A 135609-nucleotide genomic window follows, 5' to 3' on the forward strand; every position below is an offset into this window, starting at 1 on the left:
ATAAAGGTTTCCATCATGTCCCTCCTCTCCCTTCTCTCCTCCTGTAACGTATATAAAGGTTTCCATCATGTCCTCCCTCTCCCTTCTCTCCTCCTGTAACATATATAAAGGTTTCCATCATGTCCCTCCCTCTCCCTTCTCTCCTCCTGTAACGTATATAAAGGTTTCCATCATGTCCTCCCTCTCCCTTCTCTCCTCCTGTAACGTATATAAAGGTTTCCATCATGTCCCCTTCTCCCTTCTCTCCCCCCGTAACAGATATAAAGGTTTCCATCATGTCCTCCTCTCCCTTCTCTCCTCCTGTAATGTATATAAAGGTTTCCATCATGTCCTCCCTCTCCCTTCTCTCCTCCTGTAACGTATATAAAGGTTTCCATCATGTCCTCCCTCTCCCTTCTCTCCTCCTGTAACGTTTATAAAGGTTTTCATCATGTCCCTCCTCTCCCTTCTCTCGTCTTGTAATGAATATAAAGGTCTCCATCATATCCTCCTCTCCCTTCTCTCCTCCTGTAACATATATAAAGGTTTCCATCATGCCCTTCCTCTCCCTTCTCTCCTCCTGTAACATATATAAAGGTTTTCATCATGTCCCCCCTCTCCCTTCTCTCCTCCTGTAACAGATATAAAGGTTTCCATCATGCCCTTCCTCTCCCTTCTCTCCTCCTGTAACATATATAAAGGTTTTCATCATGTCCTCCCTCTCCCTTCTCTCCTCCTGTAACATATATAAAGGTTTTCATCATGCCCTTCCTCTCCCTTCTCTCCTCCTGTAACATATATAAAAGTTTCCATCATGCCCTTCCTCTCCCTTCTCTCCTCCTGTAACAGATATAAAGGTTTCCATCATGCCCTTCTTCTCCCTTCTCTCCTCCTGTAACAGATATAAAGGTTTCCATCATGCCCTTCCTCTCCCTTCTCTCCTCCTGTAACATATATAAAGGTTTTCATCATGTCCTCACTCTCCCTTCTCTCCTCCTGTAACATATATAAAGGTTTTCATCATGTCCTCCCTCTCCCTTCTCTCCTCCTGTAACAGATATAAAGGTTTCCATCATGCCCTTCCTCTCCCTTCTCTCCTCCTGTAACATATATAAAGGTTTCCATCATGTCCCTTCTCTCCCTTCTCTCCTCCTGTAACGTTTATAAAGGGTTCCATCATGTCCCTCCTCTCCCTTCTCTCCTCCTGTAACGTTTATAAAGGTTTCCATCATGTCCCTCCTCTCCCTTCTCTCCTCCTGTAACGTATATAAAGGTTTCCATCATGTCCTCCCTCTCCCTTCTCTCCTCCTGTAACATATATAAAGGTTTCCATCATGTCCCTCCCTCTCCCTTCTCTCCTCCTGTAACGTATATAAAGGTTTCCATCATGTCCTCCCTCTCCCTTCTCTCCTCCTGTAACGTATATAAAGGTTTCCATCATGTCCCCTTCTCCCTTCTCTCCCCTAGTAACATCTATAAAGGTTTCCATCATGTCCTCCTCTCCCTTCTCTCCTCCTGTAATGTATATAAAGGTTTCCATCATGTCCTCCCTCTCCCTTCTCTCCTCCTGTAACATATATAAAGGTTTCCATCATGTCCCCCCTCTCCCTTCTCTCCTCCTGTAACATATATATATATATATATATATATATATATATAAAGGTTTCCATCATGTCCCTCCTCTCCCTTCTCTCCTCCTGTAACGTATATAAAGGTTTCCATCATGTCCTCCCTCTCCCTTCTGTCCTCCTGTAACATATATAAAGGTTTCCATCATGTCCCTCCCTCTCCCTTCTCTCCTCCTGTAACGTATATAAAGGTTTCCATCATGTCCCTTCTCTCCCTTCTCTCCTCCTGTAACGTATATAAAGGTTTCCATCATGTCCTCCCTCTCCCTTCTGTCCTCCTGTAACATATATAAAGGTTTCCATCATGTCCCTCCCTCTCCCTTCTCTCCTCCTGTAACGTATATAAAGGTTTCCATCATGTCCTCCCTCTCCCTTCTCTCCTCCTGTAACGTATATAAAGGTTTCCATCATGTCCCCTTCTCCCTTCTCTCCCCCCGTAACATCTATAAAGGTTTCCATCATGTCCTCCTCTCCCTTCTCTCCTCCTGTAATGTATATAAAGGTTTCCATCATGTCCTTCCTCTCCCTTCTCTCCTCCTGTAACGTATATAAAGGTTTCCATCATGTCCTCCCTCTCCCTTCTCTCCTCCTGTAACGTATATAAAGGTTTCCATCATGTCCCCCTCTCCCTTCTCTCCTCCTGTAACATATATAAAGGTTTCCATCATGCCCCCCCTCCTTTCTCTCCTCCTGTAACGTTTATAAAGGTTTTCATCATGTCCCTCCTCTCCCTTCTCTCGTCTTGTAATGAATATAAAGGTCTCCATCATATCCTCCCTCTCCCTTCTGTCCTCCTGTAACATATATAAAGGTTTCCATCATGTCCCTCCCTCTCCCTTCTCTCCTCCTGTAACGTATATAAAGGTTTCCATCATGTCCTCCCTCTCCCTTCTCTCCTCCTGTAACGTATGTAAAGGTTTCCATCATGTCCCCTTCTCCCTTCTCTTCCCCCGTAACATCTATAAAGGTTTCCATCATGTCCTCCTCTCCCTTCTCTCCTCCTGTAATGTATATAAAGGTTTCCATCATGTCCTTCCTCTCCCTTCTCTCCTCCTGTAACATATATAAAGGTTTCCATCATGTCCTCCCTCTCCCTTCTCTCCTCCTGTAACGTATATAAAGGTTTCCATCATGTCCCCCTCTCCCTTCTCTCCTCCTGTAACATATATAAAGGTTTCCATCATGCCCCCCCTCCTTTCTCTCCTCCTGTAACGTTTATAAAGGTTTTCATCATGTCCCTCCTCTCCCTTCTCTCGTCTTGTAATGAATATAAAGGTCTCCATCATATCCTCCTCTCCCTTCTCTCCTCCTGTAACATATATAAAGGTTTCCATCATGCCCTTCCTCTCCCTTCTCTCCTCCTGTAACATATATAAAGGTTTTCATCATGTCCTCCCTCTCCCTTCTCTCCTCCTGTAACATATATAAAGGTTTTCATCATGCCCTTCCTCTCCCTTCTCTCCTCCTGTAACATATATAAAAGTTTCCATCATGCCCTTCCTCTCCCTTCTCTCCTCCTGTAACAGATATAAAGGTTTCCATCATGCCCTTCTTCTCCCTTCTCTCCTCCTGTAACAGATATAAAGGTTTCCATCATGCCCTTCCTCTCCCTTCTCTCCTCCTGTAACATATATAAAGGTTTTCATCATGTCCCCCCTCTCCCTTCTCTCCTCCTGTAACAGATATAAAGGTTTCCATCATGCCCTTCCTCTCCCTTCTCTCCTCCTGTAACATATATAAAGGTTTTCATCATGTCCTCACTCTCCCTTCTCTCCTCCTGTAACATATATAAAGGTTTTCATCATGCCCTTCCTCTCCCTTCTCTCCTCCTGTAACATATATAAAAGTTTCCATCATGCCCTTCCTCTCCCTTCTCTCCTCCTGTAACAGATATAAAGGTTTCCATCATGCCCTTCTTCTCCCTTCTCTCCTCCTGTAACAGATATAAAGGTTTCCATCATGCCCTTCCTCTCCCTTCTCTCCTCCTGTAACATATATAAAGGTTTTCATCATGTCCCCCCTCTCCCTTCTCTCCTCCTGTAACAGATATAAAGGTTTCCATCATGCCCTTCCTCTCCCTTCTCTCCTCCTGTAACATATATTAGGGTTTTCATCATGTCCTCCCTCTCCCTTCTCTCCTCCTGTAACATATATAAAGGTTTCCATCATGTCCCCCTTACTTCTCTCCTCCTGTAACATACATAAAGGTTTCTATCATGTCCCTTCTCTCCCTTCTCTCCTCCTGTAACATATATAAAGGTTTCCATCATGTCCCTCCTCTCCCTTCTCTCCTCCTGTAACGTTTATAAAGGTTTCCATCATGTCCCCCGTCTCCGGTCTCTCCTCCTGGCTGAACAAATTTAGATCTTTAAGTTTTTTTTCTGATAAGTTTGGTTTTTGAGACCTTCCATCATTTTTGCAGCTCGTCTTTGGAGTCGTTCTATTGCTTTGTTTTTCTTTTTTCTTGTTTAAATATACTGTGAACTTATTGCCTTTTTTTCAACCTGACATTTAACCTCTGTCACTCTGATGCTCAGACATATTGCCATTTTATACATCTGGAGTCCTTGATTATCTCGCTGCCCTCAGGATCTGCTGCCTTGTTCTCTCTTCTGCACAGCTTTTTCTTCAAACTAGATCTAGCTGGAGATAAATAACCTCCAGAGATGACCGAGATAACTGTAGCAGCTGCACACTATGATTGTGACACTATGTTTTTTTTTTTTTGTTTTTTTTTAGTGTCGTTGTTGGGAGATTTGTTTTTAGAAACTGTTGTATGAAAATTTCGTCATAGATATATTGTATCAGAGTTGACCATGAGCTGTGGGCACCACAATTCCCAGCAGACAGATGTTATTGTTCGCTTTTGTCATTTTAGTTGGGCAGAAAAATCTAGTTTCTTACGCTCTACCATGCTCCTTAAATAATGAAGATGAATGGAAACCATGTCACACAGGTACTAACATGGTCTCTATTTGACCCATTAAAGTCTATGGCTCGGTCTGAATAATGTTTTTGAGAACTCAGACGGAACCAAGAAATTGAAAAAACACTATCCATATATTAAGGTGACCAGACGTCCCAATTTAGGTGGGATAATCCCGCCTTCCCCTGGGACAGACATTTGTTCCACTTTCGGGGTGTCTGATCACCATGAAGGGGATTACCAGCTGGGGTACCACAGCTCCCCAGCCGGTAATCACTCTGTGGTGCCACTGCTCGATGCACTCACTGACAGCAATGTGTGCATCTGGGATCTACCTACCCTGACCTCTCCTCCTTGGTTTCGCAGGAACAGAGGAGAAGGGAGGAGGCACAACTGCGGACACACACATCTCTGCCCACAGCAACGCTCAGAAGAGGAGCAGCGGTAGTCTTTAGACCAGGAGGAGGGTCAGAATATGTCTCAGGGGGTCACTATTATTACGGGGGCCACTGTGGCAGTAACTATTACTTTGTGGAGCCAATATAGGTGACACTATTACTACCGAGGTCACTCTACACGTGACTGCATACCTCAATCTGACTTGGGGTATGTTTACTTGTGGCAGAAATGCTGAGGAATGTTCGCAGCACAAATTTCCACGGCAAATTCTACAGCATTTCTGCATCCAAAAAACAGTTAAAATCTGTACCATTGCTGCTGATTTTGACTGGCAATCAGCCACATACCCCCAGCTGATTTCATACTATGCAGCGCTCCCTGTCTTCTGGTTCCCAGCGGCCTAGTCAGGTGCAGCGTCACTGTTCACATGATGCTGGTCAGGTGCGGCCAGTACAGGCAATCTGAGGCTGTGGAGTGCTGACAGTGGGAGGCCTTCAGAGGAGGTGAGGGGGAGAGCCACATAAAGTGAAATCGGCTGCAAATCCGCGGCTGATTTCCAGTCATAATCCACACCAATAGTACGGATTTTGGATGCAGAAATGCTGTGGAGTTTGCTCCCTGTCGTTTTGGAATTGGCCCTGTACTTTTTATAATGGACAGCAGTGAAATCATATGTTGTGATTAGAGATGAGCGAACGCGTTCGTCCGAGCTTGATATTCGTGCGAATATTAGGGTGTTCGGGATGTTCGTTATTCGTGACGAACACCATGCGGTGTTCTGGTTACTTTCACTTCCTTCCCTGAGACGTTAGCGCGCTTTTCTGGCCAATTGAAAGACAGGGAAGGCATTACAACTTCCCCCTGCAACGTTTAAGCCCTATACCACCCCCCTGCTGTGAGTGGCTGGCGAGATCAGGTGTTCGCCTAATATAAAAGTCGGCCCCTCCCGCGGCTCGCCTCAGATGCGGTGTGAGTTAGATGAGGGACAGTGCTGTTTATACCGGAGCTGCTGTAGGGAAAGAATTGGTAGTTAGTGTAGGCTTCAAGACCCCCCAAAGGTCCTTATTAGGGCCACTGATAGCTGTGTGTTGGCTGCTGTTAGCAGTGGGATTTTTTTTTTTTTCTCAAAATCGCCTCTGCAGACCGTTGCACCTGGCATTAGGGACAGAAGTGCTGCATAGGCAGGGAGAGTGTTAGGAGTGAGTGTAGCCTTCAAGAACCTCAACGGTCCTTTCTAGGGCCATATTTATCCGTGTGCAGTACTGTCCAGGCTGCTGTTGGCTGTGCTGCATTTTTTTTGGGCTTCTCAAAATCGCCTCTGCAGAGCATTGCACCCTCCATTGATACTGCAGGGAAAGAATTGTATAGGCAGGGCCACAACACAGTTATTATTCATAGAATATACGCAGTGCTGCCTGTTGGTGGGAAAAAACTGAAAACAAATCTATTTGTCCAGCCTGTGTCCGTCCTTACGCCTGTGTAGACGTGTGAGCTGCGTGAAAAACATTGCTAAATCATACGCAGCCAGCTACGCTTTACTGCTGGGTTCGCCATTTGCTTTCCTTAATTGGGAAAAAAAAATACCTGCTCTCCAAGAGTTATAATAACTCTGCTACCCTCACGTTCTGTGACACATAAGCAGGGACACAGCGCAGTTATTAAACTTCGCAGGTTCATTGAATATACGCAGTGCTGCCTGTTGGTGGGAAAAAACTGAAAACAAATCTATTTGTCCAGCCTGTGTCCGTCCTTACGCCTGTGTAGACGTGTGAGCTGCGTGAAAAACATTGCTAAATCATACGCAGCCAGCTACGCTTTACTGCTGGGTTCGCCATTTGCTTTCCTTAATTGGGAAAAAAAAATACCTGCTCTCCAAGAGTTATAATAACTCTGCTACCCTCACGTTCTGTGACACATAAGCAGGGACACAGCGCAGTTATTAAACTTCGCAGGTTCATTGAATATACGCAGTGCTGCCTGTTGGTGGGAAAAAACTGAAAACAAATCTATTTGTCCAGCCTGTGTCCGTCCTTACGCCTGTGTAGACGTGTGAGCTGCGTGAAAAACATTGCTAAATCATACGCACCCAGCTACGCTTTACTGCTGGGTTCGCCATTTGCTTTCCTTAATTGGGAAAAAAAAATACCTGCTCTCCAAGAGTTATAATAACTCTGCTACCCTCACGTTCTGTGACACATAAGCAGGGACACAGCGCAGTTATTAAACTTCGCAGGTTCATTGAATATACGCAGTGCTGCCTGTTGGTGGGAAAAAACTGAAAACAAATCTATTTGTCCAGCCTGTGTCCGTCCTTACGCCTGTGTAGACGTGTGAGCTGCGTGAAAAACATTGCTAAATCATACGCACCCAGCTACGCTTTACTGCTGGGTTCGCCATTTGCTTTCCTTAATTGGGAAAAAAAATACCTGCTCTCCAAGAGTTATAATAACTCTGCTACCCTCACGTTCTGTGACACATAAGCAGGGACACAGCACAGTTATTAAACTTAGATAATTCATTCACTAGAGGCAGTGGGGCCTTTCGTTTTCCAAAAAGGGCAAAAATTATATTTGGCCTGCAGTCTTGCGCCAATTTATTTCCTGCCTGGGAAATCTAATCACTGGTAATACAGCATGCTGAGGGGTAGGGGTAAGCCTAGAGGACGTGGACGTGGACGTGGCCGAGGACGCGGAGGGCCAAGTGAGGGTGTGGGCACAGGCCAAGCTCCTGATCCAGGTGTGTCGCAGCTGTCTGCTGCGCGATTAGGAGAGAGGCACGTTTCTGGCGTCCCCACATTCATCGCCCAATTAATGGGTCCACGCGGGAGACGGTTATTAGAAAATGAGCAGTGTGAGCAGGTCCTGTCCTGGATGGCAGAAAGTGCTTCGAGCAACCTATCGTCTACCCGCAGTTCTGCGCCGTCCACTGCTGCCAATCCGAATCCTCTGTCTGCTGCTCCTCCTTCCTCCCAGCCTCCTCAGTCCACTACAATGACACCTGCTCAGGAGCGGGAACACTCCCAGGAACTGTTCTCGGGCCCCTGCTTAGATTGGGCAGCAGCGGTTCCTCTCCCACCAGAGGAGTTTATCGTCACTGATGCCCAACCATTCGAAAGTTCCCGGGGTCCGGGGGAAGAGGCTGGGGACTTCCGCCAACTGTCTCAACAACTTTCTGTGGGTGAGGAGGACGATGACGATCAGACACAGTTGTCTTGCAGTGAGGTAGTAGTAAGGGCAGTAAGTCCCAGGGAGCAGCGCACAGAGGATTCGGAGGAAGAGCAGCAGGACGATGAGGTGACTGACCCCACCTGGTGTGCAACGCTTACTCAGGAGGACAGGTCTTCAGAGGGGGAGTCAAGGGCATCAGCAGGGCAGGTTGCAAGAGGCAGTGCGGTGGCCAGGGGTAGAGGCAGGGCCAGACCGAATAATCCACCAAGTGTTTCCCAAAGCGCCCCCTCGCGCCATGCCACCCTGCGTAGGCCGAGGTGCTCTAAGGTCTGGCAGTTTTTCACAGAGACGCCTGACGACCGACGAACAGTGGTGTGCAACCTTTGTCGCGCAAAGCTCAGCCGGGGAGCCAACACCAACAGCCTCACCACCACCACCATGCGCAGACATATGATGGCCAAGCACCCCGCAAGGTGGGACAAAGGCCGTTCACCGTCTCCGGTTTGCACCCCTGCCTCTCCCCCTGTGCCCCAACCTGCCACTGAGATGCAACCCCCCTCTCAGGACACAGGCACTACCGCCTCATGGCCTGCACCCACACCCTCATCTCCGCTGTCCTCGGCCCCATCCAGCAGTGTAGTTCAGCGCACCGTTCAGCCGTCGCTTGCGCAAGTGTTCGAGCGCAAGCGCAAGTACGCCGCCACGCACCCGCACGCTCAAACGTTAACCGTCCGCATCGCAAAATTCATCAGCCTTGAGATGCTGCCGTATAGGGTTGTGGAAACGGAGTCCTTCAAAAGTATCATGGAGGCGGCGGCCCCGCGCTACTCAGTTCCCAGTCGCCACTACTTTTCCCGATGTGCCGTCCCAGCCCTGCACGACCACGTCTCCCGCAACATTGTGCGCGCCCTCACCAACGCGGTTACTGCCACGGTCCACTTAACTACGGACACGTGGACAAGCACAGGCGGGCAGGGCCACTACATCTCCCTGACGGCACATTGGGTGAATTTAGTGGAGGCTGGGACAGAGTCAGAGCCTGGGACCGCTCACGTCCTACCCACCCCCAGAATTGCGGGCCCCAGCTCGGTGCTGGTATCTGCGGAGGTGTATGCTTCCTCCACTAAAGCACCCTCCTCCTCCTCCTCCTCCTCTGTCTCACAATCAAGATGTGTTAGCAGCAGCATGTCGCCAGCAGTCGGTGTCGCGCGGTGTGGCAGCACAGCGGTGGGCAAGCGTCAGCAGGCCGTGCTGAAACTACTCAGCTTAGGCGATAAGAGGCACACGGCCCACGAACTGCTGCAGGGTCTGACACAGCAGACCGACCGCTGGCTTGCGCCGCTGAGCCTCCAACCGGGCATGGTCGTGTGTGACAACGGCCGTAACCTGGTGGCGGCTCTGCAGCTTGGCAGCCTCACGCACGTGCCATGCCTGGCCCACGTCTTTAATTTGGTGGTTCAGCGGTTTCTGAAAAGCTACCCACGCTTGTCAGACCTGCTCGTAAAGGCGCGCCGGCTCTGCGCACATTTCCGCAAGTCCCACACGGACGCTGCCACCCTGCGCACCCTGCAACATCACTTTAAGCTGCCAGTGCACCGACTGCTGTGCGACGTGCCCACACGGTGGAACTCTACGCTCCACATGTTGGCCAGGCTCTATGAACAACGGAGAGCTATAGTCGAATACCAACTCCAACATGGGCGGCGCAGTGGGAGTCAGCCTCCTCAATTCCTTTCAGAAGAGTGGGCCTGGTTGGCAGACATCTGCCATGTCCTTGGTAATTTTGAGGAGTCTACCCAGGTGGTGAGCGGCGATGCTACAATCATTAGCGTCACCATTCCTCTGCTATGCATCTTGAGAAATTCCCTGCAAACCATAAAGGCAGCTGCTTTGCGCTCGGAAACGGGGGCGGGGGAAGACAGTATGCCGCTGGATAGTCAGGGCACCCTCCTGTCTATTTCTCAGCGCGTACAGGAGGAGGAGGAGGAGCATGAGGAGGATGAGGAGGAGGGGGAAGAGACAGCTTGGCCCGCTGCTGACGGTACACCGGCTGATTGCCTGTCATCCTTTCAGCGTGTATGGCCTGAGGAGGAGGAGGAGGAGGAGGAGGATCCTGAAAGTGATCTTCCTAGTGAAGACAGCCATGTGTTGCGTACAGGTACCCTGGCACACATGGCTGACTTCATGTTAGGATGCCTTTCTCGTGACCCTCGCGTTGCACGCATTCTGGCCACGACGGATTACTGGGTGTACACACTGCTCGATCCACGGTATAAGGAGAACCTGCCCACTCTGATTCCCGAAGAGGAAAGGGGTTCGAGAGTGTTGCTATACCACAGGACCCTTGCGGACAAGCTGATGGTAAAATTCCCAGCCGACAGCGCTAGTGGCAGAAGGCGCAGTTCCGAGGGCCATGTTGCAGGGGATGTGCGTAGATCGAGCAGCATGTACATCCCAGGCAGTGCAACAGTCTTTAAGGGCCTGGCCAGCTTTATGGCTCCCCACCAAGACTGTGTCACCGCTCCCCAGTCACGGCTGAGTCGGCGGGAGCACTGCAAAAGGATGGTGAGGGAGTACGTAGCGGATCGCACGACCATCCTTGGTGACGCCTCTGCCCCCTACAACTACTGGGTGTCGAAGCTGGACACGTGGCCTGAACTAGCCCTGTATGCCCTTGAGGTGCTTGCTTGTCCTGCGGCTAGCGTGTTGTCGGAGAGGGTGTTTAGTGCGGCTGGGGGAATCATCACAGATAAGCGTAGCCGCTTGTCAACCGACAGTGCCGACAGGCTAACACTCATCAAGATGAACAAAGGCTGGATTTCCCCAGACTTCTGTTCTCCACCAGCGGACAGCAGCGATACGTAAGCAATACGTAGGCTGCACCCGCGGATGGAAGCTACGTTCTCTCTCACCATCCAAAACGGGGACATTTCTGCTTCATCAATCTGTGTCTAATATTCCTCCTCCTCCTCCTCCTGCTCCACCTCCTGAAACCTCACGTAATCACGCTGAACGGGCAATTTTTCTTAGGGCCACAAGGCTCACTCAAATAATTTTTCAGAACAATTTTTATAAGTTTCAATGCGCTTAAAAGCATTGGAACTTTAACTTGAACCAATTTTTCGTTACACTGGGCTGCCTCCAGGCCTAGTTACCACTTAAGCCACATTAACCAAAGCGATTAATGGGTTTCACCTGCCCTCTTGGCTGGCCATGGCCAATTTTTGGGATGTACATTAGTACTGTTGATACAGCAATTTGTGTGGGCCCTCGCCTACAGTGTAATCAAATTAATTTTTAGCCCACCTGCATTACAGCTGACGTTACCTCAGCTGTGTTGGGCAATGCAATGGGATATTTTTGTGTACCGCCGGTGGGTTCCAGGGAGCCACCCATGCTGTAGGTGCACACTGAGTTTTTAATACATCTGTACACTTCTAAAGAACCCGTCTGACCGGGGCATGCAGTGTGGGCCGAAGCCCACCTGTATTACGCACGACATTACTACCTCAGCTGTGTTGGGCAATGCAATGGGATATTTCTATGTACCGCCGGTGGCTTCCTGGCACCCACCCAGGCAGTGGGTCCACAGGGAGTTAAACCTACATGTGTCCACTTGTAAAGAATCCCAGTCTGACTGGGGCATGCAGTGTGGGCCGAAGCACACCTGTATTACGCACGACATTACTACCTCAGCTGTGTTGGGCAATGCAATGGGATATTTCTATGTACCGCCGGTGGCTTCCTGGCACCCACCCAGGCAGTGGGTCCACAGGGAGTTAAACCTACATGTGTCCACTTGTAAAGAATCCCAGTCTGACTGGGGCATGCAGTGTGGGCCGAAGCCCACCTGTATTACGCACGACATTACTACCTCAGCTGTGTTGGGCAATGCAATGGGATATTTTTGTGTACCGCCGGTGGGTTCCAGGGAGCCACCCATGCTGTGGGTCGACAGGGACTTCACAATAGGGAGTTGTACCTGCCTGTGTCTATGAATTAAAAAGCCCGGTCTGACTGGGGCATGCAGACACCTTGACAGAATGAATAGTGTGTGGCACATAGGTTCCCCATTGCTATGCCCACGTGTGCAGCTCCAGATGGCGGTGGCACAGGATTCTATTTCTCATTGCTTCTGTACAGCATTGTGGGCTATCGCTCCGCCACTTTTAAAGAGGGTCGCTGCCTAGCCGTGCCAACCTCTGCAGTGTATGCCTGCGGTCCCTCGTCATGGCAGACGCAATTCTAAATAGACATGAGCGTGGTGTGGCATGAGGGCAGCTGAAGGCTGCGCAGGGACACTTTGGTGTGCGCTGTGGGGGGGAGGGGGTGCGGTTGGGCAGCATGTAACTCAGGAGAAGTGGCAGTGGAGTGTCATGCAGGCAGTGATTGTGCTTTGTTGGAGGTAGTGTGGTGCTTAGCAAAGGTATGCCATGCTAATGAGCGCTTTTCAGAAGTAAAAGTTGTTGGGAGGGGGGGGGGGCCCACTCTTGCCGCTATTGTGGCTTAATAGTGGGACCTGTGAACTTAGGATGCAGCCCAACATGTAGCCCCTCGCCTGCCCTATCCGTCACTGTGTCATTCCCATCACTTTCCTGAATTGCCCAGATTTTCACACATGAAAACCTTAGCGAGCATCGGCAAAATACAAAAATGTTCTGGTCGCCCATTGACTTCAATGGGGTTCGTTGTTCGAAACGAACCCTCGAGCATCACGGGAAGTTCGTTACGAATAACGAACACCCGAACATTTTGGTGTTCGCTCATCTCTAGTTGTGATAAATCCCCTGGCCACACCATTTTGTCCCACTTTGGCCCTGGGAAAATCTGCTCACTATATGTACATATGTGTGCGATCATAACTGAAGGTGTTCAGAGGTCTCTAGTGACAAAACCTTTGGGGCAGAACCCAAAAACATTGGTGTGCATACCCGGTGATGGATGGGGTTTAGATTTCTCGAACAAGAAATTGAACCAAATGTTGTCACTAGGGAAAAATTTGGTGCCGTAAGCGAATACTATGTTGTATATAATGTCAGTGAGTAATAGGAAGTCCCTGCCTAACATAAGTGGAGCAAATCGCTCTGACAAGGACGGCCCTGAGCAGGAACCTGGGTGCTGAATAACCCTGTCAAAGCCCTACAACAGAAACAGGCCGTACCAAGCAGGAACTGGAACAGCGGATGTGAGCAGGTAGAGATTGGAGAAAGGTTACCCTAAAGGAAACTGCAGGAGCAGCAGCCACGAGCTGTCATAGGAAAACTACAACCCAGAAGCACTGGATACCAGAACAGGGGAAGCTAAATAGTAGAGTGATTGGCAAATCGACTCCAGCTGGTTGGAGGAGTCAGGGAGTGTTACCTCTGGAGATGCTGGAGCAAAATAAATGCAATCTCCGATAACAGACAGGGCAGATCAGCAGACATGTCTGCTATACCTAATAAGCACATTGTACCATAGCTATAGGGACATGTACAAGGAGGGCACATTGTACCATAGCTATAGGAACACGTACAAGGAGGGCACATTGTACCATAGCTATAGGAACACGTACAAGGAGGGCACACTGTACCATGTCTATAGGAACATGTACAAGGAGCGCACATTGTACCATATCTATAGGAACGTGTACAAGGAGAGCACATTGTACCCTATCTATAGGAACGTGTACAAGGAGAGCACATTGTACCATATCTATAGGAACATGTACAAGGAGGGCACATTGTACCATAGCTATAGGAACACGTACAAGGAGGGCACATTGTACCATATCTATAGGAACATGTACAAGGAGGGCACATTGTACCATATCTATAGGAACACGTACAAGGAGAGCACATTGTACCATAGCTATAGGAACACGTACAAGGAGAGCACATTGTACCATATCTATAGGAACACGTACAAGGAGGGCACATTGTACCATAGCTATAGGAACACGTACAAGGAGGGCACATTGTACCATAGCTATAGGAACACGTACAAGGAGGGCACATTGTACCATAGCTATAGGAACACGTACAAGGAGGGCACATTGTACCATAGCTATAGGAACATGTACAAAGAGAGCACATTGTACCATATCTATAGGAACATGTACAAGGAGAGCACATTGTACCATATCTATAAGAACACGTACAAGGAGAACACATTGTACCATATCTAGAGGAACATGTACAAAGAGAGCACATTGTACCATATCTATAGGAACATGTACAAGGAGAGCACATTGTACCATATCTATAGGAACATGTACAAGGAGAGCACATTGTACCATATCTATAGGAACATGTACAAGGAGCGCACATTGTACCATATCTATAGGAACATGTACAAGGAGGGCACATTGTACCATAGCTATAGGAACATGTACAAGGAGAACACATTGTACCATATCTATAGGAACATGTACAAGGAGGGCACATTGTACCATATCTATAGGAACATGTACAAGGAGGGCACATTGTACCATATCTATAGGAACATGTACAAGGAGGGCACATTGTACCATATCTATAGGAACATGTACAAGGAGAACACATTGTAGCATATCTATAGGAACACGTACAAGGAGAACACATTGTACCATATCTATAGGAACACGTACAAGGAGAACACATTGTACCATATCTATAGGAACACGTACAAGGAGGGCACATTGTACCATATCTATAGGAACATGTACAAGGAGGGCACATTGTATCATATCTATAGGAACATGTACAAGGAGGGCACATTATACCATATCTATAGGAACATGAACAAGGAGAGCACATTGTACCATATCTATAGGAACATGTACAAGGAGAGCAAATTGTACCATATCTATAGGAACATGTACAAGGAGGACACATTGTACCATATCTATAGGAACACGTACAAGGAGGGCACATTGTACCATATCTATAGGAACATGTACAAGGAGAACACATTGTACCATATCTATAGGAGCATGTACAAGGAGAACACATTGTACCATATCTATAGGAACATGTACAAGGAGAGCACATTGTACCATATCTATAGGAACATGTACAAGGAGAACACATTGTACCATATCTATAGGAACATGGACAAGGAGAACACATTGTACCATATCTATAGGAACATGTACAAGGAGAACACATTGTACCATATCTATAGGAACATGTACAAGGAGGGCACATTGTACCATATCTATAGGAACATGTACAAGGAGGGCACATTGTACCATATCTATAGGAACATGTACAAGGAGGGCACATTGTACCATATCTATAGGAACATGTACAAGGAGGGCACATTGTACCATATCTATAGGAACATGTACAAGGAGGGCACATTGTACCATATCTATAGGAACATGTACAAGGAGGGCACATTGTACCATAGCTATAGGAACACGTACAAGGAGGGCACATTGTACCATATCTATAGTAACATGTACAAGGAGAACACATTGTACCATATCTATAGGAACACGTACAAGGAGAACACATTGTACCATATCTATAGGAACACGTACAAGGAGAACACATTGTACCATATCTATAGGAACACGTACAAGGAGAACACATTGTACCATATCTATAGGAACACGTACAAGGAGGGCACATTGTACCATATCTATAGGAACACGTACAAGGAGGGCACATTGTATCATTTTTATAGGTTTTTCCAACATGAAATTACTAAACCTATTTTATAGTAAACCACAATGGATGGTTCTTCTTAGCCATTAATTCCTTACTCCTATATCTTGCACTTCAACAATATTCCTGTGGTGCTAACATTTGGTACTATCTTTTTGGGGTTTTTTCTTTGAAAAATATAAATCCCAAAACCCATTGAGTATACACACCATTTTTTATTGGGTTTTGCCCCCATAGTTTTTACTAGAGTCCTCTGAACTGAAAAAAAAAAAAGATTTGCGTCCTCAAGGGGTTAAGGATGGCCTATGAGACAAGTGCTTTGCTGTGACCAACACAGAGAAGATGAGGAGATGTAAGCACCTAAGGATTAGGCTGGTCAATACTGCTTCCCCTGCCTAGGAGGAAAGGAGCATTTTCACAAAACTTTCATCATATACTGTGCTGCACAGGTACGTGTCGTTGCCGGCCGCGGTCAGGGCTGGATTCCATCGCAGGCTCCCGCATGCGGAATTCGACCTGGTTGTGTGCAGCTGGCCTTAGGCAGGTGTGGAAAAAATGCTGCAAAGTAAGAATTTTTTTACTGATTGGCTCCAAACTTATTCTACAGCAGAAAAACAACCCCAAACATCCAGCCAATGTCATTAACGACAGAGTAGAGAAGAACAAGGAGCCCTGGAAGTGGTGATACGGTTCCCTCAGAGCCCTGATCTCAACATCATCCAGTCTATCTGGGATCACAGGAAGAGACAGAAGAATGTGAGCAAGCCTACATCCACAGAAGATCTGTGATTAGTTCTCCAAGATGTTTGCAACAACCTCCCTGCCGAGTTCTTACAAAAACTGTGTGCAAGTATACCTAGAAGAACCGCTGCAGTTTTGAAAACAATGGCTGGTCATACCAAATATTGATTTGATTTAGATTTCTTTTTTGTCCATTCACTTTGCATTTTGTTAGCTGACAAAAATAAACTATTAACCCTTTCCAATCCACTGTCTGACCTCTGAAGACATTATGATTTAAGGCTGTACAGCTCCGATGTTGGAAGACATCCGTCGGGGTTCTCTTACTGTATATTGCCAGCCCCTTTGCTGTCGGAGCCTATCCAACGTGTCACCTCATGCAGTACTGGCTTTAGCCAGCAGATAGCGCCGTTGTATAACAGCAGAAGAAGAGTAAGCCCCCTAGGAAAACCAGGATACAAATTGGATTGGAAAGGGTTAACATTTCTATTTTTGAAAGCATTCCCACTTTGCAGCATTTCTTCCACCCCTGCCTAAAACCTTTGCACAATATTCAGACTCCTTTTTCATATGTACAATATCCTAAAATGAATAGGCGCTTTGAAATAAAAACAACTGTTTCAGGTTGCGCATCTCTATTTTTCCTGTGCGGAATCAAATGATCTAATCTTCTTCTTTTGTTCCCATTTATTCTTAGATCCCTATTGAATTAATTTCGATTTCCCCTAAATAATTATCATTTCTAATGACTTGGCGCATGAATCTCTATCACTAAAAGTAAGTAGCCCATAACAAAGATGTCTTCCTTCGAGCTTCATTGGAAGGTTGTCATGTGATCTCCCCCCCCCAGCCTTTGCTAGGATGCTCAGTGTCACAGTGTGGGAATGATAGACTAAGCACTCTTAGCTCGGTGCTGCTACTATGCTTCAGTACGGAAGAAGCTGATCCTCCCTCCCGTATCCCAGCTTAATGCATCCTCTAGAAGCCTCTGGACCAGCTCATGCCTAACGCTGCAAGCTTCTAAATTCCCAGAGGAAAAAAATATATATATCATGTTCCCCTTATTATTACTCACATGGGCTACTGCAGTCCAGGGAGAACATCTAACCCAGGAAGGTAAGTGAAGGCTATAGCAATGACTTTCTAATACTTCGATCTATGACCGTACATTGCCTATTCTAGGGAGCGAGCTTGCATGATGTCTTCGTAAAGTTGTGATCTGCAATGCAGTGCTAGGTGCACATGCAGGCACACCAACTCTGCCCTGCATTGCAGTACTCCTTATCCCATGCACCAGCCTTCTTTTAGTCATGCCTTGATAAAACGGGCATCCTTGTCAAAGAGCTTGCAGGCTGCCAGACTCGCTCTATACAGTCTGCCATTCCCAATCTGTCCGTATATTGACCCTTTCATGTCTATATACTTATACACTGAAGCAAAAAAAAATATTTTAGCATGAAGTCCCCTTAGACATCATGACTTCCAAAGGGTTTTCGGGGTATCCTGCTGCAGTGTTTCCAGCTAGATCCCCGGTTGCTGCTTCTATCTGTGGGTGTTTTTTTTTTTCTTTCCTTTTTATTTTGGGTCCCGTCCAAGAATCGGAGAAATCACATAACAGTTCTTAATATGTATTTAAAGAAGTCTGTGGGAAAAAAAAATACATTGCTAACCAACCAGAACAGTTCTCATCGCGGTTATCGGTACAAGTAACTCATTTTAACTATGCTGAATGTTACGTTTAGGCGTCTGATTTCCATTTTATTTTTGCATTTCGTGGGAATTAACCCTTTTGACTTTTAGCCATTCTATACATAGTTGTTTCAAAGGCAGTGCAGGATGGTATATTGCATGAGCCAGAAAAAAGGGGGTTAATGGACCGTAATGCAGAACTTTATCCCATATGACCTCACTGCAGTACCGTCGCCACCCTGCCCTGCACATCGTCGGCCCTGGATGATTAGTCAGGATTTCACCTGCATTCATTACCTTGGGATGTAACCTTGTGTTAGAAGGAGGGTCGGGTTGTCATTCACTGGTGAAGGACACGGTTTGGGGGTGATGGTAAAATTGGGGCTGTTTTGTAGAAGAGACTTGCAGAAATGTTGTAAAATGAGGATAGAAGGTGAAGTAGTGATTGTTCTAGAGAATGGTAATAGAATTCCCCTATGGACGGCACTAATCATTGCAGGGGGATAAATGGGATTGCTTAGGTTTTCCTGAATGTTCTGTGGCAGAGTAACTCGTGTCGTAGTCCTTTATGAGCAATGTACTTAGAATGATGTGACGGCTTTCAGGTGACTTATCCATGAGTTCACATAACTAGTACTTCTTCCTCCATCTAGAATTTGCTAGGTAAGCAGGCAATCTCCAAAGAATTTAGGACAGAAGACTGTAATTTTGACTGTTCCCCATCAGCCACACCTCTTACAGGCAAAAGAACAATACTTGGGTTTGGAGGAGAATGGAGCATAAGCTCCTTAAAGGGTGGAGTTGACTAGTTCGGCTTAAGGCAAGACTTAGGATAAGTTTTTAAAGTTGTTTTATGGTTTTTTTCCATTAGAAATATCTTTTCAACCATGGAAAATATTTTAATCTTGATGACCAATTCCTTGGGAATTGAAAATGTGAATTTATAGACAAAATATATTTGGTTTATGGGTAGCAGTCTGCTTATTCATTGACTTAAAGGGGCTTTCCCATTAGCATTAAATGCCCGGCAATGCTCAAACTGTACCGTTCCCTGAGGGGTAATTGGCTGAACTGGATGGACAGATGTCTTGTTTTTTGGCCTTGCATACTATGTTACTAATGTATCCATTTACAAACACTGTATCATTATTCAGCTATGCAGTTACTTCACTCCCATGTATCCAAATGCATGAAGTAGGATCAGTTGCTACAGTCTTCAGAGGTCAAGGATGCGCACTTGAACCCGCTTTCAATGTCAGCAGTTCGCTCCTCCAGCTTGGCGCATGCGTCAATTTTAATTTTGTGTGTTGGAGGGCCGAATGTTTCCACTTGCAGCGCATGCTTGGGTTTCTCCATATACATCTGTGGGCTGCATTGAAATTAGTGGAGCCGATAGACGCCAGGACAGCCGTCGGGTCTGAATGCCACTTATTTTATACTTGTTCCGATGTTTAAACAGAAATAACAAAGCACCATAAAACACGAGCAGCGCATCCTCTTACTGCGCATGCGTGGCAACTTCTGTATGAAACCCTAATAAGCCGAGCATGCGCAGTATCACGAGCTGCCACAATGTGCGTTTTACTGCACATTTCGGCCTATTGCTATCTACAATAAGCTGCATTAAAAACATCTGAGCCCATATAAGTCAACGGACACGGCTGAGCATGCGCAGTAAGCACCCATTTTGGTAGAAAGTGTTGTGGCGCAAGCTCAGCTTATTTCATACAATGCGCTGAGCATGCGCAGTAAGAGGATGCACTGCCCGTGTTTTCTGAGGCTTTTTACTTCTGTGTACAGATTGGACCGAGTATAAAATAATAGGTCTTCAGACTCAACTTTTGTTTCAGGCTCACCTTGTTACAAAGCTCTATGGCCCACTGCACACATCCGGAATCCAGCTCTGCCAGCAGCGGTGCCCGTGCGTACCTGGTATGTCGCGGGGTAATCTGTAATGCAGATAGACCCGGCGACTTGCTGTTGGGCATGCGCAGTACAGATTTTTTTATTTCTTCCTCGCGCTGTCGCTAGGTCACGACTCGGAATTCGCGACCTGTCTGCAAAGTTCATTGTGGATGGCCTGCGGATTGGACAACTTCCATTGACTTCAATGGAAGCCGTCCACACGGAATCCGTGGAAAAATGGACCATGTTGCGATTTTTTTTAAATTTTTTTTAATTTTATTATTTTTTTTTTTTTTTTATTTATTTTTCCCTCCGCTTACGGAAACTGCAATTGGTTTCCGCAATTGTGGAAGAAGAATCGATTTCCCATAGCATGCTATGGACACTATTTGCGGTGAGCCTGCGGTGCGGACACCCATCGCTGATTCCGCAGCAAATATCTGCACATGGGCAGGAGCCCTATGGGTTTTTTTTATCTTAAAATCCTGCAGTTCTCCAACTGACCACTATGCATATTTAAAAATAAAAAAAACTTTTCAATAGTCATCTCATTATCATCACAGGCAAGATTACATTGAAAAGTGACAGTGACACCTATATAATGGTCACAACTCACCTCCCCCCCCCCCCCCTCCCTGCACAATGACCTCTACATAGGTCACAGAGCATGCTCACAACACTCTCCCTTGTGTCTATGATCCATAAGTTTGCTTTAAAGGGGTTGTCCCGCGGCAGCAAGTGGGTCTATACACTTCTGTATGGCCATATTAATGCACTTTGTAATGTACATTGTGCATTAATTATGAGCCATACAGAAGTTATAAAAAGTTTTTTACTTACCTGCTCCGTTGCTGGCGTCCTCGTTCCCATGGAGCCGACTAATTTTCGCCCTCCGATGGCCAAATTAGCCGCGCTTGCGCAGTCCGGGTCTTCTGCTCTCTTCAATGGAGCCGCTCGTGCAGAATGCCGGCTCCGTGTAGCTTCGCCCCGTCACGTGCCGATTCCAGCCAATCAGGAGGCTGGAATCGGCAATGGACCGCACAGAAGAGCTGCGGTCGACGGAGGGAGCAGACCCCGGCGGCCATCTTCAGCAGGTAAGTATGAAGACGCCGGACCGCCGGGATTCAGGTAAGCGCTGAGCGGTTTGTTTTTTTAACCCCTGCATCGGGGTTGTCTCGCGCCGAACGGGGGGGGGGGGGGTTACAAAAAAAAAAAACCCGTTTCGGCGCGGGACAACCCCTTTAAAGCATATCTCTAAAAGCTGTTAACTGCAGCTGAGGCAAGATGGCCTCAATACTTAGAATAAGCTTCTAAAATTTTGGTCTAATAGTATAAATATTGTTTAAAACCATAAAAGATATATAGTTCAATCTTTCTAGATTAATTTCTTATCAATTGAAAAATATGAATGTACAGACAAAATACATTTGTTTATTAGGAGCAGATAGTCCAGTATGCTGCTAAGACTGCCTTCACATCAGTGATGGAACATCTGTTTGGGGGCTCCGTCGCAAATCCAACACAAAATACGGAAAGAAATAGCGCTGCCAAGGGTCCATTCGGTGCTGTTAGGTTCCGTCATAAGAGGGATCAGTTTGGCAAGGGGATTCCCCTTTTCTGCTTCGAGCAGGAAACCGGAACCCCCGACACAGAAGTGAAAGCAGCCTTACTCAATGACTTTACAAAAACTTTTAACCAAATATTAATCTGCTTTAAAGGAAGTCTGTCACCAGAGAACAACCCATAACTCGCTGCCAGCAGTACACTGGTGCTCTGGTTATTTGCATGATCGTACCTCCTGTTTTCTGGAAGTGCAGCCATCTGGTTCACCGACCACACATAACACATGTTTTGCCAACAGTTTCATCAGACTAAGCTATTGGCAAAATGCATGTGTGGTTGGTGAACCAATGCCTTATTTTCTTGTTCCAAAAGCAGCAAATATAGGTGCTGTGCTGGAAATACTGACACCTTTACTCCAATTGCAGGATGTTTTTATTAGAAAAAGAGAAATAAAAGCAGAAAACTACATGTTTCTACCCTAGAATGGGGTCTTCCTCAGGTCAGGTATAAAGTTCATACCTGATAAAGACCCCATTCCTTGGTTTAAACATGTAGTTTAATCTTATTACTTCTCTTTTGTTAAAAAAGTCACGTAATTGGCGTAAGTCTAGCAAACAGCTGTCAGACTGGTTCTTCTTTTGGAATTTTACAACCTGTTTTGAGCCTTGGGAAAGACCTCCAAGTGGACCTGGAAGGCTTGTAGTCAGTGGCGTAACTATAGGGGATACAAGGGATGCGGTTGCACCCGGGCCCAGGAGCCTTAGGGGACCCATAAGGCCTCTCTTCTCCATATAGGGAGCCCAGTACTATGAATAAAGCATTATAGTTGGGGCCCTGTTACTGGTTTTGCATTGGGGCCCAGAAACTTCAAGTTACGCCTCGGCTTCCAGTCCCATCATATATGACCAGGTTGGTGTGCTGAAGCATATTCAGAGGTGCTTCTATATAGTTATGTGCATATCCGCACCATTTTATCAGGTAGAGCAATAACTGTGTGTTTCTCCTCATATTTGTTGGTTGACTTGACGATACTTCACCAGAGAGCGCCCCCTTTGTCCTCCCTTCCCCTTTGCTTTTCACAAGTTTCCTCTTATTTTTTTCTAGCAGCCACTCTGTATAAAGATGCTATGTTTTGCATAATTGTGGTCTGCCACAAGTCTATTATGGGTTTTGTGTTTCACCATTTTTTTTTTTAGACAAAAAGGTCAAAAACTGCAGGAAAAAAATGTCCTACCCAATGTGAAAAACTGGTCTTACCATGATGGTGAACTCACTAAAAGAGTACAAGAGGGGCCGGGATGCCTTTCTTGGATGTAATAATATTACATGTTCTAGTCACAGATCACTTCAGAAGATCGTTGATCCAGAGATTCATTCTGATTGCTAGATTGGAGTTGGGAAGGAATTTTTTCCAACTGAGCGCACTTGCCTTCTACCTCTTGGGGGTTTTTTTTCTGTTTTTTTTTTTTTTTGCCTTCCTCTGGATCAACGTTGCAGGATAATAGGCTGAACTGAATGTTTTTTTTTTTCAGCTTTACATACTATCTTACTATATATTGTTGAAATTCCTTTTTTTTAACTTCTTTGTCCTTCCATTTTGCTTTGCTGTTCATTCATCCATTCACGTTGCATATCCCCTATGACCAGCAGTAGATGCTTCCTTTATTGTTCTTCTCGACTTAAACCCATCTTGTTTAGATTCTGACATTCTGCCAGCAGTAATTTTTCCTACAAGCCATTTTATCATTTTATCTTACATTATTGATCAGTTACCAAGAACATTCCCAGTAATATACTGTTTAATTTTCTGCTGATTTGTGATGACTCGGCATATGTGTACTTCCGTGATGGCCGCACTACGGGCACTTTTTGATGTCTGATCAACCAATAGACACTATTAATTGTTAATGCTTCTCCATTGCCAAGTCTCTAAGGACATCACCCCTACTCCATTTGTGGTCTAAGCTAGGGGGTTTATGGTGGGTGAGTGCTTTAAGTATTACATCATTAGGAAAATGACCGAGGTCGCTGCTGAATCCCTGACAACCAGCTGTTATTTGCTATGTAAGCTGCAGATACAATTCGAGTCAATGGTCAGCCATATTGTACATGGTCATGTTGAGTAGAGAAACTCCTTACTCTTGCTAAAGAGGTTGTACCATGTGGTGTACATAGAGCGATCAGTTGTTCTGATGGGACAGTTCCTTTACAACCTACCTGTCATGTCTCAAAAAAAGTAAAATTGGCACCATAACCTCCATTCAACATGTCTTCATTCCCCGACAAACGGCCCCATTCCTTTGGGTGACTAATGTGCAAATTAATGAATAATTGGACAACTGGGTGGTGTCCAACGGGGCATAAATCAGAGCTACAACAGGAGTCAGAGCTTTGCTATGGTCGCATAGTTTATAGATCAAGTCGCTCGTATGAAGAGTTTGTCAGGTTGTGTAGGCACACGCCCTACTGACAAATAGAATGACCAAGCCCAGTTGTTAGATTAGTCACACAATTGCAGGATGAATAAGAGAGGAATAGCCCAAGGCCGAGTTTTTAAGAAATTATGTTGCTTCATTGTTATCTCATAGGGAATACAAGGTATATTACTTAAAGGGAACCTGTCACCTCCCTATAGCACCATAAACTAAATTGTGGCGCTGTTAGGAGAGGCGATAGGGATCGGGGTGATATATTTTTAATACTCGCCTGCTCCCTGGTTCTCACACTACCCTCCGATTGGCACACAAAAATCAGAATCACCTCAAGTAACCGTACCATAATTTAGTTTATTATGCTGTAGGGAGGTGGCAGATTCCCTCTAAAGAGGGACAGGGGATAAATGTGTAATTGCTGGAGGTTCAACTGCAGGTGATCACAAGAACTGTACACCTAAATGCCTTTGTGAATGAAGCATCGGTGTGCATGCATGACCATGTTTCATGCACTTCTATGGGACGGATGGAGATCGGCAAGCGCATCGATCTCTACCTGTCCAATAGAAGTCAATAGAGAGGCGCGGTCTAGCATGTGCACCACCGCTCCATTCACAGGGGCATTCAGGAACACTGCTTTCAGTATCACTGGGGATCCCAGCGGTAGGATCCTCAGTGATCACACGTTTATTCCCTGTGGCTATGGGATAAATGTCTTTGGTGGTAAAACTCCTTTAAGTATATTATGCACTCTTTCAGATCTATCGTGACTTCATTAACCTTGTATATTAGTCTTGGGCAGTTTTAGTCTATTTCATAATCAATCTGCCACCTTGGGGATATTCAATCCCTTTCCAGACGTCTTGGGAGACCTCATTTAGCACGTTTCTCTACAAATTGTCAGCAGGCTGGAAGAGGTAATTTTTTTGTCAATGCCAATCAGAGATCTACAAGCTCCACCCCATGGACTCTTTCAGGAACAGGCAAGTCTTTTGCATTTAAAGGGGACCTGTCATTAACGTTAAGCACCACAAACTAAGTTATGGTGCTTATAGTTTACGTGACGTGGAGTCGGAGAGCTTCTTTTCATACCCACCTGGTCCCCTTGTTCCTACGGTGTCCTCCGATGACGTCAGCATGCGTACATTGGCTTGACTATTTTCTGAAGGCAGTGCGCAGGAAGAGCCTTCTAAGAGCAGTCAAGCTGGCAGGGGACACCGCAGGAATGGGGACCGGGCGAATATGAAGAGAGGCTCCCCGGACTCCACATCACCTAAGCTATAACTTGGTCTATGGTTCTTACAGTTGATGACGTGTCCCCTTTTATTAAAATTTTCTGAATAATGATGGAACGGGAAGCTAAAAATAAAAGCCGTCAGTTCGTTCCCAAAGGAATGTAATTAAGCAGTAACAGATGCTTGTGAAGAACCAATAAGCCTAAAGTGCTACCCTCGTAGATGTACTGATTGAAATAGGATTGTAATGGGGGACCGCACAATTAGTGACTTGTTATACCCATACAACCTGATAAGAGGATAGCAGTGCACTGCAGAGGCGTAACTTGAAGCTCCTGGGCCCCAATGCAAAACCTGTAACAGGGCCCCAACTATAATGCTTTATTCATAGTACTGGGCTCCCTATATGGAGAAGAGAGGCCTTATGGGCCCCCTAAGGCTCCTGGGCCCGGGTGCAACCACATCCCCTGCATCCTCTATAGTTACGCCCCTGGTGCACTGTTATATTGATAGTGGGATATATCGTAATTGTTAATTTAGCAGTTTTTATGTATAGGAACATGCATTGCAAAAGTATGTAAAGATTTTTCTCCTCGAGGTGGTTTGGAGTGCAATCGTATCTACATGTGTGAATGTATAGCTTTATTTATCTTAATCTGGGTTAGTCAAATGGAATACATTTATATCCGTGATCAGAATGATCATTCATCCTTATTAATCAGAATGTGCATGCCATATGGACTGGCATTGGCACAGATACTTCATTAAGAATTAAGGATTATATGCCCATCATCAAAAGGGAAAAAATGATGGCTAATAGGATCTGTTTATGGTATTTATATAGGTTGGGTGTGTCTGAACCTATGAATGTACTTTTTAAAGGGGTTGTTGTAGTTTTACTATATCGGTTGATATACTCTGACATGCCAAAAGTCATGGAATAGTAATATGTAAATTGATTATGAAGCTCTGAGAAGGGAGGTTGAACACTGGGCCTGCATTCTCATGGGACATGGATTATTGAGGCATGATGGCGAATGCCAGATGGATGGGACATTACTAGAGATGAGCGAGCCTACACGGCCACGCCCCTTTTTCAACCGAGTACCGCGATTTTCGAGTACTTCCGTACTCGGGCGAAAAGATTCGGGGGGCGCCGTGGGTGAGTGGGGGGTTGCAGCGGGGAGTGGAGAGGGAGAGAGAGAGGGCTCCCCCCTGTTCCCCGCTGCTACCCCCCGCGCCGCCACACCTCCCCCCGCCCCCCGAATCTTTTCACCCGAGTACGGAAGTACTCGAAAATCGCGGTGCTCGATCAAGTAATTACTCGAAACAAGTAGGTTCGCTCATCTCTAGACATTACATTTCCAAAGTTGTGCGGGGACTTAACATATGACATTGTATATCAAGGAATGTTATCAGGAACATGCCATTTATGGCATTACTACCCACAGTGGACAGCACAGTGGTCGGCCACAGATGCTTAATGATTGCAACCAGTGGTTAGAATTGCCCATGTGAACAGACAAGTCACATCCACACCCAATGTAGGAGGCCCCACACACATTTCCCGCAGGTCAGTGCAGTGTTCTTTAGCTTCCATAGGGTATGGTAGCAGAAGACCCGCCGAAGTGCCTCAGTTAACACTACAACACTGGACACAGCACCTCACTTGGGCTCGTGAGGTTGCTAACTAGACTCTAAAAGACTGGCAACACATGGCATGGTTCGGTGAGTCCTGGTACCAATTGATTCAGGGCTGATGGTGGAGTTTGTGTGTGGCGTAGACCTCATGAAGCCATGGACCCCGGTTGTCAACAAGCAGTGTGCAGGCAGGTGGTGGTGGTTTCATATTTGGTGTGGAGTGTTTTCATTGTAGGATTGGTCCACTTGTCACAGGGTTTAGAGTGTCCCTCTTAAAACATAACTTTTATTAATAAAAATGTATATAAAAACAGACACAGATACACACAACAAAAATTAGTATAACGTGACCGGCGTTATCTCCCGAAAAAATGTAAGCCAAAGTCAGGTATCTGGGGAGAAGTTTTTAAGTAAGAAAAAAAGGAAAAAAAAACTCCCTTAGCGGCTAAGTGAATCCTGTTACCCAGTACCTAAAAGGTAGTTATTGGCTGGGAATGCTTCAGGGGTCAATTTTTGGAAAATCAAGTTCCTGACTTGTAGATAATTCAATCAGTTAGCGTACCGTTCAAGAAGACGGTTTGTGCTTAAATGAACAGTGCACGGTTATATCTTATAGAGGTCGCTGTCTGATAAAACACCTATCTTGGACACACATCAACGCATAGAGAACATGAATGTCCCAAATCAGGATGTATGTACCAAGAGAAAAAGGATGATGGATATAACGTGGTCGATGCCACGTAAGACCCTATGTTTCTAGGCAACAAGAAGGCAAATTGAAAAAGACCCAACCAAATTTGATCAGGTACTAAATTTCCAAAGTACAGAGGTTCTACGCGTTTCCACTACATATCACGTAGTTTCATCAGGAACCCAAACAGGTACCAATAATCAAATTGAAAAATTGGTGTGGTAGACTCCCAAAATGTAGAGAGTACCACCTAGATGAGGAGGTAGTCGATCCTATAACCGGGTCTAGCAAGCTCAAATAGCCCAGTAATCCCCCCAAGACAATGCAGGAACGAAAATAAAAAACAGCAGCACCAGCCTCTGTGGTAGGCTGGTGGCTATGTAGGATTGGTCCACTGGTCCATCTTAACATGTCATTGACCACTGCCTGCTACAATTCACTGCTTGGTGACCATTTGCAGCCCTTCATGGACTTTATATACCTCCATAAGGATGAGAGTAAAAGAAATGAAAAAGGAGGGTGGAGCAAGACCCAGTGAGGGTAGTGGAATATTTATGGAGTACACAGAGTTTTCAATGATTGAGTATTTTGAATGGTGGAGGTGCTGCCAACCAGATGACGCTCCACCAGTGTGGGCGTAAGTGTAGCAAAAAGGATGTGAAAAGAACTGGTATGGAGGCGCAACACTCTAAGCTACTAGAAGATGTAGATCAAAGTCCAATGTGTGATGGTGAAAGCACTTCTTTTTTATTATTTTTTCAGAAATTAAAGACCAGCAATGGAATACGCGTTTCGGGGAAGAACCCCTTCGTCAGTTCGGCTGGATAGGACAACAGGATGCCTAGGGGTGACACGATTCCAAAGATATATAGGATGTGTCGGAGGTCCTGTGTGCAGGAGGACAGGGGAGAAAAAAGTGCACTTTTTTCTCCCCTGTCCTCCTGCACACAGGACCTCCGACACATCCTATATATCTTTGGAATCGTGTCACCCCTAGGCATCCTGTTGTCCTATCCAGCCGAACTGACGAAGGGGTTCTTCCCCGAAACGTGTATTCCATTGCTGGTCTTTAATTTCTGAAAAAATAATAAAAAAGAAGTGCTTTCACCATCACACATTGGACTTTGATCTACATCTTCTAGTAGCTTAGAGTGTTGCGCCTCCATACCAGTTCTTTTCACATCCTTTTTGCTCCATAAGGATGAGATATTCCAGAAGGATAATGGATTGTACAATTTGGCCCAAGTTCTTCAGAATTTGTTCCTGGGGCATTCTTGAGAGTTTCTAAGAATGTTGTGATCTGCACAGTCACCTGACATGAGTCCAACTGAGCATTTATGGGATGTGATGGAAAGGTCCATTCACACCTAAGATCTTGCACCTACAAATACCACGGAGCTGTGGGTGGCTATCCAAATGGCATCCCTCAACATCCCCCCCAGATATCTTCCACCCACTTGGGGAATCAATGTCACATTGAGTTGCTGCACTTTTGTGGGCTAGAGGGGGTCCTACACAATGTTAGTTCCTGTCCCATGACTTTTGGCATATCAATATATTAATACAAATAGCAGGAATGTAATTTCTTCACAAACCCACTAATAGTTAGCGATCTGGCTTTGACCCAATACAGTATTACTGGATGTGCTTCATACAATCTATGTGGATAGGAGCAAGCAGTGCACTGGCTGGCCGTGGCTGTATCGTATTGCTCTCCTCATAGCAGTAGACGCATCATGGTCGGCGAGTCTTGGGTCATATTATATATTTGTTTCATTCTTTTAACACTAATGCACAACATATAAGTATCCTGTTTTATTGGTAAGTATACAAATCGGACCATTCAAAAATTTCCAGGCTTGCTAATTGGATGTACTGTAGCCCATGAACTTTGTATTGTGTGATACATGAATGGTGCGGAGAAATGATATAGTCAGAATTTGTAGTTTTCATTGGACAGCTATATAATGTATTGTCATGTTTTCTGACATGAAAGAGTATTACTCAATAGATTGTAAAGGGGAAAGCCGCACTTTATGGATATAATAACCCTTCACTAGGGAAAACCCTTGCCGTTACTTCCTGGAAAGGCAGTGCCGGAAAGCGTTATGTCAGCGAGGTTTCTGCATCGTCTCCACACTGAATAAGCAGAATCGAAGCAATGCTGACTCGGCATGAGCGCTCACCGCAACGTAGAAAGACAACTGCTGCATTTCTTAGCCATTTTTGACCTCCTGCTACCTGCTCTGTATAATATTTATGACTTGCAGATAATGACATCCATCTCCTCCGCTAGTCTTATACACAAAAGAGAGGTCACTATTTCAGATAAATATCTATATAAAGTTGCTACACTGTAATATGTGTCCCCATAATCTATTCCCCATGTCATAATATACTATACACTATATGCAGTTGTGTGGACCAGAATCAAGAGGTGGTACTTCACTATTGTAGCAATCATAGGCACAACTAGTGCACCGCAATAACTCAATATACAGTATTGTAGTGCTTTCTAGTTATGTTATCATAACACCTTAAATGTCAAGTTAACATTTGCTACATCTGTAGGTTGAGCACAGGATTTCATAAATTTATGTCTGTGTGATAAATGGATTTATAAACCATTGTCAGTGGACAAATAAATGAAAATGAGGAATAGAACAATCCAGTTGTCATGGTTTGCTGGCCGTGTTGAATCGGGACCAGGATGACGTCACAGCGTCATCCCTAGTCCTCATAATTCACATGCTCAATGTCATTTTGGTGCTGAACACCAATGTGATCACTTATCCGCTGGATGGTTTGGATCTACAGGATCTCCTGAGTACTTGCTGTCTATAAACATTAGACTCTAGATATATTATACATTATTGCTGTCATAACCCTGCTTCCAACTAGAGACAGTCAGGGTCAGCCTAGGTTCTTGACGTGGGGTTGCCCTCATCAGGGTGAGTGCTCCGCTTATAGGTAGGAACTTCTTGTATTAGTAAGTTAGTTACATATCCCATTCTCCTCACTTTTTGGTTTTGTTATATACATGTTGTGTTATCAACGTTCATATACTGTATGTATATCTGTCCTTTAGGCCTCCCTCACACGGGCGACACGATATCACAGCGAGAAAATCACAGCAATATTGCAATGTTTGTCCTTGCGATATCGCTGCATTTTCTTGTGGCAATACCATGATTTTGTAGCGCCAGCAGGGAGGATTTTCAGGAGAGGGGTGGGGTCTTGAAATATAAGCCCTACGCCGAAAAAAAAGCCCTAGCCACTGAGAAAAAAACTAAGAAAAACAATACATTACCTCAGAGGCGCTGTCCTCTCCGGCATGGGTCTGCTCTTCACCTCTGCACCTGTCTTCAGTCTTCTGCCCGCCCTTCCTAGATTGGAGGATCAAAATCCCTGCCTCCAGGAAGGCTGGCTGTGATTGGTTGACAAGCTCTGTGGCTCAGCCAATCAGAGCCACTGCTTGTTAAACCAATCACAGCCATTCAATGAATGAATGAATGAATGACTGTGATTGGGTCATCGACTGCCGGCAATGATTGGCTGAGCCAGGGCACTCGTGAACCAATCATTGCCGACACTCAATGAACCAATCACAGCCATTCTTTCATTGAATGGCTGTGATAACTTAAACAAGCAGTGGCTCTGATTGGCTGAGCCACGGAGCTCATCATAGCCAGCTCCTCCTGGAGGCGGGGATTTTGATCCTCTAATCAAGGAAGATTTGGCAGAAGACTTCAAGCCAGTGTCGGGGAGCTTCAGGGGAGACCCGTGTCGGAGATGACAGCGCTTCTTAGGTGATTTATGTGGTTTTTTGGGTTTTTTTTTTCTGCAGTTAGGGCTTAGTTTAGGGCTTTGACAGTAGGACTTCCTACTGTCAAAGTTGCATTGCAACGCATGAAAATTGTTTTCTTTATGCGATGGAACACAGAGGAAGGCTCCATAGAGAAACATGGGGTACAAAACCTTGCAAGTTGCGTACATATTGCAAAACCAACAAGGTTTTTGACTCTTAAAGGGGTTGTCCCATGAAAGCAAGTGGGGTTATATACTTCTGTATGGCCATATTAATGCACTTTGTAATATACATCATGCATTAAATATGTGCCATACAGAAGTTATATACTCACCTTCCCTGCGCTGGCGTCCCCGTCGCCATGGTCCCGTCTAATTTCTGCGTCTAATCTCCCGATTAGACGCGCTTGCACAGAAGGGTCTTCTCCCATCTGCTCTGTCCCGGCACGAGCGGCGTTCTGGCTCCGCCCCGTGTACGCGTCTTCACGTAGCTCCGCCCCCTCACATGTGCCGATTCCAGCCTCCTGATTGGCTGGAATCGGCACACGTGAGGGGGCGGAGCTATGCGATGAGGCGTACAAGGGGGTGGAGCCAGAACGCCGCTCGTGCCAGGACAGAGCAGATGGGGGAAGACCCTTCTGCACAAGCCCGTCTAATCGGGAGATTAGACGCAGAAATTAGACGGGACCATGGTGACGGGGACGCCAGCGCAGGGAAGGTGAGTATATAACTTCTGTATGGCACATATTTAATGCATGATGTATATTACAAAGTGCATTAATATGGCCATACAGAAGTATATAACCCCACTTGCTTTCACGGGACAACCCCTTTAATGTCACATGCTAATAAAACCTGGCAAATGTGAAGGAACCCATAGGAAAGTATGGGCTTCACATACATGCGATTTGTAGCATTGTTGCAACGCATGAAAATCGTTCGTCTTTGTCGCCCATGTGAAGGAGGCCTTAGGGCAATATGTTATGTCTGATCTGCATGAGATGTTTTGCATCCAGCTCTTACGTAACTCCGGTCTTCCAAGATGCCTGATTACTGAGGTCTTCTCTAAGGTGTTATTTTATAGTCTGTGACCATTCTAACCTTGATCCTTATCAAGCACCTACCATTAAATTGCTTAGAGGGCTACAACATGCAGGACTGGTACACTTTGTTTTATCTAGTGCAGATCCTCAAGGGTGGAGCATAAGTACCTGTCATGCTCCACCCCCTCAGACCCTGTACTAGACATAACACAATGTTCAGTTTTAGTTGCTATGTTCCTTTATGCTATTCCCAGAACTTGATTCTGCAGATACTCATTAACTAGTTCCTGACTACTCATAAATTATAAACATCCAGGTGGCCAATAAGGAAGAAGGGTAAAGTCTCTGTTTAGAAAGTGATTAAGTAGATACTGGTATTGATTTCAGTCACTGCCGTAACGGTCATCCAGAAGTCTACATGAAATGCTGACATTCCCATGGGTAAGACACTGGTTTTATTCAGGGGTGGAGCTAGGGGTAAGCAGAGGTGGTGATCGCCTTCTCTTTTAAATATATTCATATATAGGGAAGTAGCTATATAGAGGAAAGTTGTAAACATTCAGTTTCTCTTTAGTTTGGTAGTGCACATTTTAGTGAATGCATAATTGGAAGAAGACTTATTATATAAATCCAGTTTTTATGTTAAACATGTATAAGAATTTTTGCTCGTATCAAATTTCACGTTTGTACGACACCGGAAAGTTAGAGAATTAGTGGCGAGTCAGTGAGGGCATTCGCCTTTATAGATAGATAGATGATGTCCTCCATGACATATCCATCAACGGTGACACCCTAGTTTCTGGTATGATTTTGGTGTTTTTAATACTTTGATGTTGTGATCTATATTTTAAAGAAAAATCCTAAAATCCTGCATCTTTCATATTGACCACTAAGGCTAACAATAGTCTGTCACTTCCTGTACTTTGCAGCAGTCACATTATCATCACAGGCAAGATTACAATGAAACGTCAACAACACCTATATAGATAGACTAGCTGATATACCCGTTTTTGCCTGAATTAATTTGGTCCAGGTGTTTTTACCTGTTGTTCGCACGGAAACTTTTATGAAGTCATGGTTACTTCAGAGGAACCAAGGAATAAAATCGGTATACACATAGAAGAGCATTAGATTCTCCTCAGACTGCATGTACCAATGTCCCTCTGCAGAATGTGCCACTCCTCCCACTCTCCTCACTTTTTACCCTTAAAGGTAACACCCTTTTTTATTCAAATTTACCATTAGACTGGGGGTTGCAACCCCTTCTTAGTCTTAAAGGCATGCTTCATCCCTGCAGTCAATGGCCTTTCAGTATATGCACACATAGGTTAGTTAGATTCTACTCAGTATATACACATAGAGGTCAGTTAGATTCTCCTCAGTATATACACATAGAGGTAAGGTAGATTCTCCTCAGTATATACACATAGAAGTGAGGTAGATTCTTCTTAGTATACAAATCATTTCCCCAGGCTTTATGGTTTCTGAGAAAAGAACTCTCTCGTGTATGGCAGTTTTTAATGCTTGGAATTGAATATAGAAGTTGCAACCCTTTTACTTTTCCTATTAGGACGTAAAAAAATAGCTATGGCAAATGTCAGGTTTGTGCGGTTCAGATGTGTTTTATTAGTTACATTGCATAGGGGTCACTTACATTTGTTCTTAGAATTGAATAATCAAGTTGTAATCTTTTACTTTTCCTATTTATGACCTAAAGAATGGTCGTGCCAAATTTCACACTTGTATGACATCGGGAAGTTACATAACATAGGGGTTCATTTACTTTTGCACTTAGCATTGAATAATCAAGTGGTGACCCCTTTACTTTTCTTATTTAGGACCTAAAGAATGGTTGTGCCAAATTTTACTTTTATACACCACCGGGAAGATAGAGAAATAGATTAGGTATGTTGCATAGGGGTGCACTTACTTTTGCACTTAGCATTGAGTAATCAAGCTGTGACCCCTTTACTTTTCCTATTTAGGATCTAAAGAATGGTTGTGCCAAATTTCAGGTTTGTACGACACCGAGAAGTTATAGAATTAGTAGTCAGTCAGTTAGGGCATTCGCCTTTTTATATCGATAGATGATGTCTTCCATGACGTGTCCATCGACGGCAACACCCTATTTTCTGGCATGCATTCAAATGTGTGATGCAAAACCGAACTTGGTCTTAAAGGTCTGGTCACAGGTGACACAGTATAGTGGTGTACTAGAATCGTAGGTGTAATTATAGGAGGGCTTTGAGCAAGTCTTTTTTGAATTTAGCGTTTGATATCAAGTTCTTCAAGGTGGGATTGTTCAAAGACATTAGTGGCTGTTTTGACAGCATTTCGCCATTCTGGTCTTCACTGATCAAGCTCACCCAAATGGTCATGTGAAAAGCCGCAGGACTTAAGGTGCCACTTCAAGACATCCTTATATCTTAGGTAATGGCCTCCCTTTCTGCATTTTCCACAGGGTCCACCATTCATTGCAAGTGATGGTCACAGCTCACCTGCTACCCCTCTCTGTGCAATGACCTCTGCACAGGTCACAGAGCACGCCCACAGCAGCACTCTCAATGGGTCCACTCTTGTTCATTGTCTATGGCCCATGAGGCTGCTGTAAAGCATCCCTAAATCCTGTTAACGGCAGCTCAGGCAGGATGGTCGCTTCCGTAGTCATGTGCATATGATGGGATAAAAAATCTACAGTCAAAAAGTAAAATCGGGTTAGAAAAGGAAAATTGTTTCAATACCTGGGCTCAATTAGTAAAACAAATATGCATTCCCTTTAAGTGAGTGAACATGAGAAGATGTTACTTATGTCTGTGCTTTATAACTTTATCAGGTCTTTTTCTTTGTTTTCTCCGTGCTGCGAGGCACAAATCGCAGACCTCAGTTGTATCAGAACCGTGCTATGCCAAAGAGGAAACTTTAAATCTTGTGCCTAGTCAGCCGAAACCTATTCTAGATACCAAACTTCACAGGAAGACAAAATCTAGATATGAAGTGCCATTTTCGGTTTGGCAATACTCTGCGTTACATAGTCAGATCTTCAGTAATGCTTAGTCTGCACATACATGCAGCTTCTACTAAGCCGGCCCACGCAACAAAGTATCGATCTGTTTTCTGCATTGCCAAAACCAAAAAACCAATAGTGAATATAAAGCAGAGACGTATAAGCCGCACACATAGCAGAACCTCTTGGCACAGCATGGCGGGGTTATTAACCCTCAGAAGTAATGTGGGTGGGGAGAATGTCTATGGGGTTCAGTGAAGCGAGCCATGCCTGTATGAGGTGTAGAGATGAGCGCACGTGCTCGTTTAAAGCAATTATTCGATTGAGCATCGCTTTTTTCGAGTAACTGCCTAATCGAGCGAAAAGATTCGGGCGGCGCCGGGGGGTTGCGAGGGAGTGGGGGGGGGGGGGGGGGGGGAGAAAGCTCCATCCCAGCGCCCCCCAAATCTTTTCGCTCGAGTAGGCAGTTACTCGAAAAAAGCAATGCCTAATCGAGTAATTGTCCTAAACGAGCACGTTCGCTCATCTCTAATGAGGTGCAATAAGGCTCCATATACTTCTATAAGGAATATTACATATTATGTCTTCATACAACTTTAATCCAATCACAGTTAGGGCTTTAAAAAGAAAATGCATTAACTCCTTCAGGTTGCGGCCAATTATTTTTTCGGCTGTTTTTTTTTTTTTTTTTTTTCCATTGCCATAGCCATCTGATGGCTTGTGGTTTGTGGGATGAGTTGTATATCTCACTGGTACCATTTAATGCACCATATAATGTACTCAACTTTATAGTTACTTTTTTTTTTTTTGGCTTCATGGGGTACTTGAATTGGTGATCATCTGATCACTTATTCAGTACAAGGGCCTATTTACACGTCCGTAAGCGTTTTATGTGTGCCCGCCGGCGCCGTAAAAACGCCTGAACGGCAAAGGGCCTGGCACATATACGCCAAGGCTGTAATGCCGTGGAGCCTTGGGAGACATTCCCGCGCCCTCGCCAGCTCACCTCCTCTCTCCTCCCCTCCGGCCGTTTGCAATGGGAGGGGGCGGGGTGGGGGTGTAGCTAAGCTTCAGCCCCCTCCCCGCCCCTTGTCTGCAGCCAGCAATGGGAGAGGGTGGAGCTTAGCTCTGCCCCCTCCCATTGGAAATAGTGGCAAGGGGCGGAGAGGAAAAAAGGGGGAGGGAGTTTAGCAGTCACGCTGCTAAACTCCCTCCCACCTCCCTTCATCGGCAGCTAGCATAGGCTCCCATAGGAATCTATGCAGCTGCCGGCGGCGGCGTGTAAGCGCCCGTTCGGGCACTTTCACGACGCGGAAACACACCCTTGTGCACTGACTGACACATTGTAAGCCAATGCATCAGAGGGGCAGTGTATATCGGCTGCGCGTGAAAACCCGTCTGACTTATGCCCGTGTGAATAAGCCCTAGGGCAATACTTCTGTTTTGCAGCATATTGTATTTGTGTTGGCACTATCTTAAGGCAGAAATACAGAGAAGCCCTGAGGGTCTTCACAATCTTATTGCAGGGGTTTGTTGCACGGACAGAACACGCCACGTTCAATTTCCATTCAGCATTTCACCGGACGCGGTACTCCAGCACGCAGCGCTATTTCATCCTGTATTTTAGCGAAAATCACTGATGGAGGTTCCAAACAGAAACTTGAACGCTGATGTAAACTGCCCCTTACCGGCAGTGATACATTGTAACAGGCCCACACCTGGTGTGAAGTTTGATTAGGTTTGGATTGCCCTCTAGCAAGATGAGGTCTTCAACGTGATGCCAAATTGAGGTGCAAATTATATTTGAACGTTTTAATTATTGTTGTACTTTGGTAAGTTGTGTTTGCACAATCCGCTATCGAGCAGATGATCAGTGATGATGGTCTCTACAGTATTACTAGCTGGCACAGAGACGCTGCGTGAGGGTCCCATGATCAGACTCCCTAATGCAGGGGCGTAATTAAAGGCTCAGGGGTCCTGATGCAAAAGGTGAGCTGGGCCCCCCACTCTCTCTGCCCCCCCCCCCCCTTACCCATACCTAAACCATGCTGCACAGAGACGTAACTTGAAGCTCCTGGGCCCCAATGCAAAGCCTGTAACGGGCCCCCCAATTATAATGCTTTATTCATAGTACTGGGCTCCCTATTTGGAGAAGAGAGGCCTTATGGGCCCCCTAAGGCTCCTGGGCCCGGGTGCAACCGCATCCCCTGCACCCTCTATAGTTACGTCCCTGCCCTAAGGGCTCCTTCACACAGTCGTATTTGTGTGCTCAAAATTTGCGCATGCGATACGCAGAGAATAGAACCCTTTGATTTCAATGGATTTGTTCACATTTCTATATTTTGTGTGTGCATTTTGGTCAAACAAGTTAAAAAAAGCAGCGTGCTCTACTTCTCTACACATTCGAACCCTCCTTCGGGAAGAACTTTGTTGAATGTTTGGTTTAGAGCAAACTTGAATCATAGGAAGTTCATCCCAGCTAAACCCACCAAAATGAGAAAAAGAGGAAGGACCCCAAGACCTCAGGGTAGCCCATAATGCTTTGCAAACAGTTATTCCTCCTTCTTATTCGTCTTAAACTTTGCCTTAAAAGCAGCTTTAACGTACTTAGATACCGTCCTAGATGACCTACGAATGTTATATAGAGCTTCTAAGGCTCTTAGACACTGTTATACACCAGTTTTAGGAATATTGGTGAAGTTATGGTTCAGCTCAAACTAATTTGGACCGAACCATCCTTTTTGCCAAACTGAACATTTCCGAAGTTTACTAGTTGCTACTAATTTGCATTTTTTCTCCCATAGAGCATTGCCTATAAGACATATCCTCATTTCTAACTGAGTACATATCTCAGTAAGTCCCTTTCCATCAGCTGTGCCTTACCTGACTTCATGACTTACCTGTTAATTCTGTCTGCTGTCACTGGTGGTGGGTGGGGAGCTGTGGAAATGTTAAAATTCTGCAGCCGTGGGATAAATGGAACATGCTTCTTAATATAAATATATTAGGATATCGTTGAAAATAATTCAATTCTTTGTTGTGCAGGATGGTTGATAGGCAGGATGCTGCTATGTGTGAAGGGGGAAATCCCATTTCCTGCCCTCCCACCACTAACCTCTTCCATAAATTTGTAAAACCCAAAAATATATATGAAAAAAACTTTAAAACAAACTTTTTTTTTCTCCTCAGCACACCATTGCCTGATGCTTGGGCTCGTTCACCTCAGCACACCATTGATGCTTGGGCTCGTTCACCTCTGCACTGTTGCTTTCCACTTAGCTGTCTGTCCAGGGGGCGGCCAAAAGGAGAACAGTTTCATTCGATTTCCCATTGATTTCAGTTCATCTAAGTTTGTCTCTGTTCTGTTTTGATTTCCAATTGTTATACGGAAATAATAGTGCTGCAGACTGCTGCGCTATTGTATCTGCCAACAAGGGGAATTAAACAGAAAGGACGCTTTCAGCCTTGGATGACATAATTGAATGGGAAGATTTCCATTTGGTTCCATTTTTGATGTCCGTTTACAGGATCCATTTTTTTTTCAATGGGCTTCTGCGGAAGATTAGAAAGGTCAAAGAATACAACATGGATCTATAACAAATATAAACGGAAGGAAACAAACTGATTAGAAGCAGTTTGTTTTTTTTTAACGAAGCCATCTATGGAATGTGTTATAAAAATAGAAACTAGAAACTATCTTGGTTTCTGTTTGTTTCCATTTTAATTCTCTTTTGCTATCAGTTTCATTAAGAAAAACAAACAAACGCATCCATTCAGAATGGGAATCAAAACGCTGACAAACGGATAAGGCTGTCGCTGACCATCGGAATGGCTACTTTTGTTCAGTATTTTCAGAAGGTGGTTTTCAGTGTGATAATATGTTTGGATCTGGTATTAATTCTAGTTGCGATGGCTCAGATCTAGTGTTTTTGGAGGCTGATGTTGTAGGTGAATTTCCACATACAAAGACGTATGAGGTGATAGGTTCAGATGGCGCCCACCCCAGAGTTCTTAAACAGCTCCAACCTGTGATTGCTGCTCCTACTAACTGATTTGTTTAACCAGTCCCTGCTAACTGGTGATGTTTTAGATGACTGGAGAATGGCCAGTGTTGTACTAATTCATAATAAGGGTAGTAGAGAAGAAGCCGGGAACTACAGGCCAGTTAGTTTGAACTCTCACTATGTCATAAAAGTGGTGGATGAAGTTGATGACGTGGGTATCATCTATCAGGATAACAGTAAAGCGTTTAATACAGTTCCACATAAAGATCTTATAGATAATTTATTGAACATAATCCTTTGATAGTCCAGTGGATTCAGAATTGGTTAAAAGATATCCGAGTGGTGTTAACGGAGTGTATTCTGAAGAGGGACGAGTTACAAGTGGTGACCACAAGGGTCTGTTCTGGGTCCTACTCTTTTTATTATGTTCGTAAGTGACGACACGAGAAGGTTTGATAGGTCTGTCTGTTTAGCCGATGACAAATGTGCAATAGGGTTGATACTCCTAGTGGTGACCTGATAGAGAAAGATTTAGCCTTACTGAACAAATGGTCAAAAAACAGGAAATGCAGGTTATTGTTTCCAAATGTAAAATGTACTAGTGGAAGGGGGAAAATCCTTGGAATGAGTATCATGTTGGGTTTTCTGTATTATCCAGGACTTCAAAGGAGAAGGATTTAGGGGTTCTGATTTCTGACACCCTCAAAATGAGTCAACAGTGCAGCAAAAAAAGCAAGTAGGATACTCGACTGCAAAGCTAGAGATAAAACCAGCAGAAAGAGGGAGATTGCGTAGAACTCTGGTGAGACCACATCTTGTATACTGTGTTTACTTCTGGAGACCTCATGTGCAGAAAGACATTGATTTAGTAGAACGAGTCCAAAAATCAGCTTCAGAAATGGTGGAAGTTATCAAGAACAAAACTTATTAGGAAAGGAGAAGAGAAGGGAGAAGAGGGACATGATGAAAACCTTTATATATATTATAGGAGGAGAGAAGGGAGAGGAGGGACATGATGGAAACCTTTATATATGTTACAGGAGGAGAGAAGGGAGAGGGGGACATGATGGAAACCTTTATATATGTTACAGAAGGAGAGAAGGGAGAGGAGGGACATGATGGAAACCTTTATAAATGTTACAGGAGGAGAGAAGGGAGAGGAGGGGCATGATGGAAACCTTTATATATGTTAGAGGAGGAGAGAAGGGAGTGCGAGACATGATGAAAACCTATATATATGTTACAGGAGGAGAGAAGGGAGAGGGGGACATGATGGAGACCTTTATATATGTTACAGGAGGAAAGAAGGGAGGGCGGACATGATGGAAACCTTTACATATGTTACAGGAGGAGAGAAGGGAGATGAGGGACATGATGGAAACCTTTATATATGTTACAGGAGGAGAGAAGGGAGATGAGGGACATGATGGAAACCTTTCATATATGCTATAGGAGGAGAGAAGGGAGAGGGGCGACATGATGAAAACCATTATATATGTTACAGGAGGAGAGAAGGGAGTGCGGGACATGATGAAAACCTATATATATGTTACAGGAGGAGAGAAGGGAGAGGGGTACATGATGGAAACCTTTATATATGTTACAGAAGAAGAAAGGGAGGGAAAGGACATGATGGAAACCTTTATATATGTTACAGAAGAAGAAAGGGAGGGAAAGGACATAATGGAAACCTATATATATATGTTACAGGAGGAGAGAAGGGAGTGCGGGACATGATGGAAACCTTTATATATGTTACAGAGGAGAGAAGGGAGAGGAGGGACATGATGGAAGCCTTTATATATGTTACAGGAGAAGAGAAGGGAGAGGGGGACATGATGAAAACCTATATATATGTTACAGGAGGAGAGAAGGGAGAGGAGAGACATGATGGAAACCTTTATATATGTTACAGGAGGAGAGAAGGAAGAGAGAGGACATGATGGAAACCATTATATATGTTACAGGAGGAGAGAAGTGAGAGAGGGACATGATGGAAACCTTTATATATGTTACAGGAGGAGAGAAGGAAGAGAGAGGACATGATGGAAACCATTATATATGTTACAGGAGGAGAGAAGTGAGAGAGGGACATGATGGAAACCTTTATATATGTTACAGGAGGAGAGAAGGGAGAGGAGGACATGATGGAAACCTTTATATATGTTACAGGAGGAGAGAAGGGAGAGGAGGGACATGATGAAAACCTTCATGTATGTTACAGGAGGAGAGAAGGGAGAGGGGAACATGATGGAAACCTTTATATATGTTACAGATGGAGAGAAGGGAGAGGGGGACATGATGAAAACCTACATATATGTTACAGGAGGAGCGAAGGGAGAGGAGAGATATGATGGAAACCTTTATATATGTTACAGGAGGAGAGAAGGGAAAGAAGAGACATGATGGAAACCTTTATATATGTTACAGGAGGAGAGAAGGGAGAGGGGGACATGATGGAAACCTTTTATATATGTTACAGGAGGAGAGAAGGGAGAGGGGGACATGATGGAAACCTTTATATATGTTACAGGAGGAGAGAAGGGAGAGGGGGACATGATGGAAACCTTTATATATGTTACAGGAGGAGAGAACGGAGAGGAGGACATGATGGAAACCGTTATATATCTTACAGGAGGAGAGAAGGGAGAGGAGGACATGATGGAAACCCTTATATATGTTACAGGAGGAGAGAAGGGAGAGTGAGGACATGATGGAAACCTTTATATATGTTACAGGAGGAGAGAAGGGAGAGGGGGACATAATGGAAACCGTTATATATCTTACAGGAGGAGAGAAGGGAGAGGAGGACAGGATGGAAACCTTTATATATGTTACAGGAGGAGAGAAGAGAGAGGAGAACATGATGGAAACCTTTATATATGTTACAGGAGGAGAGAAGGGAGAGGGGAGACATGATGGAAACCTTTATATATGTTACAGGAGGAGAGAACGGAGAGGGGAGACATGATGGAAACACACACACATATATATATATATATCTCAAAATATATTTTTTATGGGATGAGGGCAGTGAAACGTTCAAAGGGGCTTTCCAAGCGCAAAATGGAAATTCTGAAAGTGCTGAACTCTAGAAGGTATAGCTAAGTTGCGGTAAATTTTATCTGCCAATCAGGATCGTCTTTATCCTGTGCAACTGTTGACCTGCCAGTGTAGTTATATGTATCACTTATGCAGTAAACTCAGCAACACTGTTACCCACAACTCCCAGAATTTATAGAGCTTGTCGGCCAATCAGCGCTGTAGCTCTGCCCACAGGTCCAATTTACTAGCCCCAACCCCCCTCTCACTCAGAGCCGAAGACAAAAAACCAACTGAAGCAGACAGACAAAACCTTGCGGCACTTTGAATTGCACATGATCGATACAGCACAATGCTTCCGCTCCTGTCCTCCCATCATGCACTGCTCACAGGATGGTAAGGGGCTATAGACGGGGAGGAAGTAGCAAAATCTGGACAAGATGGTGTAGGAGGAAGTGAAGATATTTTTTTAGGTGAGTCACATGACCTAGATAAAAAGCAAAAAAAGAAGCTAGACCGGATGCAGTAAACTTATTACAAAACAATTTATTTTGATGATGTACATTTGATTTAAATATCTTAGTCTGTGCCCAGAATACCCCTTTAAATATGTTTAAGGTATAAATAACGTTCAGGAGGGACGTGTATTTATTAGGAAGTTAAACACTAGAACAAGGGGACGCACTCTGAGATTAGTTGGGGAAAAATCAGAAGCAAATCTTTTTCTACTGAAAGAGTAGTAGATGCTTCGAACCAACTTCCAGCAGATATAATTGGAAAATCAACCAATCATGAATGAATCGAGTTGCCTGGGATAAGCATAGGTCTGTCCTAATAGAGAAATAACAAGGAAATAATGTAAGGGCGGACTAGATGGACCAGGGGGACGTAATCTGTGTGCCTATGATGAGACGAGCCTTCAGTTTGGCGCTTTGGCTTCTCTGCTCGGCGCTTCACCTTTCAGCAACGTATGATCATTGGTAACTAGAAGAGAAGCAGCAGCGTTGCGCCGCTCCGGTATGACGTGTCGCCGGAGTCCTATGTGGGCTGCCGTCTCGCAATGTGCGGATGTGGTATAAACCTGGAAAGCAGGCGAGAGGAATAATTCATATCCATCTGTCACTTAGTGAGGACTGGGGACAGAGGAGGAAGCGGACAGATGTCAGTGGGGGAGCTCTTGGATACGGATTAACTGGGATAATGCATAACTCCAATTATTAGAGCCATTCCGCCAGCTCCACAACATCTGTTATTGCTGGTGGCGCCATCTGAGCGGCTTTCACTATTGATACATTTTGCACACAATGAATGTACACCCTCCCACATCCTGGTGGCTTTTTTTGGTCCAGATTAGAGGTGAAGACATTGTCTGCCCAGCCTCGGCTTTATGACAAGCAAGCCAAGGAAATGTGATAGACGGTCACACGATTCAATGGTCAGGCAGGCTTCACACGGGTGTATTTGCATGCGCAATATTTGCACGCAGAATATGCAGGAAATAGAACGAATTGATTTCAATGGATTTGTTCAGATTTACGTATTTTTATTGAGCATTTTGGTCACTAATAAAAAAAACCTAGAACATGCTCTATATTTTGCATATTTTCGCAGCAAAGGTCCCCATAGAAGTCAATATGCAAGGAGATGCAGGAAAAAGAACATATCTGGAACTCGTTAGCCATATCATATTAGGGCAGCTTCAGTTGAGCGTATGCACAAATACGCACGCCTCAGCGCAACATATGTGTGCAGTGATTGAGGTTGATTTGCCCACATATAGGAGCTTCGTACTGTTCTTTTTTGTGCACACAGGGCATGTTCATATGCGTGCGATGCCCACCCATCCCACTCTGATTTAATAGACTATTTAGCCTAGTGCGGTCCAGATGTGTTCTCTACCCTGTGGTTTTGCGCCGTGTTTCACGTATCCCTTTCTATGGGGTCCTTTGGTGCGCAAAAATAGAGCAGGCACGATTTCTTGTTTTTTTGGTGCACGCACAAAATACATTTCTTATTGAGAACGGACTCATTGACATCAATTCGTTCTATTCTCTGCATACATCGTATGATAGTTCTGCACAAGCAATGCATGGCGGAAATACGTCCGTGGGAAGCCGCTCTTCGTTTGCCACGAAGTGATGGAATCCTATGCAGGGGCATCAGACCAGTTTCACAGGGGTGACAAAATTGCGTGATTTTCTTGCAATAGGACAGCTCTACAAATCGCATGTATGTGAAGCCCATGCCTTCCAATGGATTCCTTTAACATTAGCAATGCTTTGTAGCCTGCGACATTGGGAGAGAAAAAAAATAGTGGGTTGCTAAATATTGCCGCGATTTGCGATGTTTTGTAGCCCAAGTTTCCTTATGGAGCCTTCGTTTCTGTGGCATTACACGAAAACTGCATGTTTGTCCGATGTAATGCAACTTTTACAGTAGGAAATGCTACTGTAAAAGCCCTAGCTGCACAGAAAAACAAAAAAGCCCAAATACATCACTCCTCCACGTCTTCTCTGCAGGTCCCGACACTTGCTTGTAGTTTTCTCACAGCACTTCCTTGGTCAGGGGGTTCACATCCCCGCCCCCAGGAAGCACTGGCTGTGATTACCTGACCCGAGGCACTCGAGAACCAATCAGAGCCAGCGCTCAATGAACCAATCACAGCCATCAATTGAATCTATAGGAATATGTACAAGGAGGGCACATTGTACCATAGCTATAGGAACATGTACAAGGAGCGCACATTGTACCATAGCTATAGGAACATGTACAAGGAGAACACATTGTACCATATCTATAGGAACATGTACAAGGAGAGCACATTGTACCATATCTATAGGAACATGTACAAGGAGCACACATTGTACCATATCTATAGGAACATGTACAAGGAGCACACATTGTACCATATCTATAGGAACATGTACAAGGAGGGCACATTGTACCATATCTATAGGAACATGTACAAGGAGAGCACATTGTACCATATCTATAGGAACATGTACAAGGAGCGCACATTGTACCATATCTATAGGAACACGTACAAGGAGGACACATTGTACCATATCTATAGGAACACGTACAAGGAGGGCACATTGTACCATATCTATAGGAACATGTACAAGGAGAGCAGACATTGTACCATATCTATAGGAACATGTACAAGGAGGGCACATTATACCATATCTATAGGAACATGAGCAAGGAGAGCACATTGTACCATATCTATAGGAACACGTACAAGGAGGGCACATTGTACCATATCTATAGGAACATGTACAAGGAGGGCACATTATACCATATCTATAGGAACATGAACAAGGAGAGCACATTGTACCATATCTATAGGAACATGTACAAGGAGAGCAAATTGTACCATATCTATAGGAACATGTACAAGGAGGACACATTGTACCATATCTATAGGAACACGTACAAGGAGAACACATTGTACCATATCTATAGGAACATGTACAAGGAGAACACATTGTACTATAGCTATAGGAACACGTACAAGGAGGGCACATTGTACCATATCTATAGGAACACGTACAAGGAGGGCACATTGTACCATATCTATAGGAACATGTACAAGGAGGACACATTGTACCATAGCTATAGGAACACGTACAAGGAGAGCACATTGTACCATAGCTATAGGAACACGTACAAGGAGAGCACATTGTACCATACCTATAGGAACATGTCCAAGGAGGACACATTGTACCATATCTATAGGAACACGTACAAGGAGGGCACATTGTACTATAGCTATAGGAACATGTACAAGGAGGACACATTGTACCATAGCTATAGGAACATGTACAAGGAGGACACATTGTACCATATCTATAGGAACATGTACAAGGAGGGCACATTGTACCATATCTATAGGAACATGTACAAGGAGGGCACATTGTACCATATCTATAGGAACACGTACAAGGAGGACACATTGTACCATAGCTATAGGAACACGTACAAGGAGGGCACATTGTACCATATCTATAGGAACACTTACAAGGAGGGCACATTGTACCATAGCTATAGGAACACGTACAAGGAGGGCACATTGTACCATATCTATAGGAACACTTACAAGGAGGGCACATTGTACCATATCTATAGGAACACGTACAAGGAGGACACATTGTACCATAGCTGTAGGAACACGTACAAGGAGGACACATTGTACCATATCTATAGGAACACGTACAAGGAGGGCACATTGTACCATAGCTATAGGAACACGTACAAGGAGGGCACATTGTACCATATCTATAGGAACACATACAAGGAGGGCACATTGTACCATATCTATAGGAACACATACAAGGAGGGCACATTGTACCATATCTATAGGAACATGTACAAGGAGAACACATTATACCATAGCTATAGGAACACGTACAAGGAGGGCACATTGTACCATAGCTATAGGAACATGTACAGGCACATTGCACCTTTAATCTGTAGATTTTTCCAACATGACAAATCAATCTTCCAAACCATAATGGATGCTTCTTGGCCATTAATTGTGATGTAATTGTTCTCAGCACACAAAATCAAGTAATCGTGTATACATAGTAGTTTTTATTGAATAACAAAAAATGCCTTTTTGGATCTATTCCATTAAGCCTGAGAAAGAACTTTAAGTAGGTTCAAAAGCTCACTATAACCTCATGTTTTTTTCTTAGCCGTTAAAAGGTATCATATCTACAAGATTACTTGGTTTCTCTCACTGAGAACAATCACATTTTGCTCTACTGGCTAACACGGCACCAAACTTTTTTCTTTTTGTTCTCCTATATCTTACACTTCAACAGTGCTCAATGTTTCTCATGTGTGATTGTTCTCAGTAAGAGAAACCAAGTCATCTTATAGATATGATACCTTTTTAATGGTTAACAAAAATACATGATGTTACAGCAAGCTTTCGGCGATATCTCACCCCCTTCGTCAGGCTGATAAATTAAACATGTAATGTTTCTCATTACATATGAAGCATATTTCATAAATGATTGGCTAATCTACTAAATACCGGTAGCAGAACTCCCATAGCAAAATTTAAAATGCTACTAAATATTTTGTGTGTAACATTTATGAGCCTATACTAAGCATGGTGGTACATCTTCACCAATGATGGCCATGTTGAAATAGAAGTACAAATGGGAGCAGCTGTGCTATGGTTTATAAATTTATATAGTTGTTCCTCCTATGACTGCATTTCCTGGGAGCCTGTGCCTGAGGCGGCCCTTACTTTCTGGGTATCCTTGTAAACACTATTTTTTTTTATTTCAGAATGGTGCTACAATGATCTGGTCTCCCCCTTGTACTTTACATCATTTGAGGCTTCTTCCAGATACTCTATTTTTTATGCAGCTAACTTTGCACGGCTTTACGGTAAGTAACGATATCCTGGGCTGCCTAAGGATAAAAGGAAATGTTGCATGAAACTTTGACGCAGGATGAAGATGCAAAGACCAGATATAGGCTGTCCGTAATATCATTATACTGTACACTGAATGGCCACTTTATTACAGACCCCGGTCCTTTTTATGATTGCAGCTTCCCTGTATGGAAATGAGATCCCTGACCCCGGAGTGCGGCATAAAGTCACGTAACAAGTTTTCCGTGGATCACTTTCATCATTGCTACAGTTGCCTGGGACAGGATTTCTAAAACTGCCGACCTTGTTGGTTTTTTTCTAGAGAAATCGTGTCAGAAGTATACGGAGAGTGGTGGGATCAAGGAAAATCATCTAGCAGAAGGGCATCCTGTGGACATAAGCATGAAAAGGGTCAAAGGAGGCACTTTTGGTTCTGGCACAGGGATGTAAGGATGCCAAAGAGGGGGCTCGTGTTCACCATACCTCTAAGTACCGACACCGTACCTGGCAGATACCCAAACCACAGCATCAGAAAGCAGATCGCCATGGTGGATCCATCCTGCACTAGCAGCTGCTCATGGATCGGGAAGCCAGTAGATTCTTTTGGCTTCTGGCAGCGCTATACAGCTGGCACAATCTTGAGAACATTGCATGCACCCTGTTTGGCACGGCAGCTAGTCTTCACCCTCGCTGGACCATCACCCTATGTGAAAGTGACAGAGGAGAGCCAGGAGGAGTGAACAAATAGTAAACCAGCACTGCCAGACCAGGGAATCTCTATTGCCACACAAGGTAACCTGTCTGTGTGGGTACCGGTATATCTCTGCTCCCTGTTTCCAGTGATCAGATGGTCTGCAGTAGATAGAGCGGGTCCCGGCTCTTCCCCCCCCTTCTTCAAGTACATATCCACAATTATAGAGAAGCCTCTGTAACAACAACCCCTATTTTCAGAACTTTCATCTGCATAACAGGGGAGTTCCTTAGAGGGGCATCAACAGATTCGTGGGGCCAACCAATGAATTGTCATATGAGTAGCAGTAACTTCAGATGCTGATGCTTAATGGAACGCTCTGTCTATGCAGTGTGCAGAAAATTGAACTAAATTTTCACTATAACACAGCTGACTGCTACCCTGTTTCACTGTAAATAAGACATACCCTGAAAATAAGACCTAGCATGATTTTCCAGCATTTTTGAGGATGCAAAATGATTTTTCAGGCTTTTTGAGGATGCTTGAAATAGAAGCCCTACTCCAAAATTAAGCCCTGCTAACAGTTAATTTAAAAAGTCAATTTAAATAGTATCTAGGCAGCTATACATGTAAAAAAGTTAAACCTTTTTGAACAAAAATTAATATAAGACACTGTCTTATTTTTGGGGAAACACGGTAACTATCTATCTCAGGATATTTTTTTCACCGCTTTGTCTTCAGATATGACTTCCCAAGATTCCTGTACCGTGGATGACCTAGATCTCAAGGTGGATGTCTAGAGATAGAGGTTGCAAAGCAAATTGCTCTGGACATCCAGAAGACGTTTAACTACAATTCAGTCAACCTTGTTGCATTTACAACAGGATCTACAATCACATTCTACCAAAATGACAGACCTTGAAAACAGAGTTTCCTAACTCTCAAGACAGAAAATGTTGCATTTAGCACTACAGGCAGAGGGTCATGGGAGGATGTCAAGAATTGATCTGACAAACAGGTGGTGCACAGTCAAACAAATTTCAGCCAAATACAATACTGGCGCTCCAACTAGCGTGTGCGATCACAGATGCAGATAGGCTATAACAGCAAATGGCTAATTCCAGTGACATTGCTATGTAAGAGAAACAGGAAGGTGAAACACCAGCTGGTAAGAGTGCAAAAATTGGATCAATGAGCAGTAAAAAAAAAACATCTCTTGTTCGGATGAAGCCAGATTTCTATTGCACTGTACTGATGGGAGGGTCAGAATTTGGCACAAGCAGCATGAATCGATGAACCCTTCCTGTCAGCTGTTCAATCCATGTCAGTACTTCCATTTACTTTGCAACAGCTGCAAAAAGCTTTGTGTCCACATGGGCCAATATTCTGAAGGATGATTTCACCACCTAATGGAATCTATGCCACAATGAATTGCTGCATTTCTGAAGGCCAATGGAAATTCAACCCACTACTAGGCGTGGGTCTCTAATAAAGTGGCCATGGTCTATATATTACATAATCCAAACCCTGGAGATATGGACCTGAATTGAGATCATCATGATGCTTTAACAATTTATTTAATACCTTTGGCTGATACATTGGTAACCCTGTTTTCCTGTGCTGTGGATTTGCAGGCAGCAGTGGCTGGTCTCCTGCCCCTGGGGATAAAAATCCATGGCTTCAAATAGACCTGAAGAGGAAATATAAAGTAATGGGAATTGCCACTCAGGGAACACACAACACGTATTATGACTGGGTTACCAGGTATATCCTGTTGTATGGTGACCGTCCTGATACTTGGAAACCATTCTTCCAGCAAGGCACTAACTGGGTAAGTGTCACACAGAGGTTTGTCCTACGGAGATTTGCATGCTGGGAAATATACTATGTACAATATGAGTCACTATGTTGAATTAGTATAAACCAAACCGGAAGTCCATCAAAACCCCTAAAACTGGTGTATACCACCGTCCAAGAGCTGCTCTGAGAGTGTTTTATACAGGGCTTTTATGGCTCAAAGGCAGTGTTATACATCAGTGTTCGTGACTAGTGTTGAGTGATCTGAACCAGTAGAACCCTGTTTTAGGTAAAACTTTGCTCGGTTCAGATTCATAGCAAATCAGACTTTTAGCAAAGCTCAATACAAAACCGGGTTCTATTGGTTCGCATCACTCCAAAATAGGTACAGACAAGACGGTGGGGGTGCAACACAATCAAATGTACACTTCACTGTATTGTCATAGTGGGCTGTGGCCAGGATTGGGCAAAAGAGGGAGGAGATGGGAAAGGGTGCAGGTCTTTGGGGGTTTTAAAGATGATCCGGGTCAATGGAATGTATATTTCTATGAATAGTAAGTTTTAGCAAAAGGGCCAAAGGTAATAGAGTGTGTTGGAGGAATCGGAGGCAGAGTTGGGTGAAGAACAGATCAAGAAAGTGTAGCCAGTGAGAGTTGGGGATGGCAGCTTAGATTCATGGTGGCTAAATATTCTAACTCCCACCCGCATTGCTACAAGGCAAAAATGAACTAGCAGATGATGATGGTTGAGGCGTTAAGGGGAAGGACAAACAAGCAAAAACAGGAAACTTAGGAAAACAGAAACTAGAAACTTACTGAACATTTTGGTAACGGGTTGCAGTCAATCTTATGCGTATCTCTACACAAGCCCAGGGACCTTCTCTTCTATATATACCAGTGGCCTACTCAGACCACTTTGGTGGTCCCAGCTTTTCTCCTGTACTATCACTGGCCGGTATTCCCTCACAATAGCAGTTGTACCCTATCCAAGCCTTGGAGTCCACTTTAGGTCCAGTTCAGACATGCTTCACTCCTGCTGGTCTCCACACTCAAAGGCTGCCTATAATCCTGCAGTTATCAGGTGACGGACGCTGCATCAGCGGAGTAGTAATGGATAAATCACATTTCCCTCTGCTCTGCTCCTGTTCCACACTCTCTCTCCTCTGATCTGTGATCTGACCTGAGAACTCATCTCATCTGATCTGAGTCAAACAGGAAGTGCAGGGTCTTATATTACTTCCCCGTCCAGAAGCTTCTAGCACCTTCCAAATCAACCTCCCCTCAGCCAATCAGGGCTCAGATAACACAGAGGGTCTGACCCATGGCTGGGGATTCCCCATTTGCTAAGGGCAGGCAGAGATACTGGAGATACAGAAAAATCTAATACAGTAAGATAAAAATGTATATGGTGGCACAGTCTCCCTGACATGTCAATATTATCCAGTAGTGCCAGTAAGCTGTCACTACAACTCTCCCCTCTTTTAACACAAGCCGTCCTCTGTGTTTGGCTTCCCCACAGATAGCAGCAAAGGTTCCTTGGGACAGGTGCCAATTTGGATGTCCACAAACAAAAGTGTGGCAATAGGCATTCCACTTTTATCTAGTCATGATTCCCAGCTGTGGAGTGTAGACTGATTGCTGCAGCTTGCATGTTGCTTTGTAGGGGGATGAGTCGGGGCAGACCTCTGGGTTTCAATTAAGGCTATGAAGCCCATTCAATACTCTCTCCATAAACAAATATCTAAATACTCACTCATGAGCCAATTTTACACAAATTGAAAATCAGCAGACCTAAGGATGGGAGATCTGAGATTTTGACTGGATGGCGCCCTGGCTGAAAATAAAATAGAAAGTTAGAACAGTGCAACTTTTATCAATTATGGCACAACTGTAAACATTTCAATAATTAAAAATAGTGCAATTACACTGGCACCAGGGCACAGAAATACAATATTTGTTAGAATGGCCCAAAAACACAATATTTTGTGACAGCAAAAATAATATACTTTTTGGAAGCCCTTAGCACAAACATATGAGGCATGTATTAAAAATTAAAGTTTTTCTCATTAGTTATACAGCCTTTTTTATTATTTCTTCTTGGTCCCTGGGTGTAGTTTGGGGCCCACAGTCCATAACAAATGTTCTGCACCAGGCTGTTTTGTAAGTTATTAATACAGTCAATGTTTAAAGTCGTCTCTGAGAATTAAAGTTAAGGCCCATTTACATGCAACAATCGTTGCTCAAAATTTGTTCAAACGAGCCAAAGCTAATCATTACGGGTAAATTGCGAAGCCACCATGCACTATTTGTTTACTTGTCGTTTATCACTGAGTTTCAGCCTGCATAAAAATAGTCATTAGTTTGTTCGCTTGTCTTTGCGTTTAAATAGCAGTTGTTCAGTGTTTCAAATGAGATTGGGGGAGCTGTGCAGGTGTCATGGCAGCCGGGGGCCTTTAGAAAGGCCCCAGGGCTGTCTTAGCAGACTACCTATCAAGCCATCCCCGAGGGGTGGCTTGATAGACTGCCTGTCAAATGGCAGTATGATGTAATGCTATAGCATTACGTCATACTGCAGGAGCGATCAAAGCATCGCTGGTTGTAGTCCCCCAGGGGGACTTTAAAGTAAAGTAAAATAAAAAATCAATAAAGTTTTTTTAAATGTAAAAAAAAAAAGTTTAAATTACCCTCCTTTTGCCATATCTATAATTAAAAAACCTAAATAATAAAATAAGAATACATATTTGGTATCGCTGCATCCATAATAGTCCGATCTATCAAAGTAGTGCATTACTTTTCCTGCACGGTGAACGTGGTCCGAAAAAAAAAAAAAAAGAACGCCAGAAATGCACTTTCAGTCACCGTCTCCCAGAAAAAACACAATAAAAAGCGATTAAAAAGTCGTACATATTCCCAATTGGTACTATCGGAAACTACAGGACATCCCGCAAAAAATGAGCCCTTGCTAAACCACGTTGACAGAAAAATAAAAAGGTTATTGCACGCACAAAATGACCGCAGAAAATAATTGAAAAAAATTAAATGTCTTTGAAAAAAAAAAATAGTACAGTAAAAAAAAAACTATACAAGTTTGGTATCGTAGCAATCGTACTGACCCGTAGAATAACGTTATCATGTCGCTTTTGTTTTAGTTTGTGCGCCGTAAAAACAAGACGCACTGAAAGATGGCGGAAAGTCGTTTTTTTTTTTTCTTTTACTCCACTTTTTAAAAAGTTTTTCAGTATATTATGTGGTACTTTAAATAGCACCATTAAAAACTACAACTCATCCTGTGAAAAACAAGCCCTCATACAGCGACGTCGATGAATAAATAAAGGAGTTATGATTTTTTTAAAGGGGGGAGGAAAAAACGAAAATGGAAAAAAAAGGGCCGTATCATGAAGGGGTTAAAGAGTTGAGACTCGAATCAGAACCTCTAACCGTCAAAATCTTCTCTGGACAGCCATAAGGTAAAAAGAAATTATTTCAGAGCACTGCAACAATAGTTTTGGCAGTCAGATCTTTCACGGGCATGGCTATTACAAATTTAGTATAGTCATCAATGATGGTCAAGACTAGGTATAGCCAGATCTGATGGCTTTCGCTTTGAGATGGTCAAGGGCTACAATTTCCAGCAGGCATTGACTCCCAACGGGATGAAGTATAGGCTTCTGGTCAGTTCCTTTTGCCTAGTTTTACAGGTGGAATATTTTTTACACCACTTTTCTATGTCCCCTCTCATACCGATCCAATGAATAACTGCGGTGAATAGTAGCTTCCAACTTCTGGACACTGAAATGTCTTGACTAGTTGTCAACTCAACTCTAGATCTGCTTTGTCTCCCAGGAACTGTTCCACTGGTTAAGAACATTTGGAGTTCCCCAATAATTCTGCTTTTAGTTTGAAGCTGGATCAACTGTCCTTCCTCCAAAGTGGTCCTGTACTTACTACTTGTGGCTATGAGGTGGAAGCCTTCCCTGCGTTGGTATTATTTTTGCATTTTCTTGATGAAAATGAACATAGAACATCTTCCAAGACCTCTTTTTATGGTGGGGGATCTATTGCTGTTGTCAAGGCACCTGCATTCTCATTGGTCTTTCCAGCATGTTATTTGACCACAAAGTCGAAGTTGGCAAGCCTTGAGGCCCACCTCTGTTCTAGAGCTCCTAGGCAAGCTGTATTCAGATGATTAAGAAGGATCATTATCATTGTAGACTAGAAATAAGGTGGAAGCCAGACAGTCCTTGAATTTACTTCATACAAGAGCGAGGGACTGAAGTTTAAAGGAACTGTAGTTTTGATCATTGTGTTCTGATCTCTTGAGAAATCTGCTTGCAAAGGTGATTACCTATTTTTTCTCATCTTCCACTTGGCTTAAAACTGCTCCTAGTCCCTTCAGGCTTGTGTCTGTGTAGAGACGGACATGCTTGCTGTTATCAGGGAAGCCCTATAAGGGTGACACAGTCAGTTTATCCTTAAGTTGTTGAAAGACAAGTTCATGTTCCTCTTCCCAATTTTAGTGACCTCGTATGAGTTCCTATAATGGCTCAGCAATCTGGACCAAATTGGGTATAAAGCACCTGTAATATCGTGCAAATCCCAAGAAACTTCTGAACTCTATGTATAAGCCAATTCTTGACTACAGTAGTCTTTCTGGTCAGGCATCACTCCTTCAGCACCTTCAATGTGTCTTTAAGTAGCACACTTGAGTTTGCAGTAGGTTTTATTTAGAAGGCTTGAGTTTGAGGCCATGTTGAATACAAATCTGGAAAACTTCAGCCAGGGGTTGTAGGTGATTTTCATAGGACTTGGAGTAGAGGATTACATAATCCTGCTATAACAAGACAGTATCCAAGTTCCTGTGGCCTAAGAAGCACTACATGAGCCTTTGAAAGGTTCCTGTGGCATTGCAAAGTCCAAAAGGCATACATTCAAACTCAAATAAGTCCATTGGGGTGGTAAATACCGTCTTCTCTCTGTCTGCTTTGGACATGGGCACCTGCAAGTACCCACTGCTTAAATCCAAACTGAAGAAGTAAGCAGCTGAACCTAAGGCTGTCATAATTCATCATTGCATAGCAATTGATGGGCATCTTTATGAGTGATGTTGTTGATCTTTCTACAGTCCACACAAAATCGGATGCTGCCATCTTTCTTTTTTACTAGGACCAGAAGTTCAACCCAAAGGCTATGGCTTTGCTTGATCACTTCAGCTTCTTTCATCTTTTGGAGCATCTTTTTGAATGGCTGATACATAGTTGGTTGAGTTTGTCAGTACCTCTCATTGATTAGGGAATGAGAGCTAGTTGGGATGGTATACTATACGTCACAGAGTCTGTCAAAGTCCATTGGATGCTTGCTTGAAGTCTTGGGTAACTTTAAGAACTCCTTTGATTTGCTTGGAAGGTTTAGTCACATCACCTAACTGCATATCAAACTACAATGGGTTAACTGAAGGTATACTGCTGTTTTTCTGTAGCTGTGCTCTTTTGGCCATGACCAGAGAATGTTCTTGCAGGTGCATAGGCTCTACCAGTGCTTGCTAATCTTGGCCTTGGATTCCTGGTCAGGCTCAGCACCACAGCATGGTTTCAGTACCAGGTTGTAAGATGACTGGTCTCATGTCACAGATAAAGGCACAGCAAATCTGTCTTCTGGTGTTAGTGAATCGCTGCTGCTTTAACAACACCTTGATAGTCCTTTGTAAAACTCTCTGCTGATCTTGGAGGTTGAAGACAGGGATTTATGGAGGGAATTCCAACATCTCGTCATAACTGTTACGGAGGACATTCATCCCTAGAACCACAGAAGCCGCATCGCACTCTTGTGCATCCATGACAAGTACTCCTTGATGGGGGGAGCTTAGTTCTTCCTGCAAGAATAGCAGGCTCCCAGTACTCTACCAGGGAGCTGGTAATGGCTATTACATTCAGCCACTGATCTGGAGGCTGTATTCGGAGGTGGAGGTCCCAATGTCTCTCAAAGGCAGCCTTCCTTATTGTAGGGACCTGTGACCCTGTGTCCAGTAGAGCAGTGAAGGGGACTCCGTTAATATGGATGGTGACTTCTGGACAAGACCCTAGGATATAAAAACTTGACAAAGACCTAATTGTGGGTCGACACGTTGTGTTTCTTTTGGCTATGGGAGAATAAAACTTTGAATATTTGCATCGTTTTGATGCTGCCATCTTTTTCATCGTCTTCTGGACAAGGCCCGACATTCTTGGACAGCTTGGAGTTTTCAGGACCTACAATTCTTTCACCTGAGGGAAGGTCCTCTGCCTCAGGGGGCACTCTTTTAGTTGCCAGCATTGGTTTTCTACATGTACACTTTGGTGACAGTATCTGTAGATAGGCTTACTTTGTCTGTCGAACTGGTCTGTGGATCGTCTCCCTTGAAAAGGGTGATATATAGAGCTATTAGCGGGTTGGTTCTCTGCCATGAATGCAGCTATTGGCTACTGTGGATGATTTTTCAGGCACTCTATCTTCTGGCACACCTTGGCTAGTTTGCAATCTAATTCAGCCATTTCCTTTTGCAGTTCAGTGATGGCATATGAAGGCAAAGTAGGAGTCTGGCCAGCTTGAACAGTGGAGACGTTCTTTGTCATAGAGAGAGGAGGCAGAAGTTGGACTTCTCCGGTGCCACTGGGTGATGACTTTTCAGGCTACTCAGCTACTGGCCAAAACTTTCTCCAGGACCTAGATAGCCAATTCTTTGACGTCCAGAAAGAAGACTTCAGGATGATGGCTATATAACCTCTTCAGCTGCCTATGTAAAGTTTCTGTAGCAGCTCCCTCAATGGATCATTCTCAGAGGGCTTGATCTGCCCCCTCCACTTCTCAGGGATGCAATTGGATTACTGCCCGGAGAGATAAGGCGTAGTCTCACAAAGACTGCAGCCACTCCAGGATCTGTTCAACCGCCTTTTTCTGGGCTTGGGGCCAGGACTTAGCTTTCCCTAAAACAGCATCCTCTAGTTGGCCGATCAGGATTTCTACCTTTTATTCAGTTGCTAAAGGATACAGGTAAAATATGGCCATAATTTAATCTCTAAAGTCTCTTAAAGTGTGGGATTCTCCACTGTAGTGTGGTAATGGGGAGTAGTGAAAGGTATGACTGAAGCAGTGGCTGTAACAGGGGATCCACTGTGACAGGGCTGCTCTGTATCACTAGTATCAGACACGGCAGTAGTTAATTTTTACTTGTCTACACACTCCGCACACAATGTTTACTTATATATAAATGGTCTCTGCACTCACCAATATTCACAGATTTTCCACATAAACTATAGACTGCTGCCTTCTACAGTGGTATTAACTGTAAGAGGCTGGAAAAATGTTAAGCTTAGTCTCCAAACTGCAATAGCGCTGGCAACAATACTAAGTTCTACCTTTCCCAAGATGGCTGCACCCAGTGGTTACTTCCTATGGGTACTGTTAAAATTTTCCTCCTCGCTTGTTTCTTAAGCTTAAGTTCCCCTGATGGACAGTGCAGAGCAATGACAAAGCAGTAAGCAATAGTATCGAGTAATGAACAGTCTCTATGGTAAAGTCTCTGAGTGCAGGATTCTTCATAATAGCACAATATCTCCTAAGAAAGCAAACTTAAGGCACAGAGGGTTTGATCTTGTTCGTGACACCAAAAATTGTAGCCAGCGGGAGTTGAGGATGGCAGCTTAGGTTCACGGTGGCTAAATATTCTGACTCACATCTGCTATGGTAAAGACTTATTAGTGGATGATGGTGGTTGAGATGTTCAGTGCATGGCAAAGCAGGAGCAGGGAACGTGGTAAAAAAGAAATTAGAAATTTACTGAACATTTGGTAACAGGTTACAATCAATCTTTACCACAGCAATCAAAGTACTTGTACAGTATCTCCAGTTTGTGTAGCCCAGGGACCTTCTCTTGTATATATCTGCCAGTAGCCTACTTAGAGTAACTTATTTTAAGTGGTCCCAGCTTTTCTCCTGTACCATCACTGGCCTGTATCCTCTCACAATAGTACTTGTACCTAATCCAAGCCTTTGGGTCCACTTCTGGTCCAGTCCAGGCATGCTTCACTCCTGCTGGTCTCCACACTCAAAGGCTGCCTATAGTCCTGCAGTTATCAGGTGCTGTATGCTGCATTAGTGGAGTAGGGATAGATAAATCACCTCCCCCTCTGCTCTGCTCCACACATCTCTCCTCTCATCTGTGATCTGACCTGAGAACTCAATTCAACTCATCTGAGATCTGACCCAAACAGGAAGTGCAAGGCCTTAAATTACCTCCCATTTCCAGAAGCTTCTAGCAACTTCCAGATCAACCCTTCCTCAGCCAATCAGGGCTTGGGTAACAGAGAGGGGCTGACCCATAGTAGGGGATTTACCAGCTGCTAAGCCCAGGCAGAGATACTGCAGATACAGACAAATGAACAAATACAGTCTCCCTGAGATGTTAATATTATCCAGTAGTGCCAGTACTGGGTCAATACACAAGTTACCATCTTCATGTGTTGGGGAGGTAGTGAGCTGGAAACATCCAAGAGAAGTAGTAAGAAACAGATGCTTAGAAGCTGAAGGGGGTATTGATCCATCATCTATAATGACTGTACGAAGTGTGTGAGCCAGGAAGCAAAGTGATCAATAAGAAGGCCTGGAGGACAGTAAATGATTGCTGCATGCATAGATAACAGGTGATGGAGTCTGATAGTCTGAGCCACAAAGGATGAGAACATGAAACTGGGACTGGAAGTATAGCTGTAAAAGAAATTGGTACAACTACATCTGCACTGTGCCTATTGTCTGGTCTGAAACTATGGTTGAACTGCAGCCACGGCCAGCCAATTCATAAATCCCGCCTCCATAACGCGATGGCTGTTGAATGGCTGAGCATCGGTCGAAGAACCATTCAGATGGCTGTGATTGGTCCATCAAGCACTACATTGATTGGTTCTTCGACTGCTGCTCAACCAGTCAATGCAGCCCTTGATGAACCAATCACAGCCATGGCATTGGTTCATCGACCGCTGCATTGATTGGCTGAGCAGCGGTCAGAGAACCACTCATAGCCATCGCTTCATTGAAGAGGGATTTATTACCCCCGTAACCAGGAAGGGATTATGTATGAGCGGTTGAGGACTGCAGGATTCCGCAGCACCTAGAGAGCAGTGCGAGGGACCCGGACTGCGCCTGCTAGGTAATGTTTTGCTTTTTTTTTCAATGTTATCTAACCAGGACTTATTTTAGGGGTAAGGCTTATATTTCAAGCCTCGAAAATTGAGAAAAATCAGTGCAGGGCTTATTTTCGGGGCAGGTTTTATTTTCGAGGAAGCACTAATTTTTCTTTTTGCAGTTTTTAGTAGGGTGTTCAAACTGAATGCCACATTTTTACTGTAGTTATACCATAGAACTGGCTAAAACCAATTATTTATATTTAGACCATATAAAAGTTGACCGCATGTACATTGAGGTGTCATGTGAGCTAATCTACCGTAGTAAAGATGAGCCTGTACGTTACTTGTTACTGAGTGTTATAGGACGAGTCGGTATCTACATTCTGTAACACTAATTTCGCTCTCTTGTATTTGTAAACAGACATTCTTTGGCAATAACAATGCATCCGGAGTGAAGGAGCATCGCCTCCACTATCCCATCAAGGCACGCTACTTTCGCTTTATTCCTGTAGCCTGGAACCCGAGAGGAAAGATCGGTCTGCGGGTCACACTTTATGGCTGTGAAAGCAGTAAGTTGACAACTTTAGCTTAACCCTTTCCAATCCACTGTCTGACATCTTTCTACTTTCTGATTAAAGCTTGTACAGCTCCAAAATCAGAAGACGCCCAACAGGGTATTCTTACCATCTATTGCCACCCAATCTGCTGTCGGAGCCTCTCTGACGTGCACACACACTGGCTTTAGCCAGCAGATGGCACTGTTGTTTAACAGCAAAAAGAGAAAGCCTTTTAGGAAACCCTGAATCCAAAATTAGATTGGAAGGGGTTAAAGGCTTGACCCGGGTATAGCAGAGTCATGTGTCACTCTTCATACTATGGTCACCTCTTCCGATCCCTCACCCTTCTAACCCAGGCAATAAAACGCCAACACTGTAGATTTTGAATAATTTTGACTACAGTAGCTATTTTATTTAATGAAAATAAGACAATAATTAAACAGTAAGATAAACTCTATTAACCCTTTCCAATCCACTGTCTGACCTCTGAAGGCATTATATGATTTAAGGCTGTACAGCTCCAATGTTGGAAGACGTCCATTGTGGTTCTCTTACTGTATATTGCCAGCCTCTCTGCTGTCAGAGCCTATCCAATGTGTCCCCTCATGCAGTACTGGCTTTAGCCAGCATATAGCGTCGTTGTATAACATCGGAAAAAGAGTAAGCCCCCTAGGAAAACCAGGATACAAATTGGATTGGAATGGGTTAAATCCGAGGGGAGGTCCTTGGAGTTACAAAATCTGGTGCTTAAATTAATTAAACAGCAAAAGCCTTTTTTTTCCCCAGGCGCTCCCACCGGCTCCGCGGTACCACTAGCCACAGTAAATGGCTAATTTTTGAAAGACTACCGACTCTGCGGGTCTCCAACCCTGTCAGGGCCACCAAAACACCAGACCCAACCATGATCATATAGAATCAAAGGGGAAAGTAGTATTTGCGTACCGAAGGGCCCCAGAGAAGTCTATGGGAGGTGCGAAAATACTCGCACAATATGTAAGGCGATGCGTGAAACACTGCGCATGTGAACAGGCCCTGCATGTGCAAAAACATAAAGAACTATGTGCAGACACGCGTGCAAATCAACTTGTTTACTGTGCAATATGTTGCGCTGAAACATGCGTTCTTGCGAATACGGTCGTCTGAAGTAGCGCGTTGTCCAGAGGTAAATGCGTTTTTCATGAATGCAATTTAATGTAAACTGTACTTCAATGTTTACAGGTGACTAAATTAAAAAGTTATCTGCAAAGACCGTTTATGAAGAATGTATAACAGCAGTTCTTAGGCCGGATTCACACGAGCGGATTTGCGCAATAAATTTTTGTATGCACAATATGCAGAAAATAGAACCCTCTGATTTCAATGGGTTCGCTCACAAGCGAGTATTTTGCCTGTGCAATTAAGAATACATCTGGCACTCATTAAAGAATATTGGCATTTCATTGGCTGCGAGAATCTATACGTATATTTTTGGAGCATGCAATTGCGCATAACTTCTGCACGTAGAGAGAACAGTAAAAAAAAAACGCCGCTGCATGCGCAAATATGCAACTTTCTTTCTGCAAAAACGCTCATGTGAATCCAGCCTTTACCTGGATGTGGAGTTCTCTCCAAGGATGAGACGCGGCTCTATCTGCTAGATTTACTGATTTACAATCCTCATACATGGATGGACCACTTTATTAGAGACGCCCATCTAGTAGCGCAGTGTTTCCCTACCTTTTTTGCTTATGGCATACCTCAACAAAAAAATTTCATCTCCCAGCACCCATGCAAAAGAAAAACAAACAAACTATCCTTTTTTCTCCATTCCTGCGGCACCCCTAGTAGCTTCTCCCAGCACACCAGGGTGCCATGGTGCCCTGCTTCGCAATCACTGTAGGACTTCCTTTGGTTTCCAGAACTGTAGCCATTCATCATGGTGTCCATCCACAGGTATCAGAAGACTCAGCGTGTGCCAAGAAAATATTCCTCACACCATTACTCCACCTCCACCTGCCTGAACTATTGACACCTGACAAGAAGGGTTCATCAATTCATGCTGCTTGTGCCAAATTCTGACCTCCCATCAGCAGAAATTTGGATTCATCTGACGCAGTGATGTTTCTCCACTGCTCCGTTATCCAATTTTGTACACTCTTGCCTGCTGGAGTCTTGCCTTTCTATTTCTCTTAGACATAATGGCGCTGGAACCGGTCGTCTGTTGTTATAGCCCATCTGTGCTAAGCAACAATGCACACATTACTTGGAGCACCAATGGTGTATTCGGCTGCAATTTGCTTCACTGTGTGTTAGAACAATTTTTGACATCCTCCTTTAGCCTCGTTGATTGACGAGTATTTACAATATGTCTGCAGGATCCATTTTGCTGGATGTTTTCTTTGATCACACAGTTCTCTGTTTACTCTCCGCACCGTTGTATGAGAAAACCCCACAAGGTTGGCAGTGTATGAAATCCCGGCCCCAGCTAGTCTAGCGCCGATGACCAGTCCTCGTTGGAAGTCATTCAGATCGCTGGATATTCCGAATCTAATATTGATTTAGACTGAAACTGATCCATGGGAAACTTGTTACATGACTTTATGAAGCACTTCAGGGAGAAGTTCCTTACAGGGAAGCTCCAATCGTGAAAGAGTTGGTGTCTTTAATAAAGTAGCCATTTAGTGTAGGTTAGAAACACTCACACAGAATGATTACACTGGGGAACACAAGTTTTGGGGACTGAGATGTTAGAACCTTTTTGGGTTCATAGATTCTGAACATGACATTAGTTTTTCTCCATCAGGTCTTATCAAGATATGACTTATGTCCATATAAATATATGCATGTATACACATTGTAATATACATGTAATGATGGCCAATCAAATGCTGAAGGTACAAAGATAAATCCCAAGAAGCCTAGAACATGGACAAAACAAAAGTTTCTTCATTGACATGTCGATGAAACTACATTTCTATGATATTTCCTGCTATGAGATGTTCTTGGACATTCACTCTGGATGTTCCAACAGTAGTCCACCCTCCTTTGCGTATCCCATCGTCCGCAGTCCCGTTCTTCCACGGTCCTTATTTCCTGGTGAAATCCTTCACCCTGTTCATCATTTACATCACCAAGACAATCTGGAAATCCATCCAAAATGACTGCAGTCCTGCAATCTGATGCTCATGTTACACCCAAGTAAGCAGAAACAGAAGTCAGCATATTCAAAGAAGTCAGTGTTCAAAAAGATCTAGAAAAGCTTGCACAGTGAGCAGCGACTAACAGAATGGTATTTAACAAGGAGAAATGTAAAGTCCTACAAATGGGAAAGAAAAATGAAGAAAGCACATACAGAATGGGAGGAATTGAGCTAAGCAGCAGCACATGTGAAAAAGACGGGTATACTAATAGATCATAGACTGAGCATGCGGCAACAATGTGATGCAGCAGCCAAAAAGGCAAACACAATTCTTGGATGTATTAAGAGAATCATAGAGTCTAGATCACGTGAGGTCATTATCCCCCTATACTCTTAGTCAGACCTCATCTGGAATTCTGTGTCCAGTTCTGGGCACCCCACTTTAAAAAAGACATAGACAAACTGGAGCAAGTTCAGAGAAGAGTAACCAATATGGTGAGCAGTCTGCAAATCATGTCCTATGAGGAACGGTTAATTCAGAGGTCCCCAACTCCAGTCCTCAGGGACCACCAACAGGTCATGTTTTCAGGATATCCTATGGTAAGAACACCTGTGGCAATGTCTGAGGCACTGACAATAATTACATCACCTGTGCAATACTGAGGAAATCCTGAAAATATGACTTATTGGCAGTCCCTGAGGACTGGAGTTGGGGAACTCTGGGTTAAAGGATCTGGGAATGTTTAGCTTGTAAAAAAGAAGGCTGGGAGGATACTTAATAGCTGCTTACAAATATCTGAAGGGCTGTCACAGTGCAGAGGGATCAGCCCTATTCTCATTTGTACAAGGGAAGACTAGAAGCAATGGGATGAAACTGAAAGGCAGGAGACACAGATTAGATATTAGAAAAAACTTTCTGACAGTGAGGGTGATCAATGAGTGGAACAGGTTACCACAGGGGGTGGCGAGTTCTCCTTCAATGGAAGTGTTCAAACAAAGGCTGGACAAATATCTGTCTGGGATGATTTAGTGAATTCTGCACTGAGCAGGATGACCCCGATGACCCCGGAGGTCCCTTCTAATTCTAGCATTCTAGGATTCTATGATGTTCTCCACAAGTTCGCCGTAGTTTACGGCCTTCTAATTTCCAAGGAAATAATTTACAACCCTACAAAACAACAACCGCGCCTCTAGGTTGTCCATTGAATTTGGAAACGCCGGTCTTTCATGAGATTCCCAATGTGTGGTCCATCAAATTTACCTGCTTTTAGCTTCTCCATGCTCATCGCAGGAAATGTTCTACATTTGTAGCCGAAACAGGTTCCATTTCTCTTCAGTGTCTTTACACATTGTTTCATCACCCCAAGTCTGATGTGCGGTGGTGGCAATATGTACCATATGTACTAATAGTAAGCGAATGCTGGCGGGAAACATAACAAAAATAGATAATGACATCAGGAATATCTCAAAAACTAGAGCTCCTAGGATGGAACGGATGGTATTTTCGGAATCAGCGGTACAAAAATACGCAGAATAAGGTCTAAAATTCCAGGCACCGTGAAAACGTTTTTTATTTGGTTCCCAGTGATTATTGCTTACAAAATTGTTGCATCATGTGAAATTGAACAATAATCCTTGCGTGTAAACATGGCAACAATGGAACGCCGAACCATAATTTGTTCGCTTATCATTTGTCGTTATTTTCGGGAAAACAGGGTAGTTGGCATGAGCAAACAAATGAGCTCTGTCGTGGCCACTTGTGTGTGCGATTTATTGCCTTAAGGCCTCTTCACACGGGCGTATGTGCAAACATACCCCAAGTGCAGTGCTTTGCGCCGTGAATGATATGCTTTTGCAAGCATTTTTGCGCATATTACTGTACGTTTTGCGCTCGCAGGGCCTATTTCACATGGGTCTGTTCATCGTGACATGAAAGGCTATTTAGCCTAATGAGTTCCAGATATGTTAATTTTCCTGTGGAATTGCGCAGCGTATTGAGGGCACATTTGTGCCCCTCCCAGACTTCTATTTTTGTGCGCATTTGTGCAGTAAAGCTTCCCGTAGAACATGCTGTGTTTTTTTTTTTTCATGCACGCAAAAACGATTGTAATAATGAAACCAGTGGGTTCTTTTCTCTGCGTAATGCAGAGGCGTAACTTGAAGCTTCTGGGCCCCAATGCAAAACCTGTAACAGGGCCCCCAACTATAATGCTTTACTCATAGTACTGGGCTCCCTATATGGAGAAGAGAGGCCTTATGGGCCCCCTAAGGCTCCTGGGCCCGGGTGCAACCGCATCCCCTATAGTTACGCCAGTGGCGTAATGTGTGCGCAACTACAGTCAACTGAAACGGTTAACGATTTTCTTTGTATCCCCAGACCACGATGTCCTGTCTTTCGATGGTGATGACCTCATTTCCTACCAATTTAGAAGAAAGACCAATCGGACTTTACAGGATGACATTTCTTTCAATTTCAAGACCTTGGAGAAGGATGGGGTGCTGATGCATGCGGAGGGCTCACAAGGAGACTACATCACGTTGGAGCTTCAGAAGGCGCAAATGATATTCCGTATTAGTTTGGGTATGTGAAGCGCCAATCTGCGTGTGTTACCGTGCTGATTACTACCACTCAATGCTTTCTGTTGTTACTATCCCCAATAGGAAACAGCCCTCTCCAAACTGTAGATAGCCACACCATCACCACACTGGGCAGCCTGTTAGATGACCAGCACTGGCACTCCGTATATATCAAGCGCAATTTGCGGGACCTCAATATAACGCTGGATGGAGAAACGCACAGATTACGACTCAAGGGGCATTTTGACCAGCTAGATCTGGATAAAGAGGTAGTACTCAACATTTTTAATGATCATCGATGTTTCATGGTTAAGGGTGGAGATCTCATACAGTACCCTACCAAAAGTAATTGGACACCTGAGCAAGAACCAAAAGTAGTATTTATTCCATATGTTAATACTTAGTGGTCCTAATGACATCAGATACTCTTCGTTACATACTTTCTACTAACGTCTAATACTCTTCAGCTGGTATTTCAATCCATTCATCCTGCAAATGTGTAGTGAGGTCTCTCAGAGAAGATGTATGCTGTTCCTAATTCCTGACCCAACGTTCCAGTTGATATCAAAAATGTTCAGTAGGGTTCAGGTTGGGACTCTGCAGACAGTCCAATCATGGAACATCCATATCCTCGAACCAATGTAAAATAGCGTTGGATTTGTGTTTAGGTGCATTGTCTTGTTGGAAGTATGGCCGACCATTTTCAGAGTATTGTTATATTGTCAGCAGCACATTGTCTAGAACTGTGTTTCTCAACTCCAGTTCTCAGGAACCACCACAGGTCATGTTTTCAGGATATTCTATAGTAAGAACCCCTATGGCAATGTCTGTGGCACTGACAATAATTACATCACCTGTGCAACACTGAGGAAATCCAGAAAACATGATCTGTTGGGGGTCCCTGAGGACTGGAGTTGAGAAACACTGGTCTAGAATATCAAGCTATGCCTTCTATGTTCATGGTTCTTATCACTACAACCAACGAACGGAGACTATGCCATGTAAAACATCCCCAGACCATAACGGAACCTCCACCATACTTAACTGTTGGCACAACTAACTCAGGCAAAAGGCATTTCCCAGTCATCCTCCACACACAGGTACGTCCATCTGATTTGAAGATAGAGTAGTATGATTCATCGATCCATAGAACATTCTTCCATTGCTAAACTATCCAATGATGACATTTCTTGTACCACTGTAGATGGGCTGATACATATTCTTTGAGAGAACTCTGCAGATATTTGCAGGATGAATGGAGGGAAATACCAGCTGAAGTGTACGAGATGTTAGTAGAAAGCATGTCACAGAATATCCAATGTCAATAAGCCCAAAGGAGCCCCACTGAGTATTATCCTATGTAAATAAATACTAATTTTGATTCTTGCTCTGGTGTGACCGATTACTTTTGGTAGGACAGTGTATTTTAGCACATAAAAGAGATGTTTGTGGTGAGGGCTGTTTTCAATCTCTTTTATAAAACATCTAAGGTAGCGGATAGCAAACTGATGCTATCACAGACCAGATAGCAAACTGATGCTATCACAGACCAGATAGCAAACTGATGCTATCACAGACCAGATAGCAAACTGATGCTATCACAGACCGGATAGCAGACTGATGCTATCACAGACCACGGCTATATCACACTTGATCAGTAAATGTTCTACATGTATATTTTGGGAAGTTTCTCTACAGCCAGGCAGAAAGAAATCTACTAGAGATGAGCGAGCACCAAAATGCTTGGGTGCTCGTTACTCGGGACGAAATTATCGCGATGCTCGAGGGTTCGTTTCGAGTAACGAACCCCATTGAAGTCAATGGGCGACCCGAGCATTTTTGTATATCGCCGATGCTCGCTAAGGTTTTCATTTGTGAAAATCTGGGCAATTCAAGAAAGTGATGGGAACGACACAGCAACGGATAGGGCAGGCGAGGCGCTACATGTTGGGCTGTATCTCAAGTTCCCAGGTCCCACTATTAAGCCACAATAGCGGCAAGAGTGCCCCCCCCCCCCTTCCAACAACTTTTACTTCTGAAAAGTCCTCATTAGCAATGCATACCTTAGCTAAACACTACACTACCTCCAACAAAGCACAATCACTGCCTGCATGACACTCCGCTGCCACTTCTCCTGGGTTACATGCTGCCCAACCCCCCCCCCCCCCGCACGACGCAGTGTCCACAGCGCACACCAAAGTGTCCCTGCGCAGCCTTCAGCTGCACTCATGCCACACCACCCTCATGTCTATTTATAAGTGTGTCTGCCATGAGGAGGAACCACAGGCACACACTGCAGAGGGTTGGCACGGCTAGGCAGCGACCCTCTTTAAAAGGGGCGGGGCGATAGCCCACAATGCAGTACAGACGCAATGAGAAATATAATCCTGTGCCACCGCCATCAGGAGCTGCACACGTGGGCATAGCAATGGGGAACCTATGTGCCACACACTATTCATTCTGTCAAGGTGTCTGCATGCCCCAGTCAGACCGCGTTTTTTTATAAATAGTCACAGGCAGGTACAACTCCGCAATGGGAATTCCGTGTGCACCCACAGCATGGGTGGCTCCCTGGAACCCACCCGCTGTACATAAATGTATCCCATTGCAGTGCCCTGGACAACAGAGCTAACGTCAGATTAAATGCAGGTGGGCTTCGGCCCACACTGCATGCCCCAACCTGACCGGGGTTTTTAATTCATAGACACAGGCAGGTACAACTCCCTGTGGACCCACAGCATGGGTGGGTGCCAGGAAGCCACCGGCGGTACATAAATATATCCCATTGCATTTTCCATCACAGCTGAGGTAATGTCATGTTTAATGCAGGTGGGCTTCGGCCCACACTGCATGCCCCAGTCAGACTGGGGTTCTTTAGAAGTAGACACATGCAGTTACAACTCCCTGTGGACCCACAGCATGGGTGGCTCCCTGGAACCCACCGGCAGTACATAAATATATCCCATTGCAGTGCCCAGCACAGCTGATGTAACGTCAGCTTTAATGCAGGTGGGCAAAAAATTAATTGGATTACACTGTAGGCGAGGGCCCCCAAAAATTGGTGTACCAACAGTACTAATGTACCTCAGAAAAATTGCCCATGCCCAACCAAGAGGGCATTTGAAACCCATTAATCGCTTTGGTTAATGTGGCTTAATTGGTAACTAGGCCTGGAGGCAGCCCAGTTAAAATAAAAATTGGTTCAGGTGAAAGTTTCAACGCTTTAATGAGCATTGAAACGTATAAAAATTGTTTACAAAAATTATATGACTGAGCCTTGTGGGCCTAAGAAAAATTGCCCGTTCGGCGTGATTACGTCAGGTTTCAGGAGGAGGAGCAGGAGGAGGAGGATGAATATTATACACAGATTGATGAAGCTAAAAGGTTCACGTTTTTGATGGTGATAGAGAACAATGCTTCCATCCACGGGTGCAGCCTACGTATTGTTTAGGTATCGCTGCTGTCCACTGGTGGAGAAGAGAAGTCTGGGGAAATCCAGGCTTTGTTCATCTTGATGAGTGTAAGCCTGTCGGCACTGTCGGTTGACAGGCGGGTACGCTTATCCGTGATGATTCCCCCAGCCGCACTAAACACCCTCTCTGACAAGACGCTAGCCGCAGGACAAGCAAGCACCTCCAGGGCATACAGTGCGAGTTCAGGCCACGTGTCCAGCTTCGACACCCAGTAGTTGTAGGGGGCAGAGGCGTCACGGAGGACGGCCGTGCGATCGGCTACGTACTCCCTCACCATCCTTTTACAGTGCTCCCGCCGACTCTGCCTTGACTGGGGAGCGGTGACACAGTCTTGCTGGGGAGCCAGAAAGCTGTCAAAGGCCTTGGAGAGTGTTCCCCTGCCTGTGCTGTACATGCTGCCTGATCTCTGCGCCTCCCCTGCTACCTGGCCCTCGGAACTGCGCCTTCGGCCACTAGCGCTGTCGGATGGGAATTTTACCATCAGCTTGTCCGCCAGGGTCCTGTGGTATAGCATCACTCTCGAACCCCTTTCCTCTTCGGGTATGAGAGTGGAAAGGTTCTCCTTATACCGTGGGTCGAGCAGTGTATACACCCAGTAATCCGTAGTGGCCAGAATGCGTGTAACGCGAGGGTCACGAGAAAGGCATCCTAACATGAAGTCAGCCATGTGTGCCAGGGTACCTGTACGCAACACATGGCTGTCCTCACTAGGAAGATCACTTTCAGGATCCTCCTCCTCCTTCTCAGGCCATACATGCTGAAAGGATGACAGGCAAGCAGCATGGGTACCCTCAGCATTGGGCCAAGCTGTCTCTTCCCCCTCCTCCTCATCCTCCTCATGCTCCTCCTCCTCCTCCTCCTCAACGCGCTGAGATATAGACAGGAGGGTGCTCTGACTATCCAGCGACATACTGTCTTCCCCCGCCTCTGTTTCCGAGCGCAAAGCGTCTGCCTTTATGCTTTGCAGGGAACTTCTCAAGAGGCATAGCAGAGGAATGGTGACGCTAATGATTGCAGCATCGCCGCTCACCATCTGGGTAGACTCCTCAAAGTTTCCAAGGACCTGGCAGATGTCTGCCAACCAGGCCCACTCTTCTGTAAAGAATTGAGGAGGCTGACTCCCACTGCGCCGCCCATGTTGGAGTTGGTATTCCACTATAGCTCTACGCTGCTCATAGAGCCTGGCCAACATGTGGAGCGTAGAGTTCCACCGTGTGGGCACGTCGCACAGCAGTCGGTGCACTGGCAGATGAAACCGATGTTGCAGGGTGCGCAGGGTGGCAGCGTCCGTGTGGGACTTGCAGAAATGTGCGCAGAGCCGGCGCACCTTTCCGAGCAGGTCTGACAAACGTGGGTAGCTTTTAAGAAAGCGCTGAACCACCAAATTAAAGACGTGGGCCAGGCATGGGGGGGTTGGATCTCAGTGGCAGGTTGGGGCACAGGGGGAGAGGCAGCGGTGCAAACCGGAGGCGGTGAACGGCCTTCGTCCCACCTTGTGGGGTGCTTGGCCATCATATGTCTGCGCATGCTGGTGGTGGTGAGGCTGGTGGTGGTGGCTCCCCGGCTGATCTTGGCGCGACAAAGGTTGCACACCACTGTTCGTCGGTCGTCTGCACTCTCAGTGAAAAACTGCCAGACCTTTGAGCACCTCGGCCTCTGCAGGGTGGCATGGCGCGAGGGGGCGCTTTGGGAAACCGTTGGTGGATTATTCGGTCTGGCCCTGCCTCTACCCCTGGCCACCGCACTGCCTCTTCCAACCTGCCCTGCTGCTGCACTTGCCTTCCCCTCTGAAGACCTGTCCTCAGTAGGCGTAGCAAACCAGGTGGGGTCAGTCACCTCATCATCCTGCTGCTCTTCCTCCGAATCCTCTGTGCGCTCCTCCCTCGGACTTACTCCAATTACTACTACCTGAGTGATAGACAACTGTGTCTCATCGTCATCGTCCTCCTCACCCACTGAAAGCTCTTGAGACAGTTGCCAGAAGTCCCCAGCCTCATCCCCCGGACCCCGGGAACTTTCCAAAGGTTGGGCATCGGTCATGACAAACTCCTCCGGTGGGAGAGGAACCATTGCTGGCCATTCTGGGCAGGGGCCCGGGAACAGTTCCTGGGAGTCTGCCTGCTCCTCAGAATGTGTCATTGTAATAGAGTGAGGAGGCTGGGAGGAAGGAGGAGCAGCAGCCAGAGGATTCAGAGTTGCAGCAGTGGACGGTGCAGAACTCTGGGTGGTCGATAGATTGCTGGATGCACTTTCTGCCATCCACGACAGGACCTGCTCACACTGCTCATTTTCTAATAAAGGTCTACCGCGTGGACCCATTAATTGTGAGATGAATGTGGGGACGCCAGAAACGTGCCTCTCTCCTAATCCCGCAGCAGTCGGCTGTGATACACCTGGATCAGGAGCTCGGCCTGTGCCCACACCCTGACTTGGGCCTCCGCGTCCTCGCCCGCATCCACGTCCTCTAGGCCTACCCCTACCCCTCAGCATGGTGTATTACCAGTAGTGCAGAAACAGAACGCTGTAATTAAATGTGCCGCTTATTGGCCTGTTGTTGGAGGCTGACTTCGCTTACGGAACGCACAGCAGAGGCAGGAAAGAATTTTGTGCAAGCCTGCTGTAACACTTAGCTGGCTGCATATGAATTAGGACAACTACCCCCAGCAGAGACCCAGTACACTTGTGGACAGGAATACAGCAGTGATGTAAGAGGCAACACAGAGGCAGGAAAGAATTTTGTGCAAGCCTGCTGTAACACTTAGCTGGCTGCGTATGAATTAGGACAACTACCCCCAGCAGAGACCCAGTACACAGAGGATGGTCACAGGCAGCCCAAATGGATTTTTTTTCCCAAATGTTTTTGGAAAGGCCCACTGCCTATATACACTAAATATGTCTTCTGTCCCTGCCTCACCACTACTGGCCCTGGACAATGTAAAATTACTGCAGGACGCAATGCTCTGCACGGCCGATATACAAAAAAAAAAAAAAAAGTGCAACACTGCAAAAAGCAGCCTCCACACTACTGCACACGGTTAGATGTGGCCCTAAGAAGGACCGTTTGGGTTCTTGAAGCCTAAAATAACTTCTAACGCTCTCCCTATATCACCTCCGGCACCAGCAGCACTGTCCCTGATCTCTGTCAGAATGCATCTGTGGCGAGCCGCGGGAGGGACCGATTTTTATACTCGGGTGACACCTGATCTCGCCAGCCACTCACTGCAGGGGGGTGGTATAGGGCTTGAACGTCGCAGGGGGAAGTTGTAATGCCTTCCCTGTCTTTCTATTGGCCAGAAAAGCGCGCTAACGTCTCAGAGATGAAAGTGAAAGTAACTCGAACATCGCGTGGTACTCGTCTCGAGTAACGAGCATCTCGAACAGGCTAATACTCGAACGAGCATCAAGCTCGGACGAGTACGTTCGCTCATCTCTAAAATCTACCAATAAAGAATTTTAAGTACGGGGAGACTTTTAGGTAAAATAGAGTATACAGTTCTCCTTTCAGGCCACATTTATCTTTGGCCAAAAAGAGTGAAAAACCATCACCAATACTGCAATATAGTATGTGCCTAAATCGGCTGATTGCCAGTGATCAGGTCTCCAGACCCTCGGGTAACAGTTGATATTACCAAGGGGAGTATGCAACAGCCTTGGCATAAATGTAGTATTACATGTGGCTCTTTGTGTGGCACAGTGTTAAGGCGCAGCAGTGGCGCAGCAAAATGCAGTCCTAAGCTCGCACTCACGACCTTAAGGTTGTAGGTTCAATCCCTGCTGGATCAGGTAGCCGGCTCAAGGTTGACTCAGCCTTCCATCCTTCGAGGTCTGTAAAATGGGGTAATAAACAAATTACCTGGAAGCGCTGCGGAACAAGTTGGCGTAATGCAAATAAGTCCCTTCCCTTCAGCTGCAGTATGTGGATGAAGCAGATCTGCCAAAGTGAGATCCGCTGCTTGTTACCAGACCTCCGCTCTAGCTCTAAATCATGGGACTCCTTGCCATGACTTGAAGGGTTATCAAGATGATGGAGTCCCTTTTTAAAGTCCTCCCAAATCATAGCTATATCAGTGGAGCAGGATCACTTACAGAGGGGTGGTTAATTGCCGTGATACATGTATACATGCCCAGTAGTGTCTCGCACACACAGACTCTCACATGTATTTTTAGGATGCTATTTTTGAATTTGCAGATATTTTTTGCTGGCATTTTACATGAAGAAAAGCCCATCACTTACAAGCAGAACTTCCGTGGCTGCCTGGAGAACATCGTTTTCAATAACGTGCACATTGCTGACCTGGCAAGGAGGAATAAATCATCTATTCGCTTTGTGGTGAGTCTGGAGACTGGTATTACTTGAATTAATCCGCTAAAGTAACAACATGAGTCTCTTTTTTTTTTGTGTGTGTGTGTGTGTGTGTGTGTGTGTGTGTGTGTGTGTGCGTGTGTGTGCCCTCACTGACTGACTCACTGTCTGTCTGACCCGTCACTAATTCTCTAACTTCCCGGTGTCACACAAACAAGAAATTTGGCAGTAGCATTCTTTAGGTCCTAAATAGTAAAAGTAAAGGCATCACAGCGCGAAAGTTCAATGCTAAGTGCAAAACTATTGGCACCCCCATGTAATGTAACTTCCCGGTGTCGTGCCAACATGAAATTTGGCACGACCATTCTTTAGGTCCTAAATGGGAAAAGTAAAGGGGTCACAACTTGATTATTCAATGCTAAGTGCAAAAGCATTGGCACCCCTACGTGATCTACCTAATCTAATTCTCTAACTTCCCGATGTCATACAAACATGAAATGTGTCGCGGCCATTCTTTAGGTCCTAAATAGTAAAAGCAAAGGCGTCACAACTCGATTATTCAATGCTAATTGCAAAAGTAAGTATGCCCCTATGCAATGTAACTTCCCAGTGTTGTATAAGCATAAAATTTGGCGTGAGTATTCTTTAAGTCCTAAGTGAGGAGAGTGGGAGGGGTGGCAAATTCTGCAGATGGACATCGGTACATGCAGCCTAAAAAGAATCTAACATTCCTCTGTGTATACATATTTTATTCCTTGGTTACTCTAAAGTAACCTTGACTTCATAAAATTTTCCGTGCAAACAACATGTAAACACCTGTATCAAATTAACTCGGGCGAGGTCGGGTATATCAGCTAGTTGTAGTATATAGACTGTCAGTCACATCAATTGTTCTCGTTTTTCCACAACTTCACTTTCTGACCTCTTAACGCTATAGGACATACATTTATGTTCTGCAGCGTCGGGGTATGTATGAAGGGAGATTGTGCCTACTCCCGGCAGCAACAGCTCCGATAAGCCACATGGATCATCAGAGCTGTTAACCCCTTTAAATGCCGATGTCAATTCTGACCGCGTCATTTTAATTCGCCATGCCGATTTTCGAGATGAGATTACAGGGAGCCGTGCAGGGGTCATGGCAGCTGGGGGCCTTCTGAAAGGCCCCAGGGCTGTCATGACAGAATGCCTATTGAGCCATGCCGGTGGGGTGGCTTGATAGAATGCCTGCCCAATCGCAGTATGATGTAAAGCATGTCCCCTGTGAGGCCTAAGAAAAAAAGTAAAAATAAGATTAATAAAGTTTTACTAACTGTTAAAAAAAAAAGTAATAAAAATTAAGAAAAAACCCTTTCGCCATATTTATTATAAAAAAAATCTAAATAATACAAAAGTACATATTTGGTATCACTACGTCTGTAAAAGTCCAATCTATCAAAGTAGCAAATTATTTACGGTACCTCACACGGTGAACGTTGTAAAAAAAAAAAAAAGCGCTACAAGTTACATTTCTTTTGTCACTCAGACTCCAAGAAAAAAATGCAATAAAAAGCGATCAAAAAGTCATATGTATTCAAAAATAGTACAAATAGAAACTAAAAAATGAGCCCTCGCACAACAATGTCGACAGAAAAAATAAAAAAGTTAAGGCTTTCAGAAGATGATTAAAAAAACTAAAATATCTTTTTTTTTCTTTTTTTTTTTTAAGTGGTACAGCAAAAAAAATACTGTTTAAGGCCTCCTGTCCACGGGCGGGTGGGATTCTGTGCGGGGAATCCCACACGAAATCTGCACCTGCACACAGCCTGTGAGCTCTGCATACCTGTATTCTGCAGGCTGCGGCATCCGCGCGGACCTCGCTACCGGCCCGTCCGCAGTGTCAGATTATTATTAACTAGCCTAATGAGTTCCAGATGTGGTCTTTTTCCTGTAGCATTGTGCATCTCCTTAGTAATTGTGCGTGCATTTGCACACCCCCCCCCCTCACCATACGCAACAAAAACGCATGCGCGCACATACAGTGAGATCGGTCTATTTTTAACGGACTGAAATTGTATATGTCCGTGTGAATGAGCCCGAAGGCTAATTTTACACGTGCGAGTCCGAAATCGTCCCGTGAAACTTGGCTCAGTATCGTTTTCGCCAACATGCAATTTCCCCGCGGATTTGAGGAGTTTTTGTATCAAAAGCGTCTCATCACTTCGGTGAAGAAGCGATCCTCCTCTCGCACGATTTTCCGTGAAAACGGCCTGAAGCCTCTTCTTATCACACAAACCAGGAGGTCTTCGGAGTGGATACGTTAAGAGAGAACCCAAAAACAAAGTGTGGCTCCAGGAAGGACATAAGAGCTGGGTGGTAAGAGTCATGGGACCTAAAGAGCGGGGTGTCGGAGGAGTACATGTTCAACAGCGGGGGTTTGGCATTATTGGGTTACGGAGTAGTGGTTTGGCGGCTGGAACTTGGCTTTGAGCATAATTCAGTGTTGTTATATGTCTAATCACCGCTCTGCACTAAACTATAATTCCCACAGACCTCGGTGACGTTAATGTTGGAATAAAGAATTTTGTCCGCATGAGAGGAATGTGAGCCTTGATAATTAGTTTACATACGCCTGCAGCTGCTAATTCACTCAGATCCGACCGCGCTAATGAATTTCATGCTGGGCTGAATCGATAATTTCCCTCAATTTATGCCACTTGTCCTCTGTACGCCATGAATATCCTAAGAATTACCATGCATGCTGTGTTGATTTTTATGCTTTTCTTACTTTAATAATGTAATGTGGGTTCTTTTAAAGTGGTAGCTCCATTTTATACAACCTCCGGTGCCCCATTACCACCGGCTTAGAGACTCCTTACTGACATTTTCTTTGGGTCACTCCGCAGGGTCGGGTGCGTTTCAGATGTGTGGAAATGCCTTATGTTCCCGTCACGTTTTCTGGCATTAATAACTATCTAATGGTGCCGGGCGTTCCTGCCAACTTAAAGCTGATGGTGAGCTTTAAATTTCGGACGTGGGACACCGTTGGTCTTCTGATGTTCACCAACTTTGCTGGTTCTTTTGGATCATTGGAAATGGCTTTAAGCGAAGGTCAAATCAATGTGACCATTTCCCAGCCGCACAGAAAGAAGCTGGTGTTCGCGGCCGGTGAGTAGCAGATCAAGTAGAACATCCATATTGTAAATAGATGGTTAATTCCATATTAAAGGGGTTGTCCACTTGTAAACTGTTGACAGCCTATCCTCTGGATAGTCTATCAGTAATGGATCAGCTGCTGTGTGTGAAGGTGTAGCAATGCAGGATTCAGGATACAATGCAGCAGATGGAGTAACCAAAAAGTACAATATTTATTTAAACATAAAAATAGAAATAAGTGAGGATAGCCATTACGATTAAGCAATTGGACTTTTGTGTTCAAGCACATGGGTACACTATCTACTGCTAGTTAAAGCATAGGAATAGTAACAGATCTGTGAACAAGATCAATAGCCTCAGCTATTAACGATACAGTGTAAGGTTGGATTCAGACGAACGTATATCGGCTGGGATTTCACGCCGGCCGATATACGTCGTCTCTCTCTGCAGGGGGGGAGCCTGGAAGAGCCAGGAGCAGTGCTCTGAGCTCCCGCCCCCTCTCAGCCTCCTCTCCGCCCCTCTGCATTATTTGCAATGGGGAGAGGCGGGATGGGGCGTGGGCTTATGTGCGAAACTTGGCCCCGTCCCGCCTCCTTTCATTGCAAATAGTGCAGCGGGGGCGGAGAGGAGGCAGAGAGGGGGCGAGAGCTCAGTTCCTGCTCCTGGCTCTTCCATCCTCCCCCCTGCAGATGAGGACACCGTATATTGGCTCGGCGTGAAAACCGATGTGATATACGGTCGTCTGAATCCAGCCTCAGAAAGAAAAAAATAGATGGCGGAATACAATGCACAACTTTACTTTGGTGAGTACCACCCCAACAGTCTTTCAGGAAAGCTGGTTCACCTATATACGTGTCATGTTCCATTAAGTAAAAGTCTATGAATCGGGTTCAAGTACTGGAAACTTGCACAATGTTGGTCTCCATACTACAACCCTATTTCCTATAGTTGGCCTGCTAACAAACTATGTTTAACCCTGTACTTGGTCTGCACAACTAGTGTTTTTTTTCTGAGGCCGGCCTCACTTACAGCTCATTGCAACCAACTGTCCAATCTCCTCATTTTGTAACCTTTCCAATGTTAGTCAGCTTTCTTCCACTCAGGCCTCGTTCATATGAGCGCAATTTGAGCGCAGAATAGATGCGTGAAAAGATTGCGGCTATGCTGCACTAAAAATAGCGTGAACTGGCGATTTTGGGCTATTAAGTCTCAAGCTTTATTAGCAGTGAAATTTCCCTGCTCATACGATCGGAGGTGTGTGTTATCCTGCTCCCGTAGAAGTCTATAGAAACTCCTGCGCATAATGCACCAAAGATAGGTCGGGTCCTATATTTTCTAGCAACACGGACCTTAGATGCGAGTTTTGCACACGCATGTCCTAAGTTTGTAAGGTGCAAGTTTTTTGCGCATCCAAAATTCTTTCATCTGAACGGTTCCATAGGAAACCATTGGTTCTATTAGGCATGATCTCTTAACGTACCTATTCTGCGCTAAAATCCCGCTCGTGTGAACGAGGCCTCAGAGCCACATGATACTCCGGTGGCATTAGAAACTGTTCTCCCGTTCCTCCATTGAGCCCGGTGGTCAGCTCAGCGTGTCTCTCCTTTATCCTTCTCACACTCCGCCTCATCTTGAGTTTTCAAATAGTGTTAATTGAATGCCCAATTTTGAAGACGTTTAAGTGTAAGGCCCTATGGGGTGGCATTGAGGCGGCCATGATGCAGCTGAAAACCCCAAAAATTGATTGATTAAATGGCCGTACAATTTTGCTGATAAGCTGCAGTTTTAACTACAAAACCTTGTGACCATTAAAGCAGTTACCCCACTTCTAGCGGTTTTGCTGCAGGAAGCATACAGCTCCTTAGCCTGCAGTACCAACCGAGACCAATACATGAAGTATGTCCCTTACACTTCTATAGGTCTCAGCTTGCAGTACCAGAGTAAACGTATAGCAGCGCAGCACTCGATACAGGGTTCACCAACCTGGGTTGAACTTCAGTAAGAAGTAAATAATGCAGTAGCCCAGCAAGGTCCGGATCAAGACCCAGCGAAGTAGATCAATATATAATGATGATAATGATGTATTGCAAAAAGCAAAAAGCTTTTTATTCCTCCATAATAAAAGAGACTGGCGACCAGAGAAAGGCTTCAGGCGAAGCCAAAACGTCGCCAGTCTCTTTTAGGGCGAGCACCCACTGGCGTTTTTTTACCTGCGTTTTGCGTTTTGCGTTTTTCCTGCACAGGCATAGAGATAACATGTGTTCCTGTCCACTGGCGTTTTTTTTGCGTTGCGTTTGCGTTTTTAACATAGGAACTGTCAGTTGCATATGTGTCCTTATTTTTCTCCATGGAAATTAATGGAAAAGCCGCGAAAACGCCGCGAAAAACGCACGGAAAAATCGCGGGAAACGCGGCGAAAACGCTGCGTTTTTTCCCCGCGGAAAACGCAAACGCCAGTGGGTGCTCGCCCTTATTATGGAGGAATAAAAAGCTTTTTACTTTCTGCAATACATCAGATGCTGCCTGGTTCCACTTTATATATTGATCAGCTTGCAGTACCAACCTGGGCCACTGCTCAATGTATAGCGCTGTCTGCTTACTACAGCTAAACAGCTAGAAGTGGGACAATCCTTTTAACATTGACTTCAACATCAATGCTGCATGGCGTGGCCCTAAGGCACATTTACATGCAATGATTATCGCTCAAAATTCATTTAAACGAGCAAATTTGTGTGCTAATCATTACGTGTAAATGCAAAGGCATTGTGCACTATTCATTCATTCGTCGTTTAGCGCTGAGTTTCAGCCTGCATAAAAATGATCGTTAGTTTGTTCGCTTTTTTCGTCATTTAAATGGCAGTCATTCAGGCGTTTGAAAGACTTGAGGGGAGGGGTGATTGTTTGCCCTGTTAAAAACAATGACTGCTTGTTTACTCATGTGGCAGAAGGCAATAGCTTTTCTTCACACCAATTAAAAACCTCCCACCTAGAAATTCCTCGAACACCCGTGTAAACAACATATACAGTGTTTACTTTGGCTAATGATGGAGATGGAGACTCTTTCAAACTATTATCCGTATGTTTAAATGCTCGGCATTTGTATGCAAAAAAGTTGTTAATTCGATCAGTCGTTTGTTCAAACGATAATTGTTGTGTGTGAATGGGGCATTAGTCTTAAGGCCCTTTTACACACAAAGACGATCGCTCAAAAGCCATCATTTGAGCGATCATTTTGCATAAACTACTAATTGGTACTAACGCTTATTAGTACCAATTAGTAGTGTGTGAGACGCGGTGAGCTATAAGGATTTACACAGATGATCGCTCAAAATTCATCAGAAACTGACAGTTCTGAGCGATCATTTTGCATAAGTACTAATAGGCTAAATCAGCCCTTTAGTACTTCATTGCATGTATTTAGAGAACAGCGGGTGGTCTGTTCTCTGAATACATTCCCTTTTTTCTGCCACAGGGCTGACAGCTGAGACAATATAATCAGTGCTCCCCAAGCAGAACACAGCATGCGGCCGTTTTATCAGCTCTTCTGCCGAACGACTGATTTCATGCCGAACTGAAAATCATCGTTCGGCAGAAAAGTGAAAGGTGGGCACATTTACACGCAACGATTATTGCTCAAATGATGGCTTTTGCGGAATAATCGTTCTGTGTAAAAGGGCCTTTAAATTTCTGTTTACCTGCTAAATTATACATACAAATTAAAAATCTATTAAAAAAGCCTGCCTCCTGCATGCGGACATAGTTTTGGACACCACTAAAAGAGGGTGACAAATGCCCCTTTAACTGTGTTCTCCTTACTTCTTTCATGATATCTTACTGAGAGAAGCATTATAAAAATGCTATTAATATTCCCTGTAGTCTTACAGGGGGTGCAGGCGTGGTGGCGGTTTTATCAGTTGTCCGTTTTTCCTTTGTCTTGTTTTGAATGTAGATATAATCATATTTTACTTACTTCACAAAAACCCATCTGCCTCATACGTATCAAACCTGTCTAAAAAAAACCCAACCCTATGGCCCACACTTTTTATTTTTCCAGTAAAAAAAAAATGGCGCTCTGGTTCCTGTTCTACATTTAGTCCGTAGCTCATAAATGAGACCCAGTACGTTCAGCCTAGGATTGTGATTCAGCGGTTGTTATAGGGACAGATTGCTGTATGAGTGATTGGACGGCTCGGTGGAGGCATCATAGTCTTTGATTTTTCTTTCAGGATACCGGCTGAATGATGGCTTCTGGCATTCGGTCTCCTTGGTGGCCAGAGAGAATTCGGCTGTGGTTGTCATTGATGATGATGAAGGAGCACAGTTCAAGATTAACTACCAGTTCCAGCTTCGCTCCGGAGATTCCTTTTACTTCGGAGGTAAAAATGACCTTGGCAGCTTATAGCACTTGCTCCGTAAAGGATCCAAATAGACACATGATCCTAAGGGTAGCCATACACATTAGATGTATATCAGCTGAACCTAATCAAACATGTATGGGGATCTTCATACTCCTCCCCAATGGCAGATGTTGGGGAGAAAAAGGATCAGGCAGTTGGATTTCCACATACTCGATCCTTTTGTTCTCGGTGAGACAGGCTGCCGCCAAAAGTGTCTGCAGCAACCTAGTCCCCTCTCCCCATTAAACACATACGAATGCTCAACTGGGACGAGCATGCGTGTGTATGAGGGTGTTGGGTGAGATAACTGTAGGCTAAATAAGACGACTTCAGTGACAGCTATCTAATGGATGAGGCCGCCATTACTATATACTTTGTGGTAAATATTGATATAAAATTGATCTAATCTCACAGATTTTCACTCTTCCACATACTTGGCCAGAGTGTAAGCTCCACTGTGCTAGATAATAAAGCATGCAGGTAATTTTCCATGAGGCAAATTGTATTTGAAGGTGTGCCCTGAGCATGTCCGAGACACTACCCTTTCATTCTTGTAGAAGGATATACAGTTGCAATCAAAATGATTTAAAAGCAATAGCCAGTCTAAGTATTTGACATGTTTTATCTCAAGCATACCTGATGCAACTAATGAAGCCCTTTGATTAGTTGCATCAGGTGTGCTTGAGACAACACATGATTTGCAAATGTGTGATCTTGTGAGAGATTCTATTCAGGAGCTTGAATAATTCTGAGACTGCAGTAGCCATTAAAAGTGGCATTTTATATTGAATGTGGAGAAGCCATTTGTTATATTAGTTGTGTTTGAACTATTTAAATTGTTATTGCTTGATTTTCTTTTGTTGCTGCAAAAAGCTGAACGCTTGTAAATTTACAGATAAACCTAATTTGCAAAGGGTATTAGTGTAATATGTCTCCACCAGAAAAATGGGTGGAGACATGGGTTTTGCCGCTCTGAGTAAACATGCCCTCCTGAGCTCCTACTCCTGTTGTGTTCTCCAGCACTTCCTCCACCAGCAACAAAATAAGCTCCTGTAAGAGTCTTAGGCACTCCAGTAGCGGCTGTTCCTGCTCCTGGCCGGCCAGCCAGCCTCCTGGAAACCGATGCCGCTGCAGCTCCTGGCAGGGGAGCTGCTAAAAATGGCTCTGGCAGTCCCACTGCAGCCACTCCTGATTTTGGTCGGCTAGCTCCTGGAAGCTGCTTCGGCAGTCCCACTGCGGACGCTCCTGCTAGGGGGGCTCCAACAGTCACGCTGTGGTGGCTCCTGGACGGGAGCGCAGGCAAACACAGCTGTCAGCGGGGGATGGCATCGGCATACACAAGGTCGGCATGGAGGCGGACAGCATGTCTGGCATTGCTGGAGAACGCGTGTGCAGGCAGACACAGCTGTCAGTGAGAGCAGCACAGACAGCTGTCCGCGGGGTCAGGAGCAAAGTCCAGACAGTGTCAGGACAGCTGTCAAGTCAATGTTGTTGGCATCACTTGGCTATCCCCTGTTACTCAGGGTAGCCAACCCATGTCTCCACCCATACTTTCGGTGGAAACATATTACACTAATACCTTTTGCAATGGGGGTTGAATCATTTTGATTGCAACTGTAGAAGTCCTTGCAAATGGTTACCATAACTATACAAATTTAATATCTATGGTCAAGAACAATGTTTTAATTTCCACAAATAGAGTTAACAGGTATAAGTACATAGGGGCAGACCATGCAGCAACTGTGCTTCCAACACTGGTTTATGTAGCTTTAACGATTGGGTAGCAAGAACCTGTACAGGTGTTCCATCTCTGGAAGAAGTGCATTTGTGGCAAACGAGGAGTGGTAGGTTAGTGCAAGGGTTGTGGAAAGAAAGAGAAAAAACTTGGCCCTTCTGTTTGAGTAGCAAAATCTTGCACCATAATGGGCCCCTTAATTATATATACAGCAGTACCCCGACTATAACTTGACAATCAAGCTAGAAGCTACACAGGGACTTTGGGTGTGATAGATATCACCCTGCCTATATAACATCTAATTGAATGTGGCCACTTTGCGAGTTGCTGTGACCATGACCCAACAGTCACAAGACATCTAAACTTGCAGGTTTTTTTGCAACTGTCATGGCACGGCAACTAGTATTTCACAAGGTGACTACATTCACTTTCATCGTTTGCCATGAAAATAGTGCAACATTGTATTATTTGATGGTGCAACATGTGTCACGTGCAAAGTCATTGTGTAGCCCTAGCCTAATATGACCTGCATCGTACTAAGGGGATGCAGATATTTTAAGGGTGTGTTCACATCTAGCAGATTTGGGGTGGATTTTCCATAGTGGAAGAATCGGCACCAAAATCCTCATCAAAATCTGCACAATATGGTTGGGATTTTGACACATATCCACATATCTTTAACTGAAGGTGTAAAGTCATCTGCAGATGTGCATAAAAATTTGCATCACATGTTGTGAATTTTAATGTAATAATAATAATAATCTTTATTTGTATAGCGCCAACATATTCCGTAGCGCTTACATAGACGGGGAATACAGAAAGACAAAAGTACAAACATTACAGAACCACGGTTACATAGTAATCAGTTGATGGAACAATAGGGGTGAGGGTCCTGCTCCAACGAGCTTACATACTACAAGTAATGGGGTGATACAGAAGGTAAAGGGCTGGAGATGTGCACGGTATGGTGAGGTGGAGAGTGAGGGATTCTATACACACAGACAATGGTCAGATATTTGGCCGTGTGACGGCAGAATCGGTATGACTGCAGGGGGCGGATTATGACGGCTGGCAAGGATTGCAGTCAGTAGGTCAGGGAGCATGTTATCAGGCGGCGTACAATGTGGATTTTGGTGCTGATATTTCCACTGCAGAAAATCCGCACCAAGTCTATGTGTGAACGCACCCTTAATGTTGCTTAGGTATAAAGCTATGGCGACTTTGACCATGACAGGAGTCATTTAAACAAAGGCAGCATTCCTGAAAGTCAAGTCCGACCCTTTGTTACAAGTCTTTATAACAATGATTGGGAATTGAGCAAAGCCAGAAAACCATACACGGACAGCTGTTTGGTTTTTTTTTTGCAGAGGTATTGTTCCATCCTTCTTATTTGCATATATTTCCCAGAGGAGCTTGCTTGGCCCTATAAATTTCCTCACTCACCTCCTAGATTTCTTCTCACAAACCTTCTAGGTGCTCTCCCAAAGGAGAGAGGATTCCTTTTCCGACCCATGTCACAGGCCTCTCACTAGCCAAGCCATAAACCTACTGCACACTGATGGGGCAAAAATCCCGAAACAGCTGTCTGTGTATGGATTCTAGCTTTTGGTCAATTCCCAATAATTGTTCTAAAGACTTGTAGAAAGGGTCTGACATTTGCAGGAATGCTGCCATCCAATAGGTGGCGCTGCTGAGGTAATTTTCCATGTACCTTATTTGCATATATTTCCCAAAGGCTCTTGCATGGCCTTATAAGTCTCCCCACACACCTTCTAAGTGCTCTCCTCAAGGAGAGATGATACAATTCCTGATCTGCTTCATCATGAGACACACAAAGGTTAATTCATGAAAAAAAGAGCTAATAGTCCCGAGAAGATCACAGTGCATTTTATGACCTGTCAGGCTGTGGTATTCTTCATTTATAATGCAGTTTGTGTTAATTAAATTTTTTGTGTCTTGAGTCAGAAGCGGCTCTATTCACAGGCTTTCTCCATAATTTGTGCAAAACATTTCTCGCGGTTGGAAGAAGGTTGTGAAAATTGCTGCCTGATTTCATCCACAGGATGACATAATACTTAAAATCTTGTTAGTATGCAGCGTATAGTCTTGCAGCACGCGGTCTCAGTACGAAGTCATAAAGTAAGTTGTCTCAGTGATAACATACATGATGATCCAGTTACTGTTGGGAGCGTGGCGCCTTCTATGGGGCTCGGTAGTGTCCAGTTTTGCCCTTTTGCTTTACTTTCTAAAAGTAGACAAATCCATATCCTACCAAAAGTAACCGGACCCCTGAGCAAGAATCAAAAGTAGTATTTATTTCCATATGTTAATACTTCGTGCGGCTCCTTTGGCCCTAATGACATCAGATACTCTCTGTGGCATACTTTCTACTAACATAGTATGTTAGGCTGAAGGAAGACCATGTCCATCTAGTTCAGCCTGTTTGCACCCCTCTTGTTGAACCAGAGGAAGGAAAAAAAAATCCAATAAACATCTGATACACTTCAGCTGGTATTTCCCTCCATTCATCCTGCAAGCTTCTGTCAAGTTCTCTCAAGGACAATGGATGCTGTTCATATTTCCTGACATATTTCAGTTCATCCCATAGATGTTCAGTAGGCTTCAGGTTGGGACTCTATGTAGGTCAGTCCAATAGTGGAACATCTATATCCTCAAACCAATGTAAACAATAGGGATGAGCGAGTATACTCGCTAAAGCACTACTCGCTCGAGTAATGTGCTTTAGCCGAGTATCTCCCCGCTCGTCCCTGAAGATTCGGGGGCCGGCGCGGGGCGGGAGCTGCAGGGGAGAGTGGGGAGGAACGGAGGGGAGATCTCTCTGTCCCTCTCTCCCGCCCGCTCTCCCCTGCTCCCCGCCGCGACTCACCTGTCAGCTGCAGCGGCTCCCGAATCTTCAGGGACGAGCGGGGAGATACTCGGCTAAAGCACATTACTCGAGGAAGTAGTGCCTTAGTGAGTATACTCGCTCATCCCTAGTAAGCAACATTGGATTTGTGATAAGGCACTTTGTCTTGTTGGAAGTATTGCTGACCATTCCCTGAGTATTGCCACATTGCTGACAGCATGCTGTCTGTAATGTTAAGGTACACCTCCGTGTTCATGGTTCTTGCCACTACAACCAAGGCCAAATCACATAAAACAACTCCAGACCCTAATAGAACTTCTGCCGTACTTGACTGTTGGCACAACACACTTGGGCAAAAGGCATTCCCCAGGATCCTCCACATCCAGGTATGACTGAATGACTTGAAGATGGAGTAGTGTGATTCATCACTCCACAGAACGTTCTTCGATTACTCAAATGTACAATGACGACACTCCTTGCAGTACTGTAGATTGAGCGATGCATTGTGCCTTCATGATGTACTGCGTGTATAGCGCCATAATCCAGTAAGCCATCACAAACTATGTCTGACATCTCCAATTGTCTGCATCTTATGTATGAATTGGACATAGATCCAATGGTTAAGGACATGTGACACGTTAATAAGACATAATCTATTATACTGATATGGGGGTCCAAATACTTTTAGTAGGATAATATATTTCAAAGCCATACATCATTTGTTGTAAGGCATAGCCATTGTGTAGTGGCCCAGAATGGTACTGCAATTCAAGTGAATGTGAGAGAGCTGCAGTACCATACTAGGCCACTACACAATGTAAGGTGCTGTACTAGTTCTAGTGCACAGCGGCTGCTGCAAACAGCTGATCTTGATGACCTATCTTAAAGGGGTTGTCCCGCGGCAGCAAGTGGGGTTAAGCACTTCTGTATGGCCATATTAATGCACTTTGTAATGTACATCGTGCATTAAATATTGGCCATACAGAAGTTATACACTTACCCCCTCCGGTGTTGGCGTCCCCGTCTCCATGGTGCCGACCGAAGCCTTCTTCTCCCTCGATTAGACGCGCTTGCGCAGTCTTCTCTTCTGTTCTGTTGAATGGGGCCGCTCCGGCGTGCTTGCGCTGCACAGGTTTTCTGCGCATGCAGACCGGATGTGGATAATGATGTAGATCGTCATTATGAATGCAAGCACCAATGAAGTGATTGAAGCCACTAAATAACACTTCCCACAACATCCTCCTCTTCTTGAAGGACTCATCTATATTGAATGCAGATGTCAGACACGATCATGTGAAATAACTTGACTACTGCTGTCTTTTCACAGGTTGCCCCAAACCGTCTGCAGGCTCTGGCTGCTATTCCAACCAAACAGCATTTCATGGCTGCATGCAACTGATAACTGTGGACGGCCAACCGGTAGACTTCCATCGTATGCAGCTGGGGTGGCTTGGGAGGTTCTCAGAAGTCATGTTCAATGTCTGTGCAATTGCTGACAGGTAGTTATTTTATTTACAGTTTTTTAGGTTGGCCCCACAAGGTGTGGAATGGTACAGCCTCACCTGTATCACACCTTCGTTTTTGTTGTGGTTTAACTGTGATTACCATAGTAGCTTTAGAAAGCCACAATCGCAGTACAGGCGTGGCAAAAACCAAATGTATTTCCCATTGTGCTGCTTTGCGTAGAGTAAAGACACATTTACATAGGAGAGGCATATACTGTATATAAAATCAGGTGGAGCTCTTTTTGTGTTTGTGTCTTAATGTACATTACTGTATCTACATTGAAGTGAATGGGAGCTGTGCTTGCAATACCATAAATGGCCACTAAAAGCTGTACAGAGCTGTCTGCTTCCTATTGAGTGCACTGTGATAGTGATGTTAATCAGAGGAGGTCCCGAGAGGTGAACCACTGGTGATCAGCTAGATGACCTATCTTGAGGATAGGTCATCAATTATTTAGAGCTGGAAAACCCCTCTTGAGGGTGTGTTCACACATGTCAGATTTGGTGTGGATTTTGATGTGAATTTTGAAGCAGATTTCACACCTTCAGTTTAAGGGGTAAAGTTTGCAGCATATCAGCGACAAAATCAGCAGCAAAAAATATGCTGCGGATGTTGGTGCAGATCCATACAAAAATCTGCCACATGTAAACGCCCACCTAAAGATGACATTTATAGGGGTTCATGGGAAATTTACTGTGAAAAATTCTGCAAGAATTCCGCCTCTAAAATCTGCATCTTTTGGACGCGTTTTTTGCTGCGGATCTGCACACAGAATTTGCCTTTCAATGGGTAAAATTCATGTGCGGAATTTCGAGACAGATATCGCATTTCCCCATCAGGAAGTGACATGTCACTATATTTGACTTGTGCCCATTATAAAGGGTTGTGTTGAACCAATGCAATATATATTTAAAAAATCGGTGGAAAATTCACTTAAAAGGCTTGTTAGGTTGTAAACGATTTATGCCCTATCCTTAGGACAGATTAGCAAGAGTAGATCAGCAGGGGCCAAGACCCACACCAAACAGCTATTTGCCAAGGCCAACAAGCCTGTGCACTAAGCGGATTTTGGCAGGAAGCAGATAGCTTCATTCGTACTGCAGTGGTCACGCTTGGCATTGCAGGCCATTCATTCCAATGGGAACTTGGCCTGCAATGCCAAGTCTGGCCACTGAAGTGAAAACAGAGCTGTCTTCTTCTTGACAAAATCAGTTCAGTGCACAAGTGCACCAGCCTAGCAACCAGCTGTTTGGTAGGGGTCCTGGGCGACAGACCCTAGCTGCGCTGATCTACTATTAATTACCTGTCCTAAGGATAGGCCATCTATAGTTTACAACTGGACAACCCCTTACGAGCGTTTTATACACTCGTCTAAGTCCAAAGTGTCCTGGAGGGAAGTGCACTAAGCCCCACTCACTTGTAGAAAAGCGCAGAGCTGGGTGCAAATAGATCAAAAATGTGTGACTTTCTACTGTCCGAATCCTGGTGTAAGTAGTCTAGTAAATCTTCACCCCTCCCCCCCCCCCCCCCCCAACCCTAATGGGAGATTATTCATGAAGTAATTTTGTTAATTCTCACAATTTAAGGTGCAGACCAAATCTATGTGAACATGGGGGTCGCTGCTACCAATCCTGGGATGATTTCTTCTGCATCTGTGACATGACGGGCTACAAGGGAGAAACCTGCCATAAATGTGAGTACCCGCCATAGCTCCAAAGTCAGGAATCTAACCATAATTTTCAGGTTACCAGTATGTACTGCTTAGGATGTACACAGTAGCTTCTTATACTGGGTCACCTGTAAGAGAAATGAGAAAAGTTAACTTGGAGTAGTTAGTGAAACGACCCCAAAGACCCCATACTCCCCTCCAGATCCACTGGCCGATGTCCCGCATCCCTTGTCGGCGTGCATGCCGGCGACGGTGGGCGGGGAAGCATTTTCACGCTATCTTCCGTTGTGCTACAGTGGAAGACAGCGTGACGGACGGCTTCCATTGAATGCAATGGAAGCCATCCACGCGTACGCCCATGGTAAAATAGAGCATGCCGCTGGTGATTTAGGCTCAATAGAGCGTAATAGCTGCGGATTTCCACCGCATGATACGCGGCAAAAATACGCCTGTGGGAAATAGGCCTAATAGTAACTAAGAGATGGTAACTGAAGCTGGTGGAAATACCAGAGGATTGAGTCTATAAAGAGACTGTGAACATAGTGACTGTAGTGCATCCCACATGGTCAGTGGAGACAAGAGTAGGTTACAAGTACAGGCCATAGTATTCATATATAAAGGTGCAGTACTAGTATTACTACTAGCTGCCAAGATTCCAGAGTCCGTGGTTCCAATTGTTACAAACCGTATTAACAAAAGTATTCAAAGCTGCGTGCCAAGTTAGAGTGACTGTACTGCTGATTCAGCTGCCAAGTAAATACTGTTATTTACCGTAACTTGTGGTTGGTCTCTTAAATAGTCCTGCAACGTGGGAGTCACCCCCACATACCGATAAAAGCCAAACGGTATCAGTACATCGCTGCCAACAAAATCTGAATTAGTGTCCTATTGCTACATCTATTTCATTTACAGACAGGCTTCTTGTGTTGGAGATATTCGGTGAAGAATAATCTTCTGAAATGCCCTAAATACATGTCAGAAGATTATATAAATGGGGTTTTTCAGTTCATTCTACTACTAATTTCCAAAAATGAGGGTGGTCCGTACACTCCACAAACTGCTTGGTACGGCTTAGAGATTGAATCAACATTGTGCTAACAGGAACCTGTCCCAAGGTATGAGCAATAAACTAATGGTGCTCATACCGCAGGTTCCCTGGAGTGCGATGAGGTATTTCTTATAATTACCCGTTCCCCAATCCAAAGCTGTCACCCCTGGAAGTCATTGTGGATCGTGCAGCTGGACCGCTGGCTGCATGCGCAAAGCCCTAGAAGCACCATAACTTAGTTTATGGTGCTCCTAGTTAGTGATGAGTTCCCATTAACGATTTTCAGTAACGCAAGTCTCTGAATTGTGTTAAAGAGGTTTGAGCACTTCACAGTTTCGGAAATAGACAGTGGTCCAAGCTCATAGACTCCGCCATTTGGTTGCATTCATTTACCCTACCCAATTGGATCCTCTGGAATTTAAATGAACCGAACTTAAACCAGCATAAAGCTCTATTATGATTGAAATTTGGCTCACTTAAAGGAGTTGTCTCACAACAGGGTTTTATATTCATCCAGCACCTTCAGCTGGGATTTAGTTCGGAAGTGGGAAGCAGCAGTGGCCACGCATGAGCACCTCTGCTCCATTCATTTCAATGGGGCTGCGGGAGACTTGGCTATCTTTGATATTCCCATAGAAGTGAACAGAGCGAAAGTGCACATGGTCATCCTACACTTCGGGATCAGCTGTGGCTAGACTCACTGGATAAGACAGCTCCCTTGAATTTGGGGGTGTCCAGGTCTTACGGCTGTGATACAAGGTGCAATCAAGTTCTAAGGTCTCTGTTTTGCCAACTGGCAAACAACAAGTTCGGATACAGCTTTTAAAAAGGACAGGTGTGTTGATACAATAAACTTTATTAATACAAATGAATAAATGATAAAAATAAAACAAAGTTACATAAAAATAAGTGATATTGCGTAAATGTTTACAATGATTCTCTACAGGTAAAATACATATGGCAAGTGATAAAACATAAACACAAAGACTTACAAAGACATACTTAGAACATACAAACTGCATCCATTAATAAGTAGGAGCTTTCCTTAAACACTTCTGCCTGGAGTTCATCTTTTCACTGGAGAAGCCACAGTGCAGAGCAGACAGGTTTCATGGAGAGATTGTCTTCTCCCCCAGGTACAAGATGCTTCTGATCTATTACAATTTAGCTCCTGTTTTATACACTATAATTGCTTAGTCATATGCCATATGCTCCAAGCTTTGCAACCAAGATGTTATCAATCTGAGACCCCCTACCATCTGAAGTAGCTAGCTTCATTGATGAAAGTTTCAGAATCAACAAAACTCAATTCCCTAGACAATAATGATGGTATCACAGGATTAACAAGGCTCAACAGATTCATGGTGATGCAATGTATATGGACAGAGTTCAAACAAACCTATATGAACGGAATTGTAGTTAATACAATTAACATTGTTCTGGTAATTGTAGTTGATTCAATTAACGTTGTAACTGTAGTTAATACAATTAACATTGTTTTAGATAACTAAGCCTACATCAAACTGGTTTAAAGTCCACATGAGTGATCATAGCATTTCACATTTAAAATACAAAAAGGAGAATAAAAGAACAGAAATAGCCATTTATATAGGCTTGCATTACAATAAGATACAAAATGGAGGCCTACAAATAGCCAATTATATTTGCACCACAATTAATTTTTTTTCTAAAAAAAAACTGCTTGTGGAAGAAACATGAAAGTATTGTCTGTTTTCAACATCATCATCTTCCTCTTGGCGTAAAGGTTTTTCACAATGTCATTGCCATGATTGCATGGCCACTGTAAATGCTTCGTTAGGTGTCTGTTTTGTACACTGACAGTAACCTGGAATTTCTTTAGTGGTAGTGAGTCAGTGGGCTTCTTTTGTGCCGCCTGCCATTTGGTTTATGGATTGAAAAACAGCTTCCCCATCTCAACCATTCTGAAAACTGACAGAATGAAGGCAGCATTTATGCCATCATCACGTGTCAAGAGCGCACAGTTAATTGGTGGTCTTCCATAATCACTTGCTCCACTTGCTGCACTTGCGCAATCACATTGTTGAACCGGCCGATGTGTAGCCAAGGCTCTTTTGGTTCGTTCTCACATGATGTTGGGCCTTCTTAGAACTGTTGCACCCCGGAACACACATTTTCCATGTCCATAACTTCTTCACTGCATGTCTTACTCAACTGACGATGAATGTTGATGGGTATCAATCCATGCAGGTGAAGAAAACGGATGATTACACGCTGTTCTTGGAACATGAATGTTGTCATTTTGAGTATTGAAAAGGCTTCTAACTCCAGCGGCGGTCATGTGGGTTTTGTGCACTGGACGATGCGGTCATCTGTCTCACTCGTCCCCGAAGAATACCTGCGTCTCCCATGTTTCTATTTGCTGCTATTTCAAAATTTTAAAAAGTTAGGAGACCTTAGAACTTGAATGCACCTTACAGATAATAGTAATGTGGCCGCATTATCACTGTCTGAATGCAACCTAAGGCAAATAATGGCGCCATAACAACCTCCAGTGCACCACAGAGGTCCGTGGTTGGTGCTTGAACCGGCTATCAGTATATTTTATCTGTACATTTTCAATATCCATAAAAGGTGCTATTAGATCATTTTGGGAGCACTTGATTAGTATAACTTCTGCACTGATGATATAGGCAAACCGGAAAGAGAAAGTAGTCGTTTCTGTTACTTTAAATATTTTATACTTATTTTAATAAATAATCCATAAATGTTTGTTTTTAAGCTCTCTTCAAGGAAAACTGTGATGCCTACAGAATCAGTGGAAAATACTCCGGCAACTACACTGTGGACCCCGATGGCAGTGGCCCTTTAAAACCGTTTACAGTCTACTGTGATATATCTGGTAATTCAGATGGTTGTGATTACCCAAGTTCATTTGGCAAATTTTCTTTACAGTTTGCTGCCATTTTTCTAGTACTTGTTATAAAGTAACGGTAAGCTCTGTCGCTTCCACTGTCGGTTGTAACCCATAGTGTCCTTTTAGACGAACCGATTCTCTTTGAACGAGCGAGTGACGTCATTATTCATTCTCGTTCAGCCTGCTGAGAAAGGCAGACACATCACTGGCTCGTTCAAAAAAGAATGTGAAAGACTGAACGAGTGTAGATTAAACTGAATGATGAGTGAACGAGCCAACAATTATTTTTATGCCTGCCTAAAATAAGCGAACAATTCTCGTTCGTCCAGCTGTTGGCGCACATTTTGACCTAATGATTGCCATTCGATTTCGCTCTTTTGAATTATTTTTTGAACGATAATCGTTTCGTCTAGAAGCGGCCATAGATATAAGATAATTACTGCTGGGATTTGGTATTATACAGCGTAGAAGTGGCATCTCCATCAGTGCTTCTTCTAGATGTATTCTTCTTACCAAGGTCTGTAGGAAAAAATCTACTCCCAATTGTTCTAGGAATGGACAGTGATAGAAATTGTTCCAAATGAGTAAAATCATGAAAGGAGAGGAATGTAAAAACAGCACGAGGACCTAGACCCAGGGGTGGGATGTTGATTAACAATTAAGGAAATCCCTACAGAGTTGAGTTGGGGTGTAGATACACAGAGGGTCAATGGTATGGCAAAACCATATCATAAATCCGTGTGGCTTCCACCATGATTAGTGCGAAGGCAGAGTTGTGTAATAGCTGGTAGTGTACCTGTACAAAGACGTTGTGGTTGTTACATCTTATTAATGCTTTTCCTATCTTCTCAGAGGAAAGAGCATGGACCATTATACAACATGACCGGTATTATCGCACTAAAGTTCTCGGCTCTAATCCTGACCAGCCGTTTCTTGGGGAGGTACATTACTGGAACGCTTCTTGGGGAGAGGTGTCCTCGCTGGCTAATGGATCAGAATACTGTGAGCAAAGAATAGAATACTCTTGCTACCGATCCAGGCTGCTCAATACACCAAGTACGTAAGAACCATGTTATATTGGAAACATTTCTGTATTATAGACTGTTACGATTATTTTGATGGTATAGCAGTATTCAATGTCTTATCTTGAACACTTAAGCTTTTCAAGGATAGAAAACCCATTTACCCAATACCTACTTGGGAATTCTGAGTTAGGGGTTTTTCCACTGGATACATTTATCACCTAACTACAAGATAGCTGATAAATGTATGATCATTGAGGGTTTTACCACTGGGACCTTAAGGGATCATGAGAAGGATTCACCTGGAGTCATCCTAGTGCATGGAGTGCTTATGCGTATGGGTGACCACCGCTCTACTCACTTCTATGAGACTGATGGAGAAAGCCAAGCGCTCGGCTAGGTCTGTCAGTCCCATAGAAGTGAATGAAGCAGTGATCAGTACTACATTCACTAAGGTGATAGGGTCTGCCATGCTTGTGATGCTGAGGGACCCAGCGGTCAGACCCACAATGATCATACATTTATCATCAAACCTGTCTACAGGTGATAGATGTATTTAGTAGGAAAACCTTTTTAACTCAGAAGAAGATGGGCGCTGTTCATATTTCCTGACCTGATGTTAGAGTTTGTCCCAAAGATGTCTAGTAGGGTTCAAGTCAGGTTTTTGTGCAGCCAGTCCAACCGTGGAATATCCATATCCTCAAACCCATGTAAAACATAGTTAGAGTTGTGACAAGGTGCGTTATCTTGTTGAAAGTATGGCTGACCATTCCCAGAGTAATACCACATTGTTAGCAGCACATTATTGTCTTGAATGTCCAGGCACACCTCCATGTTTATGGTTCTTGTCTCCACATCCAATCGCCTGAGACCATGCCACGTAAAACATTCCCAGACCATAACAGAACCTCTGCCATATTTAACTGTTGGCAGAACACATTCAGGCAAAAGGCATTCCCGAAGGCATCCTCCACACCTGGGTACATCTGATTTAAAGATGGAGTAGTATGATTAGTCACTCCATAGAATGTTCTTTCATTGCTTAACTGTCCAACGACAACACTCCTTGCATAACTGTAGATGGCCGATGCATCTTCTTTGAAAAAACTTCCTAGGTATTTGCAGAATAAATAGAGGGAAATACCAGCTAAAGTGTATCAGACGTTAGTAGAAAGTAAGCGACGGAGAGTTTTTGATGTCATTCGAGCCAAATGAGGTCCACCAAGTGTTAACATATGTAAATAAATACTCCTTTTGATTTTTTCTCAGGTGTCCAATTACTTTTGGCAGTATAGTGTATAGCAGCATATATTTTGTATGAATGACACCACTAAGGAGGTGCCTGTAATCTAGCAATGTGTAGAAACAAAAAGGTGACCAGCACTCTCCCACAATGGTTAGTGATAAGGCGTGTTACGTTTTGACAATTGCCATGTTGTGTTTCAACAGTGGGATTGCCATACAGCTTTTGGATGGGACGGAATAACGAAAGACATTTTTACTGGGGCGGCTCCAACCCCGGTATTCAGAGATGTGGCTGTGGTATAGAGAAGACATGTGCTGATCCCAGATATTTCTGTAACTGCGACGCAGACCATGCTCAGTGGTATGTAAATAGGGGTGGTCTAGAAGTAGGCGTATACCTAAGGGAGAAATAACCAACATTATATATGACACAATTTATTGGACTCCATATTTTCTTGCGTTGTGAATTTTTCCTTAGGAGATACGATAAAGGCTTACTGACATTCCGTGATCATCTACCTGTGACCCAAGTCGTTGTGGGGGATACTAATCGTTCCGGCTCGGAGGCTTGGTTTTCATTGGGACCTCTACGTTGTTATGGAGACAGTAAGAGTTGCACGTGGCCCAAAATTTCCATTTCAAATTGGGTTGTCCTAATAGTTTAGGATTCCTTTTCCATCCTTATATTCTCCCTTGTGGTTGATCAGAACTAGGTGGTTAGAATGATAAGCAATTTCAGAGGTTGACCAATGGCAGTAAATAAATCAAGAATATGTAATTCTAAAAAGGCACAAAAGTTAGTTCGGAACCCCCTTCATGGATCAGCAGTGGTACTCTTAAAGAAGAATTACCAAAAACCGTATGGAAATAGCCATTGAAGGTCCTCTTACTTGGGCTGATAATCAGGCACAAATTTCACCGAATGTTGGTTTCTCAATCATTCGCCTATCTGAATATACCAATGGGAAAGCAAATGCTAATTCATTCTTTCATTCCGTTGGTGGGCAGCCCATCTAAGCATGTAAACAGGGAGATGTACTGCTGAGTATGGGGACGAATGATCAGAATGTTCCCTACCAGCGATCTGCTTCCTGTGTGAACGGCGGTAACAAACACCAATCCACATGCCAATGGTTGATTGGTGCTTGTTAACACAAGTCAATTCTTGGCCCAAGTAAAAGGACTCCTATCTCTCCTCCCTGCTGGATAAACTTTTGGCTTTTGCTAAAATACACCCAACGCCCCCCTGACCAGCTATTTATATTATATTTTTGTACTCTGAATTTCCTTTATGAAAAGGTGAAGAATGCAAAAAAAAAAAGAATATACCACTGGCATAAATGTCACCCATATTGGTAGTATGCACTAAAGCAGGGTTCCCCAACTCCAGTCCTCAGGGACCCCCAACAGGTCATGTTTTCAGGATTTCCTTAGTGTTGCACAGCTATAATAGAAAAATCCTCCTGCGCTCTTTTTACATGTTTTTTATGTACAATCGTACAATTAAATATATTTCACCACATACTGTGGAGACTTGATAGTTTCCCTTACTGGATTGCAAGACCCCGAAAAAAGAGCGCAGGAGGATTTTTCTATTATAGTTGTATTTGCTTTCTTCCCCATTTGTGTGGTGCAATACCCACAGGGGTTTTCCCTACTGCTGCATCTCCTCATTTAAGGATTCTTGGGAATCTTGCACAAGAAGAACATCTTTAGTTCTACAGGTGACCGGGGATCATCGGTGCAAGCGGGTTATTCTCCCTGAGGTGGAGATCCCGCTTTGCACCAGGTGAGTAAAAAAAACCCTTATCCTTGATTTCGGATTCCTGTGTGGTGGCGCGGATCTACGCTTTGAGATTAGTATTGCACAGGTGATGTAATTATTGTTGGTGCCTCAGACATTGCAACAGGTATCCTTACCATGGGATATCCTGAAAACATGACCTGTTGGTGGTCCCTGAGGACTGGAGTTGGGGACCCCTGCCCTAAAGGACATACAAGCGTCGCTGCTAGGAGTAGGATTTGCTTACTATGTTTTCTCTTCATTTGATCACAGAAAACAGCTGGAACACGGTGACGTTTATGAAACCTACCAGCCTCATCTACCCAACTTTCCAGCCAGACCAGAGTATGGACATCACCTTCTTCTTCAAGACCACTTCCTTGTCTGGAACATTTCTTGAAAACACGGCAAGTGACTTCAAGATCTTCATCAGGATTGAGTTGAATAGTGAGTGCAGCTTTTCTGCTAAGTGTGAAAGAAACAAAAAAAAGTTTGGTTACTCCCCCCCCCCCCCCCCCCCCAAGTTGTACATGTTGAAATCAGACTGCATTGATTGATTCTTAGAACGCTGCTCAGCCAATCAACAGCCATCGCATTGTGGAGGCGGGATTTTTGAGTTGGCTGAGCAGCGTTCGTCACAGTGGAGTCTCTGCATTTCAGACAGCGGCTTCTCCTTACTCCACAGCAGACATTGCTATCCCCGCTGGAGATGCAGAGATGAATGCCGCTCAGCCCATTCATAAATCCCACCTCCACAATGCAATGGCTGTGATTGGCTGAGCAGCGCAGAAAGAACCAATCAGTGCAGTGATCGATGAAATAATCAGAGCCATTGCTTTCTGGAGGCAAGATTTATGAATCCTGGAACCAGGAAGTGATCTTCTGTCGGTGGCTTCGGACTACAAGCAAGTGCACGGAGCTCCGGAGACCAGTAGGAGGACCCGGACCGCAGATGCTAGATAATGGATTGTTTTTTTAAATGTAATTCAGCTAGGGCTTATTTTTAGGGTAGGGCTTATATTTCAAGTTTCCCCATGAATCCTGAAAAATTAGGGTAGGGCTTATTTTTGGGAAAACAATAAGACAGCACACACAATGTAGTTCTATTGCATCACAAAGGTCGTTCCCAGACAATGATTTTAAGGTAAACTGGGGTTTCAAGATGCACTGTTCAAACTCTATTAAAGAAGCACAAAGAAATAATAGGCAACTTTGAGGACTGCAATGGACAGCCAAGGAAATTTAGTGCAGCAGATTCCTCATTTTCCTAAAGTGAGGAAAATTTGCTTATACCTCATTTTTTTGGCTACCTCTGCATCAACATTGCAGGATAATAGGCTTAACTGGATGGACATATGTTTTTTTTTCAGCCTTACATACTATGTCACTATGAAAGACGCATCATGCTTAGTTCCCTTAGAAATCGGAAGATGTCCAGCAGTTCCATGAGACCCAGGAACACCAATCAACTGTGTGTGGAGGAGTCTGGACAAAAGTGGCCTTCATGGAAGAATTGCGGTGAAAAAGCCAACCTTAGGCCTCCTTCCCACGAACGGATTTACGCCGCGTAAATTCGCGGCAAAAATCCGCTGCGTTGCCCCCTGCTATTAGGTTCTATTGAACCTAATAGCACAATGCTCACGATGCGGAATTCCACCGCGGAATTCCGCACCGTAAAATCACCCGTCCTCACCCGCGGTATGCTCTATTTGCTGCGGGTGTACGCGCTGACGGCTTCCATTGCAGTCAATGGAAGCCGTCCGTTCACGCTATCTCCCGCTGTAACAGCGTGAAAACGCTTCCCCGCCTACCGCTGCCGCGTCATATGACGCGGCCGCCGCGTCATGTGACGCGGTGGGCGTGTCACGTGACGCGACGGCGGTGGGCGGGGAAGCGTCTTCACGCTATCTTCCGCTGGTAAGTATGGGGTCTCTGGGGGGCGCCGTGACGGGCTTCACTGCGGAATATTCCGCAGCGGAGCCCGTCATGCTCGTGTGAAGCCGGCCTTACACATAGAAACAAGGCAACCAAACTATGAACAAAAACATAGAAACTGGGATGCAAAACAATGGCAGCAATGTTCTTGACTGATAAGCCAAATTTTGAAATATTTGGCTTTAACAGAGGGCAGTTTGTTAGCCGAAAGGCTGGTGAGCATTACAATAATGATTGTCTACAGGCAGCAGTAAAGCATGGTGGAGAGTAGTACCGTAATGTGTCTGCAGACAGCAGTGGAGAGCGGTACAATAATGAGTGTCTGCAGGTAGCAGTGAAGCATGATGGAGTGCAGTACAATGTATCTGCAGACTGCAGTGAAGCATGGTGGAGAGCGGTACAATAATGAGTGTCTGCAGGTAGCAGTGAAGCATGGTGGAGAGCGGTACAATAATGAGTGTCTGCAGGCAGCAGTGAAGCATGGTGGAGAGCGGTACAATAATGAGTGTCTGCAGGCAGCATTGAAGCATGGTGAAGAGCGGTACAATAATGTGTCTGCAGGTAGCAGTGAAGCATGATGGAGTGCAGTACAATGCATCTGCAGACTGCAGTGAAGCATGGTGGAGAGCGGTACAATAATGAGTGTCTGCAGGCAGTAGTGAAGCATGATGGAGAGCAGTACAATGCGTCTGCAGACTGCAGTGAAGTATGGTGGGGAGCGGTACAATAATCAGTGTCTGCAGGCAGTAGTGAAGCATGATGGAGAGCGGTACAATAATGTGTCTGTAAGCAGCAGTGAATCAAGGTGAAGAGCAGTACAATAATGAGTGTCTGCAGGCAGCAGTGAAGCATGGTGGAGGTTCCTTGCAAGTTTCAAGCATTTTGACAAATGGAGTTGAGGATTTTGTCAGGATTAACAGTGTCCTCAATGCAGAGAAATACAGGCAGATACTTATCCATCATACAATACCATCAGGGAGGTATCTGATTGGCTGCAAGTTTATTCTGCAGCAGGACAACAACCCCAAACATCCATCCAATGTCCTTAAGAACTATCTACAGCGTAAAAAGGACCAGGAGTCCTAGTAGTGATGATATGTCTTCCACGGAGCTCTGAACTTATTATCTGTCTGGGATTACATGAAGAGACAGAGGGATTTGAGCGAGCCTACATCCACAGAAGATCTCTGGTTATTTCTCCAAGGTGGTTAGAACAATCTCCCAGCTGAGTTCCTTTAAAAACTATTTTCCTTCAAAACCGCATCAATTCTTCTAGGTCTACTGGCAAAGGGTGGCCACAACAGAAACTGATTTGATTTAGACTCCTCTATTGTTCGTTCATTTAGCATTTTCTTAATTGACAAAAATTAAACTGTTAACCCTTCTGTTTTTGAAAGCATTCTTATATATATAATATTGTTAATTTCTCCAAAAGTGAGCAGTCCGTATGTAACGGGTGTAGAATAATATGTGTTCAGTTTAAAATGCAATCTATATGATACAAAGTGTACTGTGAGATAACGGTTGGCAGAGCTCACAGCCCCGCTGCTTTCTCTTCTGCTCCAGCAACAAGAGAGTTGGTCTTCATCTACGATATTGGGAATGGTCATGAAAATGTGACCGTGAAATCTCCTTTTCCTCTTAATGACAATGAATGGCACGAGGTAAAAGCCGAAATGAACGTCAAACTTGCCCGTCTGAAGGTGGACAGAATGCCTTGGGTGATCCGGAACTTCCCTCTCCAGACATATCTCAACACTTCATATGATCGCTTCCTTTCTGTGGGTGAGTGGAAGAGCTAAAGGATTTGTTTAAAGATATTATAAACCTATGAGAATGGTTGTGCTACACAAATGGCGTACGAACATTCGGCATGTTGCGTTATTAATATAGAGCAATGAACATTCATTTGGGGTTGTTACGTTTTTAGATCAGATCCTGTCCATGGATTGCATCTGGTATGGCCACTTGGTTCTATTCAAGTCAATGTGGCTGATTGGCAATACCACATGGCCAAGAGTGGTGCAGTTTCTGATCCTGTGTCGCAGAGTGCTAAGGCAGCAGAAATGCCGTCCTAAGCTCTCGCTCATGACCTGAAGGTTGTGAGTTCAATTTCTGCATGGTTCAGGTAGCCGGCTCAAGGTTGACTCAGCCTTTCATCCTTCTGAGGTCGGTAAAATGAGTACCCAGCTTAGTGGGGGGTGATAAATTACCTGAAAGCGCTGCAGAATAAGTTGGTGCTATACAAATAAGCTATATCTTATCCTAGACAATCCTTTTGACAGGAATGCTAAAATAAGTCAACACTGGATTTCGGGGCAGACCAACTGCACTGGCCCAAAACTGAAGCTTAATCCCATTCACCTGACCTAGCCGCACAAAAGCCATGTGACCAATGAATGTGATGACACTGGTCAAGAAACATACTTCAGCCTCTTTCAAATAGCTGATGGGCAGGGGTGTTAGAAGTCAGCTCCCCACTGATTTGATACTGATAGATGGAAGGATAGGTCATCAATATTTAAAGGGGTTTTCCGGTTGTAAACTATTGATGGCCTATCCTCAGGATAGGTCAACAGTAGATTGGCAGGGGTCTGTTTCCTGGGATCCCTGCTGATCAGCTGTTTGTCCAGTTGGTGCGCTCATGTACTGAACTGAATTTTGCAGGAAGCAGACAGCTCCATTCTAACTGTAGTAGCCAGGCTTGGTATTGCAGCCAAATTCCCAAAGAAATGAATGGGAACTTTGCCTGCAATACCAAGTCTGGCCACTACAGTATGAACAGAGCTGTCTGCTTTCAGCAGAATTCAGCTTAGTGCACAGGGATGCCGGCCTGGCAAATGTCTGATCTGGGGAGGTCCCTGACAACGGAACCCAGCCAATCTACTGTTGGTGACTCATCCTGAGGATAGGCCATCAATAGTTTCTGGGATATTCATTATCGGGAAGAGATGATGGGAATGGGGTACTTTAACTTGAATGAGCGTCAAAAGCAGAGCATAAGTAGGAGATGTGACTTTGCGATCATTAACATCTCATGTACTTTAGTGTTTATTAAATCAAACAGGTTCTGCAGACTACAAGATGAAACCTTACATTGGATGTCTCCGAGGAGTTCGAATGAACGGCGTGACGCTAGATCTAGAAGGCAAGGCTAATGAATCTATAGGAGTGAGGACCAACTGCACTGGCCACTGTGAATACCCCCTGATGGAGTGTCAGAATGGGGCCCGCTGTGTGGAGAGATACAGCCACTACATCTGTGACTGTAATGGAACGGGCTATGAAGGACCATTCTGCACCATAGGTAATGTGCTTTTACCACAGTAGTACCACCATGTGTGAATGTACCCATGATGCCAAAGTAATTGTCAAAACAGTATTGCAACCTAAAGACACATGTAATTGAATTTTTTGGTGTCCCCCCCCCCCGCCCCCATCATAAGAAAAAAAAAAACTATAACGCACTTATAGGCATTATAGACAGATAGGCAGTCTACTCCTATTCTGTTTGTGCAGAAAGCAGCAAAATACCAGAACCAGGTTTTGTACATAAATACAATAGCAGAACTAAGCTCACAACATTAATACAGCATTAGAACCAAGCTCAGTACATAAATAGAGCACGAGAACCAAGCAAATAACATAAATACAGCACCTGAATCAAGCTCAGTACATAAATAGAGCACCAGAACCAAGCAGATAACATAAATACAGCACCTGAATCAAGCTCAGTACATAAATACAGCACCAGAACCAAGCTCATTACATACATACAGCACCAAAATCAAGCTCAGTACATAACTGCTACACCAGAACTAAGATCATAACATTATTACAGATCCAACACCAATATCATAACATAAATACTGGCGCAGAACTAAGTGATTGTATTGTGGGGGCGCCGCTGGGCTGACAGTATGGCACCTTGGAACATCACAGGGGAGGAGACAGAGCCAGAAGGAGGATGATTCATATAGATCACATGAAAAGGAGGAGCTGTGGGGGGCTTTCTCGCCTCCTCCTACAAGCTGGTGCCCTGTATGACCATCTGGGTTGCACATAGCAAATGCCAACCGTGTAAACAATAAATAGACCTCCTATGGAAAATCAATCCATTGATCACCTGGTGCATGTACCTCAAAGGGCCACTTACAGGCAATGATTATTGTTCAAAAGCTGTGTTTGCTGTCCATGGTGCTGTATTCTCCACGGGAGCTGCTGACTACATTGTATTTAGCAGAAACCCCATGGCAGAACAAATGAGCTGAATACAGAGAACAGACCACCTGCTGTTCTCTGCATACAGCTCTGGGAGGCTCATTTTACATACAAATGAAGGTGATAAGCTGCTAATGGACATTAGTGTGCATTATCAGTTTATGCAAAACAATTGCTCAAAACCTATCTTTTGAACAATTATCTTTGCATGTAAATGGGCCTTTACTATCAAATCTGTTCTCAAGAAAGACTGGCTTCTAAATCATCAACATGAAAAAAGTATTTCTACCTCCAATTCGTGTCAGACCAGAAGTCTTATACCACAAGGAGATATGATCAGTTGAATACATTGTGGTTGGTATTAAAATAGTGCAGGGAACCTGTTGATCATCACACAGAGAGAAGGGTCCGCATGAGTGTCTCCATAGTTAGGAGGAAGCTGATGTTTTCATGAACTTGAAGCTTTGACGCCACAATGCGAGATATCGGAGGGTAACATTCTGCATCTAGAACTGAATATGCTGTATACTCTCTCCTTCCAGACATTGGTGCATATTTCGAGGCCGGGGTCTGGCTGCGTCACAATATCCTGTCGGCTGGAATGGTGGCTGCGCAGGAGTTTGCCAAAGTTGTGACGCTTCCACTTTTTGTCAGCAACCTCACTCGGGAAGAAATATCCTTTAGTTTCAGGACCACCACCGCCCCCGCTGTACTGCTGTACATCAGCTCCTTCTCATCAGATTACATAGCCTTCCTACTCAGGCCGGATGGTGAGTGCTATTTCTCTATGAATTTTTAATGTCTTTAACCCCTTAACGACACGACTTACATTTACGTCCCGTGCGTTCAAGGTTTGTATTGGGAGCAGATCCCGCAGATCCCGCTTCATATAATGCGGGTGATGACTGTTTCACACACACGATACCTGCCAGCAACCTTTAACCCTGTAAATCCCACTCTGACAGTGGCATTTAAATCTCCCGATCAATAAGATCTCAAGATACCATTTGGTTGCTATAGCTGCCTGCGGCCATCTGAGGGCCCCAGCACTGTCAAGACTGATTGCCTTTGGCTTGACTTGGTAGATTACGGGTGAGATTGTGGTATAACGGAATGGTATTATAATATTCTGCAGGAGCGATCAAATGATCACAAGTTCAAGTCCCCTATGGGGACTAAAAAAAAAAAAAAGTAGTTTAAAAAAGTTTTGTTAACTATTAGAAAAAATAAAAAGGTATTAAGTTTAAGAAAATATTTTTAAAAGAAAAAATAAAACACATTTGGTATTGCTGCATCTGTAAACGTCCAATATATCAAAGTAATGCATGGTGATGGTCATGCGGGAAAAAAAATACACAACACCAGAGTTGCTGGGGTTTTTGGTCGCCCTGTTGTTTCCAAGAAAAAAAAATTAAGAAAAAGCTATCAAAAAGGTGTATGTACTGCGAAATGGTACCAATAGAAACTACAGGACGTCTCACAAAAAAACAAGCCCTTGCACAACTAAAAAGTTATCGCTGTCAGAAGATGGCAGCAGAAAATAATTTCACGCTCAACGAGATACAATTGAATTTTCGTGTACAGAATACAGTTAGGATTAAAAAAGGACATTAAATAAGAATTGACTGTTTGTAAATACAGAGACAATCGTCAGATACATGACTGACATCATTAGATTGGCGCCTTCTGTCCCTTCTATGTAGTTATAAATAGAATGAAATAAGCATTTCAACAAACTTCTGTGTTTTGTCTGGCGACTTCTCGTCCAGCAGGTTTCTCTCTGGCCCTATGGACCCCCTGAGACAGCTCACTGAGCGCCACTCCCTCCCTGTTTGAAAGTATAGTAATGTCTTAAAGAGAAAAGCCAAAGAAAATGAGAGAGAGGGATTAGTAGGGACTAGAGCTGAGCGAGCACGCTCGGATAATGCAGTTACTCGAGTGAGCATCGCTCTTCTCGAGTAACTGCATTCTCTTCCGAGCAGGCTCGGGGGTGGCGGGGGGAGAGCGAGAGAGAGATCTCTCTCTCTCTCTCCCCCCCCCCCCCCCCACTACCATCCGCTGCCCCCTCCCCCCCCCGAACCTGCTCGGATGAGAATGCAGTTACTCGAGAAGAGCGATGGAAGCCGTTCGACCTGCGGCCCTTCCGCAATCATCATTACAGAAAGGCTGCGGGATCTGCGCCCCTGCCCAGTAATGGCGTGGCATAATCTGTACTGCGCATGTGCGCCAACGCAACGGCCGGCACAACCGCAGTACAGATAAAGAAGACTGTGGACAGGTAAGCGGGGGACAGAGTCTGGGCCTAGGGTCGGGTTCTGCTATGGAGTCCAACCCATCCGTGTACAGGCGGCCTAAGGCTAAGACTTTCCCTCACTGAAAGGATAGTTCCACAATATATAGTCTAGCGCAGCACTAGTTGTATACATGCATATTAATGAAGTATTTTTGTATATGGAACTTCTGGTGCCGCCTTCACGGTCTCTATTATCATCACAGGTACATTGCAGCTGAACTACCAACTGCGGAGCAATAGCCAAAATGTCTTCCAACTGAGCAAGAAAAACATGACAGACGGCAGACCTCACAGAGTTAACGTCACCAGAGATTACCGAACGCTTTACTATCAGGTGATAAGCATGGAAGGAACTGGTCTTGGTCTGAGCAGACATTGTATATCTATCTCTTTGCACATTGTTTTAGGCTCTATTCACATTAGCGTCATGGCTTCAGCTTATAGCTGAAAACATACAGGGGGTACTGGGGGGGGGGGGGGGGTGAGAGATCTCTCTTTTCCCGGCGTCATCCTGACGGCAGACATGGAGGTTGCACCTTGACCTCGTAGGGACAGGAAGCAAGAGACTTTAAAAGGCTCCTCCCGTCTCCCATTCACCAGTGCTTCCTGTCCCTACAGGGACATGCAAGAGGAGCTCCCTCCAGGGAGCTGCAGGATGACAGCTGGGGGAACGGTCCATAGGGCTGTTTTCCCCCCTCACCCTTTTCCAAGCAGGCTGACTGGAGGGATTGACGGTCCACAGGGCTGCTTCCCTTCTCATCTCCCCTCCGGAGAGTCAGCGCGGTCCGGGAGCACGGCGGGCCACAGGTCTGACCGCCCGGGGTTCACCACCGCAGCGGTCGGAGCGGCGGACCAGAGGTCCTTGAGTCCCCTCCTTCCTCCTCCAGCTCGGAGTTGTTTTTCAGCCGGGGAGAGCGGCGGGCCACAGGCTCAGATGCCTCTCTCCTCCAGGCATGCCGGCGCGGCCGTGCGCGGCGTCGGGGGGGCGGAGCCAATGACGCGGCGTGACGCGGTGACGTCAGACGCCGTCAGCTGACCCGGAACAGCGGGAGATTTGAAAATGGAGACCCCCCCGACAAGCTTCCACTGACAGCACACCTTCAGAGAAGGATTTATCTGTCTACCTGGTTCTGTCTGCGTCTCTGCATCATGACTACAAAGGAACCAGAGATGGAAGCCCTGCAAACTGTAAGTGTTACTTGTTGCAGGAATGTTATGCTCAGGAATTTAGCATTGTGTGGTGGGTTTCCCTTATGTGCATGCATGTATATTCTGCAGGACAGGGAATCCACTCGGTCTAAACAGGACCTAAAGAAAAAACACAGGAAAGGCGCTCTGTGTCTTTAAAAAAAAAAAAAAAAAAAACTGGACGAGGCGTATAAAAAAGCTGCTATGCCCCGATTGTACCTCTAAGATCCTTACGGATGAACAGGCTGCATTCAGGGAAGATATTATATCCCTGGTTAGAGAGGAGGTCCGGGCATCAATCTCCAGTCTCTCCCCCCCCCCCTCCCCCCAGCCCAGCGGAAGGAAGGGCTGCTAAAAGGGCGAGCCACATACCGCTAACGAGCTCACAGTTTGAGCAATCCCGGGGCGACTTGTCAAATGGCGAACTCTTTGACCGTCCCCCTGACGCCAGGGATGAGAATAAAAAGTACTATTTCTCATCTGGGGACCTGGTTGACCTGATCAAAGCAGTCAGGGATACAAGGAAGGTCGAGGATGTGGTCGAGCCAAGGTCCATACAGGACGCCGTGTCCGGCGGGCTCAGACCAAGGAACCGCACAGTGTTTCCGGTTAATGATACGCTGAAGAAAGTAATCACGGATGAGTGGGCTGCGCGGACAAACACCTCTATTTGTCCCGCGAATATAAAGAGAGACTCCGCTTTGCGGAGAAAGACGTGAGCATCTACGCACGGTCCGGGAGCACGGCGGGCCACGGGTCTGACCGCCCGGGGTTCACCACCGCAGCAGTCGGATCGGCGGACCAGAGGTCCTTGGGTCCCCTCCTTCCCCTGCCACAGCTCGGTGCAGTGGTTTCAGCTGGGGAGAGCGGCGGGCCATAGGCTCAGATGCCTCTCTCCTCCAGGCATGCCGGCGCGGCCGCGCGCGGCATCGGGCACAGGTGGCCATAATGGCCAAAAAGACAGCCCTGCCATTCAAGGACTCCTCTCATCTTAAAAACCCGATGGACAGGGTCGACGCCTTGATGAAACGGGCCTGGCAAACAACGGCCTATACGCTGAAGTCCAAGGTCGCAGCGACTTCTGTGGCAAGGTCGATGTTCCTCTGATTGGGGGAACTCGACGGCCAGATTAAACAGAAGGCCTCTAGAGATGTGTTACGGGAATGCATGCCTCTACTTAGATCAGCAACAGGCGGTCTGGCTGAAAACATGGAAAGCAGATACGGCTTCCAAAGAAAGGCCATGTAACATCTCTGTTTCATGGCCAGCACATGTTTGGCGCGGACTTGGAGGAGATCCTAAAAAGAGCTACCGACAGGACCCGCAGTTTCCCGGACCAAGCAAGAACGGGATTTCCCCACAAACCTCAGCCATCCTTCAAGCCATACCGAGGCAAAGGAAAGACGGGGTGCTGGTCCTACCCCAAAGGAGGCAGGAGTAAAACAAAAACAACCCCTTCCCCTGTAGGCGAGTACCAGGTGGGGGATAGACTGTTGAGCTTTCCTGGTCCCCACGCGATCCCCCGCCCTGCAGGGTATCTTTAGAAACGAAATTTCTAAGGTGCTACAGATGGGGGCGGTAGTCCAGGTCCCCGCAGTAGAACAGGGCTTGGGGTTCTACCCCTATTTCTGATCAAAAAACCGAACGACAGTTTCGGATGATTCTTAATCTGAAGGGCCTGAACAGGTTGATTACCTACAAAAGGTTTAACCATCAGGTCTGCAGTAACTCTGATCAAAAGAGGGGACTTTATGAGTACTGTCGATCTAAAGGACACGTACTACCACGTCCCAGTCCTGTCGGAACATCACAAGTACCTGCGGTTTGCCATCAGGATGGGCAGCCGTGTACACCATTTTCAATTCCAGTGCCTACCCCTCGGAATTTCAACGGCACCCAGGATATTCTCTGAAATAGCAGCAGAGATAGTGGCGCATCTCCATGTGGCAGGCATAAACATTGTCCCATACCTGGATGATTTGCTGGTAATGGCATCCTCGCCGAAGATCCTCAAAGAGGATACCAGCCGAATCATCTCCCTATTTCAGAGACTGGGGTGGATAGTTAACTTCCCTAAATCTAGTCTTCTCCCCGAGATGCGAAAGACCTCCTGGGGGTACAGATAGACTCAGTGTCTCAGATCTTGTCTTTGCCTCCCCCCAGGCAGGAAAACCTTAGGCTGGCAGCGCAGAAATGCGGCCAGAAGAAACAAATAACGATTAGGGACGCAACGAGGCTCCTGGGCCTCATGACCTCCTGTATCGGCATTATTCCTTGGGCCCAGGCTCACTCAGAGAGCCACCCTGGGCAACTGGGATGGGGCAACAACCTCTCTGGACCGCAGAATGCCCGTGTCATCAGCGGTCACAAGGTCCCTCCGCTGGTGGCGGTCAACTGGCAACCTAGAGGCGGAGTCCCCATGGGTGACAAAGCCCTTCATCTCCGTAGTCACCAACGCAAGCCAGCCTGGCTGGGGAGCGCAAGTGGGGCAGCGTTTGCTCCAGGGCAAATGGGGTCCGACATTGCATGCCTAGACCTCAAATTCCAGAGAGCTTAGGGCCATCTGGGAGCATGTTAGGATCTTCTCGGATAACGGGACCGCCGTTTCACTTATTCACCACCAGGGAGGCACCAGAAACTTTCACCTGCTGAAATTAACAGCCCCGATTTTCTGATGGGCCGAGTCCACGGTACAGTCCTGACAGCGGTCCATCTCAAAGGATCCCAGATCCTGACAGCCGACTTTCTAAGTCAAAGAGGCCTAGACCCTGGGAATGGTCTCTGAATCAAGAGGAATTTCGTCTCATTACAGAAACCTGGGGCAGTCCACAGGTGGACTTGTTTGCGAGCAGCAAAAATTCAGAATGTCCCGGCTATTTTTCCCTAGATCCGAGGGACAAGTCCGAGGGGTTAGACGCTTTTTCCCATAGTTGGGATTTCAGTCTGGCGTACGCCTTCCCCCTCCCCCATACACCTGATCCCGGGAGTTCTTCAGAAGGTCCAGCAGAGCAACATCACGCTGATCCTGATCACCCAACACTGGGGAAAAAAGGGCATGGTTTCCGGTGCTCCTAAAGCTCGCCATCTCGGAGCCAATCCGCCTTCCATCCAGGAAGGACCTTCTAGCGCAGGGCCCAGTTCTTTGCCCCAACCTAGAGAGACTGAACCTCGCAGTGTGGATATTGAGGAACAGACGCTAAGACAAGGTCTGTCCTCCAGAGTTATCGCGACTCTACGCCAGTCCCGGAAAACCTGTAACCTCAGCTACTATAATAAGATCGGGGAAAAAATTCTTCTCCTGGAGGGGGCTGGAGGTCTCCAATCTTGACACTTTGGTGGCGGAGATTTGGACTTCCTCCAGATAAAAACCTGAGACCACGAACCCTGGAAGTACAGGTAGCAGCGCTCTCAGCCATTCTAGACCAACCTCTGGCGGATCATAGACTGATCTGCAGGCTCATGAAAGCGGCGGAAAGAATGAGGTCAGTAGCCGTAGTACAGTTCCCCCCCCCCCCCATGGGACCTGAACCTAGTTCTCCAAAGCCTCTGCAAAGACCCCCTCAACCTACTGATCAGATTCCGATTAGGTTCCTCACGTTTAAAACTGTGTTCCTGGTAGCTTTCACAGCAGCAAGGCACGTAAGCGAGCCCCGGGCCCTATCTTGTAAGACGTCTTACCTATTAAGCCAGGACGATAGGGTCATACAAAAAAACAGACCCCCGTTTTTCTTCCAAAGGTAGCCTCAAAATTCCACAGACAGCAAGAAATTATTCTCCCATCCTTCTGTCAAAATCCCCAAAACGATAGGGAAAGAGACTACCATAGCCTGGATGCAAGGAAGGCCATTCTATGCTACCCAGAGCAGACATTATCCTTTTAGGAAGGCTGACTGTCTTTTGTTCAATTTCAGGGGCCAGGCAGAGGAAGAGCGGCTTCTAGGAGATCCATTAGCCGCCGGATAAAATCCACCATCCAGCAGGCCTACTCCGTCCTGCAACAGCGCTATCCCGGAAGGACTCAAGGCCCATTCTACCAGGGCAGTATCCTGCTCCTGGGCAGAGAGGGCTATGGCGACGCCGGACCAAATCTGTAAGGCAGCCACATGGTCCAACCTGCACACATTCGCAAAACATTACAGGCCGATTGCGGACCTCTCCTCCGATCTCTCTCTTTCGGGAGAGAGGTCCTGCAAGCAGTGGTCCCTCCCTAAGAGTTAATTTGGTATACTCCATGTCTGCCGTCAGGATGACGCCGGGAAAGGGGAGTAATTTCTTACCGAAAATTCCTTTTTCCCGAGTCATCCTGACGGCACGTATTTCCCTCCCAAAAATTCACACGTTTGTATTAACGTTTATGCGGGCACGAACCAGTAGCCCAGAGGCTCCTATGTTGGACATTTCCCTTCATGCGGTAAATTTGTGCATATTTCCTGTGTTTAAGTCTGGGTAAGCTACCCTCTTATTGTTTATATTCAAATAGAACTAACCATGTTATTTTTTTCGGAGCAAATAAATATCTTCCTTGGTTAACCACGACATGTCCATGTAAGTAATTTAGAAGACACTGGTGAATGGGAGACGGGAGGAGCCTTTTAAAGTCTCTTGCTTCCTGTCCCTACGAGGTCAAGGTGCAACCTCCATGTCTGCCGTCAGGATGACTCGGGAAAAAGGAATTTTCGGTAAGAAATTACTCCCCTTCTCTTCCCCCCGCTACCACCCGCCGCCTGCTGCTCACCCCCGCCGCCCACCTGAGCACGCTCAGACCAGTAAGCAGTTACTCGAGAAGAGCGATGCTCGCTCGAGTAACTGCTTTATCCGAGCGTGCTCGCTCATCTCTAGTTCTGATACTTCTGCAGCACAACTGACTGCATTATACTTGCCATCAAATATACGGTCCTATATGAGATCGATGTGATATGGCTTCAAAACACAGTTCTGTGCTAGAGGACATTGCCATCCATCTCATCGTTCATACACCCATCATCTAACTTAGGCCAGGAGCCCACCGTGTTATACAAGTTGTCTTATCCTTCTCTGATAGGTTTGTGTATGCATATATAATATTTTAGGAAGGAAATGGTAGGTAAGACATACCCCCAGCATCACTCCTGGCTGCTAGTGCGGCATCGATGGGTCACTTAAGAGACCCAATGAGGCAGTGGCAAGTTCTTTGCGGATTACGGCTGGCAGCCATGAAGGGTAGTTGGAGGCCCAAGCTAAACGTTCACACCAGAGACCATGAGCTTGAACAGTAGAGCAATGGAAAAACATTCTATGGAGTGACAAATCATGCTACTCCATATTCAAACCAGATGGATGTACCTGGGTGTGGAGGATGCTGGGGAATGCCTTTAGCCTGAGTGCGTTGTGCCAATACTAACATACGGCGGAGGTTCTGTTATGGTCTGGGGATGCTTTACGTGGCATAGTCTCGGTCCATTGCTGGTTGTGACAAGAACCATGGAGGTCTATCTTGACATTCTAGACAATAAAGTGCTGCCAACAAGGTGACAATACTCTGGGAATGGTCAGCAATGTTTCCAACAAGGCAACATGCCTTGTCGCAAATCCAATACTGTTTCACATTGGTTTGAGGATATGGATGTTCCACGATTGGACTGGCCCAAACAGAGTCCCAACCTGAACCCTACTGAACATCTTTGGAACAAATTGGAATGTCAGGTCAGGGAATATGAACAGTATCCATCATCTCTGAGAGAAACTGACAGACATTTGCAGGATGAATGGAGGGAAATATCAGCTGAAGTGTATCAGACATTAGTAGAAAGTATGCCACGAAGATTATCCACTGTCATTAGGGCCAAAGGAGGCCTCATCAACTATTAACATATGGAAATAAATACTACCTACAGTAGTTAAATGGTTCCAGAACAAAATTCTATAGATATTAGTATCCAATATCTGTTGAGACAAAATTCAGTATTACCGACATTCGCTCACTTTCTGTATAAGGAAAGGTTCTGACACTTATTCTTCTCTTATAGGTGGACTATTATGATGTGGTACAGAAACAGTTCTTGTTGTGGGAAGATCCTAAGTTTGATTCTCCAAAAGCTATTTATCTTGGAAGGGTTGTTGGTGAGTCTTTGTTTAAAGTTTACTGATATGTAGTGAATAGAGATGAGCGAACGTACTCATTAAGGGCGATTTCGCAATCGAGCATCGCTATTTTCGAGTACCTGGCTACTCGGGTGAAAAGATTCGGGGGGCGGCGTGGTGGAGCGGGGGGTAGCAGTGGGGAACAGGGGGAGCTCTCTCTCTCTCCCCCCCACTCCCCTCTGCAAGCCCCCGCTCACCCCAGTGCCCCCAAATCTTTTCACCCGAGTAGTCAGGTACTCGAAAATAGCGATGCTTGATTGCGAAATTGCCCTTAACGAGTACGTTCGCTCATCTCTAGTAGTGAAGTTTGTTCACAAGAATAGCTATTAACTTTTACTTATGGGAACTGCTGGCAAGGCAGTGCCAGCGTCTATTAATGCCTACCTGTAGTTCTTGTGTGTTAGCCATCATCTGTGAATGGATTTGCGGTGTAGGCTGGAAAATTTCAATTCTCTACAAACAGTGACAATTAGAGATGAGCGAGCGTATTCGCTAAGGCAAACTACTCGACTGAGTAGTGCCTTATTCGAGTACCTGCCCGCTCATCTCTAAAGATTCAGGTGCCGGCGGGGGTCGGGGAGCGGCGGGGAGGAAAGGGGGGGGGGGGAGATCTCTCTCTTACTCTCTCCCCCCGCTCCTCCCTGCTCACTCCCACAACTCACTGCTCTCCCCCGCCGGCACCCGAATCTTTAGAGACAAACGGGCAGGTACTCGCATAAGGCACTACTCGCTCGAGTAGTTTGCCTTAGCGAGTACGCTCGCTCATCTCTAGTGACAATCAAACATGGTAATGTCATGAAACATTATGATACGGGTAAAATAAATTAAAGAACATAGTTTCAATTTTACACATCTACTTATACAAAACTTCTAGACTACCTGAAAGTTCTTGACATTGATTATATTTCTATTATGTTTTGTTCTTAGAGACTGGAGCAATAGATTCAGATGTGCAGAAGTTCAACACACCAGGCTTTATAGGATGCCTGGCAGATGTACGCTTTAACAATATTACCCCAATACGGGACATCTTCCGAAACCCTAGAGCATCAGAAGTAATCACAGTGAAAGGAACTCTGATGGAATCTAACTGTGGAGCTATGCCGCTGAAGTTATACCATATACCGTACGAACTGGACCCATGGTATATGGGTGCAGGTGAGGGACAATTGTTACTCTAAATTGAATATTGCTATGTTACAGACTCCTTGAAGTTAGTGTAGATGATGTTATGGAAATAAATCATGTCCCTTTGACTTCACTGTACTGCTCCAAATTGGTTATGACAAGTGCATGCATGTAGGTTCACACTGAAACTGATACAATGCTGGTAGTAGTAAAAAGACATCAATAGCGATGAGTTTAAAAAATACTTGGAGCAGTGGAAAAAATGTTTGGACAAATGTAGTGCGTCAAATGAAGAGGACTATGAAGGGGCGGAAGTTTCAAAATATACAAATAGAATCCTAGAATAATAGAACCCTATAATGGTAGAGTTGGAAGGGACCTCCAGGGTCATCGGGTCCAACCCCCTGCTCAGTGCAGGATTTACTGATAATTTTTAATAATTTAATTATGATTTCTTTTGGGTGCCCCCTTGTATATAATAAGATGCTTTTTACTGCATTTCTTGGTATCTTAAAATTACTTCTTAAAAGGATTGTCTAAGGTTAGGAAAAAATGGCTGCTTCCTTTCAAGAATAATACCACACCTGTGTACAGGTTATTTGTGGTCTTTCAACTGATCCCCATTAACTTAAAGAGGACCTGTCATGTCTTAATCAATGGGGGCAAGTTGCAGACTCCTCCACCCCCACTTTTTTTTTTTTTACTTTGTACACTTCTCCATTAGATTCGGCTCCTGGTGCTTTGAATCTGATAAGTGGGCAGTCCCCTCCACTCACTGTCAATGAGTCGCATCAAATTTCTTCCACCCATTGACATTGAGTGTAGGAGACTGCCCACTTATCAGATTCAGAGCGCCAGGAGCCGAATCTAATGGAGGGGTATACAAACAATATAAGAAACACAATAGTCAATGGGGCCAGTAACTTAGTCGGTCCCGCTAATCAAAGGACATGACAGATGCTCTTTAAAGGCCATGTACACCTTTGACTTCTTTTTTTTTTTTTAAACCAAGGTATTTTTGGAATGAAGATTTGTTTTTTGTAATTTGGTTTTCATTAAAAATTTCTGATTGTTTTATTCCTATGCTTGTATTGTTTTCGAAGTCACTGCAGACTGGAGGACTGAAATCTCAGCAAATTCGGTCAGCGAGAACAGATGGGTCATTTTTCAGCTTCTCTCTTAGCCTGCGCCCCTGTCATATCATAAGGATAGAGCAAAAAGAAAACTAGTATTACAGAGTGCTGTATGACAGTGCCAGGGAATGGTAGAGGAGATCAGGAACTCTTATCAAGCGTGAAGGGGAACAGCAACAGCAGCTACTCAGAAAGAAGATGAGATAGGCGAGAGAGCTATGTAGTAATGAGGGACACGGTTATGCTACACTGTCTCTGAAAGAGGAGAGGGGAGGGGGACCTCAGCTTGTGTGTATTCATAGGAGAGACCAGCTAATCAGTGCTTGAAATGCCCCTAAGCCAGAAACTTTGAATGTAGGAGAGTCTGCAAACCAAGTATAAGGCTTTTTAAATGCATGAGAAGGAAAACTCAATGCAAAAAATAAGTGCATCATTTTTTATTTCTACAAGAGCCTAGTAAGATGTGTGCATGAAAAATCAATACACAAATGTTTCCATATTCTTTTAGTGTGATAATTTCCATGGCAGACACAACTCATGGACAGGTGTGGCGGTTTTTTTTTTCTAGAGGAAAGCAGCCATGTTTACCTAACCCTGCAAACCTCTTTAATGAGTCATAGACTACAGTACTGGTCAAAAACTATATGCAAAATGCTAGATTGAATTCATTCAGGATTGAACCAGTATTCTGCCACCATGATTGGAGAAAATCTTATTTGTATGTTCTGTCTTACAGTATTTCCCCATGTACATGATGATGGCCTCGCTGGAATCATTGCATGTAAGTACAATTCTGCCTGTACTGGATTTAAAAAGATGTGTGTCCTTTGGAGGGAAACAAAAGTTTTCATTGAATTACAGTAAGCAAAGATCTTGAAAACTGCAAGAAAGTGATTAGAAAAATTAAAGCCAGTTAGTGAAACATTTTCAATCAGTTTCTATTTTCAAATTGTAGATTTTTTTTATTCTGTTGCCTGTATGCGACTATGGGGGGTGGAGGTGGGGGGCAACCACCTGGCCTGAGCTGCATTTAACAGGATTTAGAGATATACTTTACAACAGCCTCATGGGAAATTCACACTATGGACAGGAGAGGACCCACTGACTTTTATGGGAGAGTGTTAAAGGCAGGACCAGTGTAGAGGTACTTTTGCACGGAAGAGGAGAAATTAAAAAAAAAACATTTAACATAAAAATCTGATTTATACATTAGGTTATTTTCCTTTAAAGTGTGTCAGATTTATCACAGTGGCTTAACTGCATGATAAATCTGTTGAATTTTTAGGTGGTTTAAGCCCCATTTACACGCAAAGATGATCACTCAAAATTTGTTCAAAAGATTGGATGATTGACAGTTTGAGCGATCATTTTGCATAAGCTGCTAATGGGCACTAATGTCCCTAGCAGCTTATTACCTTCATTTGCATGTAAATTAGCCTTCCTCAGCAGTATGCAGAGAACAGCGGGTAGTCTGTTATCTGCATACAGCGCCTTTGTTCTTCCAAGAGACTGCAGCTAAAAATAATAAATGAGGTTTCTAGCACTATTTGCATCAGGAAAGTGTTGAATTTTTAATATAAAATCTACTCCAAAAGTATACTGAAATTTTTTGCAACTTTCTAATAGAAACTGAATCAGCTTTATCTGCTGAAATTCCCGTTTGGGAATGTGGGAGGAGTCAGGGGGTCACATGACCAGGGTGTGATCAATGTGTGCAGGACTCTGCTGGTTAGTATTCCTGTTATATGGGATCAAAAATGTATGTAGCAGAGCTGTGAGTGTGTGTGACGTTCATGTAGCAGAGCTCTGTGTGTGTGAAACGTGCATGTACCAGAGCTGTGTGTTGCATTACGCCACCAGAAACTTATTTCTTAATAATTACTAGTACATTGAAGCACTAATGTTAGGGAGATGCCTAAAGCTAAAAAGATACTGGATAGAGTAGAAGTACATTCTATAATAGATGTGTATAAAGTTACTCTAGATCATACCCTCTTTGTCTGTGTACATGGGTATGTAGATGACTTACCAATAACTAGACATGAGAAAATAGCAGTGGCAAGATTACTTTATGTCACAAGGAAACTGATAGCCCAACATTAGCTAGATGAAGACCCCACAGTGACAGAATTTAAAAATAAGATCGAGTGGTTACTGCCCTCGGAAAGGGGGTATACATTAAATGTAACACGGAGCACCAAGATTTTAATGAAGTGGATGTTAACATTTGAACTGGCACCTCTGAACCAATTGAATATTAACCCTTTGCCATCCAATTCTGAATTTGGGGTTACCTAGAGGTTTTTCTCTTTCTGCCATTATACAATGGCGCTATCTGCTGGCTAGAGCCAATACTGCGGTATGGGACATGCTGGAGAGGCCCCCAACAACAAAGCGGCCAGTAATATACAGTAAGAATACCCTGCCGGACGTCTTCAGACATCGGAGCTGTACCGCCTTCAATAAGAATGTCTGAAGACATTGGAAAGGGTTAATGATGAAAGCAATATAGCTGCACGGAGTTAGGAGAAAAAACAATTAGGAGTGGACAAAGAGAATGGAGTTCACAGATAACCTGGTTGTAGAAGCTAGTAGTTTGACAACACTAATGACTGTAGTGGACAGATGTAAAATGTCACTTTGGGATGATATTCTTGTTGATGTATAATAAAGTTGCCAAATATATAATAATCAAGAGTGAAAAAAAAGTACTATGGAAGGGAGGAAGAGGAGCAACGTACCCACTTTCAGGAACTCTTGCAATGGATCACAGAGGCCAGTTGTGCGGAGGAGGACTCCATAATTTCTGAACTTACTAGCAAATGATACATTATATACATTGTGGTGGGATGACGTGAGAGAGAAGGGGGGGGGGAATAGAGTTGGTTAAGTTGTTTAAAAAAATTGAAAACTTTAATATGTAGCATTTAATTAAAAAATGAGAGGATGCAGACTAGCAGTTATGTGTCCCATACACTGCACACAGGGGAAATTCCACTCCCCTATCTGTCACACACAGAGAAGCAGCAGCATGGAGGACCTTATACAGCAGTACTGAACAGTGCAGCTGTGAATTTAGCACTGGGGTGGACAGTAAAACACTCACTAGCGAACAGCAGCCTCTCTGTATGCTGTTGCCTCTTTACAGACGCTCCTTCTCCCTCAGTCCATAGACTTTTATGGGCAACACCTGTAACCTAACCTCTCACTTTGCTGACAAGCCATCCTGTTCCTCAAGATGCGTTTTAGCGTGAATTGAGAGTGACTGATCCGTGCAGAAAGCAGGTGGAGGAAGGAGCTTCATCAGTGGAGAGACCTTTTTCTCTAATAAGATCTATTATAAAGTTTCCTTTCCTCGTTTGCGCTCTTGCTTTAGTATGTTGAGACAACATTGACTATTTTAGGCTCTTGTAAAATGAAAACCATTTTCTTTCTTTTCCCAGTTGTGGTGATCTTCCTCTTCCTCCTTGCGGTTGCCTGTTTGTTTTTGGTTTATCATTATTTTCACCGGTATAAAGGATCTTACCTCACCAATGAACCAAAGCCTATAGACACTCCAAGCGTTCCAAAGTCTTCCACGAGGAAAGAGCAGCCTCTTCCACAAATTGAGGAAGAAGGGGCTAGATCAGAATAGCATCGACTGTGGTAGTATTCTCCAGGAAGCTGCAGCCATCTGTTCACAGGAAGTCTGGGAACTTTGCCACTGGAATACCGGACTGGTCCAGTTTATTTTTGTGGAAAATGGGGGTGGGATGAGGATGGACCAATAGAAATGATGGCAATGACAAAGTATCATCTGGTAGAGCAGTCAAAGAACAGCAGGCTCTCTGAGGAGTGAGTATACAATTCATCTTCCAGTACCTTCATTACAGTATTTCCTGAAATTACTGCTGATCCATACCTATCCAGATCCCATTTCTAGACAGCTGATGTGTTTTATAAAAGTATTACAAGCGGGGAACGAACCCGACCTTAGAATATACAATGTGTGGTCTTCCGTCCAGGGAATACAGTATTTAGTGCTCATTAACTAAACTGTTTTTGTTACAGTTTGTACATAGTGAGAAGTCATATTCCATCCAGGACCAACTATCTACAAGATAAAGTCTTTTCTAAATGTTTACGAACAGCTGACGACTTATGCCCTGTGGTACTAGACTATCCTACCAAAAGTAATTGGACACCTGAGCAACAATCAAAAGTAGTATTTATTTTCATATGATAATACTTAGTGGAGCTCCTTTGGCCCTAATGACATCAGATACTCTCCATGGCATACTTTCTACTAATGTCTGATACACTTCAGCTGGTATTGCCCTCCATTCATCCTGCAAAAGGTCTATAGACTTCTTTTAAAGAAAATGGACACTGTTCATATTTCCTAACCCGACGTTCCCAAAGATGTTCAGTAGGGTTCAGGTTGGGAACCTGTGCAGGTCAGTCTAATCGTGGGACATCTCTATCCTCAAACCAACCTAACACATCATTGGATTTGTGACAGGGTGCGTTGTCTTGTTGGAGGTATTGCTGATCCTTCCCAGAGTATTGCCAAAATATCAGCAGCACATTGTCTAGAATGTCAGGGTACACCTCCGTGTTCATGGTTCTTGTCACTACAACCAATGGACTAAGACTATGCCACGTAATATATCTCCAGCCCATAATTGATCCTCCACCATACTTAACTTTTGACTCAACAGAAAGGCGTTCCCCAGTTATTCTCCACCCCCAGGTACATGCATCTGATTTGAAGATTGAGTTCCATGATTTCTCACCCCATAAAATATTCTTCTATTGTACAACTGTCCAATGATGAGGCTTCTTGTACCATTTCAGACAGGCCAATGCTTCTTCTTTGAGAGAACTTACCAGATGCCTGCAGGATGATTAGAGGGAAATACCAGCTGAAGTGTATCAGATGTTAGGAAAGGTATGATGTCACTGAGAGTATCTGATGTCATTAAGGCCAATGAAGGCCCCACTAGGTATTAACATAGAAATAATTACTACTTTTGATTCTTGCTCAGATGCCCAATTCCTTCTGGTACAGTAGTGTACCAGAGGGGTAAATGCTGGGTTTTTAGTGGTTACAGTTCTTCAACCTTCCTCATGCTGTGCTTCTAAAAGTCATAGCATCATATACTGACTTGGAGGTAATGAGCAAAGGGTACTTTGCTGAGAAATGCTGCTAAAGAAGAACTGTCTGAATTCTATACTAGAAGACCTGTGAATGGAGATTTGGTCTGAACCTTTAGTATGGTTGGTCATGAAATATGCTTTTCAGAGATTTTACCAGATCCGTTATCTTCTCTGAACCAATGTCTATGAAGAACCTTACCTGTACCAAGTTCTCTGGCTTGTACTATACTTATCACATGTTCCAATGTTGATCCCACAATGAACTGTCAATTATTCACAAGTGTCCGGTCTCTTAAAAAAATGGAAAATAAAATGTGCCTCAGTGAATCTGGAGAACCCAGGAGTGTAAGATATGCATGACTATTCTCGGAGGAATGCTGAGCAAATATAATGCAAGTTGATTTCTATGTAAAAGCTGCTATATGTAAAGGATCAGACATCCTTCATCTGAGATGAGAGTTTATCGACTTTTTCTTAACCAGGGGTGCAACAGCCTTTTCTGTTCTAAGGGCCACATTGTCAAAATTGTACCATTCCCAAGGACTGCAATAAAGCTTATTAATGCATTGCTGTGGGTCCCAACAGAGCAGCAATTTATAATCAGCTTAGGTCAACGGACCTTCGGATCCAGTAAGAATTGTCCAAAATGGAGAACGCCTTAAAATTGGAACACTTAAGAGCTGTAGTTCCTCCCATACCAATGCCAGATACGCCACACTCTCTCCAGTGCCAGCCTCATGGTTGGGGACTGCGCTGAATGTCACGGTGTACCACATTTGGCCTTCAAGAAATAAGTTGTACACCCCCGTTCTAAAGAAACCCAATTCAGCATACTGGTAACACCAGTGCTAATAGATCACAAAAGATAATAGAAATGTTATCTATACTCAGAATGGCCACTTTATTAGCGACACCCATCCAGTAGCACTGTGGCCTTCAGCACCACAGCAATGCCTTGTGGTTTCCATCCGCAGGTCTCGGAGGACTCTGGGTGCCATAAAAGCATTCCCAGCACCATTACTCCACCAGCCTCAACTGTTCATAACTGACAGAGAGGATTCATTGATTTATGCTACTTGTGCTATATTTTGCTCTTCCCATCAGCACGGTGCAACACCAATCTGGATCCAATTTTTGCACCCCTTTGCCCACTGGAGGCTTGTTTTCCTATTTCAGCAGGACACAGTTGAGGTTTCTTACTGAACAGGACATTATGATGTGACTGGGATGTAATGATATATAGCTGATGTGGGTATAGGACTACTGCAGCTCGCTCTAAAATCACTGCAGCCTTTTGCAATGTGTTCACTGTGGTCCATACTGTAACTTATACATGCCATACAATGCACAAGTACGAGACAGGTTGCTCTGTGTCAAGCATATAAGCCTAGTACTGTACGATTACAGGGGTTTCCTAGATAATAAGAAAAGCACCATAGCACAGCTCATCTCCACACAAGTAAATAATGAGAAGCTACACTATCCTACCCAAGTAATTGGACCCCTGAGCAAGAATCAAAAGTAGTATTTATTTCCATATGTTACTACTCAGTGGGGCTCCATTAGCCCTAATGACATTGGATACTCTCCATAGGACGTTCTTCCATTGCAAAGAGTGCCATAATTGTATAGCTGTGCCCCACTGTTCATGAGCTGATGCATTGTGCTTCGTGATGGATGCCTTGTGTGCAGCGGTATAACCCATAAGTCCAATAGCGTGCAGTTCCCGTCACAAACTATGGCCGATACCTCCAAGGGTCTGCATCTTATGTAGTGTGGTTTAGTCCATATGACATGCGAATAACACATAAACCAATCTACTGCTAGGGGTGTCCCAATACTTTTGGTAGGATAATGTATACTAGTAGTCAAAACCCATGGACAAAAGTGGCGCTGTTTCTGCAAAAACAAAGTAGGCCTCTTACCCCTTGACAACTCCTTTTACGACAGTAACATTGTTTTGGTATTGAGCTGTTTTATGGTCCTTGCATACAGATATACTGTAGCGGTCTAGGAGATATACTGTCCTTTGGATAATGGAGCCAGGTCATTTAGCAGTGGACGGTACAGTGCGTCTATTTATCCCAGAACTTCTTGGTGGCTGCCGACCGCATCGGATATAAACCTTCAACAACACTGCCAGAACAACGACAATATATACAGTATAGCACTTGTCAATTCTTATCTAGTACAATAGTCTAGCTTTATACATAAAGGGAAGATGGAAATGCTGTGGTATGGTAGAGCTCACACTATAAACAAGTATGCAAAAAACCTTTATATCTCGATGTGTAACAGACTATTAGCTTCTGACCTGTCAATCAGCTGCTGTTTCTAGGGATGTTGAGTTGTCACCTAGTTATGATGGATGTTATACCAAGATTGCTGGTAAGAGCAATTCCCTGAAACAACCATAAGAATAAACAATTAAAAAAAACTTCTCCAGCTTTTCTTGCGAGGTCTTCTACTTTGGGTTGAGCCAAGTTAAAAGTTGTTTGGATTTTTTTATGCATTTATGTCCCCAACTCCGATATCATAACATAACGTTTCCAAGCAGATGCTGAATGGAGCTGGGGGAGTTGATGATGGGCAACAGTTGCTACTACAAGGGCATCTGGCTACCACTGATATCTGATCCTCAACAGCATTCAATATGGTAGGAAGGAAGATATGTACAACTCCCGATTGCTGCATCAAGAGAAAAAATGTCAATAGTCCTAGTGAACCTCTCAACCACAGCAAACAATCTGGTTTTTTTGGGAAACTTCCAATGTAGCGCCACCTATTTGTACATACGGACACAAATATGGGGTGATTCAAAAGTCAGGGCCCATTTTCTTCTGAATGAAAAGAGCTAGAAGTAGGAAACTTTGGAGAACACTTCGATGGGCGGGGAGGAACTTTTTGGCACCATCGTGGTGATGAAATCCAGGATAAAAAGGAGATGATCTTGGTGGTTAGTAACAGAAGTTCACTTGAAGTGGCGGCTGAGACTATCACTCGAGAACACCCAGGAAGACCGTCAGCGAGCGCATGAACGGTCAGGAAATGGATTCAGAAGTTCAGGGAAACTGGTAGGGTCGAGGCCAAATTGAGAATTGTTCATTCAAGCAGTTTTTCCGTGCCCCAGCTGTCAAAAGCCATGCTAGCAGTTTTCACAAAGAGTCCACACTAGGATACTGGCATTGTAGTATGTTGTGAGTCAACCAACTACCGTAAGGAATCCAAAAGCAAAGACAAAAAACCCAACTGGGTCAAAACGTTGCGCGTTCATTTTGTCGCAGAGGAATAAAAATTTCGGCTATTGTATTGCACCTACTGACTGCCCTCGTCTTTTTACATATTGGATCCTCAAGACTCGCATATGGCACCCATACAGATGACCAGTTCTCGGTTTATCGTGAATTGTTAATGGCAACTTCTGCTTTCTATACCATAATTAAACATGACATCATCCAAAGCTTAAAATGGTTGCAAGTATTGAAAAATGTTACTGCACCAGTCAAATTCTGCTGAACTTTTACTCTTAAAATCATGTATTCCCTGACCCCCCTCCCCTTTCCATTGAAGTTTCTTGGACTAAATTCAAGATGGCCGCCACCCAGATACACAATAGGCACCAAATACCCAAAACCATTTCCCTCTACACATGTAACTATTCTACAGAGTTTCCCACTTGTATCTCTTTTTATTCGGAAGATATTCTGGGTGGCCCTGACTTTTGAACAACCCTGTACTTTGAGTAAATGGTGCTCTATTCCTTAGGCTGCCTTCACACGGCAAGATGTCTGCATTGCAAAACACACAAATATTAGTCCCAAACTTTTGGATGGGGGTCATACACATGAGCAATGTTTTCCTGTATGGCAACCTCAATGTGGGAAACAAATTGCGGGATGTTCTATCTTCTGCGTGCTCCTGCATCACACTGCCCATTGTTCTCAGTAGGGCCAGCGGCAGCACTGCGCCACGTGCAAGGTGCAGGCGATGTGAAGTCTCCCATTAAAAACAATGGGAGAAACTAGGCTATCCTCCGCCACCGCTGTCAGCTTCATCCCCCGAAGTGATGCGAGGCTGTTTGGACTTAAAAACGCCTCGCATCCCCTGGGAATTCACATGGTGGGGAGCGCTATATGGGGCCGGGATTCACATCCCCTTATCGCTCACACCGGTGTGAAGTTAGCCTTGTGCAGCTGCGTGTTCAGCAAGACCTGAGAGCTTTTAGCAGACAGTGCCTGGAATGTCTCATCTGAAGGAAATGCTTCTACCCACCATTCTTGCTTATCGTTTTAATCTAATATTGTGTATAATGTGCTACACGTATTCTGGGTTGTAATATATACGAAAGGCGGTTCCCGTATAGTGGTTAGTCCAGCTGTCATTTTTAAGCAAACCACATTCAGAGACCGAAAACTTGGATCAAAGGCTATAGGTACTCGTGGGTGAAGTTAGACCAACTGCTTAGTTTTTTTCTCCTCTGCTCCCTCCTCCTCAGCTAATTTATGACCACAAGAAAATGCAGAAGAGATAAGAGCTGAAAACTAAAGGCCCATTTACACGCAACGATTATCGCTCAGAATTTGTTCAAAAGATGGCATTGCTGTGTTCTGCACGGGAGTCGGAGATTACATTGTATGCTGCCGACAGCCCGGGTGAGAACAATGGAGCTGTGTGCAGAAGTCAGACCACCCACGTGCTGGGCTCTGCAAACAGCTCCAGGAGGCCCTTTTACACACAAATGAAGCTGATAAAGTGTTAATGGACATTAGTGTCTATTAACACTTTATGCAAAACAATCGCTAAAACTGTCACTCTTTCAATTGTTTGAAAGATTGTCTTTGTGTGCAAATGGGCCTTTAGGGTGCTTTTACACAGAACAATTATCGTACGCTAAAGCAAATGATAATACAGTTTGTCCAGGTAGTCAGGTTAGACACCAAAAAATAAATAATAGTTTAACAGGATCGTTCAGTCGTGCTTATTCACTAGTACAGCGAACTGAATGACTGCATGTTCAGTGTTTAAACCGAACAATTAGTGGACAAGCTAACAATGGTTTTCATATCGTTCTGTGTAAAAGGGCCTTAAGCTGTCAGTCCAGCCTCCCTGATGGATCTCCAATTAAGACTTATCACTGTATATTAGAAGCCGCAAAGGGGCACAATTTTTAACTGAATCCTATTGGAAAAATGACTTCCAGCATTGGAAGGGGGAAAACCGTGCCCGGCCTCCCCTCCACCCTAAAGAAGTCCATAGCCTTTAAAGTGACTCATTTGGTTACAGGACAAAATATTGTCCCTGGACTGTAGAGGATACTTGTGGATGATCTTGTCAGCCATCCCTCTAACTCCAAGTGCCATTGTGGCTAATGCTGATCACATGAGCAGCATTAGTCAATCATAGTGCAGATATAGTGTATTGTTGATCTTCATACTACCCATGTGTGATTAGGTGATTACAAGATGGCAGCCTGAACCACTAGAACAGAGACATAGACAAAAACATCATCTCCAGGTAATCTATTCCCTCCAACCTTCGGTCCCGAGACATCATTTTGTCCCCAAACTGAAGGATTACGTTCAGGCCTCAAGGACATGGCCGTATACTGGTCAGTATTTTGCATTAGTATTTGTACGCCAAAACCAGAAGTGGTTCTAAAAGTGCAGATATTTTGATTGTAGTTTTTCTCTCATCATGGTTTTGGCTCACTAGTACTAATGCAAAATACTGACCAGAACATGGCCACCTGAATAGGACCCAAGTAGCAGCATCCATGGGTTTGCAGTATAGAAGACTCAACATTGAACAAGTACCTAGTGCTGCTTTTCTTAGACTATGGAGCAATATATTCATCAGTCCACAGGAGATGCTCTAAAGTAGAAAATAAGAGGTTTTCCTTAATAGAATAGCAGCAACTTGGCCCTTTTTTCTTTTTGTTTTTAACACCATCCAGAGAGAGAAAAAAAGAAAAAAGAAACAAAAAAATTGACCTAAATTTCCATTACTTTTACCAGTGAAAGCTATGGAGCCCAACAGGGTGATTCACAATTAGCTTTTGCTGCGGCGGGCAGGGGGAGCCCGGCATGGACTGTCCCTTCGACTCGAGAGCCGAGGTCAGAGTTAAACTTCTAAGTATGTTTTTTTCTGGGCCAAATGGGCATATCAGTCCCAGGTTCATGCTGCCCATGATTTGGGCAGCATGAACCTGGTCACAAGTTCCCTTCAATGTCAATATAAATTATATAATTCAAAAAAAACAAACAGTAAACGACTTACCGTAATCAGGTGACCTTGATTTATCCTTCTAAGTAAACCTGTCATGCTGAACCGGTTCTCTTATCTGTAGGCAGTATGTTATGGAGCAGGAGGAGCGGAGCAGATTGACATATAGATTTCACTTGTGATGAGTCTAGTGGTTGTACCTATTCAGAGATTGACAGACATTTCTAAAGGGCGCTTTCTCGCTTAACAAAAGCCGCTACAGTTGCCAAAAGCTGCAAGATCCTGCCGACCTTGTCAGGCAGAGCATGCTTCCATTGGCTGCTGTGGATGAGCAGAGTCTCAGTCACACGCGGTTTTTGTTATGTGAAAATTCATCCTAAATGGTTGTTCACAAGGGTAAGCTAGAGCTGTAAGGCCGTTTTCACCCAGCCCTGAAAATACAAGGTTTGTGCATTGCCAGGCGAATAGGAGTCCCATTCTATTGAATGGGGTCATACACATGAGTGCTTTTTACCCCGCAATGCAAAACAAGTTGCGGTATGTCCTATCTTTGGCATGCTCTAGCATCACATCTGCCATAGGTTTCAACAGGGCCGGTGGCAGCATCGCACCACGTGCAAAGTGCATGCGGTGCGATGCAAGGTCTCCCCATTGAAAACAACGGGAGAAACCCCGCGATCTTCTGCTGCGGCTGTCAGCCACACTGGAGGATCGCTACTTCCCTGAAGTGATGGGGAGGTTTTGATTAAAAAAAATCTCAAATCCGCGGTGAAATGTTGGCGAGCACGCTATTGGGCTACGATTTGTGGCCCAATGTCACACTTGCTCATGTGTAATTAGGTTAAATATATGCGTTTAGGCTAAATTTAATCACTCCTGCCGCTGGATTCCTAGCCCTAACATCAATGTGATCAGCTCCTCCTGCTTTTAGAACATGTCGTTAGCAAACAGAACAAATGTCAGTCGTGTCCTAATTTAACAAACATTTCCTTAAGATGCCACGCCAAGATGCACAACTCATTTGAGTCCCGCATTTGATATACCATGTAAACTTGATTTTTGGGACAAGGTCAGCTAGGGCTTTTACTGAATGGCTCTTCATTCTGGGACACAGCGAGGGGGACCCACTATGAAGTTCATATGGCCAACTAGGCGGCTATATGAACAGAGGATGGCATCTTGGCACAACCACTTTAACCAATGAATTGGAGGATAAACTTTGGTTTCATACATAAAGTAATGTGTCTACAGATCTAGTACTACAACCACTCACCCCATCCCGAAGCAGCACGGGCCTCTCAATGTAGGCTTCATATTGTGCCAACCACTTTGCTCTCGCCCTGCTATTCGTGATCCCGGGACGTAGTTTGTCTTGTATTATAGTGAACAATAACATGTTACCATCTTAGTTATAGTATTTAAAGAACGTTCACAAAGTCTTCTCTAGTCATCGGCAGCCCGGTCAGTTTTAGGATGTGTTCGCATGTCATGGATTTTGGTGCAGATCTCACTCTTTCAATTGAATTCAAATTGAAGGGGTGAAATCTGCAGGAAGTCATCAATGTGTGAACACACCCTATGAGGCTTTCCCAAACGTTGCGCTGCCGCTATAAGGTGGAGTTTGTATGTAGCGGCGGTCCACCAGTGTGTCCATCTGCTCCATACAAACCCACTTGTAGGAATTGCCCCGTGAGAGCAATGGTGATAAGGAACTTGATATCCTTGTTCTAGTGATCAGGGGGGCCAGCGGTCAAACATTTATCAACTATCCTGTAGGCAAGCAAGAAATGTTTGATTGGGGGGGGGGGGGGGGGCTTCTTACCCATTCTATTACCTTCTACAGTATAGAAAAAACAAGCTGATTTAGTCCCACAATTATAATAGAAGTAAAATCACAATCCCTTAAACTGCAGAATTGTATGGAATAATGTAAAAAAAAAAATCATTTCTCGGAATCGTGTTGCCCAGATTTTGCCCTCAGCCTTGGGGTCTGTAAGGTGCTCTGCTTGGTGCTCATGTTACTTTAATTAGGACTTAAATCAACATTTTGTCAAAATGAGAATATTCCTCCTCCCCTCTCCATAGGATGTCATGTGGTGACACCGATGCATATATATATATATATTTACACGTATGTTACAAGACAAAGCTATGTATTTTTACAAATGCACTCTGTTCAACAAGACCCAATGGAATAAACAATGTATGACGGATACTTCCGGAGTGTCTGCTTATTTTAAGTGTCTTCGAAGTCTCTTCTAGATGTTCTCTCTCTGCACTCATGTCCTGTCCTATCATAGCTGTTTGCACCCATCCTCCATTATAAATAGAGGGGCTTGGGTTGCCAGCTCCTGGGGTGGGTATGGAGATAATTAGAGATGTGTCTGTCTGCAAATCTACTATCATATATGCTGGTGTGCGACTATGTGACAAGGATACTACAAAATGGATTGCTAGGATGTGTTCAGACATATGATTTTTGCTTCTGATCTGTCCTTTGGAACACATTAGGTGTACTGCTCATTTTGGTGGGACTGGCCAACAGTATGGTGCTTATTGGAGTCTCCGTGTTACGTTCGTGTGGACAAATAGGCACCAGGCTCACACGAACGTAACCCAAAATCACGTGTTAAGACCAAGGGACCAAAAACGAACAGAGAACTGCAAACTGCAGACTGGACTCACGGACAGCCATAACCTAGGACAAACGGCCAACACACTTGTCAAACATCCCCGCACGCTAAAGCAGATGGAATTGCTATAATATAAATACGAGGGATTAGTTTGTGAATTGGCCAAGTCATTTAAGCCACGAGCCCAGCGATCAAGGGTCCTCGTGTCTTGTGGTCCCTACTCTAACAAGACACATGATCCAGCAGCACTGGACACAGTTCACACCGCAAGCTGCAACACCAAGGTAACAGGACACAAGTCACACAGCAAGCTGCACACAGAAGGAAACAGGACTGCTTATCCAGGACACCAAACCAACACTGAAAGATGCCTGTATTTATATATGAGCTCAGACCCTGGGGATTGGCTGGCAAGAGCAAACCACACCCTGTCAGCTAAACTATCCCTCACCTGTGAAGGTGTGCTCCTGGAACCCTGTAGAACAGACTCCAGCAGCACAACCTGACACTCCTCTTTAGCGTTGGGGGACAAGCGGAGTTCACATCACGTTTTAGCCATCCATTAAGCATAAAGATTTGAAAACATTGACCAATTATAGTCTATAGCAGTGTTTCCCAACTGCAGTCCTCAGGGCACCCCAACGGGTCACATGTTGTGAATTCCCTCCGTATTACACAGGCGATGCAATTGTCAGTGCCTCAGGTGTTCTGAAAACATGATCTGTTAGGGTGCCTGGAGTTGGGAAACATTGGTCTATAGGTGCGCAAACAGTTCAGAAGTGAATATATATATATTATTTAACCCCTTAATGACACGGCCTATTTTGGCATTGAGGACCAAGCGATTTTTTGGTATTTTTCCATCTCCATTTTTCAAAAGCCATAACTTTGTTATTTTTCCGTGGACGCGGCTGTATGAGGGCTTGTTTTTTGCGTGGCAATCTGTAGTTTTTATCGGTGCCACTTTTGGGTACATAGACAATAGCGTAAAAATTTTTTTTTTTTTTTTATGATAACAGGGAGAGAAAACGCATCAATTCTGCCATAGATTTTTTTTTCTTTTTTTTACAGCGTTAATCATGCAGCATAAATGACACACAAATTTTTTTCTGCGGGTCGGTACGGTAACAATACCAAAATTGTTATTTTTTTTTAGGTTTTTACACTTTTTTTTGCAATAAAACCCCCTTTTTTTGGAAATCTTTTTTCTCTCTCTATAGCTGCATTCAAAGTCCTGTAACTTTTTTATTTCTCTGTACGGAGCTCTATAAGGGCTTATTTTTTGCGAGACGAGCTGTAGTTTTTATTGGTACCATTTTCGGGAATGTACGGCTTTTTTGATCACTTTTATTGCATTTTTTGTGAGGCAAAATGCTAAAAATTAGCATTTTGCCTCTGTTTTTTAGCGTTTTTTTGTACGCTTTTTGTCGTACAAAATAAAAAGCGTGTTCAACTTTTTGTACACGTCGTTACGGACGCGTCAATATCCAATATGTGGGGTTTTAATTTTGTTCCCCTTTTTCATGCTAATATTAGAAAAAGCATAAAAAAGGGGGTTTTTTACATTTTTTTTTTTAACATTTTTCTTTTTTTTGCACTTTTCTTTGCTTTTTTTTACACTATTTGAGTCCCTCTGAGGGACTTGCAGCTCTAAGCCTATGATCGCTGTTATAAGGCATGGCAGAGCTACTGCTCTGCCATGCCTTATCGCTTGTACAGCGATTATAGGCACAGGCAATACAGGACGCCAGTGACCTGTTGCCATGGTGACAGGCCGGGCTCTCGCGATGACATCGCGAGAGCCGGCCGGAGACACAGAGGGAGCGCGATCCCTCTGTGAACTCTTTCCCTGCCGCGATCTACTTAGAAGTACTGGGAAGTACCTGGCTCCCAGGACGTACCGGTACGTCCTGGAGCGGGAAGGGGTTAAACTAGGTTTAACCTCCCTCACATTAGTCTACGTCTTTGTGGTACTGAATAGTGTAACATCCCAAACTTCCGTGCCAAGGTAAGGGGGAAAAAATGATTTTTTTCAGACATTCGAGAACAAAACTACAATTTTTTTTGTCAATATAAAGTCACATTTTTTGCATTTGTTTTTATCCGTTTTTCCCCGCCATACGTTTAACATATACTCTAAGCACACATTAAAAATATGATGTGATAAGCCGCTTAGAAGGATCAAGCATCTTGGATTCCAACATACCCGATTGGTAGGGGGACAGAGCAGCCAGAGGTATCTAGTAGCAGTTTACTCCCGGTCTATTAAAATATGCACAAACCAAATGAGGGGAAACCAGGGGAAGCTGCCAGTTGAATGCAGGTTTAGCCAACAGTTATCTGAAGTTCATGGCCAGCTAAAGAGAAGAGGGTTGGCAACAACTGGTAAATGGAAAAAACAGTTGACTATGTCCTGGAGCATTAAGAGTTTGGTCATGGAGGTTCAGGGTTTGTATGGTGGGGGATTGGGAGCTGACCCCATACAATGTAGGTGCCGACGGTTTCTCACAGCTGACACCGCCCACAACAGTTGCGATCAGCACTCATGCATTTAAAAGGTTATTGATAGATAAACAAAAGTTATGATTTTTTAAAAGTGGGGAGGGAAAGTTACGGATTACTTACCGGTAGTCCCTTTTCCAGGAGTCATCACGATGGCCCTATTACAATGGAGGTTGTCCTCTGACTTCGGTATGGACAGGAAGAGCACCTCCCTTTCCACCATGCTTCAGTGACTTTCAAATTATTACGGTGGACAATGTTTACTGAACCAAAACTTACCTTTATTCGGTCATATTTACATTGAAAAGAACATAATTATTCTAGAAGGGAGGGAACTATGGGCCGTCGTGATGACTCCTGGAAAAGGGACTACTGGTAAGTAATCCGTATCTTTCCAGGGCGTCATCCCGACGGCCCTATTACAATGGAGTAATACCAAATTAAAGGCGACTTTAGGGTGGGACTACTGCCTGGAGGACTTTTCGTCCGTATCCCAAGTCTTTGTCCGACTGGACGTTAACCCTGTAGTGCTTGATAAAGGTGTGTATACTAGACCAGGTGGCTGCTTTGCAAATTTGCTCAGCAGACGCCTGGCCCTTCTCTGCCCATGAGGAGGAGAGAGAGCGTGTGGAGTGGGCTCTAATTTTTCCCGGGGAATCGAGGCCCCTGGCTTTGTATGCCTCCTGGATGGCAGTCTTGATCCACCTTCGCAATAGTGCTTTTAGATGCCGTCTTTCCTTTGCCCGGCCCCTGAAATTGGACAAAGAGGTTGTTATTCTTTCAGAAAGAGTGGGTAGCCTCTAAATATGTTAGAACGGCTCTTTTGACATCTAAGCTGTGAAACTCTTGTTCTCTATCATTACGGGGTTTTGGCAAAAAGAGGGCAGAGTAATTGTCTGCTCCCTATGAAATTTTGACACCACCTTCGGTAGAAAGGCCGGGTCTAATGTAAACGAAATTCTGTCGTACTGTACTAGCATATGTGGTTCGACACAGCATAAAGTTTGTAGTTCTCCTACTCTCTGGGCCGAAGTTATGGCGACTAAAAGAGCAACTTTTAGCGTGAGTAGTCTTAGGGGGAGTTGGGAGAGGGGTTCAAAGGGGGGTTGGCAGAAACTATTTAGGACTAGGTTTAGGTCCCAAGTAGGGAAAGTTTCCCTAATAAAGGGCCGAAGCCTGTCTGCCCCTTTGAGGAACCTACGAACCCAGCAGTGTTCCGCCATGGGAAAGTCTAGGTATGATCCTAATGCCGCTGTCTGAACCCTAAGAGTTCTTGGGCTAAGGCCTTTCTCTAGGCCTGCCTGCAGGAATTCTAGGATTGTGGGTATGTCAATCTCTGGAATTTTGCCTGGATCTAGTTTACAGAAGTCTGAGAACTTTCTCCATATCCTGTCGTAGATGGCTGTAGTTACAGGTTTACGACTTTTGGTCAAGGTAGTAATTACTTTGTGGGAAAGCCACTTCCCTCGAAGTATCACGCCTTCAGCATCCAGGCCGTTCGGTTTTTTTAATCAGAAAAGGGGGGGAATAAAATCCCTCACAGCCCTCTCGCGATCGGGAACCAGCGTAATGACCCCTAGGTCCTTAAGCTCTTGGATGCCCTTTAGCAGGTTTCCCTGTTGTTGCAGGGACCCGGGGGAGGTTAGGAGGAATCTCCTAGGAGGTAGAGAGTGGAATTCAATTCGGTACCCCGCTTCAATTATCTGAAGTACCCAGGGATTAGATGTTACCCCCTGCCACTGGCTCAGGTAACGTGCTAGCCTACCCCCTGTTGAATCAAAAGTGGGTTGAGCTTCCTTGGGGTACGACCATCTTCCCTTTTGCTTTGATTTCAGAAGGTGGCTGCCGTGTCCTCCTTGAAAAAGATAGTTTCCTGTAGGGCTTTCTGTCTGGAAGGGTCTTGCTCTTGTCTCCGACCTTTTCAAGTATTTTGTCGAAGACGGGCCCGAACATGTATTCCCCTTGGAACGAAATGGCGCAGTTTGTTCTTGGATGTTATGTCAGCTGCCCATGTTTTTAGCCATAACGCCCTTCTCGCGGGGTTACTGAGGACTCCGGTCTTTGCGCTGTATCTAACGTTCTCTGCCGATGCATTAGGTAGAAAGGCGGTGGCCATTTTCAGAAGAGGGAGACAGCTGGCTAACTCTTCCCTAGGAGCCCGGTCTTTGATAGATGTTTCCAGCCTGTTTAGCCATAAGACCATGGACCTGGCTACAGATGTTGCCACCAAGTTGGCTTCGACGGTAAAAGACGTTGCTTCCCAGGCCTTCCTCATCAAACCGTCGATTTTCTTATCCATTGGGTCCAAGAGTTGCGATGCGTCCTCAAAAGGTAGGAGGTTTTTTTTGGCCACCGTCGCAATTTGTATATCGACCTTTGGGGTCTCTCTGTATAGGCGGACGTCTTCGGGAGCAAATGAGAGCCGGTTCCTGATCTCTCTTGAGACCGATAGCCTCTTCTCAGGTTCCTGCCACTCGTCTGCAATAACTTGTTGCAGGGTCTGGTTGACTGGAAACATGGTCTTCCGTCTTGACTGGAGGCTCCCAAACAGCTCTTCCTGGACTGTCCTGGGTGGGTGATCCTCTTCAATTTGCATGGTTTCCCTCACCACCTTGATGAGGTGCCTGCCCAATGTCGTCCGAGGAGAAATGATGGCGGATCTTCTAGTTCTCCCTCTGACAGGAGTTCCAGGGATTCGCCAGAAATTGAGCTCGCCGACTCTGTTTGTCTTGGCCTTTTAGGGACCCGTGAAGGACCTGGCTGAGGATGGGAGAGGGATGCCATAGAGGCCTGTAATTCCTCTTTAATCATACAGCGGATGTCGGTTTTAAATGCCGCTCTTTCCTCCGCTAGTATCTTTCCTGTGCACTCCTCACAGGGTTTTTGTTATAATTTTCCTCAAGTCTTACTGCAGAGGACACATTTTTTGGATTTTTCCTGGGGTCCGTCTGAGCCTTCGGACTTTCTTTATCCATCTAACCCATACAAAAAAATGGGGGAGAGCGGAGAGAAAAAGGGGAACATATATGCATCCAATTCGGCATAAATGGCAAATTCGCATGTTCCATTTTTGGCATATAGCCTACTCACGGTTTGTAGAGTCTCTGTTCCTCCCTCTCGTGCTGAGCTGTCACGAGTAGACATGCTTTTGGCACTTCTGGCAGTCAGCAGGATAACTTCTGTGGAGTAGAGCCTGCTTTTATGGAGAAACGTTCAAATTTGGCGCCATTTCCGGATTTTTGCTGGTAGCCACACCCCCTACGTCGAGCGCGTGACGTCACCACGCCGGATGACGTCACCGTATGCGCGCCGAGGAACCCGGAAGCACGGGTAGGCCGCCCCTGCCAGGAGGAACTATCCCATTGTGGCAGCGGCGGCCTGAAGATGCGGACCCGCGCGAGAAGACCAGCGCTGCTGCGGCTTCCGGCTTCCCGGAGGCGCAGGTTGGGGATGCAGGGACTGCTACGGTATGCGGCCCCGACCTCTACCCTCCAGCGGATCTTCGCACAGCGTGCCGGTGAGTACTCCTCTCCCTGGAGCTTGCTTCATCTGGCCACCGTAGGGACAGGAAGACACTGAAGCATGGTGGAAAGGGAGGTGCTTTTAAGGACTCTTTCTGTCCTTACCGAGGTCAGAGGGCAACCTTCATTGTAATAGGGCAGTCGGGATGACGACCTGGAAAAAGACAATAATAAAGGTCCGCGTCCTTAGTAGATTACAACTGTACAACCCCTGTAAATGGATGCCCTGGACAACGGACCCCCACCTGATCAGTTGGGCTGATGCACTCTTGAAATGAGCTGATTTCTGCAAAAAGCAGACAGTTCTGTTCTCACTGTAGTGGCCAGGCTTGGTATTGCAGGTCACTGAAATGAATGGGAACTTTGCATGCAATACCAAACCTGGTCACTGCAGCTGGAACAGAGCTATTTGCTTTCTGCAGAAATCACCACAGTGTACAAGTGTATTATCCCAGAGAAAAGCTAATTGGTGGGGGTAGGGGTTTAAGGTTATGGACCTCCACAATCTTCTGTTGATGGCTAATCCTGCAGATGGGCTTGATTATTTGTAAACGATCTCTAAAGTTCCTTCACTACTTATTTTAGATGTATTGGAGCACTAAAGAAACTGCAAAGTACATAACCTTAAAGGTTACTGCATGGATGTGACGTAGTTGATTTACACCAAGCATATAACTAGAGATGAGCGA

At 44.6% G+C, this 135609-nt stretch overlaps 1 protein-coding gene across 1 annotated transcript; it reads left to right on the top strand.

Annotated features, from left to right (window-relative positions):
- The first annotated feature begins 17412 nt into the window (after positions 1-17412).
- CNTNAP1 (contactin associated protein 1) lies at positions 17413-119833 on the top strand. Its single transcript, XM_066587989.1, has 24 exons — positions 17413-17587; positions 47829-47930; positions 50242-50438; positions 59980-60127; positions 65611-65814; positions 65895-66079; positions 73473-73613; positions 76469-76730; positions 80945-81094; positions 87044-87215; positions 88809-88915; positions 92701-92820; positions 93688-93891; positions 95307-95463; positions 95581-95708; positions 97159-97332; positions 100387-100605; positions 101888-102127; positions 103584-103811; positions 105538-105668; positions 112528-112621; positions 113570-113800; positions 115640-115684; positions 118347-119833. Exons 1-24 carry the CDS (start codon positions 17524-17526, stop codon positions 118535-118537), a joined length of 3894 nt encoding a protein of 1297 aa, XP_066444086.1. The 5' UTR covers positions 17413-17523; the 3' UTR covers positions 118538-119833.
- The last annotated feature ends 15776 nt before the right edge of the window (positions 119834-135609 follow it).

The sequence above is a fragment of the Eleutherodactylus coqui genome, chromosome 13, assembly GCF_035609145.1.
Source record: "Eleutherodactylus coqui strain aEleCoq1 chromosome 13, aEleCoq1.hap1, whole genome shotgun sequence".
NCBI lineage: Eukaryota > Metazoa > Chordata > Amphibia > Anura > Eleutherodactylidae > Eleutherodactylus > Eleutherodactylus coqui.

What these genes read in the sequence shown, in the direction of transcription:
- CNTNAP1 (XM_066587989.1), top strand. Translation starts at nt 17,524, where the DNA reads ATGTTCCCCTTATTATTACTCACATGGGCTACTGCAGTCCAGGGAGAA. An exon ending in TCCAGCAAGGCACTAACTGG is followed by an intron (nt 50,439 to 59,979) that starts GTAAGTGTCACA and finishes ATTTGTAAACAG; the next exon opens with ACATTCTTTGGCAATAACAA. An exon ending in GACGCAGACCATGCTCAGTG is followed by an intron (nt 95,464 to 95,580) that starts GTATGTAAATAG and finishes ATTTTTCCTTAG; the next exon opens with GAGATACGATAAAGGCTTAC.